Raw genomic sequence first — 133,255 nt, 5'->3', positions numbered from 1 at the left:
GTGTTGTGTAGGTACCCAAGCCCGAACGATAGTGAAATTACTCAAGAACAGTGGCGAAACAGAGTAAACTCCTCCAATGCTAACTGATTGATACGTGCGTTGCTCCCAGTTTCCTCCATGAAAGACAAGATAGAATTGTACCCAACGGCCAAGTAATAAATAATAAAGGAGAATGTAGAAATAAAATTAACAAAAAACCTCCCTAGCCCATGACCGTAAAAAACATGTACCCCTCCGCCGTTTATGCAATGCCATGGCCATAACCGACTGGCACTGGGAACGGTACTGGCAGCCAGGTTGAGCCGCCCCCGGTACCGCCAATCCTAATTCATGGCCAAGCTGCCATAAGGGAGACCGAGAGTATGCTGTCGGTCAACTTCCCGGGGTTCGTAGCAGTCGACCAGCGGGAAGCCGGTATAACAACGGTATCGTGCCACCAGACCCGGCGAGAAAGTAACATATATTTACGCTCTGTACCGTAAGGTATGGGGGCGTATGCCACCTCTTCGAATATCACCTTGCGAGCAACATGATATGCTATGTAATCCGCGATTGGATAACCAAAGCGGTTGGCGAGCATCTGTGGTGTAAAGGGTATCGCAGAAAACAAAACAAGTAAGCATCTGACCGAAACGAATGGAGGACAGCGTATGAGAAGATAGCGTAGAAACGACCAAAGCCTCGGTGGTATCAAGTGTATATGCAAAATGCTGTCCGAGAACCGAACTTGACAAAACGATTGGCTGGCTGTAGTCTCATCATGCAGCGTGAAGCGCAGAGGCAATACAGCCTACCAGTCCCAACCTTGCCCGAAGGAACGTAAATCCGGTGAAGCTCCCAAAAATGCGACCAAAGATTCTCCTACTCCTCTATTGCCGAGCTAGGCCAAATAGTGCAAGCAGGTTTATAGTCCCATCAAATCAAAAAACCATCCCGAAGGTGTGAAAGTTATAAAATAAAATAAAGGTGGTTATGTTTCAGGCCTCCCTCGCATAAACGTACAGAGCGCGAAAGGTGGCCTAGATGTAAGTGACAGTGTTGCCACAAACTGGGTTTGAAGTGGCTCTGATTTATGAACTGAAAAGTCTGAATATCATCACTGAGGCTGGCTCGCCCACCACGTCTGGGCAGCTGAAGTCTGCGGGGTATTCCATGCCGACGTCACGGCTGGTCCAGGCCCAGGGTTTTGGGGCATAAACTGCCTTGGTGTCTGCTCAGGGGGGTACATGCCTTGGCCCGGGTTGGGATAACTCTGTCCTATCCCTGGCATCCCGTGGTACTGCATAGTGCTGGGCTGCATCTGGGGAGTGCCTCCCGAGTGACGCAGCTGCGGAGCTGGCGACTGCTGAGGGTGAGGCGACTGTTGCGACTGAGTTGTATACCCCTGATAATGCTGAGGCGTTTGGGGTGTTTGGGGAGGCCCCCACATCTGGTTCGAAGAGCCGTAGTTGTATGCCGGGGCCCCTTGAGACATGTTGCCGGAAGCACCAGGCTGGATATTGGAGGGTCTCGACTGCTTCTGGGAAGATGGTTGGGGGATTCCCCGCATCGGCGGCTGGCTGATCGGCTGCTGCGAGTGGATGGGCTGCGAGTAAGGAGGTGCGGTCATCATCATCTGCGGGCTCTGGTTCGGTACGATGCCGGATGGCTGCATACTCGCCGGCGCGGCGTGAGGCGACTGGCCGGGACGCGTCGTGGGTAGGGAAGGCTCGGTCGTCACGGGTTGAGTAGTCGGCGGCTGCTCATGAGGTCTCCGCCATAAGTTGTTCATGTAGTCGGTCCGCATATCGCGCTGTTGGTTGACGCTTCGATTGTATTCGGCAGCATGGTGTGCCTGTTGGTTTATTTCCGATATGGGACTGGACTGCGTCCTATCCTGGTAAGCCGGGCCGGTAATCTCCTGTCGAGGGCCACCTTTGATGAAATTGCTATAATCTCGAGTCCTTGTATCGTTTAGATCTGGTCCTACTGTTATCATGGGCATTCTGGTCGAGCTTCCTGGCGGTCCCATCATACCTGGTTGAACAAGGGGTTGCGGAGCACCGCCGAATTGGGGAGTATTCGCATATACAATCTCACCGTGAGGGGCTCCTGGGAGGGACGCCATATTGCTATTCGCCTCAGCTGCTGCTTCTCTGGCCTTAGACGCGCCTGGTCTCTTCTCTCCTGCAAGGTCGGCCTCCGTGAAACCCTGCTTCCTCGCCTTCTGCTCCCAGTAATCATCTCGTACTCTCCGTCCGTTAACTATGACTCTGCTCCCGAACTGGCGAAACATGGATCGCGCTGTGACTATAGCTATCTGCCTCGACCTGTACGAGAATGGAAGTATCTCTTGCGTTACAAGATCGTCCTTTTCTACTTGATTCGCAATGATCTTAAAGAGGGACCGGTTCTTATTGAAGAGCAAGTAAGAATCTCTATATCCTAGAACTCTCGCGCATTCCGTAGCGAGCATAAATAACTTGTCACCACGGTTAGGGACAAGGAAGGTTCGACATCTATACTCTCGCCCTCCTAGTAGCTGGCCGTTGGGCATAACCTTCTTCTCGCCGGAATCGTCAATTTCGCGCGGCAGGTATTCATCACCACCAGGTCCGAGCTGGTCCGTAGTATGATCGCGCACTGTCGGTAGCGCCTTCAAGGTGGTCTTGGTGGGCGTGGTCTTCGGCGGAGGTGATGCTTGAGCCGGAGTATAAGCACCGGGCTGTCCAGGTAGCGGGGCATTCTGAGATTGGGGAGTATGTGGTGGTATTGACTGCGACATTTGAGCGGGAGGCGGAGGAGGCGGGATTTGAGTCTGATTCGGTGGTTCCGGGAGGTCACCAGAAATTCGCGATTTCATCGGTCGACCGCGTTTTCTAGGTTGCTTCGAATCACCTGCGATACGGCAAACGGTGTTAGCAGGTAGCTCCTTGCGGCAGCCCGTTGCACGACAAGATGATGTAACATAACGCACGATGCGCACAGCGGCAACTATAATCAACAGGGTACACAAAAGCGAGACGGCAGCTTACCATCATCTCCGGGAATCTCAGACAACGGCGCGTCGTGGTAAGAGTCCGGAGAACGACTTCTCTTGAGACCTCGGGAGCCTGGATTCAATAATTCTGCGCAATCAGAAGCGTTGGGTCAGTAATCGGCGATCAGATAATGGCAAGACGACGGCTGAATTAAATGGAAAACGGTATCGGAACGACAGGCGGGTATAGGCCATCGCGACGGTGATTATGTTAAAAGCAAACCACAGTCGCGTCGTGCTCGCTAGAGCGGAATGTGAAGTGACGGATAAATAATGACGATGACGATAATTCGTGGCTGGTTGTGAAGAATATGTACGAGGGCGGCTACGGGGACGAGCTCAAAGCTCCCAAAAGCTCAAGCAAGCTTCGAGTACAACAGCGGCGCGCAAAGATGGCGCGCGGCGGTACAAAAAAAGGAAAAGAATAAAAAAGGCCGACAGGCACAAAAAAAAAAGGAGAGGCTTGGATTAAATGCGCGGATACTCATACTCACCAGAATTGAGAGCAGCAGGGTTGATAGTTGCGGGATTGATGGTCGCACCCTCAGCGCCGTTAGGCTGGGTGGAATACATTCGGGCGACGATGCGATGTTGCACGTCAGGCGGCGGACGAGACGTGGAGAAAGCTGTGCCTGCAGAGCGACGTGTCTTGATATAGTTGGACTAGAATAAAAGGGCGGAGGAAGGGTGAATGACGCGCGCAACAAGGCGAGGGTAGTAGATCTTGGAAAGATGGCAAAGTGTGCTTGCTTCGAGGGGGACGATGCAGATTACTCGCGCATGTGGTTGGTAGATTTGGCGCAAACCCGACTTCTCAAGTCTTCGTATCGGGGTCGATACCATGGATGTAGTTTATGTATGTGGTGTACCCGTACGTATGTATGTAGCTCCGTATGTAGCGCATGTATGATGTACTTATAACCGGGGAGTACAGGTACCTAGCTTCGGTACTACTGCGTTAGAAATGTTGCAAGTGGAATGTGGAATGTGGAATGTGTGCCCGGCGAATAATACGATAATATGTAAAAATGGCCTTGATCGTCGTAGGTAGGTAAAAGTAAACCCTCGAGTAGGGGTTTAATAAAATCAAATAAAATAAAACCAACTTCAAACGAATTGCGATTTTGCGCTTCTAAAAGATAATGTTAAAATCGTCGATCGGCTCTTCGTTCATGTCTTTACTTCTTTTTCTTTTCTTCTCTTGTCTCTTCTTGCAGTATAAAATAAAATCTTAGTTGACGGATAGTTCTGATTTCTAGTGCCGATCTTGTTCAGCCGTTGTGATTTGCCTCTCGCTCCGGGAAAGTTGCCCCGTTCATAAGTCCGTAAGGCTTTTTGTATGTAGTAGTGGTAGTGGTAGTGGTAGTGGTAGTGGTAGTGGCAGTAGTTGATCAAGGTGGGAGAGAGAGGGGGAAAAGATTGACCTCTCGGGTAGGAGGACTATTTTAGTCTAAAGACTCCAAGGTCGGCCAAGTAGATGTAAGGATATAAGGATATAAAGATATAAGATTAAGATATAAGAGTCGCGTTAGAATCCCAACGCGCAAAGCTCTCGTCCTTGATATCTGCAATAATGGAGATATTGATATTGCTATGTTTCTTTTTTCTTTTAATTTCCTGGTTTCAGATGCTGTTGAACTGCCCTGGGACTATCGCAAACCGCAATGATAGGCACGAACAGGGCAGGCTGCGAGTTAGAAATCTGGGGTGTGTGGTGTGGCACTGGGTGGCAGCATGTACAGACAGAAGTTGATAACGACTGGATAGGCGGCACCTGTGCGAAAGAGATGGATGGGTGGATCAACGGGAAGCCAAGCCCAGATGGTGTCGTGCCTCTGCCGGGCTACCTCTTTTCGGTCCAAGGATTAAATAGAAGCAGGCTTAGAGCCGACGACTATTTCGCGTTTGAAGCTGGGCACCCTTAGCTTCTCGGGATGCTGGCGTTGAGTTTTCGGTTTCGTTTGCTTCTTAGGAAACGCTAATAATAACAGGTATAATAACAGGTACGTTCAATACCACGCGACGTGCGGCTGCGAACTAGAGCAGGCTTGCTTCAAAGTGTATTGCGCCCGTACGTTGCAACGGTTATGGGAGAGGGGAGAAACGTGAGGTAGTATAGCATAAGAGAGCATGTGTATAATGCGGATTAAAGCCAAACGCAAGAGCGGGTATGCAAGTGCTGGCTGGATAGTGTAGGGCCAGATACGGGTTTATCTCCAAAGGCGCCCCGCGACCCAGGATCAGTAGATGATAGAATATAGAGACGGGACAAGGTCCATAAGTTAACAGGTTAGTCGGAAAACGCGCAGCAAGCAGCGATAGAGTAACAGAATGCGACCATAAATCAATGGGGACTATGCGGATGGCGAATGGCGAATGGCGAATGGATGATGAACAGTAATCAGCAACGCCGAGAAGAGTGGCCGAACAGAGCCAAGGGTCCCTACGAAGGAACAGGGGGGGGAGAGAGAGGATGACCGGGGGTTGTGCAAGCCAGACGCAGGCAAGGGACAGGGATGTTTATGAACGGGGCAACGGGGGGGATGCTTTGCAAGGGGGGGCCCTGTAGATGATATGTACATACTTACATACATAGCTGGGCATCTTGGCAACTACCTACATGAAAGTAGCTGGGGGGGTGTAGACGAATGAGAATACAGAGTGCAGATGCTTGCCCAGTTGCAAAGCTACGATGTACCGTGGCCATGTAGTAGTTGAGGTAGTAGGTAGGTAGTAGTTGTAGTAGTGATAAGTTGTAGGTTGCCAAAGAACAAGCGAGAACGCATAGTTCGTCGCTAAAAGTCTCGGGTGTGGCAATAATTGTTGCGAAAATAGCCATGGTTAACTATATAAAATGATAACTTACATTAGACCATGTAAGTTTCAATCCGACGAGGCTCGACTGGTTCTCGTCTTGCATTACGAGCTGAGAAATGACCAAGTCGATCGCCAATATGCCAGCTTTTATGCCACCTTTTTTTTCGTATTGGAAGCCAGGTTCAGCCTTACATATGATACACACGAGCTGCCGAAAAGAACGGTTCGGATGCGTAAATGATACTGTGGAAATTGAGCCGCGGCCGTTAGATTTCATCGTGCAGCTTCAAACTTCAGGTTTATGATGTGATTCGGACTTTGTAATAAAACATTGAACCAGGAATCCGACTGGGCGCTACGGATGATTCATGCCTACCTGCCTAGAAGATACATAATAAAGTAACTACCTGTGTATATATCATATCTGCGTATGCGGTACATAGGTAAAGAGCAAGAACGGTACACATACATAGTAGCACGAAGCGTGGGTAAAGTTACCCGAATTGGATAAGCTCCACATTAGCATATCATTAAATTTATCAATTTTTCTTCTTTTTTTTTTTTTTTTTTTTTTTTTTTACATACCTACATGTAGTGACACCTGATAGGTAGGTAATCTTCTATACATGTATTGTACGTACATTATTCCCTCACATGGATATAAGTGTGTAGTTGTGTAGACATCTCAGAGAGGTTTGAGGTTAAGTCGCCGACAAAGGTTGAATCTCTTGCTAATTCTTGCTAGCTTGGCCGGCATCCCGTTTGAACTATCTTGACAGGAATAATTCTAAAACCATCAACAACCTGGTAGGCACATTTACGCATTAAAAGCTAATCGGACGGACCCCCAACGACCAAGCAGCCACGAGGTTACAGTTTGTCCAATTTGTCGGGTACAATGTAAACTTTAAATAGGACGTTAAGAACATTATACAATATTTTTGGTATGACTAAAAGAATCGATACATTATGTATTATATTTGCAATTGTCACATATTGATAAGTAACCTTACAAGCCGTGCCACTCGCTGTTTTTATTTTATTAGATACGATACGATCGCTTAGTATCTGGGCTAAATGGGACGGAATAATACAAACTGTGCCTTATTACAGGTATTCAGGTATTCAGGTATTTGTATATTACGTATACTACGTACTATGTGTGTAAAACGTGCCTAACCTATCGGACATGGCTACACAGTTTTTCAAAGGGTCCTTTTTTTTTTTTACATCTTATACATTACCTACAAGGTGCCCATTTAAAAGTACCCGAATACAAAGATACAAACGGCTTCATCGGCGCATCGGTGGAGTTGCGGGAAGATTTGACCCGGCCGAATGTTTCAAGCCCGGGACTCTCTCCCAATTAATTGATTGTTATGGAAGGTGCAGCAAGTAAAAAAAGACCGTAAACCATAATTTACCTAACCTAGGCATGTACCCTTCAGAAAATAAACTTTAGATCTAGCATCAGTTAGACATATTCCGTGCACAAGGTTTTTTCGCCTGAGTGAAAAAGGTGAGCCGCAGTTTCCGATCATATTTCTCGGCGCTTCTGATCTACTACTACGGTATGTTGGTATGTTGGTATGTTGGTACATATGTTGGTATGTTGATATGTTAGGTGCCCTTCTCAGCTCTGCCTCCTCCATACATATTATAATGATAAATTCAGAGCTGGGGTAATTTAAGTATTCTTTTTTTGGTTTTTTCTTTCTTTCTTTCTTAAAATCAAATAAAATATTATTTACACACCTAGCAACGTTGCCTCTTACGGAACTTTTAGCTCGACTGTGGGGCAAGAGTCCGGACAATCGCGGGTACATCCTGATCGACCCTGGATAGGTTTCGAGTGTACACGAGGACAATGCAGAGTCTCACCAGTCTCAGACCTAATTACTAACAACTGCAGTTCGGTGGAGGTACATGGTGGAAAATTACCAATCTGCTATCTGAAAAAGAAAGGATGAATCGAAAAAGCGGGTGGCGGCCGCGGAATTTCAGAATCATGAAATACGGGATGAGAATAGATAAGTGGTTAAGTAGTTGAGTGGTCGGTTGGCACAAGGGCTGTTTCGCTCACGAATGAAGCTGTGTATATCGGCTGCTTGTTACACGTCTGTATAGCTAATGAGTCGGCAGGTGGACTATCCGAAGGCAGCATGGCTAAAGAGGCATTTGTCCGTCACGCCCGTCGCGCCATTTGTCATTTGCCATTTGCCATTTCTAGCATACTCGATACCTATGGTCATAACGGTATAATCATTAACATACCTACCTAGGTAACCAACACGATAAGAAATGGGCGTGCTGCCAAAACGCGAAAGATACCATCGCCATCTTCATGTAAGCGACATACGCGTCGAGCTACTACTACATCTCGCTTGATGTCTTGTCGTTATTCCTTCTTACCTTCTTACTTGCATGAGGTCATGCAGGATGGGGTTTGAGTTACTAACATTGGCCCGTCAAAACGTAAACTGTCCCAACTGTGTAAGCCTAGCTTACGGCATCTTCAAAATGCAAATGTCAGCACAGTATTCTACTTCGAGGCATCTGCTCAGTCCAAAAGGGCGCTAGTCAAAACCATATGCCCTGTCGCTGGCCCAAGTACAGCTAGATGGAACACTGTTCTAATTGGGTCGCTATGCAAGCTAAGTGGCCAATGGCCTCATATCAGCATACGCCGTTTGATTGAACGGCACGCCGTACGAACAAGGACTAATAATAGACAAAATCTCTCAGTTGCCTAGCTGCAAGGCTGTCGCCGATAGATAGGGGGGATGTGTGGTTAGAGGATGGAAACGAGGGGCTTGTCTATGTAGAATTGTTGCTACCTAAGGGAACATGAAGCTCATCCTTCCCGTTCCAAGGAGTGGGTAGTTCTTTCAGGCGTCAAAGACACAGTAGCTCGCTATTATTGCTGTGTATTAGCTTCCTCCATATCCGCCAAACCACGTAATATTTCGTCAGCACTTGCTCATAACTTCTTTCTACGCGGCAGAACCCTGCCACCTTAGCACATGCCAAACCAGACGTACGTACCTATCTGTTCAACATCCCAGGGGGGCGTTGACTCATATCCAAATCCCACCTCACCCGGGAATCGCGAATGCATCGTTGCCCCGCTTCACAAGCCCTTACCTCTCCGCATGACCGTACCCAAAGAACGAATTTGCTAACTACATACCTAGACCTAATAAAAATACTAACTAACGTAATTGACTACCTGAAGTCAGGTATGTAGTCGATAGCTAAGCAGTGGAACAAGCACTGGTCATCGATGAGCAAAAGAGGTTCGGTTTCAACACCAAAATAACTAGCAGAACTAGCTAACCTAGGTTAGATAGTTCCATCGTGTTTTAGCTCTAGAAGCCCAATCATGGATCTCTAACTATTCCGGAGTCGGCTCAGTGGCATCTTAATTGGCTTAAAGAACGCCACATCTCGGAGGCCGCCACGGATTCGACCAGTCCTCAGCAATATTAGGCGCGCCAAGACGGCGAGCAGCCAAACGCCATAGCGGTAGGAACCGACCTTGTGGAACTGGCTTTTTTCGGCAACGTCTACTTTAATAACATCACCTGTAATCCCGTAGAGAGGATTTGTCGAGATTACAAACATAGTCGTCGTCGTATACGTTTTAGCTTCCACGAGAGAGCGATGCCATGGAACATCTACTAGGGAACTAACTCCACATCACCGCTAATCAATATTGCTGCATTAACCTCACAGCTGGTACCGATATGATGCGAATCCACACCACTTATACACGCGGCTTTTCTTCTATTTCTCGGACTTTTATCCAAGGATATGCTACCAGCATGCTAACTGCATATTTAGTCTAGACTCGAATTCGAACTCCTTGTCTCGCTTCTTCTATCAGCTAAGCTGACTTTCTAATAGACTTACTCAAATAGGTATCTTATATTTTGGTCTAGTGATCTGTTAAGCGCCATTGTCGTCGCCATGATGCAAATTTCACTAACAAGCAGTTTTATATGCTTACATATAGAATAGATACATTACCCCTTATGTTCATATAAGGTACCTAACCTAGAATAGTCCGTCACACGAACCCCAGTAGTACACGGTTTTAATTCGCGACGGCGGAATTGGATACATGGGACATACTGGAACACAATTGTATACTTAAGATTTACAGGATCTCGTGTAAAGGGGTTCAGCATACATGATCCGGGTATCTCTGTACATATATCTCTATACGTAAACACAAACACAGGCTTTGTGAGATGTTACCTATCAGAGGTCCATGTGTCATACGGACTAAAACGGTTAGGTAGGACGAGGCCTTACGCCGTCTACTTCTCTTCCTGCACGATGCTGCAGCCAAGGTCTAGCTACATGTAGCTTCACCTATTCGTCGACCTGCATGAGCTCCACTTGGCGCCGGATACCAGCCTGCCAGCCTCTTCTCATCTGTCACGAGTCGCTCTAATATCAGATTCCCACTATCAGGAGGCCGATCATCTGTTTACGGTTTACGACAAGGACCAGAAAAATAGCAGCGATCACGGATCTGGCCATGGATAAAGGCAGATGCGTATACGATTGCCGATGCACCAAGGTCATCCCGGCGTGTGGGGAGCTGCGACGACCCGGTTGATTATGAGCTCACAGATATCACACAAGCTCACATGGCATCAAACGAGCAGCCATGGAGAGTCTTGTTGAAGAAACAAATCAACATATAGATGTTTCACGATATGTCGGAAGACCCATCAAAAAGTATAAGATGGAACCAGAAAGCGTCATTGAGCATCAGGGCCAATGATCAGACGAGCCGAACCCAGACTCTGACCGGCTTCCATCACGGCCGACACATGTCGAAACAAGCCATGATTGGCCTGCTAAATATAATCCTTGCATATTATATATACCTAACTTATGCGAAAGTGCGCCACAGCTGAAGAACTAGGCCACAATAGAGGTAGTTGTGGACTATAGAAAGAGGCTTGGACTCAAAGGTCTCAGTAACCAACAGGAATAAATCGGAACCGGCGGGAAGGAAACCAATACACAGACTACACACAGACCGAAGAGAAACCGCAACATACGATTCCGCTTGTATAGCATAGTTGCTTTAACTAGACGAATATTACGGGGAAGAAGCCGGTGATGAAAAAACCAGGAAATTAGAAACTGTAAACTGTAAACTAGAAACTAGAAACTAGAAACTACCTAGGTTAGTTAGTTAGACATAACTGCTATAACTAATATTATACATCTTCTCAACTTCTAGTCATCGATCGCGCCAAGAGTTCTCTGCCTTGGATAAACACGGTATGTATTGTATAATAATACCTACAATACCATATACGCATAGCGCAGCGGGAGTTTGACTTATTGCCTTGTTATCTCCGGCACTTAGGGAAGACCGGGAACGGGTGTTCCGTCGAGTGTCAAGTTGAGATTACCCCTCATCTCTCTCGCGGTGTGGTTCCGCTCGCGATTCCACTAACGCTCCTTGCTAACTATGTATACGATCAGAAACGACAGTTGATGATATCTGTTCACTATGTATCTATGTATGTATGTAGACCTTCCAGATCTATATCAGTCATTTGAGTATAGATAGACGATGGTTGGGATTATCGGCGTCTATAGGACTACATGTGACCGGTGGGGGGAGCCTCTAATGTAATATGGGACGAACGACGAAGAAGGATTATAGCGGCCCAGAAGGTGCTGGGAAGCGAGTTATACTAACTAGACCAGGCAGGATGGTGTGAAGCGATGGCTTCGATGAAGAGTATACTGCATACCTAGTATAGTATACATAGTATATAGTAGAGGAGGGGAGCACGATGAGGAGCATTAGGCTAGGTTGGCTAGATTAGGGGGGGTCGGCGTTGAGAATGAGGGACGGTCTCGCCGTCGCCATTGGTCGAAGCTATGATATGAGGTCTTGTCGGCCAACCAGCTGACACAAATGAATGTTCAAAGCTTGGGGCTGTGAACCCACAGACCATCTGCAAATCATCATTTATCTTGGCGTCTATTCATCCCCACCCTACCTTAAATGCTACCGCCCAAGCCGCCTGCGTGCGGTCCATGCCCTCGCCCCACGCCCACGATCCCATCCATGGATCCCCCCTACTATGTAATGCCTAGGGGGGGGGAGGGGTCCCCTCTGCGTCCCTTCTGCCCCTCCTGCCCCTCTGCCCCTCTGCCCCTCCATGAATCCAAGCTTGCTTAAAACAGGCTGACAGGATGACAGGGTATGTACAACCCAACTCGGCATGCAGTCGCGTCTTCTCTCGCGTCGCATCCCTCAACCTTTTTTTCCCCCTTCTCTTTTCCTCGATCGAAACTAAGGTGTCCTTATCTTTCCTCGTGTAAGTGTGGCTTGCTTAAAACCCCACACTCGCATCTGCAGCCGTCCGGGTTAATCGAGCAAGATGTTTTGCTTAATGCTTCTCGCGGGAGCACAAGCGTAAGCCTCTCTTTGACAGTTCGGCACAGCCATGAATCCATCCCGCCCGGCGAGAAAGGGTACTGTGTAGTATAGTAGAGTATAGTAGAGTATAGTAGAGTATAGTAGAGTATAGTATAAGTGTAGTTGTACACTAGGCGGCGGCATCGCCACCAACAGACCCCCCCCATGGCTTTGCTTGCCCTCCTCCCCCGGCAGATTATTCCCAAGGAGTGCACTCCACGATCTGTCTATCGAGCTGCCGACCCACTGAGGAACGCTCAGACGTGCCTACCAGCCTATGTATGTACCAGCCTACCATGACCTGCTCGTCCGTTGCTTCTGCATGGCACGACAGAGCGGGAGATTTCCCAGATCCCTGTTTACCCGCTCTTGCAGCAGGCGGCCGAGCATCCACAATTGATCGTTTTTAGCTTAGATTCCTGCCGCGTCGATAGCCTCTCTTTTACATTAGGTACTTTGGATGGACAAACGTATGTATCACAAAACAATTTACCTATTTTCTGTTTCTTCGCTCTGGAGAGAACCATATTGCTTTTCCCAACGGATGCAGTATGAAGAATGTGGCTTTTTTCTTTTTTTCCCCGAAGAACGCCGCCATCGCTCAATGACGCAATTTACACAGAATATTTATAGCTGCGCCGCTGCCGAAGCCCGAATTTATTGCTGGGAGGCTTGGCGCTAGGTAGTCTCCAAAGTAAAGGTCTCTTACGAGGTCTCTTCTATAGGTCTCACCCACCTAACCCTCCTATCGACCATCTACTCCAATGCACGTAGACGCATGTACGTACGAGATCAAGTTAATGTCACGTAGTAGAACTTCAGAAGCAGCAAGCAGTAAGCAGGCAGCAGACGGCTGATCTGGAGATCTCAAACCCAATCTCATCAACTTTCCGTTACCGAATCACGATAGAGTCCCAGAGTCTGTAGTTAATCGGTGAAACCAGCACTATCCGATATGGCAACACTTCGAGTGTGCCACAGCATTCGGACAAACTTCCTAGAGGCTAGCCACAGAAGCGTGTTTCCTCATCATCTTTTTTATTTTCCTTCCTCGATGTTTTAGAACCGTGGCTGATGGTAATGTTTCATGTTTAAATCAACACTCCTACCACGTTTGCCCGAATCATTCCCTAAGACCTGTTCTAGGTAACCGTCGAGAGACATTCGGAAGTGACGTCTTCTCCACGTTGGAGTGCTTCACAGCGTCGACGACGTACCGAACATCATCAAGTTTTTCCCCTTATCAACTTCCGGTATCGCAAGTCTTCTTCTCTCAACCCTTTTTTAGGTTTGTATTTCTTTTTTTTGATAAAGAACAGCCGATGTTGCTTACTTGCGCGACGGGATACAACCTGCGAGGGCTATGTGTTGAACAATGGCGCACTCCACGCGATGCTGATATATCGTCCGATGCGGTTCACCATCCCTAAGTGCCGTAGGATTTGACCAGGCACCTAGAAGCAGCACCACCACCCTACATGCAGTACGCCTAGTCAGTCAGTCAACCAGTCGGCCAGTTAGTAGCCAGTCAGTATACCTGCCTGTTCCCCGGCGTCTTAATAGAATAGTGAGGCTATAGACGTTGCGCGCCATCGCGGCGGCCACTTGCACATCCTCACGACTGTGATAGCAACCGTAGAACGCGAAAGTAGCGTGTTTTCTGGCCACACCGGTGCAGATGTGACTATTCACATGGCCTGCCGACCTTGGAAGCTGGTAAGAAACACGCCCGTATAACAGGTAGACCATCGTACCACTTTGCTGCCGCTGAGAGACCTACTTCCCAAGCCTTCGTCGATCTCGCCCTATTTAGGTGAGGATGACTCCAAATCTCCATCGCGTAGACCTGTTTTTCTCCCTTTTCTCCTACCTTCGCCTTGCAAGAAATCGGCACATATTCACAACTCCTAGAAAAAGGACGCAAAAATGGCAACACCAGATTCAACATGGTAAAATTGCCAATAATGCTATTTTTAAAATTGAAGGGTTGCGCATATCGTTGATCGACGGGGGGATACCAATGAGAACAAGGCAGCGCGTCGCGGGAAAATCTGCCGGTTGAATTTGTGGATCATATGAGTCAGATTTAATATAGATTCGCAACCGCATCTCATGCCTCTTGCGACGGGCCTGCGCCCGGCAAGTTGCCCGTGTTTGAGGTGACGGAAGAGCCGGGCGGGATGGGAAGTGGGGGGAGAACCTTGTAACCTAGTAGGTATTTACATATCTCCTGTTGAGTTTCACGACTCATGCGGATATCTTGTTTTCCGCCGGTAGAGTCCAGGTATAGTCGCTTGGGAAATTATAGGGAAGAGGTGCTTTGACGTTAATAAAACGGTATAGCGATCACACATCACACGAGTTAAAGTTGGCAGTCGGTTATGTTAAATCTTGATTTATAGCAAACATTTACGTAAATTTTAGTTTTTTCATGATAAAAAAAGACATTGGATTGTTCGTCTTGAAGTTGGAGGTTTAACGATGTTGAAATACATTATGTAGTGGTGAGAGAGTCTTGCATAGAATGATTCTATCTATGTACCTGTTATTCATTTAATGAAGTATATGCTGACGGACCGGTGGCGGCTACAGACAGCTGGCAATAGAAAGTACCTTAGTACCTAACCTAGTCGATTACCTTAGGTTAGATAATCAATAGCTTGATATCAGACCCTTTATCGATAAGTCGCGCTTAAGTGACGCTGTACAATTTCGCTGCGCTTTGCACTGCAATTTGACCGTCCAGCCGCGCGCCATTGACTTCGTTACTGAACATTGAATACAAAATTTCTTATCAAACTGAAACCTATATTCAAGATGACGAGTCTCAAAAGACCGCAGGGTGCTGACTCGTATTCTCCGAATCTCTCGAGCAAGACCTATGTGAGATCTACCAAGAGCGGCAAGGTCCAAAAGATTGTGCGCGAGGTCTATCTTCGCCAAGATATTCCTTGCTCCTCCAAGCTATGTTCAAAATGTCGGGCCACAGCACCAAGAAACGCGGGCGGAGAGTGTGAGTTTTCATATTCGGTTAGTAAGAAGCGCCCATAGGTATCAAGGCTAACTTCAACTCTAGTAAGCCCTTTCGTCCTCTCGGACAGGCCAGCCGGTACCAAGGCTTACCCGCAAGGACATTACCTTGTCCCAGACACAAATGCTCTGCTTAATGCTATGGATCTATTCGAGCAAAGCTCTGCGTTTTATGACGTTATTATTTTACAGACCGTCCTAGAGGAACTACGCAACAGGTCTTTGCCGCTATATAACCGGCTGATTGGCCTGACCAAAAGTGAAGACAAACGCTTTTACGTATTCTTCAACGAGTTCAGACTCGAGACCCACGTACCGAGAGAGAAGGATGAGACCATCAACGACAGGAATGACAGGGCCGTACGGCAAGCTGTCAAGTGGTACAATGACCACCTAAACCAGAACAAGAGCAAGCAGTTACCGGTAACGGTTATGCTTACAGACGATATATTGAATATCGAAAAGGCCAAAAAGGAGAAGGTTCCGGCTATTACATTACGTGACTACGTATCAGGACTCGAGGATGCAGACCGACTACTCGACATGATTCCTGAATCACAAGAGAGGGGCATGTCTAGAGATAAGAATACTTCTACATTCTTATATCCCGAACATTATACTCTCTCAAAGATGATGACCGGAGTCAAGAGTGGCGTTCTCCATCAGGGTATATTTAATGTATCCCCGTACAATTACCTTGAAGCCTCGATCAAGGTTCCCGCGTTTCCAAAAGCGCTGATTGTTCTTGGACGTGAAAACATCAACCGTGCAGTAGATGGAGATGTTGTCGTCGTGGAAGTTCTCCCCCAAGACCAGTGGAAGGTGCCCTCTACCAAGATTATCGAGGAAGAGGCCATCACGAAGAACGAGAGCGCCGACAATGAAGAAGGCGGTGATATAGTTACCGAACAGGAGAGGCGAGCTCTACAAGAGCAAGTCAAAAAGACGCAAGGTTTAAGCACAGAAGGTCGACCTCAGCCTACTGCGAAAGTAGTCGGTATAATCAAGCGAAACTGGCGTCAATATGTCGGTCATGTCGACCCATCGTCTGTTAGCCGATCTGGCACCCAAGGCAGGAAGCAAGAAAGTGTCTTCCTAATCCCGATGGATAAGAAAGTACCAAAGATCCGCTTACGTACAAGACAAGCTGGCGAGATTGTTGGAAAGCGAATACTCGTCGCAATCGATTGGTGGGATCGCGAATCTAGACACCCCGTCGGTCACTTTATCAGGTCTCTGGGTGAATTAGAGAGCAAGGCCGCGGAGACTGAAGCGCTGCTGCTTGAGTACGATGTCCAATACCGGCCGTTCCCGAAGACGGTGCTAGATTGTCTCCCTAAGGAGGGACACGATTGGATAGTACCAACTAGCACCGACGATCCTGGCTGGAAAGACCGGGAGGACCTTCGAGGCCTTCTTATCTGCAGCATCGATCCTCCCGGCTGTCAGGATATCGATGACGCGTTACACGCAAGACCACTACCAAATGGAAACTTCGAGGTCGGTGTTCATATTGCAGACGTTTCGCACTTTGTGAAGCCGAGTAATGCGATGGATACCGAAGCAAGCATCCGAGGAACGACTGTCTATTTAGTAGACAAGCGTATCGACATGTTGCCGATGTTGCTAGGTACTGACCTTTGCTCCCTAAAACCGTACGTAGAGCGTTACGCGTTTTCGGTGCTATGGGAAGTCAATCGAGATGCCGATATCATCAACGTGAGATTTACCAAGTCTGTCATCAAGTCTCGTGAAGCATTCAGCTACGAGCAGGCACAATTACGTATCGATGATGCATCTCAACAGGACGACCTAACCCAGGGTATGAGGACACTATTAATGCTATCGAAAAAGCTGAAACAAAAACGAATGGACGCCGGAGCTCTAAGTCTCTCATCACCCGAAGTCAAGGTCGAGATGGAATCAGAAACCTCGGATCCGATTGACGTCAAGACGAAGGCGCTGCTGGATACCAACTCCCTCGTAGAAGAGTTCATGTTGCTCGCCAACATCAGCGTTGCGAGCAAAATCTATGAGGCCTTCCCTCAAACAGCCATCCTACGACGCCACGCCACGCCGCCTAAGACCAACTTCGACGAGCTAGCCAACCAGCTCAAGGTGAAGCGCGGATTCGAGTTACACTTCGACTCGTCAAAAGCGTTGGCCGACTCTCTAGACCAATGCGTAGACGCGCGAGAGCCGTTTTTCAACACGCTGGTGCGTATCATGGCGACGCGGTGCATGATGAGCGCCGAGTACTTCTGCGCAGGCACCCAAGCATTCACCGAGTTCCGACATTACGGTCTCGCGTCTGAGATCTACACGCATTTTACGAGTCCAATCCGACGGTACGCTGACCTCGTCGCCCACCGCCAGCTCGCAGCCGCCATCGAGTACGAGCCAATGCACCCAGCGGTGCGCTCACGCGGGCGCCTCGAGGCCGTGTGCAAGAACATCAACGTGCGGCACCGCAACGCGCAGCTCGCGGGCCGCGCCAGCGTTGCGTACTACGTCGGACAATCACTACGGGGCCGGGTCGCGGAGGAAGAAGGCTTCGTGATGAAGATATTCAGCAACGGGTTCGTGGTCCTGGTGCCGAGGTTCGGTATCGAGGGCCTGATTCGACTACGAGATCTAGCGGAGCCGGAACCGGAGAGCGTGTTCGATGCGGATACGTATACGCTGAAGACTAGCGGGAGTAGGGAGGTTACTGTCGAGTTGTTTATGAAAGTAGTGGTGCGTATCCAGGATGTTAAGGACGAGGCGACGGGCAAGAGGGGTGCGAAGATGGAGCTTGTTAGGGCTGGATAGATATTTTGATGAAGTGAGGGAAATAAATTTGGGGGTCTAGGTGTTGTGGTTTGCTAAAGGGGCAACACGACATAGCTATAAGAGTCGAGTGCCTAGGTACTTATCATAAGATTCTGTTATTTAGGCGTGGTTAATGGATATGCCTTGTCGACGATAGAGAACTGTCACTCGTGAACTCTGATCTCATACTCGTTTTACGCCCTGGCTTAGGTCTTAAGGTCTCACATCTTACTACTTGACGACTTTACTAACTAAATTGCTTCGCCCTAGGAAACAGGTCTTCTTCCGTAGACTTCGCTACTGCGGATGACAGTGATACGGATAAATCAGGTGTTAAATGTGTAGTCAAGCACCACGATATATTTGTTCCTCGACAGAGTCAAGATCTCTCAGGTCATCCTTACTATTTGTAAAGTCTTTCTATATGGTGTTTGTCTCACATAACATCAGCTAGCTACCTACCTACCTAGGTACCCAGGTCCCTAAGCTAGTACATCTCACGACAGGCACTTAGAATACCAAGGTTAGGTAGGAAATAGGCAAATGTCCAAACCCATCGCACACGACACTGGTATAATATAAAATCACGCATTCGCATCTTGGCCGCGGATATTGCCAAGGAGGAGGAGGAGGAGGAGGAGGCAAGTACATAGTTAGTTAGTATATTGGGCTTGGGTAAATGTCTCCGACCTAGACTCTAGAGACCGAGTCTGGCTAAGATGTAGGTTAGGTATGCATCGTGTATGGATGTTACGATTGCATTGCCTTGCCTTGCCCAGGTATGATGTAGTATCCATCCGTCTGCAAACTTTCTAAGAGCGACTAACCTAGTAAGCTTCTACGGGTGCTTCGAAGGGCGAGGGATGACTAGGTACCTAGGCATAATCTGTTCCGTATTTGCTATGTGAGCGGTTCTTTGAATTACTCTGCCTAATTTATATACTATAGTACTGAAGCCAGAGAAGTAGTATGTATCGCGTTGGCTTGCCTACTACCTAAAGCCCGTAGTATGTATGTATGTATGTATGTATGTATGTATGTATCTGCACCAGCTCACCTTCATAGACATCCCGAGCTCTTCATGACACGACCTAGCCTACCCTCATACAGGTAGGTAAGTAAGTTCGGTATCCTTACCGACAACGAACCCCTAAAGCCAAAGCCTTCCTATCTATCTATCCAGACACGCCACCGTCTTCAAAGCAAACTCGTTAATTTCGTATCGTATCGTACCGTACCGTACCGTATCAACATGACATACATAAAATACCCCAGGCCGCAGTTCGCAGCACCGGTTTCTCCCGGCCAAGCGAGCCCTGCACGCGAGTAATGACAGCTCTTGGCCGCGGCGCCTTATAGGCTACCACCTACGTATTTATTCACATATATAGTACGGAATACATATACCTGCCAATCTACATACATACATACATACATATGCATATGCATCTAGGAACCGCTGCCCCTGGCCCTGGCCTTCTTCTGCTCGGCCTCCGGATACCCTGCATACCGCTGGAAGCCTATCGACGCAGCAAGGCCGTCCCGCGAATAGGAACCGCCCGTCCGGAACTTACCGCGCAAATGCCGGTGCAGCCTTCGATACATATGTATGTATGTATGTATGTGTGCACGTACATGCATACATATGTACTTACTCGCGCGGTCCAGCTATAATAGCTTCTGGCCAGTGTTCTTCTGTCCGTGCCCGGTCCCCTATTTATTTGCTAGGGGGAGCGCGTGGAAAGGCTGGGGGGCATATGGACGGACATACCTACATGGACTGCAGATGCACGGGGTTAACTGGCCGTTCCTGAACGGGGGGTGTTGCGTGCGAATCTACATACATACACCATGTGTGTGCATGTATGTACAATCGGCATTACGAATACGCTATTGTATGTACGTACGCTGGAACCAAGATGCTAGAATTAATAGTGCAGTTATGTAGTTGGTTACTCTGTATGTATTCACGGAAGTATTCCCGTAACTATCTAAATCTTCATCTCAACTTCCCCTGCCGCCGGGCTATAACAGACGTCATTATAGGGAATATCTGATTAATAAGAAGTCGAAAAGGTTGGGGAGAAGAAAAGGGGTTTTGCAAACAAGATACGTCAAGCCCAAAACGGCAATGAGCTCCCTAATTCGAGCCAAGTGGCGATTGAAGCCGTCCGATTTGGGAAAGCTTGCGGGTCTAGAATGGGCATGTAGCGCCGGCGCCATAGTCCGGAATGGGGGGGGCGTCCGGTGGGATATCCTTGTCTGTAGTATTGTACAACTTTAATAGCACAATGAGCACAATGAGCACAATGAATGGAATATACCTAGTGGCGGGTTTACTCGATCTGCTTTGTTCATAGCGGCGTCGATGGGGCATACAAGGTAATTAATTACTTGCTTGGGGCCGTTGAGGGGTGCAGAAAGCCAAGTGACAAAGGTAACGGTTGGCTGAACCAGCTTTCTGGGAGTTTAGGACAATATGTATTCCGTAAGTGTGTTTTCACATCCTAGGCGATGATGACCTGCTGCAAGGCGAACAACGTGAGAGGTTCGGACCGCCACAGCATTAGTTCTTCGCCATCACGGGCCGTTCTGAACCAAGACTAGTATATCCGTTCGCCTTGGAACTTTGGTTAACAAGTTCAAAGTTGAATTCTGATATCATCGACGGCCCACCTCGCAAGTTTATTATAGGTGGTAGGTAGTTATTGTATGTATAACTACTGAAAAGTAGTAACCAGGTTTGCTTCGCGTGGTTACAGCATTATCTCGCTGTCAGTCAGTGGTATCGGCGCCAATCTACACTTTGTAATTAGCTTGCTAGCCGAGACTCGTGCAATGAACGCACGACCATTAATTCCAAAGTGGATCTTACATAGGAGGTCTATTTACTGTATGTAGTATACCTATGTATGTACGGTAAGTGGCCAAAGAGACGTCATGTCCGTGAACCGACCAAGTGGGAGAGCGTCCGCGCATGGATAGCAAATTCCCCTAACTTCGACGCAAGGGTAGCGTCCATGTATGTAGCTACCCAAGGCTATGCTTTCGAATTACCCTCCCATGTATCAAATTAGTCACTTCGTGGGGGACAAGATTGTATGGTGGTGTTTTCGAGACCCGGATAATATATTTCTTCCCACTGATGTGGATACGTTAGACGTCTATGATAGGCACGTGTATATGGCAATAAGCCGCTGTTATAAGAGTGCCATTGAAGAATGCGACTATATATTCGGCTAGCTATAGTGACAAGCCCGCAATACATTGTCTCTCCTCATTAATGTCTCGGCTAGCATCGCTACGTGATAGGACCTAGTCCTCTCCACGATCCGTATCTCAACATATTTCGGTAGTCGTGATTATGGTCGCCCGGTTGAGAGAGTAGCTCTGTGGCATGCGGTCAGCCAAAATTTCATCAATAAACAACCAGAACCAATGAATAGTAGCTTTCATTTAAGGCATCTAGAGTCACCGGTACGCTGTCGGAATGAATGCTACCGTCAATATTGTGCTTACAACAGCCTGCATATCGAATTGTTTGGTACCTAGCGGCCCTTCACCATGAGCGGTGCGTCATGGCCTTGAGTGATCAGATATAACGTCGGCGCAACTGACTAATAAAGTTCTTTGCCACGTATACTATGGCCTTTATACAGCCTAGACTTGAAGGTATATGGTGATTACGTTCATAAGGTAGGATTACGGTGATATTAGGTTCGACAACGCGTGATTGATTATTTGCGCCACTCGCGAGTACACTTTTGAGTCGTTGATATGTGATAGAGAAAGAGGGGGGGGGGGGGGATCTCAGTAAATTGTTCCCTTCATCAGCTCTCATTTCGAATACCGGCGATCGATTTCTGGCACAGAAGCGAAGTAAGGGTGGCTGCTCAGAGCCCATCCCGACGCGGAGAAACGCTGTTGGGCATCAGGACGAGCGCTTCGTATTACGCATCCGTGGCGGCGCATTTACTCTTGGCCTTTTCGAACGATTACGTCCTAAACTGGAATGCTTCCCTAAGCCGCGAACCCGGTCTGGGGGTTTCACCGCCGCGATGCTTTGTCAAAGGGTAGGGTTGCAATATAGGCATCGCTATAGAATTGGTGGTGAATTGGGAATGCCTTGGTGCAGGATCACCCACCCTCAAGTCTCATCGGCATCTTTGTAATAGCGAGCTAGTGGTATTTTCCTCGAGAAAGCTTAGATATAACGAAGCTCCTACGAATGTAGGACTATTGTGGCTGTTATCACATATGAGCTTTGATATTGACATGGCCGGTATGATGCAGCTGAGAGATCGAGCTGAACTTGAAACGTATCTTTCGACCTAGGGCGATTGCGGACCATGCTGCAAACCTGCGAGTCATTATGCACCTTCGCAACGACGGCGGATACTAGCTCCACTTAGAGGATACTAAGCAGGTAATATGGTAGTATGCCGTGACCGCAATGCAGGAATACATCTTGTTTTTAGGACTGGGGATAGGAAGAGCCCTGATGTGATCATGTATGCTCAAAACAAGGCGATATGATTTAGCCTTTTGACCTCATTAGGAATATAATGTAGAGTAGGTATCCAATCAACAGTATATCCTCAACTGTTACCTTAGAGGCTTACTATTTGCATGAGGGGGCAGAACATACATTACGTAGGAACAAATATTAACCATGGGATTTTTCCTGCAGGGCGCCTTTTTCAGCAACTCCTTAGTAATAGTGTGCTTCATCAAAAGCATACCAGAACGTCGGGACGTTGGTAGGATTTAGAGACGTAAGACTGGCGGTGAAATATTGGAGTAGGCTTGTCAATATTGAAGTTGAGAAGTTGAAGGATCAGATGGGAAATGGACGAATGAGATGTACATAGAAGTGGGTCGTACGTGGCTTCCAACCGGTAAGTTTAGCGTATAGGGCTGCCTACATGTAGTAAGTCCCTACATTAGTAGGTACTTACACTAATGTACATACATACCTACATGTACCTAGGTACCTAACGTGCCACACCTTACGGAACACTTAGAATTATATACATTTATACATAGGTGCATGCGTACCTAGGTAGGTACATTAGGTATGTACCCAAGATACCTACATATTCCCCCAAATATTCTCTCGTATTAACAAGCCTTATTATTATCCGCAAAGGGACGAATACATGTATATATCGGGCCAAGCTCCAAAAATGTCAGCCTTTACGTGTAACATATGCAAGCACTTTAGGTGTTTACGTATGTACATGAAATGCCCGTTAGGCGACCGGCAGACAACCTAAATTAGATTCGATATATCGTCATCAATTCAGCGTGCAGCCAATATGCCGAGCGACCCCACGACCTGTCAGGTACACTGCATCGCGGTGCTGCAAGGGCGTTTGCAGGTAATGTTGAGTGCATATATGTGTATATACTCCAATAGGTATACTTATATGTTAGATACAGGTAAGAAAATCTATAAATTTGCATATTCGTGTCTTGAATTAGTTTATCACATGTCTTTCCGAGACAAGGCTGAACAGCGTGCTACACAACGCGATAATTCATCGGCTGGCGTAAATTAGTAAGTCATTTAAGTCATTTACAAGCTTGATCCATGTACGTACCTAACTTAGCTAGCCAGCCAGCCGCACAGTCTAGCGTTTCCTTGCTTGCTACGCCTCGGGGATGCATCCACTATCGAGTCATGTGGCCGGCTTTATGTATACGATCAGCTGAAGTGCATAAATTGCTTATCAAGAGGATTGCGATGGGCATTATCGGTATCGTATAACCAACACGCACTAGATATGTACATACTATGTAATGTAAAGTGTATTAATATAGACGTGTAAGCCCTATATTAGTAGATCAGGTAGTGAACCCTGAACTAACATTCCGATGGGTCGGAGAATTAATGACTTTGTCCGTCCCAACTTTCGAGAGGCGGCATGAATTGGTAACAAGTAGCGAAAGGGAGAACGGATGTTCCCAATTTCGGGTTTGCCATCTCCACAACTTTTGTTATGTTTAGTACGTAGTTCCACACGATAACTAGGTAGTTACGGGAAATATAAACCAAAGCTTCTTGCTTTGCCTCATTCTTGTATGCACATACGAAGATCAACAGGAGAGTTTTCGGTCTTCGGCTTAGCAGGCTGACGACGATTTAGGTGCTTTGACTTTTCAGAGGACCTTTCAGTGGAAGTGTAAGCTGTAAGCCGTACGCATTAGTGTACCTAGGTTAGAGAGCTATGTACATACATAGTGTAGAGCATCAATCTGGGGATACCTCAATGACATCTACTCGTACGATAACTATTATGGATGGGGGTGGCTGAGCTGTTTATGTACCTCAAGACAGACGCTTTTGGTTTGTTTGGAGAAAGACAATTATTATTTTATGTATCTCTGATGTAAGTACGTGTACGCAGGGATTTTTGCTGCATGTATGAAATATCACAGAGCTTGGACCACGGTTAACAAGCCGATCTCCGTAAAGAAACGGTAGTACGTAGCTACAGTACTAACGGAGTTAACGGGATCAGTTGCGGTTAATTATGGGGGCTAATGTACAAGTTTTATGTACCTACCTACCTTATGTAGTTAAAGTATTGTACCTAGGTAGATTTTCTCGAGCTTACCTAAAGCTCTAAAAAGATTGGCGCGCGAACCTTGGAAGTCTTCCGTTACATCGCCATCGACGCTCATTTCTGTCGTGAAATTACATTGTGGCATTCGCCCAGTTCACGCTCTGAGCCTCAGGAGATTTCTGAGCTTGACCGCTTCTTCTGGCCTGGTCATTTGATTGATTTTTCTCAACACCATAACTAAAAGTCAGAATACTATCGTGAAGCTTGTAATAAATGGCCGGTTCAATATTTCGGAGCCGACGACACTTCTGTCCATGCCCCCGAGTGTAGGTACATATTACATGCATCTACTCATGTCTACTACATTGTACTTGGGCGAGGCACATTAGTAGCTCAACACACCGGGCCAATGGCAGCCGTACACGACGGTCGACTCTTGTTTCATCACCTGCGGGCTGAAAGCGTCAAATACTATTCACCTAGGCTCGACCTACTGCTATTCGCCAGGCCGATTAGATAGGTGAGGAGATCTCGGTAGCTTTCCTTGCCCGACAGGGTGTCGTAGTTGCAATAGGAATCAGGAATCGAAGTAGGATTAAATATTCCGGACTATGGGGTCCGAAAACAAAGGGATCGCCCAATGGCAGTCCACACCACCACCGAACCGCCAACGGAGGTTACAACACTCTCAAGGTCGGGTCACAATTAGACCGAAACCAGTTGTTGATACTCTAAACACAGCATACAGCATTGAAACACGGCATTGTGGCTTGTTTCGACTTTCTTATGATTGATGACGTACATCGGTATATGTATGAATCTCTATTCGAGACAACGCCGCCTGTCAATCGAGAAGTAGAGGCCGGGCCAAGCCACTGTTTAGATATGACGAGACATTGACTTATACGGACCGATCCTAAAACAGAAGCAACTATCTATAATCACCGCCAGAGAAGAAGATATTAACTAGAGACAGTTGCAAAAGAGGCTGTCACATCTCGTCTGTTTAGGGCAGAACTCTTACTTGGCCGAAGAGGTTGCACGATGCTGGACTCACATTTGCGGACAAAACCTCAGCCTGGTTAGCTCGCCCTTCTGATTTCCCATGCAGTGGTGACCAGCAGCAGCATGCACCGTAGAATAAGGACATGCAGAAGCCGAACGGCGGGTTTCACCCACCCACCCTTCTTACCTGCATACATTAAGCCCAAGCAGGCAAAGGCAAGTAAGCAAACGTCTCCGAGACAAGACACACACACACACGATCGACGAATCCCACGCTCACGATAGCACGCACGTTTCTAGCACGTTGACGCTCTGGAAGGGAGGGGGACGTCAGATTGGCCTGACGGGCCCTGCCTAATATACTCAATGCGTGGGAGCGTGTAACCCGGTTGGCACAAGTTGTGACAGAGATGTCGTCGATGCGAGGTCCCGTTTTCGGTAGTCGAGGGGAAATAGCAAAAAGGTGGTTGACCCGGCCCTGAGAGCGCTATTATTCGCTAGATCTGGATAACCCCTCCTCTCCTCCTATTCTGGCCTTGCATACCTCGACTCTTAAACTCGACTGAGGCTAGTGTACTTTACTCACACCACCCCGCCTAATCCACGAGGCCCTACTCTTGGAAGAGGTGCGCCTTAGATCTCTCATTCGCCAGCCTCTACATTTATGCCTCGCGTACCTGAATCTTAGCAGGAGCCCTACGAGGAAATAGTACTAACGCATCCCCCAAAGTAGGTAGGTGAAGAAAGGCTGTAGCCAAGGTCTTGTCTCAAAGACTGAAAGAAGGGCCGCGAACACCTGGCGCCTCGTGGGCCGTGTTTCTCATTATCTCGACTGGCCCTACCTACCTAGCTTAACCACATTTTGAACGGTATGCACCATGTACATATGTAAGTAATCCGTAAATCATATATAAATCGTGGGATTTGATGGGGCCAAGTTGGGGCTAAGTTAGGGGAGAGAGTCTTTTCAAATTCCGTACTAACCTAGGAAATTGTACCTTCGATACCGTACGGATTTCCTCGCAAACCTAGCTTTTCGTGGTCGTGGGTCTGACCATGAAATACAACCCTTGCTAGGTTCTCTATTATCCGAGGGCGCCAACTCTAAGACTAGGTAAGCTACCCCCTTGTCTTATCTGGGATCAACGTTAGTGTAGAAAGGTATCATGAGGTGCAGCTACATACAAAGGTCGAGGTGCTCCAGTAGATCCATTGCGAAGGAATCTTCTAAATAAGTCCTTCGGGAACCCCCATAGCGATCAGCAATGGGCCCTTTTTTTTTCATGCCCGTTTCCAGCCTCATCGAGTTATCACCTTCTAGCTCTTGTCGATCGCTGTGATGATGGGTCCAGTATGATGTTCTCGAAACAACCCGCGCGAAAACATACCTGGACTTACATATAGCTTCCCCTTGTTAAAAACAGGCTCGCACTTACATATGTACGGCACCAAGATCCACTCCCCTCTTAATTATGTACAACCGCACACCCTTCTCGGCTTGCATTGTCCACATTTTTCTACGGCTTGGTGTGTTACTAACCCTTGTAGATCCGGTCTATGTACATAGTAGGTGAATGTCTTCTCCTCGCCTCCACGCAAATAGGAATATCAAGATCTCTTGCCCCCCTCTCCAGTCATTTCTCCCTAGCGTAGATTTCCTCTGCGCACGGCTCCGTTTCGACCAGCAGCAAAAAGGTCACCCTAGGTATAGAGCTTGCGCTCCTATACATATGGGTGGAATACTGCAATTTCGTATTTCGCCAGTCCTTTGTTTCAAGTTTTGGTCTCCAGCGGGGATTCCCATCTCCTTCTTACATGAAGAGACCAACTTACATACTGTATACTGAACAGTTATCAAGCTTATTCTTCCTTGTTCCGCCGCCCCTCAAACTCCAACAGGTTCTTGAGTGAGAAACACTCATTAAGTGTTAGTTGATTTCTTCTTACCTGTTTCCCCTAACAATCCAGCTGCAGTTTTCTTTGTCTTCATTTCGCTCAATTCATACTACAAATACTTCATAATAGCCAGGCGGGTCAATGGCTGAATGCGACTTATCATTGATTATTTACTTGGTCAACGTGGTGAACGTGGTTGAGGAGCTTTGATGAATATTCGTCCAGCTGAGCTGAGACTGATGACTGGAGACGCTCGCTATGATATTTTTGACGGTCTATCTTTTACTGGGCTTACCTGGTGTAGCTCGAACTTCACGATTATATGCTCGTCAGAATGCCCCAAGTGGGAACTTGTCGGTAGTCCTGCCATTGCCAAGTCTGAGCAGTCAGAAGGGTTCGTTCAAGGCAGACTATGTTGATTTCCGTGATACTCAATCTTTGTGAATCGGGTTGCTAACTTGTTTGTACAGAACCTCTGGCACCTTCACTGGTAGCCACTTCGTTACGGGATACCACTCCGTCGAGCATCACGAAGCAGGAACGTGGCCCACCAGGTCTTGACGGTATCGGTCCTCCGGGCCCGCCCGCTCCTGGAAGGCCACCACCTCCAGTGGAATTATTGCCACCGGTAGAAAATACTGCCAATCTAGTAACGATATCGACTATCGTTGAAACTGTGGTTGGCACAGCAATACTCACTTTCGCTTCACCAAATACTCCAACTACTGTAGCTTTGCCCGAAACTCCATCGGCCCAGCTCACGACTGTCATTACGACAAATTCTCGGTCGGCGGGATTACCCTCACCGACCACTTTCCTTGCCTCTAAAATCACATCTAGTGTTACCAGCTTGACACTGAGTGAAAATTCTAAAACGACAGCCATTGTGCTGAATTCCAACCCCGTTTCCCTACCTACCGGAACAGCCACGATGCCCAGTTCTACTTCGACTCCCAGCAGTGCCAGCTCGAATGATAACGGAAGCGGAAGTTCAATATTAACTATCGTCCTTAGTACGGTTCTGAGCGTCGCAGGTGTAGTTTTAATTGCAGTGGGGGCTTATTTATGCACGGGAGATCGGCGGAGAAGATTACCAATATTTAACAGAGGCATCACTCCGATCGGTGACGATGAGATAGCAACGTGGAAGTCGGATCGATCAGCAGAGAAGGCCAATAGGTTTACGACTCGGCCCACTTACTCGCAGAACGGATCAATATCAACATCTACCAGAAGAGCCCCAAGCTTAATCCAATACCAAAACGGCGCTCGGCCATCTCTCGAAGTAATATCGCCGAGATCGTTTATCGGCGACAAGAACAGCTTTGACCTACCGGAAATTCCCGGGGCTGTTTTGGCACGGGCACCGAACGCACGATCCGGTCTGACGGACGAGGCGATCCCTGGAGACGACCCATTCCTACCAGCCCCGAGACGACACCCGTCAAGATTGCATAAATTACCACCGAACTCGCCGGTCATGAACAATCGAAAAGAATCGCGTAGCAACAGTTTAAGAAGTTTTTCCGAACCTTCATGGCGGGATAGTGCAGTAGAAACATCGCCTCCTAGGGGCTCGAGTGAAGGCTACTCACGAATCCATCGTATCTACTCGAATTCACCGCTTCCGCCGCCGCCGAGAATATCTTATGGAGAAAACGACCAATTTACGGGCTTATCGCCGCCTCCATCGCGGCGGAATGAAAGCACCATAGGATTGGCTGTCGGCTGAGAATTATAATTCGTCGTCTATTTCGACATCCAAGTCTCCCATCCCTGTGGTTTGTACATCCAAACCTTGAGGATTTGCTAGGGGTGGAGGGGGGTGTATCTAGACGTGCTTCGTCTGTTTCAGCCCTTGAACATGCCTTGGGGAATTAACAAGGACCGGCTCGACTATCCTCGCGCACTGCCAAAGAAACAATACCATCATACCTACACGTGGATGTTCGACGGAACGAAACTGAACGAAGAGGACCGTGCGCCTTCATCGTTCAGGTTGCTTAAGGGTCAGCCTCGCTTTGGAAACTGCATGTTAGCCAGCCAATAGCAGGCCCTTTGTCTCACCTGTCAGCTTCATACCCCTTTTCGATGCATCAACATGATGCCATTTTTTTTTATACATCCCGATTTCTTGGCTTTGTGGCACAACGCCGACAGCAACAATATATATTTTTTAATTGCATTAAACTTTTTTTTCTTCCTCAGGAGTTTTTAGGAACGTCAAGACGCGAGAAACGCGAGACACGAAGGATATACCCCAGATTTCTTTTTGTTTTACCCTGGAAGCTTATTGATGAAGCGTTATGGCATCCCCTAAGAGGGATTTGACAAGATGGCATTTCTGCATTGGGCATGGGGGCGATATCTTGATGGTTTATCATTATGTCATTAAAGATATGACATTGCATTATGAAAAGCTCAAGTAAAGTAGGGCGACAAGGCAGAAAGAGGTCTTAATGTTGCTCGGACTCATTTAACCCACTGACGTTAGGTAGGGAAATGGGCCTTTAGGGGCTTGAGCAGAGGAGGCTATAAGGGGAGTAGGGGAGTATACCTAGGTAGTGAGGTATAACTGCCAAATCCTCAATTCTCCAGCGACTTATTAAATTCGGACTGTAGGTAAAACTACACCTGTAGTTGGCCTGAAGCCTCCTGCTATTCAATTACAAAATTTAATTGAAACGAAGTAAAACATTCTTAGGGTCTTTGCTAGCCTCAAGTTTTGGTGGTTGTGAAATTACAGTTGATGCTAGGCTCGGTTCGAATTTCCATCCGTCCGGAATCTGCAAAATGAAACGCATGCCGAATCACAAGGTTGCAGAAAGGGAGGATGGGGCCGTTACGGAGCGGTCGTCACAACTGGGGGTGTCCCGGGGATCTCTCGTGGATCTCGTGGATCAGTGATCGCCATTATAGACTCTCGTGTCTGCCACGTTTTATTACCATGTTCATCGATATTCGTGATTCATGCGTGTGATATTTGTTGTGCGTACATAATCCTGTTTGTGACTATGTACATACTATTACATAGTGTACTGTTAACCTTGCAGCCGATCAAACATTGTTCCCCAGGGAGTAGGGAGGTTGCTTAAGTGGGTATGTTTTATGCGGCATATTCTGCTGCCGTTCCGAGTTCCTTTTTATATGGCACGTGGAGTTGCCAAGTGTTGTTTTGGGTGTGCAGTTAGCCCCCCGAAATAGGTATAACTAAGTCTCATTATAAGCTGCTGGCTCGTTTGATAAGAAGACCAAGGCTCATTGGGCTGATCGGAAAATTCAAGTGTGTTAAGGGGGCTGGGTTGAACTTGTCTAATTGATAACTTGTTGAGCCTGGAATGTTGGAGGGTATTGCTTTGATGCTATTCATGGTGTGGAATAATCATTGAACATATTTAACAGAAAAGGGAAATGGCTGTTTAGAGGTCTGTAAAAAGTAATAAATAAAATAAAAATAAATAAAAATCAAATCAAATAGAAAGACCTGAGATTGCAATAATAGTAGAAAGAGGAAAGAAGAAAGAATAAGAGATAGAGAACTAACCTAACCTAGCAGTTAATCAAGGTTATTAAAAAATAACTAAAGCTCCTTCCCAACCTTATTAACTTGGAAAGCTCTTTACGCGTCTGGGGCGCGTCAAAACGTGGGGCACGCGCTATTAGTGGAATAATCTCATGTATTGTATTCGTACCTTCTCCATCCTTCACTTAGACATAATCAATTAAGTTCCAATGATCAACTAAATCAGCCACGACTTTTCATTCTACATCCTCAAGTACAGACTCTACCAATAATTCGCGTAATAGCCAGTGACGTCTTCCCCCGACACAGCTTTTGCATCCCAATTGCACGGTCCTCTGTCCTCGGTCCTCGGTGCACTAACTTTGCACCATGCCGCCCCGTAAAACTGACAATGCTCGACAGAGCAACTTATCCATGGCCCAGTTCGTCTACGACGGCTCCGATGCCGATGTAGATACTTCTTCTACTTCCCTTCGCCCTATTATCTCGGTTCCCGCGCGGTCTAAGCCCGTGCAGCCACAACCTACGCCCTCGATAGAAATGGATACCCAACGACCTGTGGAGGCTGCTGCATCGCCTACAGAGAAAGACAAGGAAAGGAAAGATAGCACTTCTAAGGATAATGTTACCATTGAGGTACGCAAGGAAATAACTGCTTTGCGCAAATTGTGACTAAGGACTCGATTTTATTATAGGATGTCACCCTTCCGAAGTCAATAATAATGCGCCTCGCCAAAGGTGTCCTGCCTCCGAATACCCAGATCCAAGCAAATGCTATCCTGGCCATGAGCAAGAGCGCTACTGTATTCATTAGCCACCTTGCTAATGCGTACGTTCCTATATAAAAACTAGAGCTTTGCGAGAGAGTTTATGTCAGATGTCTAACCCGGTAACAGAGCAAACGAGCATACACAAAGCTCTAACAAGAAGACTATCATGCCTGCTGATGTCTTCACCGCCCTCGATGATATAGAATTCCCTTTCTTCCGCGAAAGGCTCGAGGCTGAATTCAAGAGTACGCATTGATCCTGTCTCGCTTATCCTATGCGACGCAAACTACTAATGACTTACACAAACTCTAGAGTTTAACGAGACCCAGACAACAAAACGTAATACTTACCGTAGAAAGGTGGCTGCTGCGAAAAAGGCTGAGAAGGCTGGTGTGGAACCCAATTCCTCTATGATGTCGGCTGCCTCTACCGCAGCTACGAGTCAGCCGGATTCATCAGGCTCGCGCGCCCTGAAGAAACAGAAGCCCAACGCGCCTGATGACTCGGCTATGGAAGTAGATGTTGGTGACGAGCTGCGCGAACATAGTGATGCTGAGACGGAACCGGAGCCAGAGCAAGAAGACGAGGAAGAGGACGAGAATGAGGGCGGTGAAGAGGAGGAAGAGGAAGAAGAGGAGGAGGAGGAAGAAGAAGAAGAAGAAGAAGAGGGGAATGACCCTGACCGCTTGGAGGACCGCGAACCCCGTGATGATCACGACGACGCTCTTGATGATGGAGACAGTGACTGAAGTGACGGCGCAACTCAAGGCTGTTGGAAGCACATTTGATCACACCGAACCACGCGCGTGCTAAGAGATGCCCAACCTATCGTTAAATAGGAGAGACAGCCCGAGGACTGGCCTTGGAGTGGATATCACGGCACAGAGAACTGGGGTATACCAACTCCCTACATCGCATGTATCTTAGGGCTTGAGCAGAAAACACCAAGAAAGATTCATGCCCTCCAGGATCAGCACACCGGTTCCCTTAACACAAGCGTCAGTCACATCACGTATCCCTACCCCAATTCTCAGCTGCAGTATAGTTCGATATTCATTACCAATCGGACGAGATAATCGATACGGCGGTTCCTAGTTCTTATTATCTATCTAACACCGTTGTAATGATTGGCGCGAGAAAATCTTGCTTGTACGTGATTGCATCTGCGCTTGGTGTGTTGTTTATATTTAAGGAGTTGAGGCCTCGCCCCGTCACTGTTGCAGCGGCGTGACTGTTACATACCTACCTGCTTAGCTGCTTATGTTACCTTCCCAGCGTCTATGCCAAGCGCTTTGGTTTCGTAGGTAGGTAGACATATAGGTAGGTATTTATTATATATCTTTTAAGGTAGGGTAGGGTAGGATAGGGTAGGGTAGGGTCGCTCTAGTAATGCTGGGGGGGGGGGGGATATTCCATGATCGACATCTATGCATTTACCTACTTTAGGTATGTAGGTATCATTTACATTCATTACTTTCTTCTACCTATAGTAGCTAGCTACCTGATAGCCAGCTCTTTTACAGCCACAGACAAGTCCAATACATAGGTAGTCAATATAAACCACCTAGCCTGCCTGTCTATTCGACAGCCATCCTCACATAGCTATAACAGCCATACGTGTAACACATGTAACACATGTAACACACCAATACATCGAGTTATGAACCCCCCCTTCCCCTTCCCTTCCCTTTCCTCCTTTTGTAATACTATACACGTAAAATCATCATCATCATCATCATCATGCGCCATCAAAACGCCAAAAACGACTTACGCGTCTCGCACCGCGCGGCGCCCTCCGTCTCGCCGAGGAACGACCTATCTCCGAAGACATTTACTCCGTACTCCGCTCTGTTTCGGGTAATACCATCGCGGACTGCTCTCCGGCCGGGACGTCGTATAGGAAGCGAGGATGCCGCCATGAATAAGCAAGACAGTGCGGCAAGGTAAAACAACAGCATCGATGCAATGCTACGTTCTCACGTGGGACGCCGAGGTAAGCGATTACAGGGTATTAGTTAGTTGTATAACATATATACGTAAGACTTCCAACTCCACCGATACAGTCCTGACTGACTGACGACTGACTGACCGACCGACCAACCGACCGCATCGGTCTCCCTCCGAGCAACTAGTCTACCTAGGGTTATATAGTAACATCTTGACTAGCATAGTAGTCTACCAAATAAATGAGTATAGCCCCGAGGCGTCCCTAGTTAGTTCCCCGTTGTACAGTCCGTAACGCCCAAAAATGCCGAAAAACAAAAACCACTCTCGACTCCATCGCTCATGCAGCCGGACGTATGAATCTCAAGTCGTCAGTGCATCTCAAACATTGTTCTGCCGTCGTAGTCGTATTATATATAACCCCATACAATAAGCTTTCCTTATCCCCCTCGTCCCCTTCATACCGCCAAACAGTCCCGCATCATCATCATGGAGTTTCAAGGTCCGCTGTTGGATGAGCTGGGACCGAACTCTCTTTCTAGAGTGTCAAATAGGAAAGTGCTAGGCATAGCTGATTCGGATTCCGCTCTTGCTCGACTGACAGATTCTCTAATATGAGCCCTTCTCGCAGACTCTTGCGCCGCCTGCATGTTAGTAGGAGGAAGTAGCCGGCTACTCGCGTTGAATTCCCTGTCTACGTACGCCGGGAATGGAATAGTAGCATTGTCACCTGGTGTAGTCAGTATTGTCTCGCTAAGCGGCGGGATCCCATCCTTTTTGGTTTCTGTAACTTGAATTAAAGGCAAATCTTCAGGCCCGTATTCCTAATAAAAGCCATCTCCACCCGCACTTCCCCTGATTCCCGAAAAAGGATGTGGTGTACTTTGAGCTGAGTTGCTGCTGGTGTCACTTGGAGTCGGTGGCTCGACGACTTGGTTGCGGATCCACATGATCCATTCGTGTTGAAGTAATTCGACAGCGCTTGCTCTTCTTTTCGGGTCTCGGACAAAGCACTTGTTCAAGAAGTCGATTCCTTGCGCGCTCAACTGATCTATATTTGGAAGCTGCGGGGGATTGCCTTGAGCAATGTTATACATAATCGCCCACTCATTATCGAGGTTTGACCACGGTCGGCGGCCCGTGACCATTTCGAGAATTACGCACCCAAGCGACCACACGTCTACGGCTCCAGCGCGCCCTGGATTCTCACCCTTGATAACTTCGGGAGACATATACATGGGCGTGCCTGTCATCGACTTATTAGGTTTCGTGGCAGATAAGCCGTGTACGAGAGTGCGTCCTTGTCGTGCAATAACCTTGGCAGCGCCAAAGTCAACGTATTTGATGACACCATTGTGGTCGAGTAGGATATCTGGATGCTATTTAGCATGGGGTTGTTTCGGGGACAATAATGAAAGGGGTGAACTTACTCTCTGGTTTGATGTCACGATGAGCGATACCACTCTCATGAAGGTAAGCGAGACCTTCAAGAAGCTGCAGTGCATAAACCATGACAACTTGCTCATCCTCGATCCGACCATGCTCCAACAGAGCAGCCAACGAACCACCGGAGCAAAACTCCATAAAAATATAGACCCTGTCGCGATGCACTTCGATACCGTGGTAGGAGACTACGTTGGGATGGTTGAGAACTTCCAAAACACCCATCTCGTCTTTGATTTGTGTTGCGATTTGCGGTATTAATTTGGGGTCTTGCAGTCTGATCTCTTTTACAGCCATCAAATGACCAGTATCTAAATTCATAGCAGCATAGACGTTACCAAACGTACCACCACCAACGAAATGTCCTTGTTGCCATCTCATCGTGACATTCGTAGCAGAGGATGACAAGTAAGCCAGCGATCGATCGACTTCATTGGAAACCTCAAGCACTCGTCCAATTCCTTGTCTTTCTTCGATATTGCGTCTCTGTATTTCGTCGAGTTGAGCGAGTTGGATTAGACGTTGCTCTTGTTTATATTTGATGGCTTCTTCATCATCAAGCATACGGTTCTTGTCGAACCTCTTGAATTGTCCAACGAGAGTCTCGATACGCTCGCGCTCCAGTTGTGCGGCTTGATTAGACTTGGCACCTAGAATATCAAAGTGCGAAATGAGAAGCGACATGCACCCCGACACTTTGGCGCGTAATTTTGCGTATTCGTCATCGCCAAGTCCTAAAATTTGTCGACCTCTTGTCATGCCCATTGCAAATTCTAACGCAGGTACAGCCCAACGGAAAGACTTGCGATCGGTAACTTTGCAGTCATCGCATATGAAGCTAACCCAGTCCAAACTAAGTTTGGTGAGCTTTATGTTGTTCATTTGCCGCCGGTTGCTGTCCATATATAGGAGCGATCTCTGGCCGAACTCCGTAGCAAAGACGAAGCATGTCTGTATTAGATCTTGGCAGTCGAACCCCTTCGTTTGCTTTCGGATGATCTCAACACTGTCCATGAATGTGTTGGAAAGCTTGAAGCCAACCTTTCGAATTTCGAATAGTCTAGTGTTGACTTTGTGGAGATTTGAGCGTGCTTCCACAATAAGATCGAGATGCATATCGATTGTTTCTAGGAAGAGTTTCCTCGCGTTCGCTAGCCGGTCTTGAGATCCATCTGCGATTAGACGTATTTGGCCGAGCTTAAGATCAGGTGACTCAATATTGAGAGACTGAGGACGCCGATTGCCAAACCAATGCAATGGATTCTCCGGACGGAGTATCAATACGTAAGGGTCCGTGGGGTCCTCTGAAATCCGCTCGTGGAAGCAAGTTCGTAGTATTAATTGAACCTCATGGTCACGACCTATGAGAGCTGGCGATGCTATAATTTGAATGCCATCTACTTCATCGACGAGGAAGTGCCCAGTGACCGAAAGCCGTTCGTACAGGGATCTCAAGCCCTCGGCGCCAAGGGCAATGCTCATGTCTGATGCGTTCTCATAATGCTCGCTCAACATCCGCGAGAACCGCTGCAACATTCTCTGTCTAACTCGTACTGTATCCAACATTTGCGTGTACCTCTTGCTCATGTCGTCTGGGCTCTCCTTAGGCTTTCTCTGAAGCTCACGCTCAAATGTCTGGCTTAGGCGGTTTAGGGCTTTGTATGTGAGGTTGCTAAATTGCTCGGCGACTTCTATGTCACCTCCAACAAGATGCTGACCAATTTCGTTAGCGAAATCCCATTCTTGGAACAGAACTTCGGCCTCTTTAAAAGTGTTCTTATTTCTGCTAAGCTTCCAGTTCAACATCTTGAAGTAATATTTCAGGGCATCGAGTACAACCTGATCAAACGACTCATCAATACATGGCGGTAGGTTCCATCCAGACTGGGGCTGAGACACCATGAGATTCTCCTGCTTTATACGGATTGCAAGCTTTAGTAAGATCTCAAACTGCGATATCATCTGGTCTTGAAGAATAGGGGTTTGCTGTGTGGTTTCTTTCATTTTCCTGGCATACGCTACTCTAACCTTGATAATTTCCTCGATCAACCGCGAGGGAAAGCTGATAAGGGTAAGTAGCTCCTCAATATAAGGTGGGAGGTGTCGTTTATGGAAGGCCGCGGAGTTCATAATGAGGGTTTCTTTAGCCTTGGCAATAGTGGCTGAGATCGGCGTCAGCATGCTTCTTCGGATGAGCGACTTTGTCTTTAAAGCGTGTTCTTGCGTTGCGGTCTCGTCGTCTTCGTGCAACGACCTTAGGCCGTCCTCTTTCAAAAGACGGTCTAGAAATGAAGTTTCGTCGCTTAAACCATTGGTACTCGGCGACCTCTGCTTCGTCCTCTGGAAATCGAGGTCCTCATTACCTACCCATTTCTTAAGAATTGACAATTCGGTGTTGATCATCTCATTGGTATTATACCAAGACATGACAACATCGTAGACTTCCTGGAACGACTGAGACGTGACTTGCTGGTGCGCGATTCCCATCGCTTGCCACGAGGGATATAGACCCTCACACTTTTCTATCTTCTTAACGATATCTCGGACCTGCTCAATGGCAGGTTTACCAGCAGCAGTCTCACCTTGCACTTCGAACCGAGTGATCTCGTCAATAGTTCGGTCAAGGTTTCCTCGCGCCTCTTCGATTATTCTCCGCTGGACAGCAAGGGATCGGCCTGTCATTTTCGACCTGATTCCGAGCCACAATTCACTCTTGTAGGTAGACTTTCCACCTGATAACTCAGACGTACCAATAAGCCGCTTTTTCTCTTGTTTTACAACATCGCCGGTCAAAACTGCTGCTAGCATACCGTGCCATTCTAGCCGCTCGCGGTTCGTTGGATCCTTGATATCATCCTCGGTAGGTTGCGTGTCGTCGATCAAATTCTGGAACATTATAGTCTCGTCGTTAGGGAAGCGGTCGTCGAAGACACCTTCCGAAGAGGGGGTCTCGCCTTCAGACTCTTCATCAGAATAGTCGACGCTAGGGGTGTAAGGATCGAAATATCCATTAGGAGTACGGTCTTGGCGCATCATGCGCAGGTAGGCGGGCTCTTGATCGCGGAACTTGTCGGCAGGATCTCGTCGGCGTGATCCAGACCGTGTCGAGGTAGAGATGAAGCCGGGTTGTAGGGGAGGTCCTCTTTGGGGAGCATAAGTGCTGGAGGGAGTGCGCGTCACATGGGGTCTTTGTTGCTGCTGCGGTTGCTGCTGCTGCTGCTGCTGCTGTTGTTGTTGTTGTTGTTGTTGTTGTTGTCGGTTACCGACGCCATTCGCGACATTATTAACGCTCGCTTCGGCCGCGGAAGCTCGTGATCTCCCGACATTGTTTGCAACCGAATTTGGGGCCAGCGATGCCATAGAACTCGTAATACTACCATCTCCGTAAGGGGCAAGAGACCCCAATTCGTCCTGGCGCTCGAGCTCGTGCAGATCATGTGTATAGTCTTCGGATGAGCCCGAGCCGTCGGAATCGGTGGAAATGGCAATAGGCCGTTGAGAGTTAGACTTATCCTGTGCCAGCTCGACTTCGCTCTGGGAGAATCGAACGGCGCGTGGCGATGTTTCGGCGGACATGTCGGGAGTTAACGAATGCCACTCGCTGGAACCAAATCCAGAAGCACAAAGGTTTAGTCAGTTTGTCATCCGGAGATGTTAGCACGTGAGCCAAGGGAGATTAGAGGTTTAGAAGATGGGAAATGTATGTATTAAAAGCGACAATAGGGTTGTAGTTTGGTTTAGTCGCAGTCAAAAACAAGACGCCAAGCAAGTCAGCCGGCAGCTATTCACGATAGACCAGACCGGGGTCATCCATGAGGGAAAAAACCCGAAAAAAAACCCTTGAAATTGCAAGTGGACGAAAGCGGGTGCTGCAGGTTCCCACTCAGTCGGGCACCTTTTAGTCGACTCTACTGATTTATTTGAAGAGTACCAAATTGATCGATCCGATGAGATGACGGAAATCAAGTTCATACAATGGGGTATTTTAGGGTATTTTAGGACTAATTACTTGAAGATCAAAGTGTAGATCAAAGTGAAGATCAAATATTAAATATTCCGAGCTTTGGAAGTAAATAGGATTTTAGCTGCGAGATGGCGACAATGGCATCAATCGACATCCATGTACGTAGATAGAAGTAGGTGATCGATGTAAGGTAAAGTCAGAGGAATCAGGGTAATCGGTAATAATAAGTTATAATAAGCCTGCCGATTCAGAAACCTGCATAAGCGACTTTTCGATACTTGAGACTAAAAAGATGTAGCACGGAAAGTTGGGGTTGATTGGTTGGGCGGCGAAGGGACAACGGCGTATGAACTTATCAGGCAGCTAACCAGAAGTAAGCTGCAGGTAACACAAGCTTTGTCAGAGCCTTGGAGCTAGAGCTCCGCTGCTGTGTTGCAGTAAAAGTTCAGCGGACGCGCACATTATTACATACCTTAGGTATCATTCTTACCCGTTTCCAGTAAAGAGCAATATCCGATACGTGTCTAGTGGCAGTTTCAGCGGGAGTGTGGAAGTACCTATAACGCCACGATTCCGCCGTTACGGACAATGATCTCCGAATTTGATATTGTTAGGTTAGAACCTAGGTTGATTTCAGATTACTTCCAACTTCCAACTTCAACTTCATAACTGAAATTGTAAATGGTAAACATTGTTGACAGTACATCGTACAGTATTGTGTATGAGTACATATAGTAAGTATTATGTATGTGTTGAATGCCGAGATAAAAGTCGGACGATAACCCATTAAAGGATTTAGCTTGCTAAAGCGCATTATTGTCATTTTCTTCGAAATTAAAGTGCTAAGCCCGCAGTAAGTAAACAACTTATTCCATATCTGGCAATTACCTAGTTGATTTAAGCTTCTCGACGGCATCAGAAAACATACGCCACGGATGCCCAGGTGAGACCTTAGATTAGGTAATTTCTATGTTCCTAGGTATCTTTAAGTACCTGATGTTGTATCTGTGGCTTATAGGTAGGTACCTAGGTACAGGGCACCTGCAGTTGGAGATAGGTACCTCTTGGCACCTGTCTTGCCTGTTTGTACCCCTCATCGCGTAGAGACCGTGTAGGCCAAAAAAAAAAACGCGTGAAGTTATAAAAAAGATTTAGAAATCCGGTCCGTGCACTTTTCTCCTTTTGGCGCATTAAATGTACTTACATTAGAGTATATCATCTATGATCGACTGGGTGCATTTGGTGTAGCCTTCAATTCTGTCATAATATAGACTTTATAGTGACCTCATTTTGCATTTTTTCCTTTTACTTTTAAGGCTCATATATACCGGTAAATGGAATCTATATGCCTTCAGGCGCTCTAGGTTCAGACGCGTCGCGTCTACCGTCCAGCAGCATTCATATGCCTTCACCTAATGTCCACCTCGACTTTAGTCATGATAGTCCAGCGGATGGCTCCCCGAGCCTGAAGCGCAAAAGGGATGTCGAAGCTATGGAAGAGCTCCTACGACCTTCAATTGTGATTAAGGTAGGTCAATTCATTCGTCTGACCACTTGATACTATCTTATAATCATTGCTAACCCAATTCCAATTCCAGCCGCACCCCCCAAATATATCGATTAAACCTCGTAGCCTTCAGCCTCTAATGATTCTGCCTCGCGAACATCTTCAGCTCTCATTCCTCGATCTCTCTTCACCATATGGAAGCTTCGAATTCTCGCGATATTTCGAGTCTAAGATTAAAGTTCTAGAGCTCGAGAGTCGCATAGGATCCCGTCCTGTTGTTCTCATTGCCCGACTAGAATCCGATAAAACCCTTTACGTATTAGAACGTCAGACGGACGGGTTGTATTCTCTCTGCCAATTTGGCTCCTGGGTGGACCTTCGGGAACTTCGGCGGCTTGCTACGGTGTCGTGCACCCAACTTATCGAGAAGCGGACCAACACTTTCATGAATTCCAATACATCATACCCATTAACTACTCCCCACTTACACCACGAGACTAAGAAGAGGAGACTTGCGATAGAAGCCATACAATCTCTAGTAAAGAAACCTGCAAGATCTCGTTCTGTTTCAACAACATCCCAGCTTATTCCACCAGTACGGCCACTTACGCCCGGCCAAGACAATGACGAGTCGCAGCCTGAGATCGCCCAGATTTCTCTCGAGAGTTTATTCACCGAAAAGCCCAAATCTCAAACTCAGAGCCAGATTCCAAGGGCCCCTACAGTGGGCCAGCTGATGACGACGCCAACTGCGGAGGGTATATTCGATAATATTCGTAACCAGTATCTTGAATCTCTTTATCATTCAATGGTAGGCTCCTCGAGTATATTTCTTCTTGCTAGTTGTCTAATATTTTCTCCAGGGTTCCTTGGCATATTTTGCGAAAGGTCCTCTGTCTCGCGCACGTGCTGCTTTTCATCTAGACTGTGATTCAAATTTGGATATGAATGATCTCGTGGACTTCTTGAAAAGTCTTGTTATGACAACTACACAGATCGATAAGAAGTATCGGGAAACAATTCCGGACCTAATTTCTAAAATGAAGCCCATCTTCCAAGACTCCGATGTTGAACAAGGTAATGCAAAGACTAAGAAGCGGAAGACTAGGAAGATGAAGCTTGGCAAAAACGGCCTGTATCCGATGGAGCATGAATATATTCAAAAGTGGTGGAGTGCTCGCAAGCCTGAGTTTAAGGATGATGAAGCGATGACGACAACTGAACCGCCGGAGACTAAACTTCAAGTAGCCTGGTTGCGTTCGAGGGAGACGCAATTACAGATGATCATTATCCTCGAAATCTTAGCATTAGAACCATTAGTTCCGTCTCAGAGTAACCAGGATTCACAACTACCAGGCCTACCTCTCGAAGAGCTTCCTGCCGAAGCACCCAAGGATAACTCTACGAAGAAACGCAATCGACATAATTTACCGTCTCTCGTCGATGTTCATGCGGACCGACTATGCATTTGGCAATCTACTGCGTTGGATGGTGTTAAATTGCCAGATGACGCCCAGGCGAGCGCGCAGTTGGAGACGCAGAAGTCGTCGAGGGCTACATCAGACCCGTTGAAAGATTTCTGTGTCGATATCATCGTACCATTGTAAGAAAGCTCCCTTGATATATGAAAAATCATTAATTGCTAACATTTACCAAAAGCTTCTCTGCAAGATTACCGGAAAAGTGTGATTCGATCAACCGTAAGCTAGGTGGGCCAGTCATGATGCCGCCATCAACATCTAAGTCGAGAAACCCGGAAAACTCGGAGCCGGTTGTAAAGTCCAAGTCGAAATCTAGCTCCGCAACGAAGCGCCCAACGTCTAAATCATCTAAGACACTTGAGAGTGTTCTTTCTAAGGAGACCGAGAAACATCGTCGAAGTATGTCGCGTGGCCCAAGCGGAGTGATAGCATTGATGAGATCTGCTTCCACATCCATGTTGAAGCGAGAAGCCAGCGAGCCATTATCCATCTCAAACATTCCCAAAGCAGACTCTATTACATCTAAAGACAATACATCGCGTGCGCCTGCATTGGTGCCCATCAAACGAAGATTAGAAGGGGAGAGGGCAAAGAAGGACGCCTTGGTTAAGGCGGAATTGCACGATGCGATATCTGCCCTTAGACGTCCTAATAGGGACGTTATCGGTAAGGCCATGGCCGAAGCAGATGAGAGACGTGCTATTACTAGTCTCTCTCAACTAAAGAGTAAGTGGATGTTGATTCCGCTTTACTTTTCACTTCTGTATGATGTTAACCTGCCCATAGAATCGCGAAAGCCGACTCAACACAAACCCCCCGATGTGGTTAAGGCAACTCCTATTGGAAAACGTTTCAAGGATGTACTAGGCACGAGCGCCAGCAATCAGCCAAGTCATTCCCGAATTACGGGGCCTGCTGAACCAAGTAGTACACCTTCATCTTCCTTGATTCCTTCTTCCGCGCCAAGGAAACGCACTCACGAAGCAGCATTTGCCCTCGATAAATTCCAAACCTCTCCTCGTTCGAGAACTTCAGCAGATCAGGTTCAGGCAACCCCTGCTAGACCTTCGACCCTTAGGCAGAGCGCTCTCCTTTTCCCCGAGGTCGATGAAACAGACATTCTTGCATCATCACCCATCATGGCTCGGAAAGTGTCCATGGCGTCCTTCCGTGACAGCGGAATTGAAATGCCTAGTTCTCCGCCTGGTGCACTCGCAGAAACCCCAGTTAAGCCTCGCACTGCACCTATTCCATTAAAAGGGCTCGTAGCAGCCACACCAATTAAACGGAGGATTCTTGATAAAGATGTTGCAAATATCGCCGATACTAGGAATTCTACTACCGAGAATGTGAAAGAGCCCGAGAGGAGGGTTTCAATCTTTGAACGGTTGGGTTGGGATGATGATTTTGACGAACTTGGTTAAGGGGTTCTCGTATGTACCAGATGATTCAACGCCACTCGTTGATGGACTTGGAGGCAAGTCGGATATCAAAGCTCATGTAAGCAGTGGCATGGCTAATGACGAAAGACGAAACGATACGACGGCATTAGAGGCGTTTAGATAAAGCAGCATTTCGAAGCATTACATACTAGAAGAGAGCGCACAGAGCCAATGATATACTTAATGGAATCATAAACTGGTTTTTTACACTACTAAGTCCCTAAATCGAGGAATAATAGATAAGACATAGATATTTGCCAAGAGCAGTCTTGAGGCTCGGAACGATAATAGAATATAAAAACCGGAAGCCTCGGAAGTAGTTTTTTGAGTCTTGTCCCGGATAGGGCCAATACTGAACGCGACGCCTCCTTAAGCAAGTCAAAGGAGCATTTTAGCTTAATCTAAGTTACATCCATAGTTTCCGATCGATACGATTTTTAGGACTTGGAAGAACTAAGTCTAGGACTATCTTGTAGTACTTCTCAATTTGAAAAGCCCAAGTACGAGGACGTCGGAGGCTCTGAAGATGGATTTCACAGTAAGGCTACGAGATCGACAATTGTTATTGGACTATAACCCTATCACAATTCAGGCTATTAACGTCGCCGCGTACCACGGTTTAATAATAATCTAAGCATTGCGATTTGAGCAAAGTAAAAAAACAACCACACCGATTTATAGAGATATAACATATTTAGCTCCGAACGCCTTACCATCGAGCCTTGCCGTCAAAGCATGAGGGGTACCTAGTATCCGATGTATTATAATAACACCGCGCTTCTCGATAGATTTACCTGCCGACGTTCAAGCTGTGTAAATATCTAGGTAATATAAGATGAAGTACAGTCATCTCTGAAGACCTCCCACGTGGTTGATCGCGAAGATCTGTATGGCTCCCTAAGGTTGGACGATCCAGACTATGCGATGTAAGCACTGACTACTGCAGTGCAGGCCGATCTGTCTAATGGGCTGGGTTCAACCCAAAGGATCGTTCCGCCCTACGTGCTCTCAGCCTACGGCTCCCCGTTGTTGATGTGCCTGCATGCAGTCGCTCTAAAATAGTATATCTATATGCATATGCTGCTATGTGTTTCACATGTACGAACTCGACGCTTAGATGATTCGCAACTTACTCAAGTAGGTGTATCATCGCTGTAGCTCCACGCGTTTACGTCAAGGCAAGGTAAAGCGATGATGTCATTATGTATGGACGGGTTGGTGGCTGTTTGGCAAACGGCTCGGCTTCCTGTAAGGTACTCGCTTCGCTATAAAATAATGACAACGTTGTTCTATCTATGCATAACTATACAACAAATGTTGGTTTACATCTATTTTCACTATTCAATGCATACCTATATTCTCAATTAATTCACTTATACGTTCGGTGCTGGAATACCGTGAAGAGTTCAAGTAGAGGTATGCTTATGAAGGCAATGTCTGAGGATAAGAATAGTATCGAATTAGTCGAGAGTTATATCATAGAGTAGCACAATGCTGACTCCTCTTGGCGGCTGCCAAGCTTGCCTTTATTAGATATCATATGCGTAGACATATCCCACGTGCGAATAGATGGTTAGGAAATGCGCCTCAAGTCTTATATGCAGCCAAATCCTTCAGGTCGTGGTGCAGCACTACAGCACCTTACGAATGCCCTAGGTGGCTCTTCTATTTGTCTAACCTACATAATTGTCTCTACATTTTTGTTTTATATGTAAGGCTATCCGTAGTCCAGGTACTTGTCTGTTAGGATTTGTAGTCATGCCCGTATATTACCCATCACAAAACATCCAGGTCCGACACTTTCTTGAATTAAGTATGGATATAACTACGGCGAGTCTCTAAGCTTAGAGCTACTTATCTTTAACCCATTGAGTATACGCACAACTCGCCCGAACGAAAAGGAACTACATAAGATATCTATGCTGCAATGGGATTTGAAATCACCAAAGATTCTCACCAAACAGCTGCTTTTATCGTGTGCCTCATTACAGCACCGACCTGCATCGTAGCTACTGCGCTCCGCTTTATAGCCACAAGGCGAAATAGACGTAGAATTGGATGGGAAGACTGGTTTGCTCTACTAGCTCTGATATTTTTCTTAATATATGTTGCCTTGCTACTTTATAGTGAGTTGCCGTATACAATGCTATCTATCCATGATAGTAGACTACTTCTAACGTTCATCATTCTTCTCAGTTCTCGTTACCCTCAACGGAAGAAACCCCTACAAACCCGGAGCTATATCCAAGGAACAATTCTACAACATAGAAGTTGTAAGTTTACCCATGTCCTTTCTCTTGGTGGTATTTCAGGAGGGGAGCTTGATCAACCAAATTTTAACTAATTAACTCTGGGCCATCTCAGACGATATACGTATTAGCTGCTCAATTCTGCCTCCAACAGCTATTCGCCAAGTTCAGCCTCTTATTCCTGTACTATCGCTTCTTCTCTCGTCGGCGTTCATTTGCCGTCTGTGTCTGGATCGTCGGTACTATTCAATTGCTCTGGTCCGTCGCAACGTACCTAGTCCACTATTTTACGTGCATACCCCCGAAGAAATCGTGGACGCCGACGGCCCCAGGCCACTGCATTAATAACCCGGCGTTTCTCGCTAGCGGGGAGAGCATCAACTCGTTACTTGACTTTGCTCTGGTCGGCCTGGCTATTTGGATGGTTCAAGCTTTACATATGAAGCCTGTGGTCAAGATACAACTGTGCTTCTTGTTCGCGTTAGGGGGGCTGTGAGTACCTAGACCCTAACCCCCTTGGACTTTGCTATTGTTTGCTAACTGCTAGTGTTTGCTAACATACCTATAGAGCATGAGTCTTCGGCTTCGTCAAAATTGCTCAGGCTTTCGGCAACAGCTGTAAGTACCTATCCGAGGATAGGTATGGACCAGCATATAATTGAGTCTATCGCTAATATACTCTTCCACAGATGTGAACAACGTCCTTGACGCAATCTGGGCAACCATTCAGCAAGCGTGTGGTGTCATCTGCTGTTGCGCACCTATGTGTAGATCCCTTCTTCCTAGATTTAGTCTATACGAAAGATTGAGGATACTCAGTACCCGAGTGTTCAGCACTAGGACCGAAGATCATCAGCGACCTAGTCAGACGTCGAACCCGAACGAACCCCCAGAAAAGGGGGCCGGTGAAAATTGGCGCCCTACAGAAAGCTGGATCCGACTTGCGAGTAACGGTCAACCAAGCACTCGCGAACTCGCCGTGATGGACATGCCGCACGAACCTCCGCCTACGTATATCTCGCACGTCTAAATATATGTTTTCTGCCGTTTACCTATGTCTGGTTTCCGTGGGATGAATCTGCTCTAACTCCTGACTCAAGTACCTCAACGTCTTAGAGTACTCTAAAACTAGTCTCCTTGGATATTTGCCTATATAGGTATTTTACTGTGCATTTATAAGTTAACACCTGACAAGGAAGGCTAGATAGGGAAATTTGATGAACCATATCAACGGTGTCTCTACAAAATAGGATTTTACGAGGATTAAAACTAGGTGGACATTGTTATTAGAAACGCTCGATAGTGCAAAGGCTGCATCTCGAGCCAAGGCTCTCGTTCGTCTGATGTGCTCATTTATTTGTATCGTGGGGATGCTAATCAGTCCCGACCTAGCACAAGAAAGTTCGGATTCGTAATTGTCAGCTCTACATAAATGTATTATGATATTAAGTACAATTATGAAGATGTAACTATGCAGGTTAGGTAGGTACCTGTCATATAAGTGGCGATCATATCAAATATCTATATATAAATCAATAGTAAAGCTTATTTATGATCTCTTCCGAGTTGATAAAAGCGCATCTCTCCTTTAGCTTCTGTGCGGCTATTTCGGGTCTAGAGCCAGGACCGTCAGTGGCCGAGAAACCCTCGCTTGGCCCTCCCGCAACGAATACCGAGAACGTCCCATCGGCATTGCTTTGGCTACCTACAGGAAAAGAGGGCGTGAATCCTTGGAACGTGTCGTGGCCCTCAAGACCTGGCACTCCGCGGCTCGTGAATGTCGACCATGATCGCGAGCCACGACTCACAAGGCTATAGTCTTCGGGGGTGGGATTGAACGGGTAGTTGGAGACGTTGTAGTGTGATATGTTCCCGAAAATGTATGCAAACTCAGCTGTGTGGATGGGGCCCAACCCCGACACACCATCTGTGTATTCTAAGATGGGATCTAGGATCGTCTGGTTCCAGTCGTACAGATAGACGCTATTCCCCTTGGCCGCGAGCGCGGCTCCATAGTATACCGGCTCGCATACCATTAGGATATCCCGGAAGATGCGTGCTGTGCGGTAGAATTCACTTGACAGGTTAGCTGTCGGGTTGGCGGCGAATTCAGAAGATGGGTATAATGAAAGTAGCTTGTCAATATTGGCGTCGCTCACGGAAGAGATGTATGTCTGGATAAAACTGCGAGTGTCCTGTGGGGTAGAGATACTGGTGTCCGTAAATAGGGTTAGGTCGTCCTCACACCAACCCATCATAACCGTTACGTTGGCGAATCTCCCTTCAGCTATAAGTTGGGACGGTGGAGCGGGAAGAAAATCGCCATCGACGACTGGCAACCAGGTGTCGCCGATATTGTGGGCGATGTCGGATTGGTGCGTCGCCGCTGATGCATTCAAGAGAGTATCCATGTCTAGATCCCGTAAACACGCCACCGTCTCTGGCGAGTGCAGGGCACTCGTGTTGCAGCTAACATAATCCACGACGAGCTGTAAGGCGTCGATAGTGAAATTTGCTGTGATGCCTGGCTCTAGGGCTTGGCTTTCGCATATTCCCTGCTGGAACGGAGCTGGCTTGCTTCCGCCATAAGCCATAATCTGCATGCCAACAGCGAGGCCTGGATTATCTGATTAGAAAGGGGGCAGATAGTAAACTCGAGGGCGACCTACCTCCAGATGATTGCCCGTGGATGGTGATCTTCTCAGGATCACCGCCGAAGTGCTCGATGTTGTCGCGAACCCACTCAATAGCGAGCCGCTGGTCTCTCAACCCGGCGTTCTCGGAACCCTCGACTTCAAGAGCATTGGATTGTGCGAATCCAAAGACTGGACATGGGTACGTTAATATTGGTTATGCCTCACCCAGTAAACGAGGGGCGCGTGTTACTCACACCCGAGACGATAGTTCATCGCTACGTGAATGATGGGAAGTCCGTTTGCGACAGACTCAAGGATCATGCCATCAGGCGCAGTAGTAATCTCTCGGTTCTGACCCGTCCAAAAGCCGCCACCATAAATCCAGACTAGAACCGGAAGCCGGTCCCTGGCGCGCAGGCACTTAGGTCTGATCACATTTAAGTTTAGACAGTCTTCCGATATCTCTGTCGTGTTAGTCAATCCCAGCGGGAGGAAGTCATTTCCTAGTGGCTGGGGACACGCGGGGCCATAAGATACGGCGTTGATTATGCTACCCGACTCTGGCACGAAGGCTCGCGGGGGCTTGAATCGATTCGGGCCGCTTGTGTCTTGTCCGTACGGGATGTTCAGGAACGCCTCGACACCATTGCGATTGAACCCTCGATACGTAACATTATTCTTGGTGTCGACAACTTGCGGATTGCCCGCGGCTATAACAGTGTCACGGCCTAGCAGCAGCAATGCGCCGAAAAAGGAAAAAGGTCGCATGATTCCTCCGCTGGTTACTTCTGGGTACCTAATGTATAGGTAACTGCGAGGTTGTTTTCTGGAAGCACGGAAAAAATGGCTTTTTTAATCATATTCATTGTTTACTTACGATACCGGTAAGCCACCACCCAAGATAAGAAGGAGGCTAAACGACACGACGAGCCGCAATTCGATGATATTGCATGCTGTCGTCAGCACTATACCTTATGTAGGACATCGTGGCTTTCTTCCCTTACCAACGCGATGATATTGTAATCCGTAGACATTCGCCAATTACATTGTAGCATACGGAATAAGAAATGCAGACCGGGGGTTTAGGTAATATGCGATTATTCCTTTACGTGATATAGCATCGAAATGAGAGAAAGACATCTAAATTATGTCATGTTTTTTAATACAATACATATTCGTCATAATGATCTGCTGAGGATTACATAACTTAATTTATTAGGCAATATTTCATAGGTACATAGTACCTATGTATGTCGCATCCCTCCATCTTAATCTTTTTTAGTTAACTACCTACCTATTCAAATTTCAGGCTTGAACTACGAGAGGATCCGGCACCATCATTGGATATTTCTCGTCCATGTTCTTAGATCCGTGATGCCATTTGAATGGTCTCGTGTCTCGGCGAGGTCTTAATTCACGTGCCCCAGCTCGCATCGCGGTAAGGGTCTACATAGGTTGACTTGAGATAAAGCCGACCAATGGCTTCATTTCATCAGACGCGGGAAGAAGGAGATATAAAACACCGATGAGACCGTGGGGCTTGTCGATGAGTTCTTCAAGCTCGAAAGGACCTGCCGACCAGGACTTCGCCAGGATGATCCAGGATCAGGAAGGTTGTGAAAGCCGAGACTTACATAGTAGATGTCGTTACATGGGGGATGGGCTGCACAAGCCAATCCACCACAGCACGTTGCTTTATTCTCGTCTCTGATTGGCTCCCCATTAACTTCAACCAATGTCAGAGCTCTAATTGATCGCGTGCCTCAAGTCGACACCTTTCAATGCTTCGACGACCTTGATGAAACTTTTCGCCATGTCCAACATACATCAAGACTCTGGTCCCTCCTCAAGTTGCCTTTTCATGATCGGAAGCAGGTCCTCAACACCGTCTTCAATATTCTCTCCTTTAACTTATTGCCATGGTTTTATGAGCAACGGAGGCTTTCTCCTTACCGCGGCAAACATCCCTTGTTACCTTACGCCTACGTGACGGCCCAGCCTAGTCATCACCTGCGGCAACACCCAACTTTCGAATTTGAAACCGGGTATTTGACCGAGCCAGAAACTGAACTGCATATCTATTCTGCTTCGGCTAGTTGGCTTTCGAACGTTGCGTCCAACATAACATCGTATCAATCCGCCTTGTCGTGTGACCATCTGGAGAAGTGATTCATTAGGCTCTCATTCAAAATGACGCGCTTAAAGATGCCACCAACACCGGCGTCCTCCACCGAAATCAAGGGCAAGGACCATTCACATCAGCTCTCCACTTTGCAGATGTCTTTTGAGCTACCTCCATCGGCCATAGGGCCAAATGCGAAGTCCCAGCAGCCCAACTCCGGAGCTAAGACGTCACCTATATCACCATCTACTAATACGACCTACCCGGTCCAACCAAGCGAGACGGTCAAGTCGAGAAGACGCTCGTCTGCCGCGCAAAAGGAGACATTTGCTTTGCCTCCCCCGCCGACGAGATCCCGCAGGATTATTCAGATGAAGCCCCGTCCCCAGGAAGAACCAGTTGAGCAGACTTCCCCAGACAAAGCAGCACCTGCCACTGGCGGCAAGAGTACCGCCGGTGCCGGGTCTAAGAAGAAGCAGCCGTCAGCAACTAGCGCTGCGGGGAGGAAGATCGCTAGGAAAACAGCCCATAGTTTGATTGAACGCCGTCGAAGATCTAAGATGAATGAAGAGTTCGCGGTGCTTAAGGGGTTGATACCTGCTTGCACCGGCGAGATGCACAAGCTGGCCATCCTTCAGGTACATCCGTTAAAAAATATTACCTAAATTGTAACAATATCCCGTACTAATCTTTGCTCTTGCAGGCCTCTATCGAATATGTGCGATACCTCGAAGATTGTGTTACTAAGCTGAAGGAGCAACGCCATGATCAATCGGCCACACCAGCCCCATCCCAGTTTAGGCTGACTCCGTCAAATGACATTGATGCGTATGATATGGATGAGGATGAAGATGACGAAGAAGGTCAAGAAGACGTTGAAATGACGGGTTCGGAAGCGCCGTCACCTATTTATGCGCAGACTCCCGCTCGCTCTAATCAATCGTCTATATCGCCGGCGTTAGTAGCACAAGACACGCAAGGTAGACATCACTCCTACTCGTCTATCTCCACTGAGTATCGCCATTACAGTTATAGTGGGCCGTCTAACAATACCTCTCCGGCCTTTGGTCATCAGGGGTATCCACAACATGCGCGGACTGCATCTACGTCACATTCGACCCTCACTAGTCCGGCTCTAAGACCCCAGCAGGAGATTGATCAGGAAGCCTCTGCGGCACTTCTGATGCTTAATGTGGATCGTAGGGGGATGGCTAGCAGTGGTCCGGGACGAGGTATGAGCGTCAAGGATCTGCTCAGCTCATAAGGCATATTGGTTGTGGTTTAGTGTAACTGTATATTATACTTTCACAGTCTACTCTAGTGTGCGAGTTTAAGTCCGGTGAGTGTAGGTTTGGTTTTGATCGGCTGGGTTGGCGCGGCTGTCTGTGTTTGCATTTGCATCGGCGGAAACCGGGGGCATATGTTCACGTCGGGTGTTGGGGTTACGGCATAGATACCAAGAATCGCAAAAGGTATACCGTGCCAAGGTCGTTATGTTGATAAATTAGGTTGTTATGTTCTACGGTAGTATGCTAAGGAAACATGTATACCCTGCAAGGCATAAGTGAAGGTAATATATAAGTATATTGTTAAACAGGATGAGGGCAGAATATATAATGCCTGTTATACATATTGAGCAAGCTTTTAAGCTCGGGCTTATTCACGAGGTTGCCGGTCAACTACTATGGAAAATGATGTTATCATAAAAGTAGAGCAAGAGCTTCGAATGTATTTATATATTTGAGAAACATTACTGTATTATGACTACCTACTTAGGTATCTAGGCTGACATTTGAACTAGTAAGTACCTAACCTATGTGTGTATTATCCCGCCATGTAGAAATATACTATAACATTCTCAAGTCCTATAGGCTAGGTACATAGTGATGTGAAATGTATCGTGTTCTCTGTTGGAAGCCCCTTTCCAGGTGTTCATCAAAGTACCTACCTACCTACCCAGCTGGAATGACCTTATTTGTATCTTCTTCCCCGTCTCCTCAGCCAGTTGCCTCCAGTGAATGTAGTATCCCAGATTTGACAAGAAGTTCCAGCTGCCTGGTGGACCGGTACCTAGGTAGATAGTTACCTAGCAACGAAGTCGAACTTATAACTACCAATACCGCACCTTCCTTCCATCTCTTATCAGCCGCCGCCTAGGTTCAACATGGTCGTGGCCTAGCGGTTGTTGAGGTAGAGCCAGAGATAATCCCTCGAGGGGTTTTTCGTAAGGGCTTTGGGTTCGAGCCCCTGGCAGGGCGGCAGGCAGACCAACTGTTCGGGTCAAATGCCGTGGCTTGGATTTGGGGTCCTAGCTTTTTTTTTTTGTTGGCTTTGTGGTTTTCTTTTTCTTTTTGTGCATTTAACAACAAATCGGGAGGAGTGTTAGATGATACATAATCGCTCTAGACTTTTACTTCTTCTCGCGTTTGTTTAAGCTTATATAACTCGTAAATTTCATCTTGGTGGATACTTAGCAATTGCCGATAGTCAGTAGTTACCTACCCCTTTTTGAAAGGGGCAAGTAAAAAGATTTCGACCCCGGGTTATAAATCCTCGTCAGTTAGTCCTTGTCAGGAGCCCAAGCTGTCAGAAAGCTATAGGATCGGAATGAATTCCAGCGAGAGGAGGCCTATTATCTATCATACCCAAGACACGTATGATTGTCATGCTAGACATGTTGCCCCTTACCGAAAATATTAACAATTTAATATAGTCGTAATATTGGGTGACGTTGATCATAGTCAATGGGCATTTTAGCGGAACCGCTCGTTTTAGAAACTACTAGGAGTTTATTCATTGAAATAAATACTCTTGTCACAGCCCGGGTCTTACAGTGCGGAAGTAACAATATACTATAAGCACTCATAAAACATATCAAGTAGAGATTACGGCTATAAGGATGACCATTCTCATTCTATAGATAGGTAAGATATGTTCTCTAAATTCTTAATGTATATGGTAGACCTCTTGATGCATTTTAGTACCGGTATATTTTTGGACACTGTTTATTATGATTCGTGGGTCTGGTCTTGGTGTTCTAAACGTAGAGACTTGTCACCAATGACAACAATAACTTTCTCCAATACTAAGGCCAAACCACCCCGCGAGATAAAAGTAGTTTCGGAAGTTAGGTCAACGAGTTGAATGTTGTTTTCATAAGCTAGGGTTACATGAAGTTGCCTACCAAATAGAGTCTAGCCGGACCTATTATTAAAGAAGGCTTGGTATGCTCAAAGTCAAGACCCCTGAAATTGGAGATGACAATGAGTCTTGGAAGAATGCATCTTCGAAGGAAAATGTTCCGAGGCAGAGAAATAGAGTACGGAATTAGGGACGGAGCTACACTAAAAGCTCTATCCGTCTGGCTGCTCGTGCGATGTACTGCAGGTGATATATGAGAGCGGTTTGGTCCGATATTCGGCTGCTGTACGAGTCGGAAGACTGTTCGGGGAAGACCGGCGGGCTTTATTTTTAGGATAATTAATTCGGACGGCGACAGCGGGGTATCGAAAACCGGACGTACGCCCCGGCGCACCATTTCTCTACGAGTCGATTAAGGGGTCGGCAAGTTAAACCCGGCAGTTATCTTAGCACAGCTATATCTTGGAGAAATCATATGCCTACTGCAGGGATACTGTCTTTTAGTGCGGCATACCAAGCCGCCGTGGCTTCTTCGTGGGCTAGGGGTCTAATGACGTTATGAAAAAAGGCTTTGTGTATCAATATGTAATGCGAACGTCCGCGTTTCTAGACTCCGGTAGATCGTTGCCACTGCTTTTCTAGTGAAGTGACACGATGTATAGTCAGATCTAGGCTACACTACAGTTGTAGCCGTCTCCGATCAGATGCTACGTTACGATCCGAGGCTTTGGAACTATTTGTAGGTGATAAAAGCCCGTCAAGTGTATTTTGGGACCGATTTACCTGCATTAAGAGTATGCGGTACGACTTAATATTTCCTTTTCTTTATCTATGAGCTATAGTCGATATCGCGACTTGTGCTACGGAGATAGATTAGCATAACTCGTTATCAGTGATTGTAATAGTTATAATGACTATATTTGAATTTTATGCTACTTCGTACGGAGTAGTTACTTAGTTGCTATGTGAGACAAGATTTCAAGTTGGGATCTACATTATGCTGATTCCGTTTCCCGACAGCTCAACATTATAGCCATGTCTTACAGATTGTTCAACGGATGGCAAAAAGCAATTGCGAAAACCTATTAATCCCGCAATGTAAGATTCGTGATCGTCCCTTGCCTAGACCTGTCACTAGAAGATATATCGGGACTGTGTTAGACAGAAAGTGAACGATGTCACGTTTAATATTATTTGGATATACCTATCAACGCGTGAGGGTGGGTGGTATTTCTTACCGGCGGGGAGTATATCGGGTAACCTGAGTGGTCGGGTCGGGTCCGAGTGTTACCTCGAGATATCTGACGGTTAAGTTGTTGTTGTTGCTGCTGTTGTTGTTGTTGTTGCATACGAAAGATTCCTAGCAGGCGGGAATCGGTATTGTAAAGTTGACCGAATCGGGACCTAATGTGTGAGAAATGCCAAGAATAAGATATTGAATAGGGCTGGGACTTTATGCATCTGGAACCAGTTCTCTACACGAGATTTAGCGAAATATATTACGAATGCGTTTAATACCCTATCTATTATACTTAGGTAGACCATGACCTATCAATAAACTGCCCGGGTATTATTAACGGACCACTGCATGCATCTTAGTTGAGAGAATTCGACTTTTACGACTCGTGTTTCTTGCAGTTCTTTTCTTTCATTCTCGTCGCCTCGTTTGTAGCTTAGTCATCATCCAAATCTGCTCCCGAGTAATCCCTGGAGAACCCCTGAATAGTTCCTGAAGTCTTTTAGAGCCTCTTCCACCAATTCCCACGGCTCGCGCTTACGTTCATTCGCGCCACTGCTGCGCTTAAGGCAAGACCATGCTATAGACTTCTAAGCGCTAAATTGTTATTGGGTTGAATGATATAGAGTTATTTATTAGCTCGAGCCAAGTAATGCCGCCGGCTACGATTAGGTACTAGCAGTAATCGGCATAGGGACATATGCAACTAAAACCACGTGTGCAAATGGACTTCATTTCTTACAATACTTGATTTTTGATTTGTGACAGTCTGATGTCGATGAATCGACCGTTCTGTGGATCATAATGGGGTCTTCTGCGTGTAAATGTGTTATAGTGTGTTATACATATGTACGCGGGATTTTTCATCCATGGTTATTATACCTAAGGATATGATCAAGGATATGATCAGGGGTAGGCGACTCCGCAGATGACGGTTTTTGCTCATTTCAATGTTCTTTTTCAGCCTCCTACTATGTGCTGCAGCCCCAACACACCCCCAAACCCCCGACTTTATGCGCTATGACGTATGTTCTGCGCTCAAGTCTCGTGCTACACTACGCCGCAATGGCCTTATTGGGTTTAGTTTAGGTAGAAATGCGGCAGAAACGCAAAAGATGCAGAAAATGTAATATTTCCCAATGCGCTTACTACATAGTACTTACAAAAGGGTCTGGATTATTCTGTCGAACTCGACATACCTACATAGAAATGAGTTAATGTGGGCTGTCCGAATGTTTCCGGCGTGATGCGGAGGAACCCCAAAGTCTTTACATGCACTCCGCTAACAAAGGAGCTGCGAGTTTGTGGAGAGATCTTGGGGTGTTGGAACGGAGAGAATTAAGCGGGTATCATTTTCGGCAAACTGGAACAACTTTCTCTTTTAGTAAGTTTAGAATAACGGTGTCTTATGACATAGATCTCGGCGCTACGAGGCGCATTCGTATGGGGCAAACCTTAATCTGTTATGCTTATTGGCTAAGGGACGACTGTGGCAACAACGCCGCTACATACATAATAAAGCCGTTAATGGCCATGATTAAATGCGGCAGGGTCGAGTCACCTGATTCCGCACGTTCGGGCTTTTACCTTTTACATACATAGGTATTGTACACTACCTAGGTACATTAGGTACCTGTAAGGAATTTTTGCGCGGGATGACGCCAAAGTCTAATCCCTGTCTCTCCAGACTCCCCCAGCACCCAGCTACTACCCCCAGCTGCTACCCCCACAGCCGGTACGCGAACCTTGTTTAATTGGACAATTCAACTTTACAGTCACATATTCAGACAGTGTACAAAAACTTGATCAAGCACAAGATCATGTATGGTAGTAAAACCCCTGCTGGATCATCCATTGCCGGCCGGGCATACCTATCACATACACTACATATCATCATGTCACTCGAAACTGTACAGGTCACCCATGTGGCTTGGCCAAATACGGAATACAATACTAACCTAGGTTAGACATACATGTATGTACTTCGCGGTACTTTGTATTAGTCCATGGTGCATTGTTGTATATAAAAGACCATCTGCCCACTCGTACTTCGTTGTTCTACTTTCCGCTTTGACACGTCTAACTACCAACCTATTTCTCAAATCTCTCCTCGTCTGTCTCCAGAGTCCGAATTAAGGAGCAGACATAACTCTGTAGTTGATCATAACAAGATGGCAGTATCACGAATAAAAGAGCCCTACTTTGGGCTGAAGGGCAAATGGCTGACCTTCTGGATCACTGTAAGCTGACAACCCCCTCTATTTCCGAATAGATGATATGGAGCTGACAATCGTAGCTCGCTTGCGCTACAGACATGACCCTTTTTGGGTATGATCAAGGTGTTTTCAGTAAGTGACCATCGTATGAATGTTACATAGCATGTCGGTATTAAGGCACTGCCTTTAGGTGGTGTTGTTATTTCGAAAGACTATCTAGACGTCCACAACCTACATGGCCCGGAGAATACAAGCATTCTATCAATCATCACCTCGATTTATACTATCGGCTGCTTCCTGGGTGCTATCACCGCATTTTACATCGGAGAGTCGATAGGCCGAAAGAAAACTGTGCTTGTCGGTACTGCAATCATGAGTGTCGGCGCTGTTCTCCAAACGAGCTCTTTCAGCGTCCCGCACATGATAGTAGGTCGTATCGTTACGGGGTATGCACTACTGGGACTTTATGCAAATCAACCATTAAACTGACCTATGGAATAGCATCGGCAACGGAATCAATACAGCTACTGCTCCCGTTTGGCAAACAGAGACCTCCAAGGTGGACAACAGAGGGATGCTTGTCATGCTCGAGATGGGCTTGAACATCTTTGGTTTTTCCTTGAGTAATTGGATCAACTATGGAATGTCATTCGTTGGAGGTTCCGTCGGATGGCGGTTCCCCCTGTCTCTCCAGCTCGTTTTCTGCATCGTTCTCTTCTCTACTATCCCATGGCTACCAGAGTCGCCCAGGTGAGTGTTTTGTCCACACTAAAGCTGTTTGATACGTGCGATTTACTGACTCCGGCTATAGATGGCTGTTTGCACATGGTCAGGAGGATGAAGCGGTTAAGATCTTGGCGGATTTGGCAGACAAACCGATTAATGATCCCTATATCGTCGCCGAGCGCGAAGAAATCGTCTTCAGTATCGAATATGAGCGCCAAAATGCGATCAACTGGGGTGATCTTCTCCGAGGTCGTACCAAGTCTGGAACTAAAACAGTTCGACGACTGATCCTTGGCTCTGGTACTCAAGCTATGCAACAATTTGGTGGCATTAATGGTACGTACAAGAACGCATCTTATCCTCAATCCGTAGCCTATTCTATACAAATGCTAACTATGAGGCAGTGAGTAACCTAACTCGACTTTCAACGTCAATTCTCTGGGCACCAGCATAAAATTACGAAAGAATGCACACTTTATACCCCTTAGACCAATTGTTTTTATAAGAGAGCTTTAGGATGCTAACCTAAACTAGATCATGTCCTACTACCTTCCTACCGTGTTGATCGAGTCCGTCAAGCTAGACGAGAGCATGGCCCGTCTTATTGCTGCTTGTGCATCAGTCGCCTACCTCTTCGCGTCTTTAATAGCTGCGCCCCTTGTGGAAAGGGTTGGCCGCCGCATCATGATGATGGTTTCCACTGCAATCCAACTAGTCTGCTTCTTGCTTGTCACCGTCCTCCTCCACTTTGCTGAGAAGCCCGGCTACCTTCATCAGATTGAAGTATCTAAGGCTTCTGTCGTATGGTTCTTCATCTACTACATGGGTTTTGGTTTAGGAATGTTGGGTATCCCGTGGCTGTACCCCACCGAAATCAACTCGTAAGTTCAATACTCTATCTCGGAAGCAACAATAGCTTGTGGGATCCTTAAAATTTAGGGGCAATTACTGACTGGTTATAGTCTTCCTATGCGAACAAAAGGAGCTGCTGTTGCTACCATGACGAACTGGATTACAAACTTCATCGTCGTTGAAGTGACACCCATCGGTATCCAAAAGCTAGGCTGGAAGTTCTATATCATCTGGACAGTGACAAACGCGCTATTCTTGCCCATCATATGGCTCTTCTACCCCGAGACGGCCAACCGTACTTTAGAGGATCTAGATGCTTACTACCGCGACAACCCACCCCTAGTCCTTCACAAGGACCGCGACTCTACCTCCGTCCGCCGACCCGAGAGGTTCGCCGAGGCACAAGGCCGGGATATCGAAGAAGCTACGAAGCACCTGGAGAGACACACCTCTGTTGTCCACGACGAAGGGGGTTTGAGCAGTTAAGCTACCCGTTTATCTTACGCACCCTTGGTCGCGGGGTATCATTTAACGCACGAAGTTTTTCACGAGGTATATTGACGGGTCTTGTTCGTATGGGGTTCACTATGCAACGGTGTTTTACGAGTTTATAGCGGGTATACCATAGGGATACATGCGCATGTCTTGGGTTTCTGGGCTAGACTTGATACCATTTCTGACTATAGCAATTGCCTATGGAGTTTATGAAATAAACGATATGTTCATTATTTTGCTGTGTTAGTGTCGAGGAGGAATTTCTAGCGATTGTATTATGATGATGAAATCGTTATTGCTCGAAGGGTGCGAAAGTGACCATGACATGGAGTCCGGGATTATCCACCCCGACAATCTACCCTTCACTGCCGCAGCATTGGCTCTTTTTGTCAGAATTCGTTGAAGTATATATTGTTTCTGGATTACTTTTGACCCAGACTGGCGGTACTTTCCGCTAATAAGAGACTCGTTTTCCAGGCCAAGATTTACTAACGCTTGCCTCCAGAGAGATGGCGTTTCCGGTAGTTCAGAGACAAGAGAAGACATGGTGGACTTAATAGAGTATATTTGATATAAATGATTACTGAAGTTTTAAGCACGTTACCTCTCACGATATTTTGATCTTTAAAAAGATAGCATGTCCTCAGGTGCGAAGGAGACACAGGTAAATATTTTACTTATATTGATAAATCAAAGCTACGAGAAGATTTAACTACGTAAATTATATGTACATTGATAACATACCGTGTCTTCCTCGACCTTTACATGCGGGTTAACCTCACCTTTCAAAAAGTATTGGCTCATCCTCGTGATGCATTAAAAGATATCTAACCTACCTAACCTGGGTAAGTAATATAATAGTGAAAAGTGGAAACCAGCCCCAGGACCCAAATTATCAAAGTCGACACAATTACGACATACCGCTACTCGCCAAACCATAATCTTCCACTACACACACCATGGAGCCAAAGCACGTCCTTGAAACCTTGAATTTCATTAAGGAAGCCTTCGAATTGACCTACAAAAGCCGGGACTATTATGAATGTAAATCAGAACTTATCGAAGTCAGTGACCTTGACTTCAACAGCGGTGAGCCCGGTGACGGCGAGCAGTTTATCCGTCCCTTTTCTTATAGCCGAATGCATCAATTCCTAGAAGAGATTCGACCTTGGGATAACCCCGATGGATGCCCGTCGATATTACCTATAGATACCGCGGTAGACGACGCCGCCCAGGCCAGAGACCGACCTATGGAACGTATTTCGGGCTTATTTATCTTTTAGCAAAGATGATCAGATGCCGGGCATTATTGAAGGAACGAAATGGAAATTGTTGATGTGAGATTGCACGTTCAAAGCACCCTTTCTCATCTAATCTTACAACAGTCCCGAAGAATCGCACCTCCTGTTCCGATTGTCTCATCACACTCCCTGGAATGTCGAAAACTTTATCGACCAATGTGACTATGAAAAGCCACACATGGGCTGCTACCTGGCAAATAATTTACCTTTGAAGGAAATTGTCCCTTCCATCAGCGAAACACAGACAATTTTATGGGTGACGGGCAGCCGATTTATGGATGAGGGATACCAGAATCACAAGGTAGTCCCCGTCACTTTTCTTTCCGGTAGCGGGAGTAGTGTTCGCGTTGTTGGCGGATATATCGACAGAAAAAAGCTCTACATACGATTGACACCTATTGTTGACTTTGTAGAGGGTGAGAAGAAGAAGTGGAATGAGTTCGTTCAATATCTGTGTTGGATCGTGGGGGATCCTATTGGCAATACTACCTGAATGCCGAGTAGATCTGGGAAGCTATGATGTTTTTTACATAAAGTCCTTCCTGAATCTTCTATTATTATATTAAATGTATAGGTAGTTATAACTAGATTATCAACTAGGAGAACTAAGTTGCAATTTCTCGCGTTTCAAAAAGAGTGATAGAACGAGACCTAGTCCCGCTCCAGCAATATTCATGTAAAATACTGTAGCGACATTATTAGCAATAGCCTTTAGAACACGGAGTCGAAGTTCTGGGCTGAGATCCTGGACTAGAGACGTCTTGGCGCCATCAATAGTTGCCTGAATGACTGAACGTGACACGTCCGGAAGGATTATAGCGATATCTGAAGTGGCGCCATTGAGAAACACGGTCGTAGCAATGCCAAGAGAGAGTGCGAGTCCAGCCATTTGAGAGCAACTCATAAAGCCTGTGGCATCAGGAAGTGAATCCGGATCAGTACGGCGAATCTTGATCTGGGCTACAGTATAGCCGAGTTGCATGATTGGTCCGCAGCCTGCGCCTTGAATAACAGTATATCCACAAATAGCTCCTCGGGAGACAGCATGACCGATAGTTGTCAACAAGCCGTTGCCGATGAGCATAAGTGTGGCACCGCCAGCAAACCAGGGCATATATACTGGATATCTATTGAAAAGAGGGCCAGCGGCGCCGCCGAAAACGACAGTGGAGGCGACGAACGGAATTGTATAAGCTGCCGAGCCTAAGGCCGTATCGCCATAGACAAACTGGAATAGAAGGGGCAGTGAATAGATCGTCACCACAACGTTTGCGATTGAGAGTGAGCCCCAACAGAAGAAAATAACCATCTCCCAATCGCCGAAAAATTGGACCGGAAAGATGCGGTCAATGGTCAACAGGTTCCAACGCTGCTGAATGCCAAAGGTCAACCAGATAACTGCTGTTGCTACATATAAGCCAATCATTTGGCCGCTTGTCCAACTATACAAGGCTCCGCCGAAACTCAGTACCATGATAATAGTAAGGGTGCCTCCAAGGAATAGGATCGCCCCGGTGTAATCTATGCGCTTAACTCGGGCCCATAGGGATTCTGTCGTACGAGAAGGAGATGGCGGGATGAGGAAAACGCATGCCGGTGCAGCAACCGCGGCGATGCAGATGTTGATATAAAAGGCCCATCGCCAAGTAGCCGACGAGTCGGCAAATGCACCGCTAATAACAGGGCCGAGAATAGTCCCAAGGCACCAGCACATACCGACATAGTTCAAGTATGTCGCCCTTTCGGCCTCCATAGTCATATCCGAGATAATGTTTATAGTGCCGACGTAAATTCCGGATCCGCCGCTGCCGGCAATGGCTCGGCCGGCAATGACGGCCTCGATCGACCGTGCGGAGCCGATGACTGCGGAGCCGATCTCAAATACGAGAACCGCAGCCAGGTACAGAAGCTTGTTATTGAAAAGCTTATAGAGCTTACCCCTGTGCCAGGTTAGAAGCTACGAATCAAAGGGACTCTGCAATTAAGACGTATTCGGAGACGGACCACAGAGGATTCATGCCCACCTCTCCCATGGGATATGAGACGGAAAGCCACGGAAGCATGTCGAACCGGTTTCCAAAGGTTTCAATCATGCTAGGCCGTACGTTTGCCGTAACGGTGTTGTCGAGCGCGTAAAGGAAAGTCGAAGATAAGACTGCTAGAACAACGAGAACCCATCTAAAGCCCCTGACGCCCCGCTCAACTCCAGATTCGTCATTGCTGGTGGTTTCGGGGCTCGGCTGTTGAAGAATCCCCTTCTCACCGCCATAGCTTCTCTGGGCTCCTATATCCGTGCGAAGTTCTAGTGATGTTCTGACTGTTGATGTTGGAGCCATGACGCTGTGGGCTTTCGTTACTTTGCAGTGGAATTATTGCGGAATCCTTGGGTTGTATGAATTAGGTTGGAGAAGACGTTGGAGAAGATATTATCTTGAGTAGATACTTACCAGGTATTCAGTATGCGTAAGTAAAAAACGCGTGGCATGCTGAAAAAGAAAAGTGAGGTTTGTAGATAATGGGAGCGGCTTGAGGATTTTCTACACAACGTGTTGGCTCGAAACAAGGGAGACAATGAAGTTATTCGGCTTCGATCAGGTGACTTCTCACTCCGGCAACCAGATACCAGCTGTGCAAGGGTTGATTCAATCACGTAGACTGTTCGAGAATTGGTATGTTAGAAGGGGTCTGTTCGTAGTGTGTTTACAGTTAATTTACCTAGGGCCCAGTTAAGTTCCTGTCTCGCGGCTAGGGTAACTTCATTAAAATAGGAGTTAAGCTCGAAGGAAAGATAAAATAAGAGTACAAGAGATATATCGGAGCTGTGCTATTCTTGTAGTAGTTATTACGGTATACAACACAAGCAACACGATAGCTGGATTGTATGGAATATAAAATTAATATGCAGAAATCTAAGGCAAATACTGCGGTTTGAGCTCTCGCCTGAGCGGGATAGTCTGGAGAGCCGGTAACTGCGGGCAGCGACTCGGTAAGCAAGGGATAATACTAAAAACGACGACTGCACCAACAAAGACGCAACAAAGAATATTGCAAAGTAACCATAGCGTAATTAATTTTATCCAATTGGATCATACAATCTATTTATATCCAACTTGTTATATCCAACATGCCCTCGTGCAGAGGCCTCTAGGAGCGTGTAGCCAACATGTTAACACAGCCTTTGGGTAAACCCCTCCCCTTCAAATCGGATAACAACTTCACATCTCCAAAGCGTCAGAACCCTAACATTTGCCTAGTTTATAGTTAACTAGGTAAGCTATAGAATTACAATATTCTTTGACATCATGGGGTTGTACACGAAACTCCCAGGCGCGGTGGACGAAGTCGATGTCATCATTGCCGGAGGTACGAATAATTTATCAAAAGGCCTAGGCTTATAAAGTATACTAACAAATGCATCACAAATAGGCGGAACCGCTGGCTGCGTCGTTGCTTCTAGGCTTGCGGATGCACACCCTGCATTATCTATCTTGTTGATTGAAGGCGGTTCAAACAATGAGATGCCTACTATTGAATATCCTGCATTTTTCATGTCACACCTCGCACCCGATAGCAAGACAAACCTTTTCTATATGGCAAAGCAGTCTTCGGAGGTGGCAGACAGAGCTCTCATCATGCCGGCTGGTGGTGTGCTTGGAGGAGGCTCGTCTACCAACATGATGATGTACAGTCGAGCTCAGCGATCTGACTGGGACTCGTGGAAAGCACCAGGATGGTCAGCGGATGATATGCTACCATTCTTGAAAAAGGTGATTATTCTTATTGAATAATGCTGATAAGTCTTACTCATACTAATTTCACAGCTCGAAACATACCATGGCAAAGATGAGAAGGGCGTCCACGGCAATGACGGCCCAATTCACATATCTCGTGGCACATATAATTTGTCCAAGATTGCAGATGAGTGCATCGCAGCGGCAAGTAAACTAGGCTGGCCTGAGGTCGAGGATTTGTCAGACCTCGACTCTGTCAATGCCTTGTGGAGAGCCAAGCGTTTTATCTCGCCTGACGGCAAACGCCAGGATGCAGCATCATGCTATCTCCACCCCCGTATTCGCGACGGGAAACATCCAAATCTGCATGTACTTGTTGAATCGCAGGTTATACGTATCCTGCTAGACGAGAAGAAGGCCGTAGGAGTCGAGTTTAGGCCTAACCCACTCTTTCACCCTGACGATACTAATCAAGTCTCTCGCAGTGTCAAGGCAAGGAAATTAGTAATTGCATCTTGTGGAGCATGTGGCACACCGTCTCTCTTAGAGAGATCGGGTATCGGCGAGAAAAATGTCCTAGAACGTGCTGGTGTTCCGGTTGTAGTCGACCTTCCTGGTGTTGGGAATGGATACGAAGATCACCACTTACTTGGCTATCCATACCTAAATACCCTAGCCCCCACAGACACGCTCGATGGGCTCGTGCTCGGCCGTATGGGAAGCTACGAGGATTTAGTGAAGAATAACGAGAAAATGCTAGGATGGAATGGCCAGGAAGTTCAAGCCAAGGTGCGGCCAACAGATGCCGAAGTCGCTGCTCTTGGACCAGAGTTCCAGAAGGCATGGGACAAAGAGTTCAAAGAATATCCTGATAAACCCTTGGGAATCATCAACGTAATCGCCGGGTGAGGCCTTTCCAAGAGAACATTTGAATAATATGTGAAGTCGTTCTGACCAGAGAATAGTTTCCCGGGAGATCTCCGTCTCGCTACCGGCGACCCTTGTCTCGCCGTAACGGCCTTTACTGTCTATCCGTTTTCGCGCGGACATATCCACATCACAGGCCCCAACGTGGGCGACCCTGTTGATTTTGAGACGGGATTTTTCGCGGATGAGGGCCAGCTTGACATCAAGAAGCACATGTGGCTATACAAGAAGCAGCGTGAGGTAATCCGGCGCATGACTTCGTACCGGGGCGAGATGGCCCAGTGTCATCCGCCCTTCGCGGCTAACTCGAGTGCTGCGAGCGTTAAGCTGAGCGAAGGCCCACTTCCCGCCGACGTGCCTGATATCGAATATTCAGCCGAGGACGAGGTAGTGCTGGAGAAGTGGCTACGTGAGAACGTGAGCACCACTTGGCACTCGCTCGGGACGTGCAAGATGCTCCCACAAGCTGAAAGGGGCGTAGTTGACTCTACCCTAAGCGTTTATGGGGTCCAGGGCCTTAAGATTGCAGATCTTAGTATTGCACCTCGTAATGTGGCAGCGAACACCAACGATACTGCTTTGGCTGTTGGAGAAAGAGCAGCTGATATATTTATTAAGGAGCTGGCTCTGAACTCTGCCTAGTTTCGAAACTTCTCAGCCAGGGCCTTAGCTATTAGATGCCAACAGTTGCGAAGGAAAACATGTACTCTCTTTAACAATATGTTAGCGAGGATCTTGCAGGCCATGAAATATCAGGGGTAGGGTGTCGTATATGCAGATGATGAGCCGAGTCTATCTGATAAAATACATCTTCCTTCGTACACTAAAATTCCCTTCGTAGGCCCTTTACTTCGTTTTACTCTACCGCAAGTTAGCCTCAATTAAATCTATGCTGGCCTAGCTATTCCAAGCTCGAGTATTACAGAAAATAACATACCTCGTGAGAGTTCCAACTAGTAAATTGTCTCTGGACGACGAAAAGCAGTGTACCTTCGACGATAACATAAATAACGACAACAGCCAGTAACGACTTCCCGTATGGGTGGATCCATCCAACATTCCCGTTTAAGGCACTGGTGCTAAATAGGGAGAAGTCCCAGGCCCCGTGGATGAGGGCGGGAAGATCTATAATATGTGCTAGACTTGAGCTCTTCCCGCGGAAGTCCCGGCCGGCGGTGCCTAGACCGATGAGTAGGCCGCTTATCAGATGCATGGGCGAACCGATAAGTACGCGTTCAACAATAGCCAGCGCAAGATGCGCAACGCCCTTATTCTCCTGCACGGCAGCATAGATGAACCCGATGTCCTCGAAGGTACTGAAACCTAGAGCGGCTGCGGCGGCCAACGTAATATAGTTATGCTCGTGCGCAATGCGCCCCCGACGTCGAGCATATGCTAGTCCGGAATACTCGCACCAAGGTACGCGAACAAGAACATGAAAGTCCAATACTGCCAACTACCGGCTATCCGTCTTCTCATAGCTGATGTCTCGGCATCTAGGCCAGAGACTTCACCTTCACCCCTTGCGAATTCAGCAAGAAAGGTACGCGCCGAGGACGGGAACAGCGCATAGTTGGATAGGTAGAATAAGAGGGATTGGACAACAATGACAGCGAAAACGCCAACGGTACCGACAAGCACATACGTCCAAACGAAGGTCTCGATATCCGTCCTCTAGTCTACGGGACGCGCGCGGTCATACCGTAACATAAAGAACTTCGTGGTTAGGACGAACAAGGAAAGCAGCGCCGTCGGGGGCGATGCGATACCGAGAGCGACAAAGATGGCCGGTAGGATGACCCAGATTAGGATTCTTGTGGGGCGAGAAGACTGATGTTTACTCGGCACCTCGACGGCTTTGTGCTTTGCCTCCATCGTCAATGACACACTGTAGGTGGGGATCCCTAAGAAATGCCGCGATGGCGAGATCGCATCCCGGGTGGAGGTTTTCAGGGGGTTTCTAATCGCTGCTGCTATCCGTGAATATGGGCGGTTGGTTGAGAAACTGAACTGATGAGAATTCATCAATATCAAACCTAACCGCCGGGATTGAGCTGGTATTCATTCCCACAATGAGAAGACATGTTGTTGTTGCGAAGCATTGTCATTTAAAGACCGATGATGATATTCTAACATGCCAAGCGAATCAAATTGTGACTGTGACTCGACGGACTGGTCATAGCAGCTCGCTCGCTAAGAACCGTGCGTGTATATACGCCGTATTCAAATACGTGATTCATTTATCTCTTCACTGCCTATGTAATGAGACATCGTGATCTTCGAAATGAAAAGATTCGATGGAAGAAGCCATAGAATAATCGTTTAGAATTATTGGGTCTTCTCATAAAAGTTATTAATAGGTACCTATCTGTATAAAAAAGTCTGTACGAAGTAACTAGCTATTTGGAAACTAGAAATGACGTTGCTTGCCTTGTGGAAAGGGATGTGAAGTTGTTGATGTGAAGTAAAAAAAAAAAAAATCAACATTCAATTAAAGATGAAGGGCAAAAATGAAATGCGGTGACATTTGTTAAAAGCGACGCCTGCAGGATTCGAACCTGCGCTCCCGAAGGAAATGCCTTCCGTTATATTAAAGATATAGCAGGGCATCGCGTTAACCACTCCGCCAAAGCGCCTCGCTATTTTGTTCGGTGAGCATTTAGGCCAACAAACACTATTATTATTGTTAGTTTAGTGCCCGCAATTCGAAAAGTGGAGATATTCGAAATAGACCTTATATGTGTTATTACGATAGATACGGATAGTCGAATATGGTTACAGTTGCTGATCTTTACATGTGAATATGGATACAAATCCAAAGGTACCTGTTGTTGGCTGTGTGAACATTAATTTGAATAAGACTGCCTTATAAGTTGGGAACCCCTCCATAAACCAAAAATCGATTCATGAGGTTTAGCACGCGGTACACTCGTATGAACGATCATGGACAATATTCATTTCATCAATGATCGCGTATCCAGCGAGGTGGATGTGCGACTCGTCGTCATTCCACTCGCTATTATTCTGTGGATTGGTTATGCTGCTATATTTCGAACGGAGGCCATCGGCAAAGCGGAAGCACCAGTGCAGCTCAAAGATCCTATCCCTTTTATATTCAACACTTTCCAAAACTTGACCAATATGGGGGCGTTTCTAGAGAGGGCTATGTGAGATTCTTCGTTCCAAGCCGCTTCAATTTGCCATTTCGAACTAACTGTGTTATAGACCCCTATTACGGGAGAGGAAAGTTATTAGGTTCAACCTGGCACTGAGACCTGTCTATTGGATAACAGGCCCCAATCTTGTCCAGAAGCTATTTGTCACAAATTCGTCGTTGAATTCAAATATAGTCCCTCTTATTCTTATAGATAAGTTATGGGGAGTTCCTAAAGAGGAATCTAAGAGATTTGCAAACGACAAAACCGGTCGTTTGACGTCTCCCATACCGGGCACGATGACCAGTCCAGATCAAAAGCGTTTATGGCATACGGAACATCAGATCTACGACAAATATCTCACCCAGCCTCCTTACAGCAACCAATTAGGCCAGCATTTCTTTGATGTGCTAGTGAAGAAGCTTGACGAATTCCCTACCACCGAATGGACCACTATCAACCTTTTTAACTTTATGAGATATGCTATACCCGAGTGTGCCGTTATCACCATGTTTGGACCTCGAATGCTTGAACTCAACCCAGACCTTGTTGATGCTCTCTGGGGCTTAGATGCCAACCTTGGGAAGCTAGTCTGGGGTTTACCTAGCTTTATTACCCCTCGGCCGTATAAGATACGAGATAAACTGCGTGCAATGATGGCGAAGTACCTTGACGCCGCATGGGCTAACTTTGACTGGAATGGGCCTGATGCAGATTCAGACTGGGACGTTCACTTCGGTGCACGAGTTTCTCGGGAGATAGCAGTATGGATGAAAGAAAATGACCTCTCGATAGAAACTGCATCCGGTCACACTATGGCGAGATTGTTTGGGTTAGTCCACACCCTACACCGGGGTAACGATATGTGGATCGTGCTAATAATGTACAGGATCAATGGAAATAGTGTCCCGTCGGTGACGTGGGCCATAATGGAATCTCTGCAGAGGCCTGGCCTTCTACAAGACGTACGAGACGAAGCTCAAAAAGCAATTACAGTCGACGCAAGCACCGGAGAACGCCACATAAATACGCAAAAACTTCTAGCATCGCCCCTATTGCAGGCCATCTTCCAAGAAACATTACGCATGCACACATCATTTATGCTGACCCGAGAGGCTCGCGAAACTATTTATATTGGCGGCTATCGTATAGGAAAGGAGTCGCTAATACAGGCTCCTACGGACGTAGCTCACTATGAAGAGGCTGTCTGGGCCATTGATGGGCACCCGGCGTCTGAGTTCTGGCCGGGGAGGCATATTCGGCTGGTAGAAGGAAAAGACGAATCCGGAAATCCTATCACTCAACCAGAATTTTTCGCAAAGGCTCGTCCTAGTTCATTCTTTCCATTCGGTAAGTTCCCTTGCAGCCAAATTAGAAACGCTATTAGCTGACAGTTACATCAACAGGAGGAGGCAATGTAGTCTGTCCTGGGCGGCACTTTGCAAGGCAACAAATCATCATGGGCCTGGCTATCATAGTGTCTAAATTCGATATAGAATTCATCGAGTGGACAACCTTAGACGGCAAGAAGTCCGACCGGCCACCCAGAAACAGTAAAGACTTCGCCGGCACGGTATCAACTCCTCCGGACCGGGATATGAAGATTCGGTGGAGGAGGCGTTGGTAGGATGGATGATTAAGCTTTTCGAACAATCTTGGATTTGAATACATACTCGCAAGCCTCGCTATATCACTCGTCTTTGTTCTAGCCCACTATTCAGTAGACGAATGAATTGCCAATACCTCGTTATCCGTACATCTATCTGATGGAGCCGGTCTACATCCATCCAATCATGAGATCACGAGCTGCGCTCAATCCGACGAGACGATTAATTTGTGTAACTAAACAAGTAATATCATGCGAGTTGTATACAAGATTCTATCCTCCCTTCCCACGCTTCTGATGCATCGAGTTACATCACATAGTGGCAATGAAGCGGGCTGGTGGCCTGGAATGTCGAAAGCTCCCGGGTGAAGGCCAGAAAGAGGCGCATTTGCAGGAGCTTGTAGGATGTAGTGGTGCTTATTAGTTGGGTAGCATTCGGTACAATATCCAGGCTTTCAAAACTGAACTAGTCATCCTTTAAATAGAAGAGGCCTTAAAGTGGCGGGTCGTTAAGCTCGCCACCTGAACCGTAATGGAACGGTTTTATTGACGTTTTTTATTCCTGTTCATTCTATTGGACAGCTCGTTGTAATGGTGGGTAGGTATGATGAATTCAGCGTCAGCATGGCTCCAGATGCAGTGCTACCTTTTCCCGGCCTAGAGGCGTCTTGGAGGGGCCGTCTTTTCGTCTGATGTAGGATCTCACATGTTTGGGCTCGTCGCTTTCCCATCTCTGGGGTAGATTCAATAGTGTTAAGCAGACCCAAGGTATTCCTCATACAGTAAGTTGTCTCATATCAAGATATAGGCGTTTTAATCGAAGGGGTTATGCATCGCCGTTGTGTTAGGGATTCCTGATCACTACGACGCATTATATGTTAGAGGCATTTCGCGACATCCTTCCGTAGGAAAGGTATGATCCTATAAGGCAAGTCTGGTGCGCCTATGAGATCACTGAGGTGCTTGGTTTTCTCCCCCAAATCGTACCCCCCAAGTTTCATCCAGAGTTGGTTTCGATTGCCTCTACTCTAATTTGACTGCTGTGTCACGATTCATCCCATCATCGCAAGATATGGCTGCACTTGTGCCTCTAGACGAACTGATCCCCTTTCCCACCGAGGTTAACGACACCCATAAGGTGTACAGAATCGCAGCCGCTTGCATAGCCCTCTGCATTGTTACTACGGGATTCGTGGTAGCGCGATTTACACTCCGAGCTCGATCCAAGAATTTGGGAGCGGATGATTATGCCATCATACCAGCAACTGTAAGTTGAAGACACCCCATTACACACGATCGCTTCTCATTTTCAGTTAGATCTTGTACATCGGCTGGTCGAGTTTAGCAGCCTACGTCAACCTCAATGCGGGAGTCGATAAACCTCTATGGGAAATCACCATAGAGGAATATTCCCTATGGTACAAAGGAATCGTAGCGACGGCATGGCTGTACCCCATAATGTCAGGCACCATCCGAGTTTCTATCACCCTATTCTACCTACGTATCTTTGGACACGGTAACAATGTCACGATCAGGCGGATTCTTTATGCATTTTTGGCCTTGCAGGGTGTCTACGTCGTGGTCTTCTCCATTACACCCATATTCGCTTGCCAACCGCTATACTGGGCATGGGACCCTCTACAGCATCCTTTTCACTGCAACGATTTATACTATACGTACTCGACGATCGGCCTCTACAGCGTTAGCTTAGCGTACGATGTTGTCTTGCTCGTATTCCCAATATTCCCAGTTTTGAAGCTCAATATGGGTTGGCGAAGACGTCTTGGTATCCTGGTTATCTTCATGTTGGGTGCGGCGTGAGTAATTCCCCTCCGGAGTATTCGAGTATAAACTTATATAAAATACAGGGCTAGTATTGCTGCAGCATTGAAGTTAGCGCTGTTTGTGGATGGCATTCGAAGATTTGTGGTTACGGATCCCGTCTGTCAGTATCACCAAGACTTTTTTTTTTCATCTTTATCCTATCTAACAAAAGCTCTTAGTTTTCCAATACCTCGCCTCGCGCTATATTGCCGGGTCGTTCGCTGGTTATGGCGAGACATTCTGGATCCCATCTCAAGTTGAACCTACTGTCGCCCTCATTGGAGCATCGCTACCAGCACTCGGCCATTCCATGAAGTTAGTTGCAGGACATGTCACAAAAGTATGGTCTAGTTTAATCTCGACTTCCAAGGCTACGACGTATGACTCCCAATCAAACCCACCGACATTTGGCAGCAAGCAGACAGCTAGTAAAGGAGGGTTTCGACCCCTGAGCGAATCACAGATCGAGCTACGGGATACAGGAAGGTCAAAAGCCGATAGTCGCGCGCAATCTACTGATAATAGGAGTTATTATTGAATTCTACGAATGTGGGCGTCACGTCATATGGTCCCGGAAGTCACTGTATTAGGTATATCAAGCGCTCGTCAACCGACCCTCTGTATTATAACGCGGCATTTCCCGCCGATAGAGATGATGCAACTGGAAGTTGTACATATGAAACCAAAAGTTATGAAAAAAGAAATGTAACTATACAATTTTACGAAGTTATCTACGAGAAATGCCCATCATTAAACGTATCTGTTCAATTAATAATAGTACAAAATGTAAATCTTCGTTAAATAATTCCGAGACCGTATTGATTATCAAGGCCGGTTTTAAGACTATCTTAGGTACCTACTCATACAATTACGATGAGCAAGAAATTGAAAACAAATTGCTGTGCTGACAGCCAAGGACAAAGGGACATATTGTACCTAGGTACTGCCTAGAGATATATCGAACTGCGCACCAATCAACTTGGAGGGTACAGTGCGAACTTGATAGTTACCATGTTATAATGTTACATTGAGATTGGGTATATCTACAAGATGGGTAGATCCTCCAACTTACGTGCATATGGGTTGGGGAGTTAGAGCAGAAGCTAGTACTTATCCATAACGATTAGAAGTCCCTCGCCTACGGCACAGTGCTCTAATAAGTACCTAACCTAGCGTGATTATTGCAAAGTATAGCATAATGAGGTATCTAGTCCGTGCTATCCGAAGGGGTGGAATGGTAGGCTGCATGTATGGGTGACAATAATCTGACTTATCACCTACGCTACCTAAATAGACAGGTAGTATAACGCGTGGCCTAGCTCCCCCCCTCCCCCTCCGGAGAGTTTCGGCAGGAAATAAGCACCTACGGGGGGAAGAGTGGTGGTATTTGTAGCCTTCAGACTGTCCCAACTAGGTGAGACGCTGGCATCATTGAAATATAAAGGATGTGTAAGACCGGTCTAGAATGTCCACAGAAGGATTCTAGCTGCAATGTTCTTTCGTCACTCAAAAAAGGGGTGTTCTCCGGGGGTTGTTTGAGGTCATGGCATTATCTTTCATAGCTGAAGCGGAAGCTGAAGCTGAGGCTAGCTGCTTGCGGTCCTATATTAATTGCTGAATATCGTATAGGTAAAATGAACTAGCTGGCAGGATCAGATTGCGAACTTGAAGCGAGTTTATTAGATGGCTTTAACTCCGAAGTATTAAACTCTGTGCAACGACACTCCTTGAGTAGATCTTGACTTAATTAATCGTTGTTCTATCATTGTTCTAAATAATATTCTATGCATCGGTGTTCCAACACGATTACATAGCCCAGCTACCTCTTAGTCCTGCAGCTTTTGGTAGCATCTCATCGTCCAACAGGCTAGAGGTTGCAACCCTATTGGTTTAATCTAGGTAAGTGTAACACAGCAGCAATATTGGTACAGAACAATGGGAGAGCTCATAATGACCAGTCGTTAGGATAGGACAATTGCATAACGTTGCATTCAGAGAAGGCCAAGAAAGGCGTTCCCTTTCTAGCTCTAGGGGGCTATGGCGGTGCTCTCCAGCATTATCAGTGCATTATCACTGTTGAGCATTGTCAATTCTAACATAGTACTCGCCGATTCTACCTCACATACAAGCGCTCACCTTCAATCTCGGGACAATATGAGCAAAAAATTCCAAGCTTTTTACAACAGCATAGGCTTGTCAGAAGCACAGGCTGAAACCCTAAAAGAGAAGTACGGTACAGAAACAACCGATGCAAGCTCTGTTGAGGCAGCTTGTACAGCGATACAGCTCAGTCTTGGATCATCCATAGTTGATACATCTCCCCTGAACGAAACAGTGGTGGGTGAAAACTGGCAAGTTCTACATACCTACCTACCTACCTAGGCAGTCTATTCATTATTTGAGTCTCATATGTATCTAGGTCAAAAGCCTGTGTCGCCGAGCCCTACTGCATAATCCAACCGAAAACAGCAGAAGATGTATCGAATGCCATCAAAACGATTAGCTACTACGGCGTCAAATTTGCAGTTCGTAGCGGTGGCCATTCTCCCAACCCTGGATGGTCAAGCGTGGGGCAGGGAGGAATTCTTGTGGACTTGCAAAATTTGAATCAAATCAGCCTAAGCTGCGATAAGAAAGTGGCGAGTATTGGTCCCGGGGCCCGGTGGGGTGAGGTGATCTCTACTCTGGACGCACAAGGAGCTATGGTTATAGGTGGGCGAATTCCCAGTGTCGGTGTAGCAGGAGTTATACTAGGTGGTATGTTACCTACGAGCCCCTGTTGTTCCCAAGTATCTTTAACACTCTTAGGGGGTTACTTTCATTTCACGGGACAGTTTGGTACTGCCGCTGATAACGTGAAGAACTTTGAGGTATGTAGTATTCCTTAGTGAACATCCCGGGCGGGTGGCAATTATGTCCTAGGTCTCGGCTTAGACTTCACGCGCTAAATTGAGCTCTAGATTGTCCTATCGGATGGCACGATTACAAACGCCAGTTCTACTGTCAACCCGGATCTCTTTTGGGCTTTGAAGGGTGGTGGGCCTAACTTCGGAATCGTGACTCGATTTGACCTATATACCGTACCCGTAAGAGGGATCTGGTATCAGGCGTCGATATATTCCGTCGACCAAGCTGACGATCTTTTTGATGCATACGCCAAGTGGCAGCAGAATGAAGGCGCAACTGATCTGAAGTCCACCGTAGGTCTTGGTATTTCTCTCGACTCCATCAGCCTTGGCCTGGTATATTCGGAACCTACAGGGGATCAACCAAGCGCGTTTGCACCCTTTAGAGACATAGAACCACTTATGGTCGCTGTGCCACCAACAAACGGTTCAATTACCGCCTTGACGGCGATAATGGCTAGTACTGGAACTGGATCAGACCGGTATGTACTCATAATGTTAAGAACTATTTGGAATATGAGCTAATGAAATTGTAAACAGCCATGATTACAGAGCCGCCAGTACACGTATCGACGCCCAACTTTACAAAGACGTGTACGCCTTTTGGCGGGAGAAAGCCCTTGCAGTTCGCGACGCCACAGGAGCCAACCAGAGTTTCACGATCCAGCCTGTTCCCAAGAATGTTGCCATACAGGGAGAACAGAAAGGGGGAAATCCAATGAATATCCTAAAGGACAACCATGGATGTATGTCTAACCTTTTCCCAAGCATAGTGTCGTGGATAACTTACCTAACCAATAAATCACTAGGGTGGACGACAATTGTTGATTGGAATGACGAGAAGGACGACGATCTCGTGAGGTCGGTCTCGATCCAGACAAGCCAAAAGTGGAAGGAGCTAGGAGACGAGCGAGGCTCATCGCTACCATTCATCTTCATGAACGACGCTTCTCGAGATCAGAACCCGCTCGCATCGTACGGCACCGAAAACGTCAACAAGCTGAAGCAAATATCTCAGAAGTACGATGCTTCGCAATTATTCCAGAAGCAACAGAACGACGGGTTCCTACTTTCTAAATTGTGAATAACTTTTTTAATCTATCAGTTGAGTCATTGGGAGACGCTTTATATATGGTGGTTATAGAAGGTACCTACCTACCTAATCATAGATCAATACGATAATTGCTTTCGACTACACTTCATCAAGTGCTTAGGTTTAAACATAGCATATAAAGCGCTGAGCTGGTAATAAGTATACTATTACTTTAGCTATCTACCTAGATACCTATGTACCTATATTGTAACTATGCTGTCTTTCGGTGACATATTTAGGCGATCGTATGATTTCTAGGTGGTATGAACCTATTTCATGTCATCTCTACTTAGTAATATAGATTCCAAATAGATACGTTTGAAAGGATTTCATGATTCAAAATTACCTAATAACTAGATGTCATAGTAACTGCAACCTACTTGATGAGTGTCGCTTTTGCTGCACTTGGGGTCGCACAATCTTACCCTCTTGAGAAAGAAGAGTTAAAAGCGAGAAACTAACACGCATGATAAAAAGTAAATTTATACTCGCTTAACAACCTCGAAATGAATTGCATGTCGCGAATTTAATGCCACCACATGGGGAGCAATATCAATTATCTACAGCCCCGCAAATATCATATGTCATTTATGAGAATCTTATTAGTGTCACCGCCTTTCCCATATCAGCTTTTCGGAAGATACCATGGGTTACATGATTCCAATATGGTGGGTGGCACAGCTTAATATAATTTAAATTCAAAGTCGTATCGCAACGGCTGGAGTATGTAAGCTTAAACTGTCTTACAGCTAAATGCACTGCTACGTTGCAATGGCTTGGAGTCGAGTCTTTGATTTGACAGTAAACCGTTTCAAGCGGATACCTTGTGTCAGCAGCAACTAGAACAATTAAACCCTGGTCTCTCCGATCGCTAGTTACCGGATATAGCGGACATCCACGATGTTTACGGATACTTGGGATTCCGAATTGTCCGTTTAAGGTTTGTCTAGGATCCTTTGAACTCCTTCGAGCTGTAGAGATCTGTTGGTTACTCGAAATTCAGTAACAAACCTGGCCCTTCCAAGGATGGGATCTCAATAAACAACGGTTAGATCTTGGAATATATACGATTTCGATAGATATTGTGGCTTTTTTAGTTCGCACCTGTGGGTCTAAGTAAGCACTTAAGAGGTAGCATCCCGAGCAAGGGACTCTTAGACTCCAATGTAAGCATTCTGCATTTCAGGATCTCCACGACGTATGATGAACAGTATGAACATTGGTTTACAAATAACTAACACTATACGGATTCATGTATGTCTTGTACACAGAAACCGTTCCTATTGCTCCCTTTTCCGTCACATCATGGGATTTTATAACCCCCTGGGACCAACCTCTGGAACACCAAGTCCGGATCGTACTCACGTTGTATCCGCCGGAACTTCCGAACATTATTTGTGCCGTAATGGTCGATGACTTTTTGGTCCCAACTTGCATCGTTCATGAAAATGTACCGTAAAGAGTTGCCGCTTTCCTTTGCGGCAGCTTGAACCTCGCCGATCAACTGCGTTGAGCCGCTATGTACTATCTCATCCTCATCCGGCCACAGCCAACCAGAATCAACTTTGAACCAAGTTTGGTTGACGGCCGTTAATCCTAAAGCGTTACCACCCTTTGCGTTACCAGCCTCGATAACACTGCTGGATATTGGCTGTATAGAGAAGGAGGTAGATCCCGCAGTAGCCGAGCGGATCTTGTCTAGCGCTTTTGACGTAGTTACAATAGAGCCAATCTTATCATACAACTCCTTGTTCGGCGTTAAGGTGGTAGTAAACCAATCAATCCTGTACCTACATTAGAGTCTACCTCAATCAACTAATGGGGTAGGAGCGTAGCTTTCTAATGTACTAAAAGGGGAAAAGGCTTGACATAGCAACTTCGGTGACGAGGACTTCATTTCTTCAACCAGCTACACGAAGCTGATTGGACTTATACATCGCCAAACGGTGTTGAAGGAATTGGTAAATAGGTACGTACCTCGGTGGGAGCTGTGCTTGTGCTTGTCCGCTAAGGAATTCCGTGAAGGAACTGATTGCTGTAGTGTCGAATGTAGTGTTGATGTGGTAGAACGGCTCAAACGCTATGGGATTAGGCTCCGGCTTCAGGTAGATCAAGCTGAGCACAACCCCAAAAGACTCGTTAATAGGAAACCCTTGAAGCATCAAATTTGCATAAGGGTCCTTATTTGGTGCTGTTTGATACTTGAAGGCAGCAGTAAGTAACTCCGGAACGTCTGCCAGCGTGTATCCTCTTATCCCACCCCAGACTTGCTGGACAGGATATGTGATGAGCTTGAACGTAGTTACAATGCCTATTATATAGGTACGTCTTAGCTAAGTGAGTCTTGAGGGGTAGGAAATAAACGCACCAAAATTAGTGGCTCCTCCTTTCAAAGCCCAAAACAGATCTTTGTTGGAGTTTGCATTAGCATGAACAAAAGACCCATTAGCTAGAACAACCTAGTAGGCAGTTAATATCATCGTATATCGTAAACTCGGTAAATATGGGATTCTACCTGGAATTCTACCACGTTATCACAAACTAGACCGTGAAGATCAGACAAATAGGAGAGGCCGCCTTGTAGTTTACATGTTAGTGATTGTTCTAAGTTGGAAACTAGAAGACTTTACCTCCGAGAATTAGCCCTCCTACACCGACGTCCAGCACTCTTCCGCCAACAACAGTGACATTGAATTGATCAAGTTGCTTGTAAACATTCTCCCATTTTTGACCAGCACCAATGTTGGCCACATTATTCTCAGCATCGTAATCGACGGAATTGAACCTCGAAAGGTCAATTAAGACCCCTTGATCGATATTTGCAGCCCCAGGCGACGGGGAGTGGCCTCCCGAGCGCACAGCAAAGCTGACATTGGCATCTGCCAACTTGGGAATAACCGTTTGCAAGTCTTCTACAGACTCTGGCTGAAAAATACAGGTCGGCGTCTTCCACGCAGTTTGAGACCTTACACTGTTAGCTTCCGTAACAGGTACCTAGACAGATGTTCTGCTAATAAGCTTACCAATTCTCTGTTCTTAAAGTAGCATATTCCGTATCATTAGGAAATACGATAGCACTTCCGAATGTATCATCGAGTTGTTTACATAGCGTCAGACTTGGCTCGGAAGTAAGAGCCGCCCCTAGGCAGCGTGAATAAAGCGAGCCTAAAGCAGCTAGAAGGGATAGCTTCTTCAGCATAATGTCAGAGTATGACAACTGTCAATAGTGAACAGAATGGCATAAACCTTCATTAATGAAAAGCTGTCCTACTTAACAAAACGTCTGGCAATACCGTATATGAAGATTACCTAACAGCTTCGCATTCGATATCCTAAATTAGCGGCCTGTTCTTGTAGTAGCTTGTGGCTGTTGCAGAGTGCTACGACTGCGCCTTGGTCGAACATTGGAGTCATTGAGCGAGATACAAATCCATCAGTGGGACCACTTGGGAGCTATCCACGCCACCATGTACGTATAGAAACGGTCAAGGTCAAAATAAGAATAGACTGGGACTATAGACGGGCCATGTAACCAAAACTGTTGTATCTTGGTACCTTGATTTTCGGGAGCAGGCATGGGTTCACAAGATTGGACTAGGTACGACTACTAGCTTGCTCAAACCTCGGTATCAGGAGTGACAGTTGAATATTTAAGTAGGTAAGTATAGCTACCTTTCCCAGAAGCGAGCGATGTTGAAATATGAGCATGGTTTCGAGACTCCTCTTCAAATCGATATTACCAAAAGCCCCAACCAAGCCCGACGAAGCGCCAGCTCTCCGCCATGGCAATTAGTGAGCTTCACGAGAAAGTACCTTTACAGGAAAGTACCGGCAACGACGGGCTGGATCAGCAATATGGAGGTGGTCATACGGGCAAATGGGTTAGCCGCCTCCCGCCATCGGCGATTCCATACATACAATTGGCTCGACTTAGCCCCCCTGTTGGGCTTATTCTCATCTATATTCCACATTTCCTTGGTATTCTCCACTCGGCCATCCTGCAGCAGGGCTCAAGTCCCGCAGCCCTACGGACTGCCGCTGTCCTGCTGCTTGGGGGCAGTTTGTTCTGTTCCAATGGCGCACATAGTTGGAATGATCTGATAGATACTTCTGTCGACAAGTTAGTTGCTCGCACGCGCAATCGTCCTATTGCTCGAGGTGCAATATTACCCCGGGCTGCCTTCGTTTTTACTGCGACGCAAGCCGTTAGCGCTGCAGTATTCCTTCTCGGCTTTCCAAAGCAGAAGGTCGCAGCCTATTGGGCAATGCCGAACATCGCCGCTACGATGTACTATCCCTATGCGAAACGTCATACCTATTTCGCTCAGTTTGTGCTGGGATTCTGTCTTTCGTGGGGGGTTTTCATGGGTGCTCTGGCGATGGACGCGGATCCCCTGGAGAGTTATTCAACTACGTTCCTGTTCCTTGCATGCATCCTTTGGACGGTTATCTACGATACGATATACGCACATCAAGATGTTAAGGATGATACTAAAATAAACCTAAAGAGCATGGCGGTCTTATGCGGGAATAAAACAAAGTACTTACTTTGGGTCCTTTTGGGCGGCATGCTGGCCCTGCTTTCTGCAAGTGGCTACCTGGCCCAGATGGGACCCTGGTATTACATCCTGGCGGTTGGGGGCTGCTTTGGGTCCCTGGGAATAATGATCTTGAATGTGGACCTCGGGGATTCGCTGAGTTGCTGGTTGTGGTTTAGATATGGGTTCTGGCTTGCTGGGGGGTCAATGACAATTGGGTTACTTTCGGAGTACCTACTAAGATTGTAAATAAGGGGACTATAGGTCCAAGGCACGATGGAACCTTTACAAGGAACTTAGGTGACCGAAGACGGGCTCTGGTAGCAACAGTACTACGCGGATTTGGTAAGATCAATAGAGTCGCATGTGTCGTTTAGGAATAAAAGAGCCCAAATTCTGGGAAATCTGGATACCGACAGCTGCATCTAAGTGGTATTTCTACAACACGTGCTGAGCTTAAAAACAGGTTCTTTTTCCAGTGAAACCTATAACGTCGTAATATCATGCTACCTGTATGCAACGCTCTCGGTAAGCAACCTATAATGAGACTATCTTGAGTTATAGGTAGGTCCTGAAGATACTTAGGTACATGGTAATATTTTAGTTTCCTGAAAAGGTATGCGGGACATCACTTGGCTCGATGTGAATGGTCAGAATCTTATGGGGCATGTATCCTAGGTGGCAATCCATAATCCATGTAATACTCGTTTACGGTACGCAAACCGTTTTTGTTCGGTGACTCGAGATCTCAGTTTGATATCACCGTTATTGCGTTTTTCACTGGTTTGTAATAACATGCTGATATTTCTCAAGGTCAAAGCCCCTTCGAGTCCTTCCAGCTCGAGATAGGCTTCCGAATATCTCCCGAGCTCATTCACTAGGTCATATGTAGGTTGTAGCCGTCTCTAGCTTACCTACCCTGTCTCGCCTCTCTAGCTAAGACGGCGCGTTCAACATGATAGGATCTGTTCTTATCACAGGGGCCAATGGGTCCCTTGCAATACACGCCGTTGACCATCTCCTTCGTCATCACCCAGAATATGCAGCTATCTTAACCGTACGAGATGTTGATGACGCCAACAGCAAGAGACTGCGTGAGATAATATCGAAATACCCAAATGCGAAGATATTTATCCACCAGCTTGACCTTGCTGACCTCTCCGCCGTTCATGGTTTCGCCAGCAAAATTCAGAAAGAGGTAGCTGATAACTCGTATCCTCCCCTTAGCGCCATCGTCGCCAATGCGTATTATTGGAACCTCGTCCGCGACCCTGAGCTCACAAAAGATGGATACGAGAAAACCTTCCAGATTGGCCATATCGCCCATGTAGCTCTAGTATTACGTCTCCTGGGGAGCTTCGGACCGGAAGGTGGAAGAGTTGTACTTTTTTCCAGCGATGCACACTGGCCCGGCAAGAACTCTTGTTAGTATCTTCTTTCGCATCAACATAATCCTAGCTTGTTTTTTCAGCACGCCAATCGATCGAATTCCCCACGTTTTCTGGGGGGACTGAGATTTTAGCTGCCACTTAGTCTGTACCAAGTCACCAGGCCGCAACTAACGTTATCAATGCAGTGGAGAAATATCCGCCAGCAATCCCGGAGGACCTCGAACAGCTCGTTAAGGCCGATGCTGGGGCTGACAAGACAGGTCTAGGATTCCAGAAGTATGCGAATACAAAGCTGGCAATTGTAGCATGGTCGTATGCACTGGATAGGCATTTGAAGAGGGTTAGTATTTATCTAAGAATGCTTGTGGTTTAATATGCCAAAAGTCACATACGAATGACCTAGGTTAACTGATGTTTAATAGGACCCAAGTTTGAATAAGATCACAGTAGTAGCAATTAATCCGGGGAACCTAATCGACTCACGCGCGCTTCGAGTTAATACTCCAAAACCCTTCACTTACATGCAGAAGTTCGTTCTTCGACCTCTTCTACCCCTAATTCGACTGAAGGACCATACGGCGCGCCTCTCGGCCCCAGCTGGAGCAGACGTTATTGAGCTAGCTGTTAATCCGAAATATGTGGGACAGGCGGGTTATTATACTCTTTTGAAGAAGGATGAGAGTTCGCCAGAGAGTAAAGAGGAACGGAAGCAGGAAGCAATATGGGCGAAGAGTTTAACTTGGGCTGGTATCAATAAGGAGAATACCTCTTTAGCCCTTGACTCTTAATGCTGTAACAATATCTAACCCTTGAAGTAGTTGATTTGTAGTGGAGGATGTTAGTCATTATGTAGAATGCTGTGAAGTTTAATAATACCTCAAGTTTAATTCATATTATTTCTTTTATCGTTTGAACATATATCTGGAAGTAGGTTGTGATTGCTAATGTAAACGAATCGTCGCATATGAGGTTAATTGTTCAAGTCGAGTGCCTACGATCTGCAAACCGTCTCTGAAAAAAAGAAGACTCCATCTTCTCACAGGCCAATTGCCAATTTTCTTCAGTCAACCATTCGCGATAAAACGGCTGGTATCCTAATAAGCCCCCAAGCCACCTCCCAACCAAAATACTAGCGGCTTGAGAAATTCCATGTCTGAAAGGAACCCACCACGGCAACGATAGATATGAGCCTCCTGCGTCGAACGTCTGTTTATGTTAGCTATATACACAAGATGGAGCAAGGTCATATAGGGGCAGGAAATAAAGCCTGATAGCTCACCGATATGACTTGAATCGGGTCGGGCCTCTTGCCACCAACCACAATCTCGTCTTGATACGCATACCAACTCTGGAAGAAGACGTTGTCAAGTTTAAATGCCTTTAATGTCTGTTGGCCTGAAAGTAGAAACTTGGTTGTGTTATCCAGCGTCGACGCGGCGTCTTTCTGTACATCTTGGGGGGGCAATTGAGGTGGGTATAGCCGATGGTCTACCCATGGTTGTAGACAAAACTCGCCATCACTTGGACTTAATATGACTTCACGTCCGTTTACCTCTACGGCCAAGCGGCCCGCCAATACCTGCACGTACTCTTCCTGATACGGGTGGAAATGAAGAGGCGGCTTCTGCGATCCTAACGCGACAAGACGCGGATGAGCCAGATCAAATGTCACTTCGAAAGCAAAGGAGCGATGCGGATGGGTCATAGCACGGGTGCTTATGGCGCCTTCAAAGCTAATGAGTTTATTTAGTCAAGAGACAGACACTCATAATTCGACTTTCATATTCGGGAGACTGTAGCAAGGAAAAAAAAAAGAGGGAGGTGCATACCCCGTGAAGGTCATATCAGAATCTGAGTAAGGAATATTCTCCATCTTTGTCGCTAGGCGGCGCAAGACAAGGAAAGGGGTATTTTCAAGTTATAATCTCAGCGAAGAAAGAGTCGGCTATGGAAGCTATAAACATACGATTGGAATGATTATTAAAATATCTAATTATAGTTCCAAGCTTAGCTACTATGACATTCTATAATGCAATCAATATCTTTAAAGCTTATCGATAAAGCTCGAGTGTTTGTGCATAATAGATGCCGAGGCTAAATAGAAGCAGCAACGTATTATGTAAGCATATAATTTAGATACGACCATGTCGTGACCATATCCAATGTTTATAGAAGCGATTGTTTACTTCTAATATTTAAAAAAAAAAAAAAAATTTATTCAATTCTTGTAAGCCTAGGTATCTAACCTGATGATATTAGATAAACCTGTGCGCGTTCTGCATGATGTATAAAATTGGTATTAAAGGTATGTGCTAAATGTGAAGCTTCTCGTATTGCTGTTTCTCGTATTGCTGTTTCACAATACGTTAAAACTCGAACCCCTATCCCTACATCTTTATAACCATCCCCTAGAAAAAAAAAAGTTCATAAATTGGCCCACTATGTTCTTTTCTACGTAATCATTCATGAAGTCAATGAGATATTTAATTGCCCGGCAGGCAAAAATTTGTGTATATAGTGGATAATACCTAGGCAAATACCGTAGATTGAGTGGAGAGGTTTCTAGCCTTGAGATATCCTAACGAAACTAGTGTCGTCGGTATCCGGACCAACTCCGAGGCTAAGACATATCAGACAAATTCACCAAATTCATTATTATTGCTTCAATAATCTTCCTAAATGAGATGTAGGTAGACCAGAAATTATGTTTCCAAATACCAATCCCTCGGGTCTCTTACAAAGGTAGATGCCCACAAGCTAGTTTATATTAGCAACGTAGAATACCATCATCATGACAAGGAGACCCCCTGGTAACGAGTCTTAAGAGCTTGAATTAGGCTAACTTTAGATAGTGGGCCTTTGCCTCCTGAAGCCCACAATCTCTTACCGCCGTAGAAGAATGTCCGAATAAGGTCAAATAATTGGTTCTAGTCTCTACGTTACGTGCGGGCTATTCCGCACCTGCGTCTCAACGTCATGGATGAAGATATGATTTGTAAGGTTAGGAGCCTCGGTCGTTATGGATATGTGAAAAACTTTTATCTTGCTTGGATATATAAGGTAGTTGAGCTACTTGTCTGGAATCATAAGACTTCTACTATCATTATAATATTTCTAGGCTCATCTATACTCATACTTAACAAGCTAAACAAAAAGAATGTCTAGCCTTACCTTCACAGTTTTCAAGGGCGACAAGTCTGGTGCTCCCAAGAAGACCACTATGACCAAGCCAGAAAAATTATCAGAAGATTATGTCCTAGTTAAAGTTACGGCTTCTGGACTATGTGGAACTGGTAAGTCTTGCGTTAGGTCCATGAAACTCGGAAAATCTGAGCACTAACTTATGAAATATAGATCTCCATTACGTATGTACTACTTCTTACGTGGTCTAAGTGTAATAATATAAGACGTTTACTAACATAGCATCTAGAAAAATGATGATATGGTCCTAGGACATGAGGGAGTTGGTATCGTCGAGTCAACAGGACCAGCATGCAAATTCTTAAAGAAAGGCGACAGAGTTGGCTGGGGTTACGAGCATGACTCTTGCGGTCACTGCCAGCAATGCCTGAGCGGTAGTGAGACATACTGCCCTGACCGTGCTATGTACGGATTTGCAGACCGGGACCAAGGCAGCTTCGCATCGCATGCCATTTGGAGAGAAGCTTTCCTGTTCAAGATCCCCGATGGGATGACAGATGAGGATGCTGCACCTTTGCAATGCGGAGGAGCCACCGTTTTCAACGCTCTTCACGCCTACAATACCACACAGACAGAAACTGTCGGCGTGATGGGAGTTGGTGGACTTGGACATCTGGCTATTCAATTTGCTGCCAAGATGGGATGCCGCGTTGTCGTTCTATCTGGCACTGATTCGAAGAAGGACGAGGCTATGCGATTAGGAGCGCACGAATTTATTGCCACCAAGGACAAGAAAGAACTTAAAGTGACACAGCCGCTAAACCGCCTGCTTGTGTGCACTTCCGCCCAGCCTAACTGGGAACAGCTTATCCCTATCCTAGCTCCTGGAGCATGGATCCATCCCCTTTCAGTTGACGAGGGAAACTTCCAGATCCCCTATTTGCCCCTTTTATTGGGTGCTATTACCATCCAAGGATCCGTCGTTGCTCCGAGATATATCCACCAACGTATGCTTGAGTTTGCTGCTCTACACGATATTAGGCCCGTCGTTCAAACCTTCCCGATGACGGAGGCTGGCATCAAGGATGCTATGGACAAATTGGAGCAAGGCAAAGTGCATTTCCGTGCGGTTCTGAAGCCCGAGTAATCCGCATATCCGAAAATGAGTTGTTCAAATTTGGAAGGGAATTACATAGTACGAAACATTCGACTATATGAGGCATGACTTTAACTAATAGAAGGTAATCACATAGACTGGGAATTGATAGAGGTTTAGAGTGTTAATTTCAGGGGTCAGTCGAATCAGAAGCTGCACCATAAAATAATTCAATAGAAGTAATCAAAGACAATAGATCTACTATACTTTTTAAAAAGATCGAACAGAAAATTGACCCAATTTATGTTTCATAAATATATCTTAGCTACTACTCATGGTGGCCGTCATGTGTTGCAACCTTTTATATTTGACACAATCTGCGCAAATACGCCACAGTTTAGCAGGGCTAATCGGTACTTATACTATAGATATACAGGGCAAGACTATACGACTAAAGAACTTAATAATAAGGGGATAGAAGGGCTAGTCATTTAACTACTAAAAAGCTTAACCTATCTCCAAATACTTAACACCAAATATTTCATTAATGGTACACTTTAGAAGGGCCTAAATAACTCATGGAAATCTAGCATCAACCCAAAAGACCAAAGCTTCATATTTTTGCGTTACTTGACCTATGTACCAAACGAGTGAAATACATAATTCCCCTTTTGCCTCAAAATTTGCCTTAGGTGGATGGTACGCCATACTCAACCTAAGGTTTATAGAAGGGTTCCCCTTCAGCACAATCCTCTCCTTGCTCAACACATCTCTTTACGGCTGCATCCGGATCTTCATCGCCATCTAGTATATCCAACCAAGAAGTCTTGAGGTTAGGAGAATCAAGTAACAAAGCTGTGACGTACGCAACGGATGGACGACTTGTTGTTCCTGCCACTCGCGGATACTTCCCTAGGGCAACGCCGCCAACGGGCTCCATTGTCAATATGCCCGGACGGAGGGAAACTGCTGCGAAATCTTTTCTTTTCTTTCCCTCCTCCCACAGCACTTTGTCCGCGACGATCTTGGCCTCGTAGTATCTATTCAATGGATTTCGAGTTGTCTTGAGATACTCTTGCCAATGCTCCTCCGTCACCCAGGGCATCTTCTCATAGCGACAACTGTTGAAAGATATCAATATAAATTTAGTGATCGACGGGGTTGCCACGGATGCGCGAATGAAATGACATGCAGCATCGCGGTCAATTGCCTCAGTCTGACAAAAGGATGTTAGCATATGTCGGACTTAAGTGAAAATTCGGGCTTAACGCCGATGATCATACCCTCTCCGGTGCTCCTTTCCCTGCAGCACCAGCACTCCAGACGACATAGTCAGGTTTCACTTCATCGATCAAGGTCTTGGCCTGTGCCTCGCTCTTAACGTCTTCGATGCTGCGGACAAGAACATCTAGCTTGCCCTTATGATTCGTCTGCGCTCCAATCTGCTGTAACTCCGCAACTTGGTCTGGACTTCTAATGATACTCGCAACCTCCCATGATCGTTGAAGGAGCATCGGCGTTAGCAAGCGAGCTACCTTTCCATTGCCACCAAGTAGGAGGACACGATGGGCCGCCATTGTGATGATAGTTTTCAAAACAGACTAAGAGGTGAAGTAGTAGTGTGGTAGTTGGGAAAGAAAAACTGCAGCGGAAGACTCGGTATATAGGCCAAAGGACCCCCTCAATTAAAGAACCAGAACCATTAGAAATTTGTGCCACAGTCATTTAATACGTCAGATATGCTCTTACTAATCAGGCAGCCTGCGGAAAGCTCCTTGGGGCTATTAACCAAGGATTGGCTGTACCAAACAACAAGTTGACGAGTGTGATCACTATCCGGCGCACACGATGGATCATGTTGAAGAGGATATCTCTCGTCTGGATATATGTATGAATAAACGTAGGTACCTAGGTAGCTATGAAATGAAGTTTGTATAATTTAACTATTGGTGAGTTCAGCAGGCACTACAAAACACCTAATCATCTCAAAGTATTAGCAACTTAATGCCCACTCGGTACGTTGTAGCTATTGCATTTATGATTGGAACCCAGCATGTTTCAAACAGAACATTTTTCAAATAATCATATACAAACTCTCCTCATTTAAGTAACTAAGCCTCTGTCTTATTTGGGGGGATTCCAACATTTCAGATGAAGTGAGTACATGGGTACATGTATTCGAGCCCACTTAACGTTCTAGCACTTGCTAGTGTAGCAAACATCCTCCCCGGTTTGCTGTTCTAAAGTCACACTTGCATGCCGAAATCCCGGCCCCGCTCAACTTCTTGATTGGTAGAAACTGCCGCATCCGGACCTCATCCGGATCGGAGCTCCGCCAATACTCGGCCGGTTAATTGATCATACCTCCCCTTTACAGGTCCGGCCTTCTATACTTTCATGTTGTCATAGGCACGACACTGTGTACTCCTAAATGTTAACGAGTAAAGTTCTGACAAGAACGATACTTAACAATACTTGAAGAAAAAGAGAAAGGGAAAATTATGATGCTCATTATCGATCCGCCTCATACGTCCTTTCTCCCCAATAATTTTATGTGAGGGAATGAACAAGAAATAGCAATGCACCTAAGCCGAAATATAAGAGACCATGAACCTAGCGAAGACTGGGCTGCTGATACAGCACCTTTTTCTAGGTGACTAGGTAGTCCATGGATTTAACCTGCTGTATTCAAACAAAGCTCAGATCAGTAGACCAAAACTCCTCCCAATGTTACAATGGCATTAAAACAGATCGCTACCTAGCATATGGAAGGCTAAGAAGCATCTACAGGATTGAGCTAACCAAATCACTGAATGACTATTAGTAAACGGTGCTTAGTATTGTGCGTACACCTTGTAGGTCTCTACGAACCTAGTTAGATGATCTGCTAGTAAACGCTTCAGACCAACTAGAAACTCCATCTTAGGATACCTACCAGGGGATCCTAACATGTAATAGCATAACACAACCTCTAACTTATGTCCCTAAACTGTTGGTGTGACATTCTCTTCATAGCTAGTACAGATGGCCTAGTACCATGTATTAAGCCCTTAGTAGGTACATATCCACGGGGTTCTGCATCTAGTCTAGGCATTGTGTAGGGACACGCCCTGTATGAACCTGCGAATAGTTTCCTCCAAACCCCCTCTTAGTAGGATGTCACAGAGAAGTTACTCCTTCTACCCACTTCTAAGCAAACCAGCAGAACCTTTTGGAGGCCTGTAACTCATAGTGAATTGCGTATTGCAGCCCACCAAAACAAATCGCTGCCTTGAGAGTGGCTGCAATCCTGCCTAGCAATTATTATTTGAGCAGATAGTTTCTCTTCTTCTTTGCATGCTCTTCTCCTCTACTCTTCACCTTCAACTCATCCTTCCCTGGGCTCCTCCCACCTCCACTCAAGTTATTTGTTATTTCTCACCTAACCTATCTTTTACGCAAGTCATTTCCAACGCAAGTCTGCCTCTTTGTAATATTTCTTTTTCAACATCATCTCCTATAGAAGCTATCTAATTCATCATGGGTTCTCTTCCTGGACCCGCCACCCTTTGGGGCATCTTAAAGTCTGAGGACTTTCCTATCTCTGCTCCGCCTGCAGAGGACGTCGACGCAGAACTCTTCGAGATTCCTCGTCTTCCGTCGCCTATGCCCAACCCTGCTGTTGAGCTATTTGGTGATGATCTCGAGAACCTCGTGACGCCCCCCTACAATGGCAATCTATCCCAGGCCATGTTCTACAACTCCGCTAATGCTGAGGATTTGATGCGCTTGAACTACGGCCTGTTCCACAACGACTACCCGCATGTGAGGTATGTATATTACATAACTCCCTTTTATTTCCCATCTTCTACCATTGTAAAAACAAAGCTAACGGTCTATTCCAGAGACGTTATTGACCCAGGCCTTCTCCGAGTGCAGGGTGTCGCTGCTGTCGAGACGGAGCTCTTCGACGTGTACGTACTTTATATCATTGCATTACTTAAGTTTATGACGGCACCGCTAACAGAATATCTTACAGTGAAGTCGTTGTCTTGATCGCGAGTGGAGTTCCCATCCTGGTGCATGTTGAGATGCTTCGGCCACTCCCCTACTTGTACTGGATGTTCGTCGATCCCCGCGATCACATGCAGTACAGCGTCGTACGCGTTCTTGAGAGCGCCAACGTTTGGAAGATTGTCCTCTTGGCAGTCTACGGCACTGAAGGCTTCAACCTGGACGATCATCATTATACCGGGGAGGAATACATTGCCGCCATCGCTCTTGTGCAGCGATGGGCCGGCCAGGATTATGTGCTACATACTGTCGTCAACTATTTCAAAGCGTATTGTACCCGAGTCGCACTAGCCCTACACAGCGCGCCTGTCCCCACGCCAAGTCATCCAGTCAACGCAAACCTTCATGACTACGTATTGGCAGAGATTCAAAGATGCTACTTTCACTATCAGGCAATACACGGGAGGTACAGAACGCTCCCATCGGGGGCGTTCGGAGCATGGGCTCTGAGGGCAATTTATACTCCTCACCTAAACACTAGAGTGCATCATCTATCTCACGACTTCTGCGAAGAGATAACATCGGCCATCATGATCCAGGCCAGTGCCCACATCTTCAATTACTACCCCGAAGACCCGATCTTTTTAGATTAACGAACGAGCTTTTTTACACCAGACGCCATTGCATTACACAAACCGCCGTTCGACTCTTGAGAAACTTTACTCCGAGTCATAATATGTTTCAACATATCCATTGCGCATTGCTTTTTCACTTGAATGATTCTTCGAAGAGACCACAGCATTCTTATTTCAATTTGCAAAAGGAAAAAAAAAGTATGATTACTATGAATGCTGGACAACATTTTTAATGTTGTAGCCAGATGATTGTACGGTTGATGAACTTACTTCGTGGCAAACAAGCAGACTCTTGCAGACTATTGCAGACTATTTCAGAAACGTTGATAGCACTTGCTAGCTATAGATAGTCCTTACTTGCGTTGATTAATCAATTCATATGCTTTGCCGCTACAATTCGAACAGTGCGAGTTTCTCCTGTTATGACTTCCTCCGTTTAACTCGCTATCACCCTTTGACTTGGTATCGTAGATCTCTAAGATCTGGCTTAAGCCAAGTAATTAAATATTCCCTATTACATTTCTCCTGGACATGAATATTGACTGATATCAATAATGGTAGATAACCTAGAGTCAGACATTTTCAAGATAGTGAATTGTGATCTTTGTAGCATGTTTCTGATGGAGAAATTTGTCTAAGATTCTAAAGCAAGGCTTTATCAGATAGTCGTGGTACGTATTAAAGAAAACTTTTATTGTTACTTCTTTGGAATTCTACCCCTTTTCGGAGCATTCCGGTGAATTTGCCGGAGGCAAGAGTTAAGCGGAGCCCGGTCCGACATATATCACGGCCCCACTTCGTCGGGGGCAAACATAACGCATGCAAGAAAACACAAACAACCTTCTTAAACAGAGTTTAATTCAATACATTAAATAATTTTCGGGGGTGTAAGATAGTGCAAGAGATAAGGATATTTAAGAATTTGGAGGGAAGAGTGAAGTCATTAGAATCTTTACCAATACAACATCCTTTTACCTGTCATTCCACAGAGGGAGATATTTGAAATCTCATTGAAAGAGTATTTCAGATCGACCGGCCAGCCAGCCACACAATCATGTTGAACTTTACACATATCCTTGCAAATTAGTATTAATCCAATACTCTACTCTGTATACACGTCTCACCAGAATCGCTCCTTCAAAATAATATTAATAAAAATACCTTTCATTCACTTTCCTATTCTGATAGCTTTGCCTCTTCAGAACCTTCATAAGATGCTATGTAAATATAATCGGCCCTGGTAGTATAAATCCCTCGGATAGTAACACTTCTCACAACTGAGAGAGCTTCACTGAGAGAGCTTCGTCGAGGCACCCTCGGACCCTCGGGCTAGTGCACGTGCTTCATGTAATGATACTCGCTTAACCAATAAATCGACCACGCTCCGCCGCGACTCACTCTAGTCCGTAGTGAGCTTCCATAATCCGTCGCCCAGGTAGTGCGCGTCTTCGATAACAGGTCCTTTGCCCTTCTCTTTAACCTCCTTGGTGCCCATGACCAAGAATCCCACGGCGCATGCTTCGAGCTTCCCCTCGGCCCGGACTACCACGGGTTCTCCCTTCTCCAATTCCCTGGTCCACCTCTCGTCTTCGTCTAGACCCTCCTTCCCCTCCTCGGTGCTGACGCCGCTGGGTAATCTGCCGCCAGTGCTTGTCAGACCGGGTGCCATGAGTGTGGCTCCGGACAATACGAAGCGAATCGCTCCGCGGTCTATGCGTATACTAGGGAAGGCGTCTGGGAAGCGATGGACGAGGCGTAGGTGCGGTAGCAGTGTTGTCGTGTCCTGCTGGAAGAAGAGCGGCTGGGAGTCTAACACGTATAGTGTGCAGCGATCGGGAAGCTTCATGGCCTCGAGCGACCCCTTCTTCGGTAGGATCTCATCGATGTAGGGGTTTAGTAATGGGTAGGTAGACAGTAAGGATTGACGCAGCGAGCGCTGGACAGACGACTTTAACTTGGATTTGGGCGCGGCGGTTATCCTATTTGTTGGTAAAGCGGGATGATTAGCTAGACCATAATGACTGAAAAGTCTGGCTAAGAAAGTCAGGATATACTGAGAGAACAAGAATGCTTACTCTCTTTTGAACATCTTGGCGGATCTAGGGCCAATTGGCTACTGTGCAATTTTAGGGATTGTTAAGTAATGTCTGAATCGACATTAAATGATGTTTAGAGTAGAAGCTCGTGAAAGTTTGGAGGGGCATTTGAATGAAATGCCCCGCAATCATAATTCAGAAGTCTAAAGCAGCAAAGCGCGGGGCAGACTCGACCCCTCGAAGCTCGCGGTCTAGCGGGGCACATGGTACAAAGGTACCTTCTATCAACACTATTAACACTATCAATATTATAAGCAACATTGAAATAACCATCATTCATTATGCTACACATCACAGATCCGTCCATCTAAAAGGGAAAAATAAAACTACCTATGTAAAAGATACTGTTACTGGTGATTAATTGCTAGTCATTCTTGTTGCTGATATTAAAGGGTACTGAGTAGGCTACGCATAATGTTCCCTTCCGGCAAACCCCTCCATTCCAAGCCCAACAGCTTCATATCCGTCATACAAAGGCGTGAATTACAGAAGGTGCAATGTCTAACCATGCTGGACATGGCTTACAGTGCCGTCGTCCTTGACATGGACATTCAGTCGGTCCGGGACGAAATCTTTAGTCACCATCATGCCAGGTTGAATGACACGGCATTGCTGGGGGAGATCCCTTTTGCAGAAGTTCTATAATACGTAACTATGCGTTAGCTGATATCTTCTTGCATATAAACGGTCCTCTATGGTCTATGGGAGAGATATGAAGAGATAAAATTGGTACATACCGTCTCGCTGTGGTCATTTTCGGATACTGTCTTTCCTACTAACTTGCTCGACCACTGCGTAGTCTTGTCCTGAGAGTTGTCGGTGATTCCTGGGACGACGAGAGGCATTTTGGCAGGTTTGGTTTTGAGTGTTCTCGTAAATAGATGTAGGCTGGTAGTGGTTATGAGCGTGTCTGCTTAGATTCGGGATTTGTAGACTTTGGGTGAAGGAAGAGATGTTGTCTCTTATATGTAAGAGTGAGAGGCAAGCAGCAATCTGGAATGCATGTTTCGCAACTGCCTCGTATGTAATGACGTATACACGTATTTAAACAAGGCAGTCAGTGCTACTAGAAATCACGTGGATATCCCCTGTCGACTTAGGTAATCACTTAACCTAGTTCAGTCACTTTCACTTCTGGAAATCTCATTTGGCTTTCCTTATGAGGTAACTCGGTGTGTAAGGTAGGTATGTAGTCTATGAATATGAATGAATGTAAAATAAAGGCTCGGATGGCCGGTCATTAAGTTTATAAATTCTGCCACTTTTACTCATGACTTTTCTTATGTTGGATAAGTTCTAATGAATCTAGTGTACTTTACGGGTATATTAACTGGGTATATATTCCTTTCTACTAATTGCAAAAAGCCAGAATGGCAGTAGATAGAGATGATTGTCTGGAACCAAGGTCTACCTAAATAACTTGAAGATCTTATTCTAAGTCAGTAATTATAAAGGTTAAGTACTTGACAATCGATGGACTTGAACCCATGTGTACGCAAAAAATAAGCTCATTGCGTTATATCCAGGTCTTATATTTCATCTCATCGTTTATATCATTCTGCTTTATTAACCTTGCCATTCCGAGTTAAGAAATATGGAAATACGTATTCTAATTTAAGGATTAAACTTCAGAAGACAACTGAGCCATCCACGTGCAAGCATCAATTATACCTGCAATTATACCATAGATTGAACACGGAACGTTCCGGTATCACTCCTACTATTAATTTTATCACGGATACGTGCTACCAATATGATCCTTAATCTCATGTGAAGGTATATGATAAGAGTGTGAACAATCCATAAGGTCTCTATTCATCTTTGATGTCTCTGGAGAGTCACGAAAATTAACGATGATGCTTGTCCGATCCCATTCATCGTAAATATCAAGGATCTATTGCATCGGCAAAGTTATTCGCTATTGCATATTGTTTGGGGGTCAAGAATTGACGCGCAGGGTTGGGGAACCAGTTGTAATTGAATATGCCTTGGGTATTATTGCTATAACTCAATATCCCGGGTAGGATAAACGCATGAGAAGATCAGACGCGCTTATAAACCTGGAATGCGAATATCCCCCCCCTGTTGATTGATAGCTAAGAGTAAATTCAACATGCACGTATTCCAAGATGACACTCGAACCGTATTAAAAAAATCCCCGAAAACGCACCAAGCCAGCCAAGGGTAAACAGCGTTATACAAGGTAACGTTGTTCGGCATATAGTAAAAGTAGCGACGATCATCACACGAAATATCTGGGTTTGTCGCAAGTGATAGCCTAATCAGTACCGATTTAGAAAAGTATCCTGCAATGCAAGACGCGAACCCAGCAGACAACACCTGTTCAGCTTCTCCAAGCCCCTTGCGGAGCTTCGGCTCAGCCACCATGCTAGCTCTCCTGCATGGACAAGGGGGATACAGCCTTAAATTGTCCTAGTCCGACTCGGTCGAGGCACGGTTACTGGTGTATATGGTGTATATTCTGCGTAGTGGACTATCGGTAGTGAATGATATCCAGCATATGGGGCATATGGGGTTTAAAGGGTATTGGGTATTGCCCAGATGCCAAATTGACAGCACCGCAGGGTACCTATGTAGGTAGTACAGGTCGGCATTGCAATAAACGAATTATCCCGGGCTGGCTGGTGGTGGTGGTAGGGTGGTTTCCCATAGGCCCATCTCGACAACATTCATGGCATTGTCAAAAATCTGACATGCAGAGAAGAGCCCTTGTCCCTCCGCTAAACATCAGATCAGCTTAGATAAGGCAAAACTAGGCTTTTGCTGATCCCCCACAATCTGCTTTGGTGGATGTTGTCTCGTTCGGGTTTTCGGATTCCGGCCGTATTGCGTCTGTCCGACATGTTTTGCGTAGAGAAGCACTTGTCTAACATAACAGGTCCTCATATTTCTGTGTGCTCTCTGTGGGGAAACACAGACTTCCTGATTCAATTTCTGACTATATGTAGGTAACTAGTAACTAGACAGACTAGATGGCTCCGAAGTCATCCGCCCAATCATGATAGTGCCATAAGGGCTATGCCGTTTCCGAGCCAGCCGCAGCGCTTCTGTTCCTAATGCCAAGGATCGATATGTGATTCGTTCCGCCATGCCACCAAAATAGGTCACTTACGAAAGCCTTTAGGTACCTCCTAAGAGGTAGTTACATCAGGTTACCTTATGTAGTTATCGGCTAGTGCTCTGCTGCACGATGCAGATGGATATAGTAAGAGCCCTAGGCACCCGACAGCGTTACGAGAGCTAGCTGTTCCCCTGGCCATTAGCCCTGTAAAAAAAGAACAACAGAAGACCCTGAAAAACATCATGATGGGGCTGCTCTGGTCTGGACTGGACTGACTAGCCTAGCTGCATCTGGACAGCATGTAGGAGGATGCGTTTTTCTTACATATTCAGCCAACCCGTACCTCCGTCTAGTCAGATTCTCTCAGATTTTGTCCTTTTGGTTTTTGTTTTTGTGTTTCCCATCTCCTACCCTTCGCCATTGATGATTTCTGCGTAGCTCACGGGTTCTAACCAACAACTATTACTTCGGCAGTGACTAGGGCAAGAATCCGGAGATTAAAAACCTGGAGACGGATCAGATTCTTGGCTAGATACATATTTATCGGCCAAATCGGAACGTGGATTAGTTGGGCTTTTACCTAGTTGTTGGGAAGAAATCACAGTTCGGGCTTTGTCTCAAGGTTCCCACCTATTCGGGCAACTTACAAAGCTGGTGTCTCGTCTCGACTGAGCGACATCTAGTTCCATCTTCGTCTAAACAGTCTCGCATCAGTACTTTATTTAGCGTGCTGCTACTTCTTCCGAAGCCTAAACTGCCCACATTATACAAACCAGTCGACCATCATCATGCACGGACGAAGATCGGGTGCCGCGGCCCTCCCGGCCACCCTTCTACCTCTACTTCTACTCTTCCCAACATCGTCTCTCGGTGCTAGTGCGGCAATAGCAGACCGAGCTTTGTATATCCGAGATACCGCTCTTAAGCTCTCCGCAGCCGCAGCCTGTGGTGACAAAGGCTCTCTCACGCACTGTTTCCGTAATGTGCCGGAATACGTCGAGGCCGACGACCTAGAGCGGTGTTTCCGCAACGCCGGCTGCACGAGCGCCGAGTCCACCATCGAAGCCGCCTTCATCATCAACAACTTCCACAAGGGCAAGTCCGTTGCCGAACTTAGACGGCGAGGGCCTGAACCTATGCCAGGTGAGACTTACCTCTCTCTAGTGATCCCCTAAATAAGTTAGAGAAAATAATATAACTAACCAGACGTCCACCACAGCCCCTACACCAGCACCTACACCCGCACCAGCAGAAACCGGCACCTCATCCACAACCGCCACAGACGGCGTCTTCTCCGCCTCCATCGAATGCAGTTCCGAAACCACCACCACAGCCACCGCCTGCCCCATCCAGTCCACGGGCAGCGAATCCGGGAAAACCCTCTCGTGCTACGAGACCCAAGTCCCGACGTCGGTCTGCAAGGCCGAAAACATCTGCTCGACGGACAAGAACGGCTACGACCTGTGCATGGTGCGCCAAGACGCCCTGGACGTCGGCGAGATCATCGTCACCGCCTTCCTGGCCGCCGTCTTCGCCCTGGGCTTCGCCACCCTGCTCTTCTTCTGCTGCCGCGACAAGAGCGCCCAGCGCAAGCGGAGGGCGCACGCCGAGGCCGTGGCCATCGCCAAGACGGCTGCTGCAAACGCCACTAGTGCTACCATGTCTGAGACGACCGCCATCCCGCCCAAGCGTGAGCCGAGCGTAGGGTCCGGTGCGCAAAATCCGTTTGTGGATTCTTCCTACGCGGACGCTTCGTACGAACCTGCGGGCCATGCTCCGAGCCACCATTAGTAGCGGTGCGTTGGAGAGACATGTATTCCCAGGAGCTAGAGCTGGAGCGGAGTCAATTTGAAGGGGAATGGGACGAAGAGAGAATCGACAGCTGAAGAATGTGTTCATGCGGGGCGGAACTGACGAATAAATCATATCATAGGGATCATGGAATTAGGCAAAGTCGGGCGTGGCGAGGACATGGAAAACGGGACTTTGGGGTTCGTGATGTTGCAACTCGCTTAGATACCTCGGATAATTGGTATTTTCGGACCTACGCTATGCGGTTGTCTTTGTCTTTATGATCATTATGGAGTAATTTTCCCCTTCCGCATACCTAGGTACCTACCTCTGTGCCCATTGTCTTTTGTTACCCTTTTATAATGCCCTTCTATGATGAAATGACTATTAGCCTTGGCAGATATAATTGAATTCAGCTATAATGAGCTTTGTATAAATGTTAGCTGTTAAGCTATAGGCAGATGTGTTTTCTCCTAACTAATACTTGCTCTCTTGTAATCTTCTATGAATGAAGCTCTTGGTTATGACTTCGTACATCGACAGTACACTTACTTACTTAAACAAGAATCATAAATAGAAGACTTCTTGAGGTCTCTACTCACGATTGCGCTCACGATTGCGCTCACCATATAAATTAAACGGATCTAAGACTTCCCAAGAATAAGCATCTGCGACTCACCTAACATCTCAGATGGTCGCACTCTTGTGAATATTAATTTCGCTAATACTGAACAAAAAGCGCTCTAGTACGGATGCTCAACGAGGTTTCCCATTCATAACAATGACCTGCTTAACGGCCCTAAAAATCGGGGGCGAGAGAAAAGGTAAAAAGCCGCTTCTTCTCGCGCATCTCTGAAGGCATAGACTACTCCCACGTGCTCTGACGACTGTCCCAGGGGATAGTCGACCTATTGGTTACAAACGCGCCGCGACTGCTCACCCAGTAGCGGCCCAAAAGGTACACGATAGGCTCCGAAGAGCCGGACATAGCTCCGGTTCCATGCGGAAAAGAGAATTTCAAAACGAATCCTGGCCTCGACGTCGGCCTATTATCCACCCCTGCCGGTAACCGAATTACTTCATCATTGGTTTCTTTGATCCTTTCCACCATTGCCTCGGCTCCTACGCCGGGGGACCCGCACGACTTGGCGAACCAACTCCTACAATTGGACTGCCGATTTCGCCTGGAGCTCCCAGCACATTTCGCCCCGAAACCGATCCTCTATCAGCTTCAAAGCGGACAGATAATTTCCCATCATCGCCAATCCGCACATCAAAGCTTCCGCCGCCGTTATGTGAGCTGCCTACCGTTTCGCACATATCTAACAACTCCTCTTCAGAGACGGGGTCGTGTCCTGGCGGATTTATGCTGTTCACATGACCTTTAATGGCAAGCAGGTCGACATATCCGTTTGTATTGGATCCGAGAGCCTGTAGTTCTTTGCATGCGTTCACGAGCATTTGACGAACAGCAACAGGTCGAGGTTGAGAGGTTCGCATACCAGAGGCGGGAGCACCAAACGAGGGATTCATCGGCCACGTGGGGTTAGGGTTGGCAAAACCGGGCGGCGGGGAAAACACGTTTGGAGGGCCCCATGTGGTGGTGTTGAGTGGCGAGCCTAGGAACGGGTCCATGAATGGCGCGCTTGGGAACGGAATCCGACCTGGAGCGGCGGTGCCTCGTCGGGGGGAGTTTACAGTTTCTAAAGGTACATCCGTGTCGTCAAGTAAGGCGCTGCTCCCGAGATGATTGCTCACATCATCGACATCGGCTGATAGGCCATGGCTTTTCTGACCGTGAACTACACTTCCTGGTCTACCAATTGGTGCTGGTCTGCTAATTGGTTGAGATGGACCGCCGGATAGAGAATTCGCGTCAAAAGAGGCAGATGTTTGTCGCGAGTGTGAATGCGGCCGCCCCGATACGCTCTCCGGGGAGAAACCTTGATGAGACATATTCGGCGGAGGTTGCTCTGCTGGGTGATGGAACCCGGGAGGCACATGCTGAGTTAGAAAAGCTCGACTGCTCATCGGGCTAGGAGCGGGAAAGCCTGGCGGTGTCGGCATGCCACCCACGGGGCGGAAGTTTAGGTTTCCAGGAGGGGGGAACATTGGTTCGTGCATTCGGTTGAAGCCCGGAGCCATATGTGGAGGTGGTATTCCGGGAGGACCCTGGAGGCTCATAGGTAGTCCCGTGAAGGGCCCTTGGTGTACACTAGGCGGGCTCCTGACTCCTATATGAAGAGGAGATGCTGGATGGGCGATAGGAGTTCCCATATTCACCGGACCGGTAGATGAAGCCTTTCTGGGCGGGCCAATAGGACCAGGGCTAGTGTGCAGCGGAGTTTGGGTGAGCGGCGACACGTTCTGGCTTGGACCGGAAGCGGAGTGAGAAGCCTGGGAAGCTGATCTCGTTACCTCATGAGATACGGAGCGAGGTTTCATTGGTGTGGGAGCCTTGGGCAGAACAGGAGTTGCGACCGCTATTTGAGGCGAGGCGTGATTTTGCGGGGGTTGGTGAGGGAGCACAGGAATCGAGACGGGATGCTGTTTCTTCATAGGCTGAGTCGGAATAGGGGCTATAGGAGTTGCGGTTTTAGCAGCCGCTTTCTCCTTTTCTTCTTGCTTAGACTTTTCCTTGGCGTCACGGTCGGCCTTCGCCTGAGCTGCTCTTAACTCCTTTTCTCTCTTATCCTTCTCGTGCTTTTCTCTCCTTTCTCGAGTCTCGCGTTCCTTAAGCTCACGAGCCTCTTGTTCCTTGCGTCGCTGTTCCTCCTTTAGCTTCTTCTCGCGTTCTTTTGCTTCGCGAGCTTTGCGTTCCTGTTCTAGTTGTTTTTCCTTCTGCTCCTGAGCACGTCGCTGCCGCTCAGCCTCCTTTTTTAACCGCTCTTCTTCCTCGGCCCTTTTCTGAGCATCTTTCTTCTTCCGCCTTTCTTCTGCCTTGGATCTGGCTTCCTCGACCTTCCTTGCTTCTTCCGCCAGGCGAGCCGCATCTTCTGCCGCTTTGGCAGCATCGCGTTTCGCCTTCTCCTCGATCTGGGCTTGCTTCTTCTGGGCCGCCTTGTCTTTTCGTTTCTGTGCTTCCTTTGCCTTCTTGGCCTTTCGTTGGGATTCTTGCGTTTCTTCTTCTTGGAGCTCTTCAAGAAGCTTATCCTGACGTTCCCTGGCGACCTTTTCTCGATATGCGGTTAATACTCTCTGTTCAAACATTCGCGCGGCAAAGATCTGAAACATTCGACGGCCTTCTTCCATACGTTGCTCCTCAGTCATAGTGTCCTGTATAATTCATCAGCCAGAAGGCGCGCCTACGGTGGATGCTCGCTAGCTACCTCTTCCTCTTCATAGTCTTCATCCTGACTATACTCCTCCTCTTCCTCTTCGTCCTCCTCCGACTCGTCATCCTCGAGAGGTGGGTGGTTGTGAGGGTTAGGTAGAGAAGCACCATTAGCAGTGTGGCCGTATGCACCGGCGTAGTGATCTTTAGCATCTTCCTCGCGCGCCATTCTTCGCTCGGCTAGCTGCTCCATCATTTCTATGAACTTTTTGCCGTCGTTCTTGAGTAGATCGTCTGCTACAGTAAGAATTCCGCCTAAAACATGTTATTCAAACACGCTGGACACACGTATGAATCGGGCTCGTATGAAGCAGCTTACCTTTAACAGTGAGACTTTGACCAAAATTAAAGAAATCGTTAGGATATTGGTCGCGAGGGATCTCTTCAGGCTCATCCTCATCCTCGTCCTCGTCATCCAAACCATCTACATCACTATACTCTTCTACTTCATCTTCCTCGTCTTCGTCGTTGTCCACGTGTTCCACTATGCGACCATGAGACGGGTGATGGTTCGAAAATCTAGACGGAAGGGCTCCGGGGGGGTGTAGTCCGCTCATAGGTCCGAATCTCTTAGGTTCGAACATAGGAGGCGCATTAGGATGGTTGTGAGGTTGATTCGCGAACGATTCCAATTCTTGATAGTATGCGTCGTAGAGACCCTCTAATTCTTCTTCGATTGCTGTCCGTTTGCGCCCGCAGACAGAACAGCTGCATGTGTGCTTCTGCTGTTCCTTCATCTTCTTGAGCACCGCGTCTTTCTCAACCTTGACCAAGGATTTTCGTTCTTCCTCTCCCAAACCCAACCAGAACTGCTTGATACGTTCTCGCTCCTGCTCGTTTGAAGTGTTCCATATTTTCTCTTTAGATATACCGGAGGGGTTATTACTAACGGGCTCCTCGATCGTACCCTTCTTCTTCTTTTTCTTGGACTTCTTAGAAGCCTTTTGCGCTGAGCCGTTGGCAGATTCGGGGTGCTCATCGTCACTCTCGGTCTCATCTCCCCAGTCCTCGCCATTGTGCGTGTGGTTGTCGGAGGGAGGGATTTCGGTCGGTATGGTATTTCGCGAGTAGTGCGCGTCTTTTCTCTGCGACTCTGTTCCGATAGGTAAAGGCACGCTGCTCGTAGATGCGGGACTGGGGAGCCCATTCGCCACGGCCTCTGCTTGTTCGGCCGCAGCCTTTGCAGCAGCCTTTGCTCGGCGCTTTTGCTTCTTTCGATTTACCGGCAGCGCGGGGGGCATGTCGGCAGCTGCAGGGATATTGGTCGGAGCACCGCCTCTGGAGGATGAGGTTGTCGTAGGCGATGGCTGGGGTGGAGGAGTAGAAGCTGAAGACTTGGGAACCGATATATACTTGGTTCCATCCTTATTTGTATATTTCGCTGTAGCCTTGGAAGTCGGAGGCTGGGGACCCTGCGCGGCCGACTGTCGATTGTTGTTTTTGCCAGGCATTCTCAAGGGAGGTTATGACGCGAAAGCGAGGGGAGTCATGTGCGATCTACTCCTTGGAGACAGTCCGAGTTAAACAACTCGCTGACAGGCGTTACGGATTGATAGATACAGATTTAACGGTATCACCTAAGATAGAAGAATGATTAGCTTCCGGATAGGTCGGTATTATGATCGATTTGTCAATTTGTCGACTTGTCGAAGGTGAATCTGAATGAACCGTAGTTGTGCCCCTCTCGAGCATGCAAATTGGCAACTGTCCGAACCGGAAATAGGTACTGCAATCTACGAGATAGTGGGTTTTTGTATCTAACCTTGGCACCGTAAATATGCTAAAGAGTGCAACGCCAACAGGCCTGTCGGAGTGATGGCTGATCACCTGGTGCGAATTATGCTCGGTGGTCAGAGATGTTGCTGTAGTCGGCCAAGGTTTTGGGATGTTGGCGTTTCTTGCGTCTGGCTTTTCCATGCAAAAGACGTCGAAATCTCAGGTAGGCAGGTACTATGTACCTACAATCTCGAAAAGCAGCTACTTTGGCTTGTGGTACCTCTACGCCTATTGGGTCGGTTCTTCCAAAACTGTGCTAAAACCTTACATGTAGGTACATGGCCGCTTAGGTAAGGTATCTTAAGTAAGGCCTCCCTAAAGTTACCACAGCCTCATCTCCATCAGCCCCCCAGTTTTGCCGGTCGGCAAGCCGGGGAATAAGGTAGTCACATGATCTTGAGTAACCCCTCCAGGATTCTACTATGTACAATACATAGAAGCTGAGGCAGCCCAAAATTCCCAGCAATAAGGTACGCCAATACAGCACCCTGATGGCTGAAGCTGTAAGTCGTCACTAGTTCCGCTATCACAACCCCTTGACCCGGGCTCATTGAGGTACCAGCTCTACATATCCCCCAACGTCCAACATTTTATTTAGTTATACCAGTTTAAAACATGATAAATAATCTTATTTATGACTCACCGGTAGTCAATATTATTGTATTCCGTATTCTTAGAATAACTGTAACTTTTATTTGATATCTATATCAATTGCTTATTTGTCTTTAAAATAAACAACTAACCTAAACCCATCTAATTCAAGAAACATAGGTAGGTAAGTAGGTACATAGTCAACTGCTAATTTCAATGTGGATATCATTACGCGTAAGAAATACTGGAATGCGGGTTTGCCCAAGGCATTCCTCACATCTATGACCATGTGCTGGGTGAAAGGAGTTGCATCTTAGCGTCCCAGCGTCCCAGCGTCCCCCAAACAAATTTAATGGTTTCAGTTATTCCCCACGGGAGACATGTGTATCTCGCCAAGGCCAGCAGACTACCTGAAGCACCTGGTTTGTATGTACTGGCCGTGTCCTGCTAACACTACCAATAACGATACACTGAATAACATGGCTTGTGCTACATCACGATGACTACCTACCTAAGGTATGACTACCTAGATATTTAACCAGGTAATCAATCAACAAGAGAGGTCTTACCTACATGTAGCACGACTTATCACTTATCAAACTACGGTGCTGGGAATCATGTACGAAAATTGATACATAATTACTGCAAGCCAATGGCGTTAAGCCGATGTTATGTTCGACCTCTTCTCCATGATGATCGCCTCAATAAAGAAGTGTGGTCGGACACGGTCATTATACATATGTACATAGTATGTAGCGACTTACCAGCGGGTTCAAGTGGGATTAAGAGGGGAGTATGCAGCAGAGACATGCACCATTCCAATTTTTTGTGCTGAGACCTGCAGCCGTTGGGCGATCATAGTCGGGCCAGTGCGACGAAGCGGGAGCGGTCAGTTTGACAGGCTAGCTCGATTTGATTTCTCGAAGTTGACGAATCGATATGTCTCCTGTCTACCTATGTATTCTGCATAGGCTATCAGATATTAAGTGAATGGACGAGGAAGAACCACTTTGCATATTATTGGGTTCCACTCCAGTCATCAATTCATTAATTCATCATCAAACATCCTTCGTAGCAATCAGCAAGTATGTAACAGCGTATATCGTTAACTGGTCGAATAGCAACGAAGTAGCATCGCAGTTTTAACATATAACTGTTTATTCTTAATGCTCACTGGCTCTTTCATAGTTTACGATCTGGCTGTCTAACAGCCAAGTCACTCACCAGTTGTTAAAGTCAGCATCCATCATCCTACTATCCCGAGTTGTGTCGGACCAATTGCGCCGGGAAAATCGATTCTGTTCATAACAACCCCCTTGTTGCTTATTGGCTAACTGATGCTGTGGCACGGCCTGGGCAACTTGTTTGATCTAGCCCAGGTCCTTGTAACGTAGCGTTCTTTCGGGGTTTAGCATAGCTACAGCTGAGTGGCGGCATCTCGCAGCTTTACATCAGCTTAGCATGTTGTGTAGAAGTCATGGTAAATAATAATGGTAATATTTTTCGAGGCCGGCTTCTCATCTACATACACGACGGAGGGAATTATTTATATAAATTGAACTGGACTCGTCCCCCTGTCTAATCGTAAGGCTCTCAGAGCTGCTATATTAGTTTAACACAGCTGGACACATTCGCGACAACGTTAAGGTCCGGCGTCGAACCCGACCAATTGTATCGTTCTATTTTTGAAGCTGAATTCCCAAATTACAGGGGGACAGCACCGACAAGGGACTAAAAGGAACTCCAGGGAATCCTTTAACGGAAGGCTTTAAATTCGACCGCGAAACCCGGCTCTAGTGTGCAGGCCTCTCGTATTCGATCAATTTTTTCTAACCCAAACATACTTAAATCTTCAGGATAACATAACAAACAGAAGGGCAGCAAAAAAGAGTATAATCCGAAGAAACGAGACAATATTTCCATTGGGAAATCTGGAAATACCCAATATCATCAACGATTAATTCGTTATTAGAGCCCGACCAGGAGACCCGTTGGAAAGCTCCCCTTATCCCTATCCAAAAGTTAATAACTTAAACGAACTAAACTCACATCAACTTTTTGTCACCGGAGGCCTTATATTTGCGCTTACATATTTCAATCCCAATCCCAATCACAATCCCAATTCCAATCCGACACGAGGTGACGACCCCCCAAGCCGGGGATAACGAGAAATATACTTTCGAATCCGTCGCTAGTCCACGCGTCCTAAAAACACAAACCGAATCTAGAAGTTTATTCCGACAACGAGACATACGATACGAACTATTAGGCCCCCCTTGGGATTGGTGCACTTCACTTCGCGTCGAGCAATGGCGAGTTCAACTCCGCAGAATGTTATTCGCAGGTATGCTTTCACCTTGCCTGTCGATCTCTTTTCGGATGTCTTCGAAGACAACCATCACGCGCACCCCACGACGTCACCCCCTTTTCCCATATTATCGTCGTTCTAGCCCCAGGCTTACCGACCTATGACATATTTTTTTTTATCTACAGCCGTTCGCATTCGACTATCATCGCGTTCTAACTATACGAATTAACACAAAACTAATTGGATCGCTAGGAAACTAGTCATTATTGGCGATGGAGCTTGCGGCAAGACCTCTTTGCTGAGCGTCTTCACGCTTGGATACTTCCCAACCGTATGTTTTCCCTTCCCCTAATCTCTTTTCATTTCCGTGCTTCCGGGCAATCATTCATTAACAGATTACATATAGCACTACGTAAGCAGACATCACCACGGACCCTACCATGAGCCTACCTGGCCGACGGACTAACGATTCTCGCGCCCCCTTAGATTCCGACCGTATTTGAGAACTACGTAACAGATTGCAGAGTCGACGGCAAGTCGGTACAATTAGCATTATGGGATACGGCGGGCCAGGAAGACTACGAGCGATTGCGACCGCTCGCATACTCGAAGGCGCATGTGCTACTAATAGGCTTTTCGATCGAGTCGCCTGATTCTCTTGACAACGTGAAGCACAAGGTCGGACAACCCTCCCCGCTTCTGCTCAACTCCCGTTCCACACTACGAGTAACAAGAGACAACGGAACGATCCTGGCTAACAGCAAAACAGTGGGTAGAAGAAGCGACAGAACGATGCCCCGGCGTCCCTATCATCTTAGTAGGACTAAAGAAGGATCTACGAGACGACCCAGTAGCGATCGAGGAGATGCGCAAGAAGAGCCTAAAGTTCGTGACGGAGCGGCAAGGCGAGCAAGCCGCGCAGGAGGTCGGCGCGCGCAAGTATCTCGAGTGCTCGAGTCTGAGCGGGGAGGGTGTCGACGACGTGTTTGAGGCCGCCACCCGCGCCGCTCTCCTCACCTTCGAAAAAGGCGAAGGCGGCGGATGCTGCGTTATATTATAAGGCGGCGCAGCGCAGCGCAGTACGGCACGGCACGGCACGGCATGGTACGGTACGGTACGGTACGGTACGGTACGAACTCGACGCGACTTGTAGAATGGGCCACGGGAATCGACACACGAACACGAGCAGGAAATGTCCCCGGGGATCAGATTTAAACCAAAAATTGGGTGTTCACTTAGTGGAGTTTGGCTTAGGCGGAATTGAATATTTATTCCGAAATACTATTTATTTTCCTTTCGTTTTGCTTTTGTTGGAATATTACAACAGGAGGCCGAAGAAGAGAAAGAGGAGAGAAAATGAGGCGGAGGCGGAGGCGGAGGCGGAGGAGGAGGAATAGGAGGCCCTCGGATTATGCGTGCCGGAGGAAGCAATTGGGGATTGGGATTCATAACAGCCTGCAATCTACCTCGAACGAGACGAGCTCTTGTCAGGACCTACAAACTACGTATCCAGCATCACGACCAATCTATCCAACCCATCCCACCTATCTATCGAAACATTCAAGGAGAGCTATTTCCATTGTGATATCATTCACCCTCGCTCACCCACAGACGAAACCACGATGACAGACTACACCTGTATCTAGGTTGGAAACAGACTGAAATGAACTGAACTGATTAGGGAAGCCGATCCTGTGGGGTTTCCGGAAATCCCAACCTTCTCTATCGCGAGAAGATAAAGTACCTAGTTATTGTTAATAAGGAGAGGCATTGAACCAGAGCATTAATTTCACATTGATAATAGTCCGCCTCTAACGTAAAGTGAAGCATAAAGGATTTCGGCGAAGCGTTCCCAGCAGTTTCAAAGTGGATCTAGTATTTACTTGCTTTCCCTTACTCCTTTCCATGCCTCTTTACCGAGGATCGGGCCAAGAGGATCGAGCAAACATACATGAAAAAACAAAACACACCTACTTCCCCAACTAGGCATGTCCATCACTGCAAGCTACTGTAGGCGTTGCATCTGCATCCAGGTATATGATCGAATGATGTAATTGATTGCGTCTTCCCACGTCTCTACCTGCCAAGGTAAAGTGGCGATCGGATGGGAGGGGGGGAAAACAACGCACGCAGACGTGCTCAAAGTTTACGCAGCAGATATGCAGCTAATAGTTCATTGGATATGGTGGTTTCTAGTCCACGTAATGTCGGAGACGACTCTATGTTACACGAATTCTAGACCGGGAATTCGGATGCGGGCCGGATGAGGACTCCTCACCGGGTCCAGCCGTGATTCCAAGGCTCTCGAGCCGGTGTTTCCGTCTGTGGTCTCGCATACTCGATCGGGATGCTGTTGTGTCCGTATACACCTTTCTTTTCCATAGCCATGCGATACAAGTATCCCTCGTCCCGCGTGCCAGGTCCACTAGTCTTGCGCAATTCCTCGCAGGCATTATGCATCGATTGATACATCCTACGTATCCGATTAGCAAACGTATCGTCACAACACAGTATCAAGAAGAAGAATGTATGCGAGGTTAGACGTACCGCTCCAGCTCATGCGCCTCCCTCTCCCGCTCCTTGCGCTGGTACAATAACCAGGCGCGATGAATAGTCCAGTGACGCAGCGCACGATTTCGCGCGAATCTCAGAGGGGCGGGAACGGCACGGGGCATCGAAGCTTTCAGGTTCTGGATTCTGGGATCAGGGCCCTCGCCTTTCCCTCCCTTGCGCTTCTTTTTCCCAGAGCCTTTGCCGCCCGAACCTTTGCCGCCTGAACCTTTAGCACTGGAGCCTTTTCCACCACCGATCCTCGCATTCCGAGGAGTCGTGGTATGTATCTGCCGAGAAATAGGTGTGGAGAAGAATGGCGATGAACATGCTGCTACAGCCGTCGCGGCAGCAGGCCGGCCCGAGGACGGGCCATAGAAGAGACTGGGGAGAGGAGTAGTCGATGGGAGCCTCATGAGGAGGCCGCGGAAAGTAGGCGTGAACATCGTGCTTAAGCCTGCGTATCGGGTATATTTATAATCGTCGCTATGTCCGCTCGTCCAAACTTATGGTCTTTGATGACGGCTCGTCGTTGCTACCTCTCTATTCGTCGATTTCCCGTTTCTGCCGCGATTCAAGGCCACGAGTAACTGGCTGATAGCTCGAGCGCAACCTTCAACCTAATCCTCGATATCTCGTTCACCCTCGACCTGCTCTGATGCTACTCCTCGCGGCTGCTGTCGTTCCTAGGACTTCGACTCTCCTCCAACGTCGTAGCCTTCTTATTTTTCGCCAGATATGTGCTCCTCGCACTTCTACATCAAATCCTCCAATGTCTCCGGGGATAATCGGGTCGAGAATAGTTCTAGGTGGGTTGCTTCAATTGATCAATTGAAAGAAAAAAGAATAATGTGGATCAACGATTTTCCAAGCTACATACATGTACATAGGTACCTATGTAGGTACTGGATAGCGCTAAGTGGGGGCCCCTGTACAGATACAGAATATGGACCTATGTACATGTATGTACATAAATTTGTTGCAAGGGAGGCGTGGATATATCCAGCATGTCACGTGGCTCCCTATTTGTGGAAAGGGGGCCCATAGTACTTTGATATATATACATGTTAAAGACATTTATACCTTGCTTCATAAATATTATAAGTCAAAACACCCTTACAAAAGCCACCCTAATAAAAGCTACCTTAAATTTTTAAACTTTTAAAATAAATACCTTAACTTTAATTTAACGTTATTTAATTAAATTAAATTTAATTAATTTATAATTTATTATATTTTAATAATAATATAATTTTTTATTATTAATTTAATTAATAAAATTTTATTTTTTAAATTAATATTAAAATTATTAATTATAATTATATTACTTAATTTTTAAATTTTTAATTATTTTTTTATAATAACTTTAATATTTATAAATGTTAAATTTAAATTAAATAATATTTTACGTTATTTTTATAATTTTATATTTATTAATATTTTTTTTAAATATTTAATATAAACTTTTATTATAATTAATTTTATAATAATTTTATTAAAAACTTTATTAATTTTATTAAATAAAAACTTTATTATAAATTTAATAAATATTATATTAATTTTAAATAATTTTTTAATTAAAATATTAATATTTTATAAACTTAAAAACGTTATTAAAAAAATTAAAGTTATATTTTTAATAAAATTAAACTTTTTTAAATTAAAAATAAAACTTAAAAAAACTGAAGTAATATTAAAAACTTTTTAAAATATAAACTAATAATTTAATAATTTATTTTAATCTTTAAAATAAATTTTTATAACTTTTTAACTAATTAATATATTATATTTAATTAAACATTTTTTTATATTATTTAATAAATCGTAATAAATTTTTTTTATTAAAATTTATTAATAAGTACGTACGTAAATAGGAATAATAATAATAATAATAAAGTAATAATAAATAAATTAATGGTATTAAGATTGGTATATTAAGATATTTAAAGAAGGAAGAATTTATTTAAGGCTAACTAAATATTGAACAGGAGTTGGTATCTCCTGCAGAGTATAACATATCACTTTAACGTTTAAATCCTCGTAAAAGGCCTTAAATAGCTAATGATAGCATTATACTTTGGAAGAACTATAAGGATCTACTAATCGAATAGGATATATAAGATAAATACGCAAGATAAGGCCATAAGCTATAAATATAGGAAAATAACAAATATATCTATATTAAATACATAACTAAATAGTAATAATCGTGGCTATTTAATTAGAAGAATATAACAAATATTAAACCTTTATATGGCTTGTAACCTAAGATTACATAATAATACCCTTGCTCTTGGCGATGTGGCACCACACTAGTTCAATATAACATATTTTTATATTTCAATAATAATAAATATCCAACCCTTTTATCTAATAAAATCGGATATTTTATTTTTTTCTTCCTTATTAATAATAAAAGTACCTTATTATTAATAAAATCCTTTTATATTAATATTATACAATTATTATTTACTTTATTTTCTTTTTATAATTAATTAATTATAAAATATAATTAAATAAATAAAACCTTATAATTTATATTAACATATACTTATATTAGTCTAAATATATACTATTATATATTTATATTTTTATATATTTATAATTATATACATTTATAATAATTAAAGAATAAAATTATAATAATTTAAATTAAGAATTATCTTATAAATAAAATTACACTAATATATATTATACCATTTCATTTTTAATATATCCTTTTTTATTTCTTATAATAACTTACGTTTAAATTAATATTAATAATTAACTTTAATAACTTATTATTACATTAATTTAATATTATTTCTAATTTTTCCGCATTTTACCTACCTTTTTAAATATAAATCAATTTAATTATCTTTTATTAATATTTTTATAACCTTATTTAAAAATGTTTTTATTATCACATCTGTTAGATTATAATTATTATATATTTATTAAATATTATTAATTTCTTTATTTTTATACAATTATCTTAAAACTATAAAATTAATTATTAATCTTTTTTTGTTAATATTACCTATTTAAATAAGATATTAATATAATAAAAAAGAATTTATATATAAAATAAAAAAGATTGTTAAAAGGTTTAATCAACTTAAAATAATATTAATAATATTATAAATAACGTAATCTATATTAAAACCTTATACCATTTTATAAATTTCATTAGCAAATATATTACATATAATACGTTTATATTTAGTAAAAAACTAATAGATAATATTATTAATAAATTATATTTTATTATTATAATTTATAGGTTTTTTATTATTAAATATTATAATATAATTAATTTAAAAATTTATATCCTTATTATTAACAAATAAACCGTTTATAAAAACATATAAACGTAAGTTTTAAAGATTTAACTTTACATACTTAAAGCTTTAATCCTTATAATTTATTTACCATTTAATTTTTACATTAAAGATTTTAATTTCTTTTAATTTAAATTTTATATATTATACTATCATAAAATAATTAAAAATTACTTTAAACTAATAAATAAATATAATATAAACACTTTTTACACGTTATTTTATAAATTTTTTAATCATATTAAATATCTTTAAATCCAATTCTTCTAACCTTTTTATTTATCCTTTCTAAATAATAAAAATTATTTTTTTATAAATTATAATTTATAATTTATTAAAATTTTCAACTATACTTAATTTTAAAATTTTTTAAAATTTCGCCTTAATACCTACCTTTATAAAAACTTTATTCTTTTCAATTAAAAACTCCACTATACCAATATTTAATATATTATTTATTTATAAACTAATAACTCTAAATAATTAATTTAACTTTATAATTAACAAATATAAATTAAATACTAATAAAATTATATTTAATTCCTTTTAATAATACTTAAAATAAATTTTAAATTAATATATATTTAATTTTACAAATTTATATAAAAATTTAATTACTTATAATAATATTCTTTTAAAATATTTACTTTTTAATTTTAAAAATAAATATATATATATTATCTTTTATATAAATATTTTAAATTATATATACGCCATAATAATATTTTAAATTATTACCTTTATACTTTATTATTATAATATAAATATTAAAATTAATATTAAACATTAATTAACATATTAAATTATTAGAATATATATTATAATAAAATTTTTATTAAGATTTTTATAACTTTATACCACAAATTATAATTTTTTATATAATATTAACATATTCTTTCCTTTAATTTTATAAATTATATAAAATTTAAATATAATTATATTTTAATAAAATATTTTATTATACATTTTAAATTATAAAATATTATTTATAAAAAGAATATTAAATTCTTTTATATCAAAAATCTTATATAACTTTCTTAACACAATTATTTTTCTATTTAATTATAATTTTAAAACAAAGATATAATTATTTTTTTCCTTTATATTAATATATATTATATTCATAATAAATATATTTAAATCCTTATTAAATATAACCTTATATTTATTAAGGTTAAACTAAGATAATAATAACAATAAATAAACTTTAAAACTTTTTTTTAACTATATATATAACTTAACATATATATTCCAAAAAATTAAAATACCTTTTAACGCGTTTAATATAATAATTACATCTTTATTTATAATAATAATAACCTTATATAATCCTTCCCATCCGCCTTTTTTACAATAAACTAATACGTTATTATTAATAAATAATAACATAAACAACATTTTTAAAATATTTAATCCATTTCGCATATTTATAACGTCGCAAATAGTTTTTTACATTTTGACTTTTTTAATTTCAATTATAACTTTTTATACCGCTTAAATCCTTTCTAATTATAATTACATAAAAAAAAATCTATATTAATTTTTAAATAAACGTTAAAAACCAATAAAATAAAAATAAAACTGTTTAAATTTACCATATCGTTTATAACTTTAACTATTATTTATAAATAAATTTTTTTCAACTCTTATACTTCTTTAAAAATGATTTTATATATTTTCTAAATTAAACTATAATATTTTTTTACCTTACCAATTAACCAATATATTTTAATAAATACTTAATTATAAATAATTTCTATAAGGTAAATTTTATTATAAAATTTAACACTATCGAAATTAATACCCGCATTATAACTAAAAACGTCTAATAATCCCAAATATATATTAATTTAATATTATTTAAACATTTCCCAAATTTCTTTAACAAAAATACTTTTTATAAATCAAGCTATTTAAAACCTTATTATTACATTAATTACATAAAAAACCAATTTCCTATTTAAATATATAATATCAATAATCATTTTATAATTAAAATTTATATCAAAATCCTTAAAATTAAACTTAAAACATTAAAATACTTTATCTTTAACCTAACAATAATAATAAAACTTATTAATTTTTTTAAAATTTTTAATATTTACCTTATATTTTACTTTATTAAATAAATTATAAAACTTACTAATAAATAAATAACCAAAATATATATACAAACAACACAATTTTACCTTTATAAAATAAATAACATCATTAAATTAAAACTATAAATATCCCCATTTTCGCATAATTTTAATTATTACACTATTTTTATTAATTAATTAATTAATAATATTATTAAAATATACTTTTAAACAATTTATATCTTTAATAAAAAAAAACAAAATATTCATTTTTATTATATAAAAATTTACTTTACTAAATAAGATATTAACTATCATAATTCCCAATAATTTAATAAATAAACTATTTCTAAAACATATATTAATTTTACTAACATAATTAATATTTAAATTATTACAATATTTTAAATTTTCGTTAATAAAAACTTAATATTAATTTTTGCTTATAATTAACACTTACATTACTCCTATATCCAATATAATATTTTAAAATATATTTTTTACATATTAATTAAAAATAAATATAATATTAATATTAAATTTATTAATAAATTTTTTAAAAATTAACATTTATAAATTAAATTAATATTAAAAAAATTTATTTAAAAAATAAACCATAATTATATATTAATTTTTTGGCTTTTTTTCTTTTTTAATAAATTCTTTAAACTTTTTTACGTTAAAATTTTTAATACCTTCGTATTTAATTAAAAAAATTACATAATTTTCTTTTACCTAATTTTTCTTAACCTTTTATTAAATTTTAACCTTTTTACGTTTTTTTTCCAAATATTTAATTAATTAATATTTTTTTTTTTATATACCTAATAATAATATTTTTAATATTTTAACATTTTTTAATAAATATTATATTTATTACTTTTATTATTATAATAATATTTTTAATTAATATAATATTAACTAATATTATACTTATTATTATTACTATTTTTACTATCAATACTTATTATAAATTAATATATCCCTTTAAAATTCTTAAATATTTCAATAAATATTTAAAATTTATTAATTAATTTCTTAAAATAATACAATAAAATAAATAATATATATTTATAATAAATTACTACTTTCCCTTAAAATCAAATCCAAAAATACGTTAATATAATAATAATTTATTAAATATAACTTATAATACCTTTATATTAAATTTACCCTTATTTTTTTTTAACTTTTATGTTATAAAAAATAATAACTATTTAATTTTAATGGTATTATATCTTATTTTATTCCGTATTAAAATATTATTTTATAATTATATATATATTTATAAAATATTAATATTTAAATATATTATAAAAAAAATAAATTATTATTTTTTTAATAAAAATAATAAAAAATATGGTATAAAATTATATTTATTAAATTTTTATCGTATAATATACGTTTAAAAAAAATCAAAATTTATTTTTAAAAATATTATATACTTCCTTTATATAATTATTTTCATTATTTTAAATTTTTTTAAAATAACCTATAATAATTAAAAAGTATATTTTATTAAGAATTTATACCGGGAGAATATTATAATAAGTTTAAACCTATTAATTACTAACGGGTATAAAGGTTTGGGTAAAAAAATTAAATACTTATAAAAACGATAAAATTATTTAAGAAGAAAAATCGTAATTTTCAATAAGTTAATTTTTTCCATTTAATTTAATATTTAATAAAACCGTTAATATTATATATAAACTATCTAATAACGGTTTAAAAGGTTCAAATATATTTTTTACAATTAAAAAAAGGGATTATACCTAGTTAATTTTATATTTAAAATTATATCTTAAATTATATTTTTATTATTTTATAAAAGGTACGGATAATTTTTATTAAGTTAATAAAGAAAAGGGAAAAGGGTTGGATAATATTTAAATATTACCTTAATTATTTTATTAAATTTATATTAATTATTATAAATAATTTGATATATTTTATAATAACGGGTTAAGGTTAAGTATATAGGGAAGGGAAAAAAAAAGGTATGTTAAAAGCAATGGTTGGTTATAAGGTTAAAAAATAAGTTTTAATTATTAAATTAATAATAAAACGTTAAAAATTAATAATAATTGGTTAAAAATAAAAAATAATATTTATTTTAATTATAAAATAAATAATATATATTATAAATTAAAAAGAAATAAGGTTTAAGGCGTAATATTTTATATTAAGGTTTATTTTATAAATATAATTGTATACATTAACATTTATAAATTAAAAATTACCTAATATTATTATATTAACATTTATAATTATATAAACGCGTATATAACGGGATATACCAATCTTTTTTTAGTTTTATAAACCGAAATTTTTTATATTAATATATTAAATTACTTTACTTTTATTACCTTTAATTTAATAATATTTTATATAAATAAATTATATAATAATATAAAATTAATAAATATCTTTATATAATTAACGTTATATTTCCCTATATAAATACCTTTTTATATTAATACACTTTATAACACCAATCGTAATTATTTTAATAATATTTTAAAATTATTTACTATAAATTTTTTAAATTATTTTTAATACTTAATTATTACTTTCTTAATTAAACATATATATAATGTTTTATTATTAATAATTTTAAAATCTATTAATATAAAAAATATTTATATTATTTTTTATTTAAATATAACTATTTAGAAATTAATTTTTTTTTATTATATTATTATATAATTAAATATTATATTAAATATAAATATTTAATTAAAGAAATAATTTAAGAATTTATATAATTTATTTATATTTTTTTATTTAATAAAATTATATATAATATAAATCTACGTTTATGTTAAACTTTCTACTTATATTTTTTAAGATATAATAAGAAAGATTAATGATATAAATAATGATAATTTTATAAATAAAGAATTTAAATTACAATAATTTATTTAAAATGTAAATAAATTATATAAAAAAATAAAATTATAATTTATTATAAATTATGAAAGTAATATAAAAAAAGGTATTAATATTATTTATATTATTATAATAAAAATTTTTAAATTAAAATAATAATAATTTTTTTAATTTTATTAATTTATATTATTATTATTTAATAATATTAATTAATATTAATAAATATATATATAAATAAAAATAATAATAATAATAATAAAATAATAATAAATAAATTAATAATATTAAAATTAATATATTAAAATATTTAAAAAAAAAAAATTTATTTAAAATTAATTAAGTATATTATATTTTTATATTTTAATAATAATGGATATTTAATTTTTTTACTTAATAAAATCAAATATTTTGTTTTTTTTTTATTAACGATAAAAGTACTTTATTATTAATAAAGTACTTTTATATCAATGTTACACAACCATTAAATAATAAGGTATTTTTTTTATCAACGGTTATAATATAATATTAACGGGTTAAAAATAATAAATTATAAATACGATTAAACGATATAATATTTAATAAACATTAGCTTATATTATTTAAACTTAATAAAATATTTATTAACCTTTTAAAAATTAAATCGACTTAAATTAAACGAGAATTAAAGTTAATATCGATAAAAAATAATGTTACGTTAAAAAAAAAACTATAAAAAAAAACCCGTAAAAATACTTAAAAAAAGCTTAATAAATAAATATTACTTTTAAATTAATTAAATTAATATTATTAAACAAGAGTTGGTATCTTTTACAAAGTATAACATATCATTTCAACGTTTAAATTTTCGTAAAAAGCTTTAAATAATTAATAATAACATTATACTTTAAAAGAATTATAAGGATTTACTAATCGGATAAAATATATAAAATAAATATATAAAATAAGATTATAAGCTATAAATATAGAAAAATAATAAATATATTTATATTAAATGCATAATTAAATAATAATAATCGTGGCTATTTAATTAAAAGAATACAATAAATATTAAACCTTTATATGGCTTATAACCTAAGATTACATAATAATACCTTTGCTTTTGGCGATGTGGCACCACACCAGTTCATTATAATTATAATTATTTATTAAAATTATTCCTATTATTTATATTATATTGATCTCGTATGCTACAAAATAGATATGTACCAAAAGGCGGAGCCAACGGTTAACCCTCTTTAAATTTCTTCTAGAACTTCAAATAGCTGTTTAAGTATTTGTTCCTTTAGCACCTCGCTCAGCCGAGTACGTAGGCTTACAGACCCTTTCTGGGATCGTGGTAGTCCAGCCCAGACGCCTTGACCGAAAAACTCTGCCTCTGCTTGGTCCCACTCCTCATTCGTGACATCTCTGCTTTTGAAATCACGGTTTCTCATAACGTGCCATCCAAGCCGGAACTTGACGTCCCTATTTTGTGCCAAATCGAAGTAGTCACGCTCACTTGCCGAACCGACGTCGAGCGTGTCCGGTTTTGTGATGAGCCCCAAGGTCCTTTCACCACGAATATCAATCTCGCGTGCGTGCTGGGTGACATCCTGCAAAGCAAAGTTGCCCTGAGCTGAAACCACAGCCAGTATAATACTCCGTGGATTCTTCATGTACGACAGCACTAGCGATTGTACGATCGCAGCATCCTCAGCGGATTGCTCCCTATTACCAGCACGAAAAAGTCCCGGGAGGTCGACGATTGTCAAGTGAGGCTGAGTTGGACCGGATAGTTCGATACGAAGGACGTCCTTACAGAAAGTTCTACCCTGATCAGAACCAACTCCCATGACTTCTTTGGCCTTATCCACTAAGGCTCCAATATTGAAGTTGAAGTTGTCGGGAATCTCGGAGTATTGGAACTTCTCAAGACGTTCCTTTTCTTCAGCCGAGCGATCGATACCAGGAGAAATAGACACGCGACATTTCTCTTCAATGTGCTCATTAGTATGTCGTAAGATCAGTTCCGTCGCGAAACGTGTACAGAGGTTATCCTTGGTCGGAAAAGACATGCCCGAAATTGCCTGCAAAACAGAACTTTTACCCGATGACTGATCGCCGCAGACGACAATCTGGGGAAGATTGACATATCGGTTAATTCCCATTGATCTCAATTTATCAATAATATCCATCAATATCTTGTGATCCTTAGACTGAAGCGACATAGCCGCTCCTTGGGGCGCCATATTGAGGCGCTGCTGTTCACGTAGGAGTTATTCAGTGTACCTAGGTAGGTATGCAAGGTTCTAGTTCAAAGAGGGGAGCTTGGAGCTCGATATCAAGGGGAACACCCCTCTCTCAGGCAACCCGACTTGGTTTCCCTCAATATAGAGAGCCTGCTTATCAGAGGAACCTATTGATGCAGGCTACCGTAGCGTTGGCTTGCCACGTTGAGTACATATGCACGCTTCCCGCATGTAATAATGGTGGCCTGCTTATTTCTCAACTGACTTGTCACATCCGGATGCTAATCATGTGGCTTACAATAAGTACAGCAATACATCTGTTTGCTTTTACAGCGCAGACGGGACCGGAGCCTTGCCATTTCAACACAGGTACCTACCTAGGTAAGTACATTTAATACCTTAAAATTACTGTTCATTTACCATGCAAACAATCACCCATGTATCCTCTCTTCGAAAGCGTTGAACAGTTCTGGAAACGCCGGCTCGGGCTTAGAACCGTAAGGTATCATCCGCACCATATGCCGTCTCTCTCCATCCGCAAAGTCAGGTACCGCGCTATGTGCTGCAGCTCTTTGATCCCAAACCACGACAGTTCTTCTTTCCCATTTGATCCTACAGCTAAAATCGAGACTTTTGATATGATCGTGTAGGAACTTCAGGAGGTTATCCGACTCCTCCGGTAAGAACCCCTCGATCTTGCGAGCGATAGTTGGATTTACGAATAACGAGGGTTTACCCGTGACAGGGTGTTTAATAACCAAGGGATGCGTCGTGTTGACAGCCTCCTTCAAGGCACGCTCCGTCCCGATACGAGCAACTTCTCCAACCGAAGCCGACGTGTGATAGAGACTTAACCCTCCAAGAAGCTGTCTAAAAGTAGGTGACAATGCTTCATATGCTGCCGTTAGGGATGTGAAGGCCGTGTCGCCGCCACCAGATTCTGGAATTTCAAGAACCCAGAAAAAGGTTGTTGATGGCACATTTGGCGTGAATGTCTGGTCGACGTGCCATAAGTCGTACGCTGTGCGAGGGCCGAGAAGTGTTCTAAGATTACCACTGCGGTCGCATTAGTACCAGCCATCCCGCATCTGTCTAGACTTCGCACACTTACGCAGTTTCATCCGCATACACTACATGGAATTCTGGGCTTGTTCCCGCAGGATAACCCATCGTAGGATGCTTATGCAAGGGTCCGTAATACTTCACAATGTCTCGTTGTCTTTCGAATCCAATGTCTGCAAAGTCTTGATCCCTCTGCATTTAAATGTTAGTAATACTTTTATCGACGTGTCTAATTCGAGCCTCACAAAAGCCAAGACGCCTCTCTCGGCTGCCAGCAAAGCAACTTCATCTAACCCTGCTGGAGAAAGCTGGCTTAGTTGGACGCCGGTGATCTCTGTCCCTAACCTCGGCGTGATGTTTGTTATCTTCGCGTTCGCTTTAAAAATGGCCGGTTTCAGGGGGTCCGCGCGGCTACCCGGCTCATCCGCCTCAAATGGAGGAACGTCCAAGGTAGGCATATACCCATCTGGCCTGGTTGGGAGGTAAGCTGGATACAGAGGGTCAGATGACATGTTGATAAATTATTCCTGACTTCGCATGTCGTTTGAAATTGAAGGTTACTGGAGCGCCGGCTATTGAAGATGTGTGAAAGTTCCAGGGTCTGTACCGGAGCCCAAGCTTTCTATGAACATGCCGTTCTCGCCGTTCACCGGCCGGGTTTCTCTAAAAGAACCATGCTCGGTCTCTGCATTCCCGACATGATACAGTAGACCTAGATCCCGGTGGGTCATCAATCGGACCCGACATGGATTAGATAGGTCAACTTTTCATCACGACATCGGCATGGTAGATGACGGCATCTTGGCTTGGGTTAGAGAGATCAAATACCGACCGTACGGTTCCAATAACTACGAGATACTATTACTGAAGCTGGGTAGATAATATTAGGTAGTTATTCATTTTATAGGCCGTATTGTACTAGTGTTAAATAGGCCAACTCTCAATGCCATGATTATAGCTTGAATGTCATCATAAACCGGCCTATGGTAAGTTCTTGGCTTTTTCTAAGCAGGTCTATACTAATAGTAAACAGCTTTATAATTAGCATGCTACCAATAGTGTACCTAGACATGTCTTGAGACTTCGTCCTCTTGAGAATATCAATGCCCCCGACAGTGACCAACTGATAGTTTCTCCTTTTTCATCTAATTCCAACACCCCCGGATGACTGAGTTAATGGCATCAACCCCGTCAAGTGAATACACGGGCAAGCCAAGCCCTGACAATCAGGCCGATGTGCTACATACTGCATCACCAACATGGCTCGGAAAGATACACCCTTATTTCAAGAACCCAGAGCATGTCGTAGTTTTCAAACTTGACGTCTTCATGTTGACTTGGGCCTTCGTCGCTGGTTTAATGAAAGATATGGACCAGTCAGCAACAACGCAAGCCTATGTCTCGGGCATGAAAGAATCGCTTTCGCTCTATGGAAATGAGCTAGTCGAATTCACCACTTATTTCTCCATCGGCTACGCGCTCTTTATCGTTCCAGCTCAAATGATACAGACCCGAGTTCGCCCCTCAATCTTTCTACCAATCTGTGAAATTATCTGGGGTGCACTCACTTTGGCGACATATAAGGCGCCAAATGCGAAAACTATTTTTGGGTTGAGGTTCTTCCTGGGTGTTTTTGAGTCAACGTCTTGGCCTGGCCTCGTCAGTCTAATCTTCAACTGGTATACACCGAAAGAGCTTGGCAAGCGACTGGCCATATTTGGTGTCAGTGGTGTGGCTGGTAGTATGTTTCTAGGCATTCTACAGGCCGCGCTCTATAAAAACCTGAATGGAGTGAATGGTCTCGAGGGCTGGCAGTGGCTGTTCATCGTCTCCGGCGTTATGACGATGGTGTGGGGAGCCATAGGATTTCTGGCCATCCCCGACTCTCCTAAGATCACTCGAGCTCTCTACTTGAACACTTCCGAGCGAGATTTAGCATATATAAGACTCTCTAAACACGGAGTGACAACTTCAGAGCTAATCCCATTCGATCTTCTCGTTCGAAAGTTCCGCTCATTACTGAAAAGCCCCCTTACGTACATGTTCCTCGCAGCCTACCTTCAATTCGCCTGGTCGCAACGCGCCAACTCATACTTCCTCCTATATCTCAAAGATGTTACGGACGTAACTGGGAAACCATTATATTCAACCTATACGGTGAACCTCATTCCTCTCGGTGGCTACGCTATCTCGATCGTCTGCAACATTGCACTAAATGCACTAAGTGATTGGAAAGGCTGGCGGTGGCAAGTCTCGTGTGGTGCCGCTGCTTTACAACTAGTAGCAACATCTGTTCTGGCCGGATGGCCTAACTCGCATGCTACAATCATGACCTTCTATTTCCTCACTTTTGCTACGGCTGCTTGGGGTTACGCACTCGTCGCGTGGCTTGCGGAGATACTGAGGAAGGAACCTGAGGCGCGGTCGATCATCGTGGCCATCGCCATTACGCTGGTCTATATTGGGCACGCCACAATCCCGCTTCGCGCGTGGCGAGTGTCTGACTCCCCTACCTATCCGATTGGGTTTCCGTTAGCTGCAGCGTTCTGCGTAGGAAGTATAGTATCTATGCTAGGAATACGATTTTACGTTGATAAATATCCAAACCTCTTAGAATGGGGGTTGGACTGGAGAGAAAAGCAAGATGGCGCTGTTGAAGAGGCATCTGATTCCGACCACGCGAATAGAAAACAAGTTACGAGGCAAACAACACAGGAGGTTTGAACATCAATGGCTTAGTTGACCTAGGAAGAAGATATTACTATCAATGATAAAAGCTCATCTATATTTCCTAGGAATAATAGTCATTACTATCTAGCAGTACCTCATGACTGCCTCTACTCAGAAAGATATGACCCCAAAATAATTCACCCATTCTTTAGCCTGTAAACAGCCTGCGGAGTTTCTATTATGCTTAGGATTGATTTGACTTAATTATACCTAGGTATTTAATAGAGAAGCGCCCACGTGTGTTTCAGCTCACAGAGGACAATATGTATGCTCAGATGGGTAGTTGACACACCCCTTACCTATTCAAACCAACCGCAGTAGAAGCTGCAAGTTTCCCTGGATGAATAGTTTTAAATCCGCCATTTCGTTATTAAGAAAATGTTACACTGATAACATCACCTTCCCTACAGCCAATTAAAGTCTTTCAAAGGCCAAACAACGGACCGTCGCCGGAATGGATAACAGTGTTCCCTCCCACGACATGAGGCACAGCTAACGCCACAAGCCACTGATAGTCATTGAGAGACCCTATGGATCTAAGCTTATCTTGGTGGAGGTATTGAAGATTTCAGCTTTCACGATATTCGATATACGTGTAATAGGCGTACGAGGACGGCCCCCATCTACAGTATGACGAGCCTTGAGGTCTTAGCTATAGTAGTATGGTGGTACGACTGGCTCTATTGTTATTCAGGTCAGATAGATTGGCACGCTATCGGGTATAAGACCTATATGCTCCGGTCGATTCCACTTCTTCCGCTTATACATGTCTACCAGTTTCTGTCTTCTAAATCAACATTTACTTTCGAATAAAGCCAACTAAATTATGGCAGATGTACTCTTCTTTTCCTTAACGCCTGCTCAGCAGGAGAACCTTTTGAACAGATCTGCAAAACAGCCTCCGGATGGAATACAGTCTAACTTGAAAAACCCATAAAATTTTAATGATGGCGGCTTCATATTGACGTCGTTTTGCCTAGCTATCGCAACGGTATTCGTACTTATGCGGCTTTACGCGAAAGTCTTCCTCATTGGGCGAGTACGAATCGAAGACTGTACTGCTTATAGCCTCCTGCTAATCTTCCCTTGAATCTCCTTGCCAACATAGTCTAGACTTAATAAGAACCGGATACGTACGTTATTACTTTATAGTTGATGTTGCCTTGTTCGACGAGTTGAAAGCATTAAAAGAGCATCTTCGTAGGCATAGCTTATTGTATTTACAGATTAATTATCAATGACCGATGGACGGGGTGGATCCTGTCCATGGACTGAACCAGTTTAGAAAACCGAACTTGGGTACTTCATCAACTTTTGATATCATATAGAAATTAAGTAAGCTTAATAAGTGGTAGAATAGCTATTGTCCACCCGTAGTGACAGCTAAGTTGGTTCAAAGGCGCTTAGTCACTCAATGAAAAAAATCGTTCTAGTTAGTGCACTAAATTTAGCGTACATACAAAGGCTTTTTTTATTGGTCGCCTAAAAAGAATTCTGCCGGCTGGGGCTGATTGTATTGTATGTACAATTAGACACCGCCTAAGAAGGCCCATAAATATCTGGGGCCTCTCTCCACTTCTAATGCTTCTTTTTCCTTTCTTCTTCATACTTACCTTGGAAGAAGAATCCTCGCTCAAGAAAAAGGATTCTTAAGAGGGGAGACCTGCATTGCACAGCGCGGAGTCGATCCTCTTCTATTATCCTTCGTGGATCGTAGTTTCCGCAATTTTTGCTTTTCTGATCGTTTTCGTTTTCGTTATGACCGGTGCCTTGAGCACCGCCATGAGGAAGATGCTACCTTGAAAATAAATGATTGGTCTGGATAAATATTAGCTGAGGGACTAGAACAGCAATAGATACCTAGGTACCTTATATTGTGGCTATGCTTTGGGGATGCATTCTCCTAATGACACATTTATCTACCTAAAGTAACCTGTTGCAACGCAACACGCAAGCATAATATATTAACGTAGGTACTTAGGCTAACTCGTGGATTTCCACAGGTGACGCGTAATTTTTAATGACGAAGGCCAATCTCAGCATTTTTACAGAGGCAAATAAAACCAGCAGGCTGCAAAGACAAGAAACGGATTGTAAAGAAAAGGAACTTACGTAACTCGTGTACACTTTATATGCATATATACATTAGGTATATAGTTAGGTATGTAGGTAGTACCTATCTGTATAACTGCATGTACCCAAGTATCAAGGACCTGTGATTGGCCTCTGAAGCAGAAAAGATTCACGTCGCTTTCTCCCTTCTCCCTGTCAACTTTCTCCCTGTTAGCTTCAGGCGCGCAAACTTCAGCCTCATAAGCATTTCCGAATCTATGACCGAAAACTTTAATTATACTTGTCCGCCTCATTCATTTTCAGCTCAGATTAAGTAGCCAGCCATTGCCCTACGTCTTACCTACCTAGGTACCTATTCATTCCGATATGGGTTACGACAAGTCTCCCCTAGGCGAGCGAAGAGCCTCACGAAGCGATGGCGACGGTGATTACGAACGCGACAGGCAGAGCCGAACTAGCCACCACAGCGATTCTCGCCGACGCGAAAATCAAAGAAGTCATAGGTCTCGTGATAGATCTAGAAATACAAGACGCCACCGGCGTTCCAGGTCTCCCGATGATGCGCTTCGCCATAGATCGACCTCTCCGGACCGTGACCGCGGTAGAGGCGAAAATAGGCGACGAAGGTCACGCGATTACGATAGGCATAATGAAGGCTCACATCGCACTCGGGCGCGGGACAACGACTACAATCGCCGAGACAGAGGTGCCAAACAAATAGTGAAGCGAAGCGGTCCATTACCTTCCCAGGCTGATTCTTTCGCTGTTACGCAAGGCGAGGAGCCACCAAAACCGAAGGAGAAGCCCAACTTTGGGAACACAGGCGCATTGGCTGCTGCTTCAAACTCCATCATTCAGACAGACGGTTCCAAAATAGTACTCAAGTACCATGAACCGCCCGAAGCCCGCAAGGCCTCTCCGAAGGACCAGTGGAAATTATTCGTCTTCAAGGGCCAAGATATTGTCGATACAATCCCTCTCGGAAATCGTAGCTGCTGGTTAGTTGGTAGAGAGTTGGCGGTTGTTGACCTGCCTGCCGAGCACCCGAGTATCAGCAAACAGCATGCTGTCATACAGTTCCGCTACATCGAAAAGCGCAACGAGTACGGCGACAAGGTTGGCAAGGTAAAGCCGTACTTAATCGACCTGGAGAGTGCCAATGGAACCATGCTCAACGGAAAGAAGGTACCCGAAAGCAGATATCTCGAACTTAGAGAGAAGGATATGATCCAGTTCGGTCAGAGCACACGAGAGTATGTTCTAATGCTTGCTCCGAAGGACTAAACCTTAGGGATCCAAACAAAGAGCACAGCCTCGCGTGCCAATTCAGTGTGGTATATCGTTGTTACGCTACACTGTGTAACTGTTGCCCAAGTCCCTCGACCGGGGCGCACGATGATGTAGGCAATCGCAGAATCTTCCTCGAGCAGCCGCGCTTAGAAATCAAGCAATAAACATCTAGTAGGTTTTCTCTTCCATCATATCTCCGCCTTCGGAGGAATGCTAGAATGGGCTTATGTAACCATCCGGAGTCGCCTTGACTTTCTCGGAGAAGATCAAGGAGGCTATCGTCGGTATGGGTTAGTGAGGCAGTACCCCTTTATTGATGTTACACACCAAATCCGCCCCTGTCGAAGTTGCTCAGTCTTATCATTCGTTAACCGAGTTTACGAGATGGTTGTTTAAGTTGAAAATTTTTAAACAATCACGGGACGGTCTCATCATGCGGGTGACGGCCTTAGAATAGCATATTGTGAGGTATAGAAATGATATTTCATAGTGATACCTCACTTCGAAAAGTGCTATTATGTCTCAGAACTCAGGGACCAACAGCTTATGCCGAAGAATCGGCTGTGTCCCCAACTGGTAAAGCATGAGGGTGTCTGGCAGGTGGGACCGTGACGGACTAATGATGGTGATGATGATCGATTGGCCCTGTTCTAACCGCCTCCTTACCCAACATAGACTCTAGCCCCTTACATGGTAGCTGGTAGAATTACAACCGCATACGAGCACCAGTGAAACTAACCACGTTCCACAGGATGGAGAATAGCCATAATAAAGAATCCAGCGGAGCGATCCCCGTGTAGCGGCCAGACCGCCAGATAATACAACCTCATGATACTTCCCATGTGAAACTCGTCGTATTACATGTGAAAGAAGAATAGAACTTCAACCAAAAAGTCATATTGGGAACCTACCAGTCGCGTAATTAATTTCGTGATCGCGATCTAGTGCCCAGGCACACTGGAATACTTACTGGAGGGCGACCCAGGGGACGTAAGGCAAGCTGCCGTCTGCCACTCATGCAGCGTGCCGTACCTATGTATGTACTTTGAACCAAATGCCTTTCTTGTGCAAGTAAACTGTTCGGGCGAGTGATGCAACCCCGAGACAACCCTGAGGTATTCATAGGAGGTAAGTAATCAATTTTGTTTCCAGACACAACACTCTAATTCCGAATGTAGAGATGATGCTCTTGTGAAATGTCTATATTTGGTGTAAATATGGTGTAAATAGTAAGTTAATAGCCAAGTTTGGTAGTTGACTAATACTCCGAGCTTCAATATTTGATTTAATATGCAGATGAGAGTTTAGAATTAAAACTAGTAGAACTATAATGTAGTGCTAACGATCCCGTTAGCCCGTTGGGTAAAATTCACTAAGCTTATTATGTAGCATCTGTCTATAATAAAGTTTAAGCTTTAGTTCGAGCGCCGTACTGGTGGGACATCTGCACGATTATTGGTTGTCGATTGTCGCACATGTATTTTAATACCCAAGCAGCCAAGGCAACATCAGATAGGAGGAACCATTATTCAAACAAAGTTGGATCCTTCTACCAACATGACTGTGACGAAGGCGATTTATCCATCCAATCAACAGTTTCGCCGGCTGTTGTCTCGGATCTCGTTGACTCGGCCAACGGATCAATACGATCTAATTGACGTCAACTGGTTAGCATCAGATTTGACAGGGCTCTAACCTAGGTCGTTTGCTTATGCGTGTACCTAGGTATTTTACATTGGTTTTCCCAGTTACGGTCCATACCTAAGCATTCCACTTAAGCAGGTACGCATTACTCCATTCTTACATACAAACATGGAAGTGCCGAATTGCGACAACGCCTTCTTAGTGCATATCCCGCCTCCCTCCAATTGCAATTGCCCCCCCGCCAGTGGCTTCCCCCCCCCCCAGATAATGACCCCTGCTTACCTGTGTATATGCGGCCCACCCGTCTTACTGCATGCTCTAACCTAGCTTATTATAGCGTTTGCAAATAGGATTTGCGGGTACCTTTACAAGGCAACTCGTCGCAACTTGGGTCAAGGATAAGGTCGCTTAACTTTTAACTATGTATGTACTTAGGAAACTACCTAACCTACCTACCTACCTACCTAACCTAGGAAACAGGTACCTAGTTAAAAGTAGGTATAGGTGGTGTGGGGAAATAGTAGAATATGACTAAACTAAAAACTAAATATTGCTGAGCCTCAGGCTGAGGACACCACCCATCAACTTTCCATAGACACCGAACAGCTGACGGCATTAGAAACAAGGCCCCGTGATGCTACATCCTGCTACATCCTGCTGCCTCTTTTTTCCTCCCTTCAACTTTGTACACCCTCTATTTCCTAGTGTCTCTCTACGATGTGACCTGTTCAACCAACTTTCAAATTCCGCCTCGACCGAATCTTAGCACTGTTCAATCATCCGACCTTGTCGACTTTAAGCAGGGCAACGTCGTGTTAATAGCACATGGAATAGTACATGGAATAGCACATGGAGAGAAACTTGGCCGTATGGGGATTGTCTTGTAGCCACCGGTCAGGCTGTCCCGAAGTATACTTGCCCGTCTGCCTCTTTCTCTATGACTCTTCAAAGTATACCGTATATATCCCCCGACTCTAATGATTTCTTGTATTCCGTGCTCAGTACTGTCATTATTGACGACTGATGTCATGCGCGACGTTGATCGCAGTGAAATCTGACCCTCCTTTATAAGTAGAGGAGCACGTCTTCCAGTTACGGATCTTACACATACACCCACTCACCCACTCATCACGAAACAGGTAATAATATTGGCTTGAGTCCTCATCTTGCCTGCAAGCAAGCATGGTATGTTTAACCCCTTTCCTCTCTTTTTAAACCCCTCGGCTTGAAATGTACCTGGGCGCATCTGGGGCTTGGTATATCGTCCCAGCCGCTCTTCGTAGACCTGTTATCCTTCACTCCAGAGTCATATTATGGTATTATGGTAATCGCTCGTATTTGGCGATGCTTCCTAATACGACTTCTAGGAGTACACCAAATCCTCAGGACTCGGACGGCTTCATTCCTATCTACAATTATGAGTGTTTTGCTAATCCCAGACTCCCCGCAGGGCTCGATCAATAAACAAATCTCGCGTTACGAGACGACAGCAGTGTATACCCATCCCGACGCCAAGGTCGACATTGTCCTCGTCCACGGCCTGAACGGTGATCCGCAAAAGACTTGGACGGCTAAGAATGATGTCTTCTGGCCTACCGACTTGCTCCCGACTTCTCTGAGGGATGTCCGCGCGAATATCCTTGTGTACGGATATAATGCCGATGTATACTCGAAGAAGCATGGGTCAAACCCAAGCGATAACTTCATTTACATGCATGCGCAAACCCTAGTAACGTCGCTCACGCACTATCGAAAGGATGAGCAAACATCTCAGAATCCCATCATCTGGGTGTGTCACAGCTTGGGCGGAATCTTGGTGAAGCGCGCGCTCTTATATTCGAACGACCTAAGATCTTCGCAGCATGAAGACTACAGATCGATATATGTATCTACGTATGGTCTCGTCTTCCTTGGTACACCGCATACAGGCTCGGATTTAGCGGTATGGGGTACGATGTTACAGGCAATGTCGGACGCCGTAGTCCCAAGGACCTTCTTCCAGTCGGAGTCGGTTCTTCTCAGGACGCTGAAGAGGGATAATGAAACCCTACAAAATATCAATATTCATTTTCTTGATATCTACCAACGATTTAAAATTCTCATGGCACACGAGAATCACAAGTCGGATCTAAAGGGAACTAGGATGCTAATAGTTGACGCTCATTCCGCTAGTCCCCAACTTCCGGGCGTAACGTATTTCTCTATCGAGGCAACTCACTCGGGAATGTGCAAATTCGAGAGCAAAAATGCACCGGGCTATAGAACTATAGCTACTGCCCTTAGAGATTGGGTTGCCGATGCGCCAGACGTCATCACCACGCGGTGGAGAGTAGAGGAGGACGAGAAGTTGGCAAGGGCCAAACATGAAATAGAAGAGAGAATGAAGCCATGGGTATGCTACCTCCCGAAACAAAACACTAATCACAATGAAATCATATCTAACCTCGACTAGCTGGACTCGCAGCGTTTTCAGCAGGCTGGTCAAGGATCCAGTAGGTTACCAGCACTACCCTTTTTAGAAAGTAGCTCAGACCGGTATCATGATCGGTATTTGGGAAGCTCATTGTTTGAAGATGTTCAGCTTCCTTTCGAGATTGAGGAGGTTGATGATCATTATTTACGAGAAAGCGTTAGACACCGAAGATCGAGAAGCCGTAGCTGATTGTTATTTATTTCTGTAGTTCCGCAGCAGCAAAATGAGATATTACCTTCAACCCCAGACCTTTCGAAGATCGATCACCACCCTAGACCGCTTATTACCGGCCCAGTGACGCCCAATCAGCCATCGGAAGAAGATTATTTCCCTTCTCAACAGTCTAAATCTGATGATAACCCCCCTCAAGAACCCCTATTTGTGAAGCCGACAGTCTTTCGTCCTAACACTTATTTTAAGGGTCGGGCCAAAGAATTGAGATTACTCCATAAAATGCTAATGGATCGCAAGAGAAGATCAATCGGTACTTCGTCCGTTCTGATTCAAAGCATGCCTGGTGGTGGTAAGACCCATTTAGCACGGCAGTATGTTTTCCAACATAGATACGACTATCCCGGTGGTATCTTTTGGATCAGGGCAAAATCCCTCGAGGAACTGGACTACGGTTTCTGGGACATAGCAAAGACGGTGGGATTGAACGAGATGAGTCTTCTAGACAGGAGTGGACTCATTGATACCGGCAAGATGGTTAAGGCTGTTCACACATGGTTGAGCGTTAATGACAACTGGCTACTTATCTTAGATGGCATCCACTTTGACCTCGTAGGCCTTCAACATTATATTCCCTTCACGAGAAATACCGGTATAATCTACACATCAACAGAGCGAACAACGGGCGAAGACTACCAATTTGATAATCCTCAAGTCATTGCGCTGGACGCACTGACGAAGCAAGAAGCCCAGGAGCTACTCTTCGAGGAGATGGGCAAAAGGCAGCCATATACGCAGGATGACTTAAGACGTGCCGAGGAGCTGGTTGAACTAATGGACCGTTTACCTCTCATGATCCACGTCGCAGCACTGCAGCTAAAGGCTACTAGAGAGCCTCTTGCGAAGTATCTAAGGTCGTTCCGAAGTCGCCCGAAGGTCGGTAATCTCCTTGCGTACCGGGCGGTCCGTGAGCAGCTTGAGCACAGAGGCGCTACCGCTGCGTTAAACTTGATGTCTCTATTATCTTTCTTCGGCACGCACATTCCTGTCGAGATGATAGTACTAGGTATGCAGTCATGATTTTCCCAGGTCAAGTTGTTCCCTACTAACTGTCGTTCCAGGTGCAAAAGCGCTGGACAAGAGAACCCCGGTTAAAACCGCAGATCCCGAAACTCGGAGGTCTTCGTTGAATAACACATTCAAGATACTTATTGCCTTCGCTCTTGTTGAAAGAAATGAGAACACTGAAGCCTCGTCAGCTAGCTCGCATAGTACCCGCAGCGTCGATATGGGCCAAGACAGCCTCGATATACTAAGAGTTCACGGAATCGTTCAGGCATTTTTCATCGATGCGCTTGCAGAAGAGAAACAAGCGCCGTTCTGGTTGGAACGAGCAATATGTATCTTCTGTAAAGCGTTCGACGTGAGCGACCGCCGGGCTACCGATGACCCCCAGACAGGAGTGCCTGAAGACTTCCGAAGGCTTCGCATCCACGGCGAGCGATTACTAGCTCACATCAGTCGATTTGAAAAAAGGCATCCCGATCTCGCGCAGTGCCGGGAATTTGTCGAATCGCGTTTAGGCACCATCGACAAGAGAATCGATGAGCTCACTAAAAGGATCACAGATGCTTCTAGTCAGGGTTCCGAACCAATAGTCGTCTCTGTATTTGAGCGGACCAACAGCTTATCTGAGGAAGACACGTTAACACCTCCAAGCAACAATAGCATAGTCGAGCCTTACATCTTATATGATGAGACCTCGCCGTTATCGCCATTGGAATCACCAGCGATATACAGCGCCACCGACTATAACCCTTACCATTGGCATGTCAATTACCCACATGGCGCGATATACGACGATGTAGACTATTCAAGAACAGTAACGCCACAGCCAGCGCCAACGGAGGTTTTTGAGTCGATGTCTATGCCGGACGATGATGAAGTTACACGTAGGGTCTTTGGTCCTCATCATCGAACCATCAAAAGGCACGCTGAGCGGCGTTATCGTGACCACGCTGGCTCTTGGAGAGCTGCTTCTCAGATACTAAGTGATCCACGTGTCAGCATCAGCCGTGAGACAGCGAAAGGCATAATAAACGCAACAACACTTCAGCAGATATCTAGACCACGCTCCTCCACAGATAGCATTTCGTCGGATGCCACCAAAGCGCAATTAACTCTTGATCGCATTAATAAGGGATCGCCTTCTTCGCAACAGAGAAGCACCGAAGACAACATTGAATCAGTTAGTGATATAACTTCAGTCGCACGTCCAAGGCTGATAGCTGGGAAGCCATCATACGCCGATGCCAAAGCCGAGACCGCAGTCGATGATGATTATCCCGTATCCGTAACGTTCTCGAGCCCAGCTCCGTCGCCAAATAATGCCGCCACCTCGATCCTGAAACGCAGAGAGAATGATCGTTCTGTATCACTGGACGGACTCGCTCCGGTCAAGATCTCCAGTCCTTTAGCCGCAACGCCACTCACTATCACATCACCTCCAGTGCCAAGCCCTCCGGTCACACAGACAACTTCGTTACCAGAAGGTGACAAGACGACCCGCGTGCCGAAACCATCTTCGCGACCGCCCTCAAGACCTCCCTCGACGCCACCTTCATATTCTCCCTCCTTGCGAGCTTCAAGGCCATCCTCGGTGGGTTTATCAAGGTCTGCACGATCCAGCCCGTCCCATCCTACAGGCCCCTTTTCCCCGCCACCAATTCCAATCGAAGTCAACTCTAGCAGCAGCCTACGCTCTCCACCTGCTCCTAATCTTCGTCAATGGGGCTCTTCTACTCGACTCCCCCAACGTTCTATCGTTGAAGATAATGAGTATCCACCATTATCTCAGTCGTTCCCTTCAATCCGAACCCCTCCAAGCCTACCGTATCCTCATACGGTGCACAATCCACCGGAGGGTTTCCCCGTATCGGAGCATCCACCACCATGGGTGGCGTCGGCCATGTCCCCCAATTTGCACCCGCAAGGATATTCTAGTCAGCCTATGTCGCGCGATACGAGCCACCAGTCAAGCCACAGCCACGGCTCGAGTAATTCCCTAAATC

At 44.6% G+C, this 133,255-nt stretch overlaps 34 protein-coding genes and 1 non-coding gene across 35 annotated transcripts in view; 21 read left to right on the top strand and 14 right to left on the bottom strand.

Moving 5' to 3' along the window:
- Positions 1-838: 838 nt before the first annotated feature.
- Positions 839-3,505, bottom strand: F4813DRAFT_91098 (uncharacterized protein). Its single transcript, XM_049249028.1, has 2 exons — positions 3,015-3,505; positions 839-2,877 (listed from the first exon to the last, which is right to left on the bottom strand). The coding sequence occupies exon 2, from the start codon at positions 2,840-2,842 to the stop codon at positions 1,097-1,099; it is 1,746 nt and encodes a 581-aa protein (XP_049099049.1). The 5' UTR covers positions 2,843-2,877; positions 3,015-3,505; the 3' UTR covers positions 839-1,096.
- An 11,518-nt stretch (positions 3,506-15,023) lies between these two features.
- On the top strand, positions 15,024-18,368 carry F4813DRAFT_361551 (RNB-domain-containing protein). Its single transcript, XM_049243533.1, has 2 exons — positions 15,024-15,309; positions 15,373-18,368. The coding sequence occupies exons 1-2, from the start codon at positions 15,114-15,116 to the stop codon at positions 18,135-18,137; spliced, it is 2,961 nt and encodes a 986-aa protein (XP_049099048.1). The 5' UTR covers positions 15,024-15,113; the 3' UTR covers positions 18,138-18,368.
- Positions 18,369-27,649: 9,281 nt separating this feature from the next.
- Positions 27,650-29,519, top strand: F4813DRAFT_90622 (uncharacterized protein). The gene is made up of 2 exons (XM_049249027.1): positions 27,650-28,001; positions 28,078-29,519. The coding sequence occupies exons 1-2, from the start codon at positions 27,866-27,868 to the stop codon at positions 29,337-29,339; spliced, it is 1,398 nt and encodes a 465-aa protein (XP_049099047.1). The 5' UTR covers positions 27,650-27,865; the 3' UTR covers positions 29,340-29,519.
- Positions 29,520-31,321: 1,802 nt separating this feature from the next.
- F4813DRAFT_90595 (histone-fold-containing protein) lies at positions 31,322-32,914 on the top strand. Its single transcript, XM_049249026.1, has 4 exons — positions 31,322-31,766; positions 31,826-31,959; positions 32,027-32,145; positions 32,213-32,914. The coding sequence occupies exons 1-4, from the start codon at positions 31,500-31,502 to the stop codon at positions 32,647-32,649; spliced, it is 957 nt and encodes a 318-aa protein (XP_049099046.1). The 5' UTR covers positions 31,322-31,499; the 3' UTR covers positions 32,650-32,914.
- A 1,349-nt stretch (positions 32,915-34,263) lies between these two features.
- F4813DRAFT_90588 (MAP kinase) lies at positions 34,264-38,948 on the bottom strand. Its single transcript, XM_049249025.1, has 2 exons — positions 35,275-38,948; positions 34,264-35,216 (listed from the first exon to the last, which is right to left on the bottom strand). Exons 1-2 carry the CDS (start codon positions 38,861-38,863, stop codon positions 34,669-34,671), a joined length of 4,137 nt encoding a protein of 1,378 aa, XP_049099045.1. The 5' UTR covers positions 38,864-38,948; the 3' UTR covers positions 34,264-34,668.
- Positions 38,949-40,440: 1,492 nt separating this feature from the next.
- On the top strand, positions 40,441-43,966 carry F4813DRAFT_361522 (DNA replication regulator SLD3-domain-containing protein). The gene is made up of 5 exons (XM_049243532.1): positions 40,441-40,779; positions 40,850-41,569; positions 41,622-42,361; positions 42,418-42,965; positions 43,026-43,966. The coding sequence occupies exons 1-5, from the start codon at positions 40,597-40,599 to the stop codon at positions 43,661-43,663; spliced, it is 2,829 nt and encodes a 942-aa protein (XP_049099044.1). The 5' UTR covers positions 40,441-40,596; the 3' UTR covers positions 43,664-43,966.
- Positions 43,967-45,608: 1,642 nt separating this feature from the next.
- Positions 45,609-47,035, top strand: F4813DRAFT_396621 (uncharacterized protein; the record flags this gene model as incomplete). Its single annotated transcript, XM_049247846.1, has 6 exons — positions 45,609-45,807; positions 45,878-45,954; positions 46,046-46,354; positions 46,416-46,422; positions 46,507-46,548; positions 46,620-47,035. 6 exons carry the CDS (start codon positions 45,609-45,611, stop codon positions 46,958-46,960), a joined length of 975 nt encoding a protein of 324 aa, XP_049099043.1. The 3' UTR covers positions 46,961-47,035.
- Positions 47,036-47,257: 222 nt separating this feature from the next.
- On the bottom strand, positions 47,258-49,685 carry F4813DRAFT_361519 (alpha/beta-hydrolase). The gene is made up of 3 exons (XM_049243531.1): positions 48,821-49,685; positions 48,600-48,755; positions 47,258-48,547 (listed from the first exon to the last, which is right to left on the bottom strand). Exons 1-3 carry the CDS (start codon positions 49,332-49,334, stop codon positions 47,463-47,465), a joined length of 1,755 nt encoding a protein of 584 aa, XP_049099042.1. The 5' UTR covers positions 49,335-49,685; the 3' UTR covers positions 47,258-47,462.
- Positions 49,686-50,756: 1,071 nt separating this feature from the next.
- F4813DRAFT_390049 (uncharacterized protein) lies at positions 50,757-51,952 on the top strand (the record flags this gene model as incomplete). Its single annotated transcript, XM_049246949.1, has 2 exons — positions 50,757-51,326; positions 51,392-51,952. The coding sequence occupies 2 exons, from the start codon at positions 50,757-50,759 to the stop codon at positions 51,950-51,952; spliced, it is 1,131 nt and encodes a 376-aa protein (XP_049099041.1).
- A 4,795-nt stretch (positions 51,953-56,747) lies between these two features.
- On the top strand, positions 56,748-59,966 carry F4813DRAFT_361513 (putative MFS sugar transporter). The gene is made up of 7 exons (XM_049243530.1): positions 56,748-57,306; positions 57,363-57,414; positions 57,473-57,728; positions 57,784-58,032; positions 58,094-58,343; positions 58,543-58,889; positions 58,971-59,966. Exons 1-7 carry the CDS (start codon positions 57,238-57,240, stop codon positions 59,344-59,346), a joined length of 1,599 nt encoding a protein of 532 aa, XP_049099040.1. The 5' UTR covers positions 56,748-57,237; the 3' UTR covers positions 59,347-59,966.
- Positions 59,967-59,986: 20 nt separating this feature from the next.
- On the top strand, positions 59,987-61,149 carry F4813DRAFT_396618 (uncharacterized protein; the record flags this gene model as incomplete). The annotated part of the gene is made up of 3 exons (XM_049247845.1): positions 59,987-60,612; positions 60,644-60,692; positions 60,741-61,149. Exons 1-3 carry the CDS (start codon positions 60,315-60,317, stop codon positions 61,147-61,149), a joined length of 756 nt encoding a protein of 251 aa, XP_049099039.1. The 5' UTR covers positions 59,987-60,314.
- Positions 61,150-61,198: 49 nt separating this feature from the next.
- On the bottom strand, positions 61,199-63,226 carry F4813DRAFT_90465 (putative efflux pump antibiotic resistance protein). Its single transcript, XM_049249023.1, has 4 exons — positions 63,198-63,226; positions 63,104-63,142; positions 62,661-63,038; positions 61,199-62,596 (listed from the first exon to the last, which is right to left on the bottom strand). Exons 3-4 carry the CDS (start codon positions 62,990-62,992, stop codon positions 61,249-61,251), a joined length of 1,680 nt encoding a protein of 559 aa, XP_049099038.1. The 5' UTR covers positions 62,993-63,038; positions 63,104-63,142; positions 63,198-63,226; the 3' UTR covers positions 61,199-61,248.
- A 457-nt stretch (positions 63,227-63,683) lies between these two features.
- On the top strand, positions 63,684-66,095 carry F4813DRAFT_90373 (putative alcohol oxidase). The gene is made up of 4 exons (XM_049249022.1): positions 63,684-64,019; positions 64,083-64,423; positions 64,478-65,292; positions 65,353-66,095. Exons 1-4 carry the CDS (start codon positions 63,959-63,961, stop codon positions 65,954-65,956), a joined length of 1,821 nt encoding a protein of 606 aa, XP_049099037.1. The 5' UTR covers positions 63,684-63,958; the 3' UTR covers positions 65,957-66,095.
- A 65-nt stretch (positions 66,096-66,160) lies between these two features.
- On the bottom strand, positions 66,161-67,189 carry F4813DRAFT_390043 (uncharacterized protein; the record flags this gene model as incomplete). The annotated part of the gene is made up of 4 exons (XM_049246948.1): positions 66,161-66,175; positions 66,252-66,646; positions 66,730-66,986; positions 67,050-67,189. The coding sequence occupies 4 exons, from the start codon at positions 67,187-67,189 to the stop codon at positions 66,161-66,163; spliced, it is 807 nt and encodes a 268-aa protein (XP_049099036.1).
- A 662-nt stretch (positions 67,190-67,851) lies between these two features.
- On the bottom strand, positions 67,852-67,950 carry F4813DRAFT_t83. The gene has a single exon. It is a non-coding gene; the product is annotated as a tRNA-Ser (tRNA).
- Positions 67,951-68,173: 223 nt separating this feature from the next.
- Positions 68,174-70,369, top strand: F4813DRAFT_90273 (putative cytochrome P450). Its single transcript, XM_049249021.1, has 4 exons — positions 68,174-68,481; positions 68,540-69,301; positions 69,359-69,819; positions 69,876-70,369. Exons 1-4 carry the CDS (start codon positions 68,258-68,260, stop codon positions 70,094-70,096), a joined length of 1,668 nt encoding a protein of 555 aa, XP_049099035.1. The 5' UTR covers positions 68,174-68,257; the 3' UTR covers positions 70,097-70,369.
- Positions 70,370-71,147: 778 nt separating this feature from the next.
- Positions 71,148-72,690, top strand: F4813DRAFT_396610 (uncharacterized protein; the record flags this gene model as incomplete). The annotated part of the gene is made up of 4 exons (XM_049247844.1): positions 71,148-71,342; positions 71,393-71,892; positions 71,944-72,020; positions 72,079-72,690. 4 exons carry the CDS (start codon positions 71,148-71,150, stop codon positions 72,435-72,437), a joined length of 1,131 nt encoding a protein of 376 aa, XP_049099034.1. The 3' UTR covers positions 72,438-72,690.
- Positions 72,691-73,630: 940 nt separating this feature from the next.
- Positions 73,631-76,559, top strand: F4813DRAFT_361496 (FAD-binding domain-containing protein). The gene is made up of 7 exons (XM_049243529.1): positions 73,631-73,798; positions 73,858-74,250; positions 74,319-74,656; positions 74,708-74,769; positions 74,860-75,287; positions 75,346-75,551; positions 75,615-76,559. The coding sequence occupies exons 2-7, from the start codon at positions 73,937-73,939 to the stop codon at positions 75,887-75,889; spliced, it is 1,623 nt and encodes a 540-aa protein (XP_049099033.1). The 5' UTR covers positions 73,631-73,798; positions 73,858-73,936; the 3' UTR covers positions 75,890-76,559.
- A 481-nt stretch (positions 76,560-77,040) lies between these two features.
- F4813DRAFT_361492 (FAD-binding domain-containing protein) lies at positions 77,041-79,589 on the bottom strand. The gene is made up of 6 exons (XM_049243528.1): positions 78,922-79,589; positions 78,529-78,863; positions 78,414-78,475; positions 78,267-78,357; positions 77,876-78,209; positions 77,041-77,682 (listed from the first exon to the last, which is right to left on the bottom strand). Exons 1-6 carry the CDS (start codon positions 79,095-79,097, stop codon positions 77,202-77,204), a joined length of 1,479 nt encoding a protein of 492 aa, XP_049099032.1. The 5' UTR covers positions 79,098-79,589; the 3' UTR covers positions 77,041-77,201.
- F4813DRAFT_361489 (UbiA prenyltransferase) lies at positions 79,590-80,892 on the top strand. Its single transcript, XM_049243527.1, has one exon. It carries the CDS (start codon positions 79,681-79,683, stop codon positions 80,683-80,685), a length of 1,005 nt encoding a protein of 334 aa, XP_049099031.1. The 5' UTR covers positions 79,590-79,680; the 3' UTR covers positions 80,686-80,892.
- A 375-nt stretch (positions 80,893-81,267) lies between these two features.
- F4813DRAFT_361488 (NAD(P)-binding protein) lies at positions 81,268-82,718 on the top strand. The gene is made up of 3 exons (XM_049243526.1): positions 81,268-81,860; positions 82,013-82,167; positions 82,250-82,718. Exons 1-3 carry the CDS (start codon positions 81,392-81,394, stop codon positions 82,613-82,615), a joined length of 990 nt encoding a protein of 329 aa, XP_049099030.1. The 5' UTR covers positions 81,268-81,391; the 3' UTR covers positions 82,616-82,718.
- Positions 82,704-83,816, bottom strand: F4813DRAFT_361475 (uncharacterized protein). Its single transcript, XM_049243525.1, has 3 exons — positions 83,657-83,816; positions 83,107-83,560; positions 82,704-83,033 (listed from the first exon to the last, which is right to left on the bottom strand). The coding sequence occupies exons 1-3, from the start codon at positions 83,698-83,700 to the stop codon at positions 82,806-82,808; spliced, it is 726 nt and encodes a 241-aa protein (XP_049099029.1). The 5' UTR covers positions 83,701-83,816; the 3' UTR covers positions 82,704-82,805.
- A 1,168-nt stretch (positions 83,817-84,984) lies between these two features.
- F4813DRAFT_396596 (GroES-like protein) lies at positions 84,985-86,315 on the top strand (the record flags this gene model as incomplete). The annotated part of the gene is made up of 3 exons (XM_049247843.1): positions 84,985-85,120; positions 85,182-85,192; positions 85,258-86,315. The coding sequence occupies 3 exons, from the start codon at positions 84,985-84,987 to the stop codon at positions 86,113-86,115; spliced, it is 1,005 nt and encodes a 334-aa protein (XP_049099028.1). The 3' UTR covers positions 86,116-86,315.
- A 336-nt stretch (positions 86,316-86,651) lies between these two features.
- F4813DRAFT_361472 (NAD(P)-binding protein) lies at positions 86,652-87,742 on the bottom strand. The gene is made up of 2 exons (XM_049243524.1): positions 87,348-87,742; positions 86,652-87,280 (listed from the first exon to the last, which is right to left on the bottom strand). The coding sequence occupies exons 1-2, from the start codon at positions 87,639-87,641 to the stop codon at positions 86,780-86,782; spliced, it is 795 nt and encodes a 264-aa protein (XP_049099027.1). The 5' UTR covers positions 87,642-87,742; the 3' UTR covers positions 86,652-86,779.
- Positions 87,743-89,583: 1,841 nt separating this feature from the next.
- F4813DRAFT_390033 (uncharacterized protein) lies at positions 89,584-90,710 on the top strand (the record flags this gene model as incomplete). The annotated part of the gene is made up of 3 exons (XM_049246947.1): positions 89,584-89,873; positions 89,949-90,017; positions 90,083-90,710. The coding sequence occupies 3 exons, from the start codon at positions 89,584-89,586 to the stop codon at positions 90,708-90,710; spliced, it is 987 nt and encodes a 328-aa protein (XP_049099026.1).
- Positions 90,711-91,898: 1,188 nt separating this feature from the next.
- On the bottom strand, positions 91,899-92,875 carry F4813DRAFT_89933 (translation machinery-associated protein). Its single transcript, XM_049249020.1, has 2 exons — positions 92,768-92,875; positions 91,899-92,671 (listed from the first exon to the last, which is right to left on the bottom strand). The coding sequence occupies exons 1-2, from the start codon at positions 92,779-92,781 to the stop codon at positions 92,092-92,094; spliced, it is 594 nt and encodes a 197-aa protein (XP_049099025.1). The 5' UTR covers positions 92,782-92,875; the 3' UTR covers positions 91,899-92,091.
- A 37-nt stretch (positions 92,876-92,912) lies between these two features.
- F4813DRAFT_361468 (uncharacterized protein) lies at positions 92,913-93,889 on the bottom strand. Its single transcript, XM_049243523.1, has 2 exons — positions 93,526-93,889; positions 92,913-93,427 (listed from the first exon to the last, which is right to left on the bottom strand). The coding sequence occupies exons 1-2, from the start codon at positions 93,631-93,633 to the stop codon at positions 93,290-93,292; spliced, it is 246 nt and encodes an 81-aa protein (XP_049099024.1). The 5' UTR covers positions 93,634-93,889; the 3' UTR covers positions 92,913-93,289.
- Positions 93,890-96,210: 2,321 nt separating this feature from the next.
- On the top strand, positions 96,211-98,222 carry F4813DRAFT_89848 (uncharacterized protein). The gene is made up of 2 exons (XM_049249019.1): positions 96,211-97,013; positions 97,090-98,222. Exons 1-2 carry the CDS (start codon positions 96,659-96,661, stop codon positions 97,659-97,661), a joined length of 927 nt encoding a protein of 308 aa, XP_049099023.1. The 5' UTR covers positions 96,211-96,658; the 3' UTR covers positions 97,662-98,222.
- A 7,256-nt stretch (positions 98,223-105,478) lies between these two features.
- On the top strand, positions 105,479-106,878 carry F4813DRAFT_89704 (Rho2 GTPase). The gene is made up of 5 exons (XM_049249017.1): positions 105,479-105,706; positions 105,923-106,001; positions 106,077-106,082; positions 106,157-106,348; positions 106,440-106,878. Exons 1-5 carry the CDS (start codon positions 105,672-105,674, stop codon positions 106,728-106,730), a joined length of 603 nt encoding a protein of 200 aa, XP_049099022.1. The 5' UTR covers positions 105,479-105,671; the 3' UTR covers positions 106,731-106,878.
- A 782-nt stretch (positions 106,879-107,660) lies between these two features.
- Positions 107,661-108,779, bottom strand: F4813DRAFT_89763 (uncharacterized protein). Its single transcript, XM_049249018.1, has 2 exons — positions 108,218-108,779; positions 107,661-108,143 (listed from the first exon to the last, which is right to left on the bottom strand). The coding sequence occupies exons 1-2, from the start codon at positions 108,664-108,666 to the stop codon at positions 107,945-107,947; spliced, it is 648 nt and encodes a 215-aa protein (XP_049099021.1). The 5' UTR covers positions 108,667-108,779; the 3' UTR covers positions 107,661-107,944.
- Positions 108,780-117,584: 8,805 nt separating this feature from the next.
- On the bottom strand, positions 117,585-118,960 carry F4813DRAFT_89673 (P-loop containing nucleoside triphosphate hydrolase protein). Its single transcript, XM_049249015.1, has one exon. It carries the CDS (start codon positions 118,739-118,741, stop codon positions 117,749-117,751), a length of 993 nt encoding a protein of 330 aa, XP_049099020.1. The 5' UTR covers positions 118,742-118,960; the 3' UTR covers positions 117,585-117,748.
- Positions 118,941-120,735, bottom strand: F4813DRAFT_89677 (taurine catabolism dioxygenase). Its single transcript, XM_049249016.1, has 3 exons — positions 120,049-120,735; positions 119,853-119,995; positions 118,941-119,797 (listed from the first exon to the last, which is right to left on the bottom strand). Exons 1-3 carry the CDS (start codon positions 120,313-120,315, stop codon positions 119,173-119,175), a joined length of 1,035 nt encoding a protein of 344 aa, XP_049099019.1. The 5' UTR covers positions 120,316-120,735; the 3' UTR covers positions 118,941-119,172.
- A 244-nt stretch (positions 120,736-120,979) lies between these two features.
- F4813DRAFT_390024 (major facilitator superfamily domain-containing protein) lies at positions 120,980-122,527 on the top strand (the record flags this gene model as incomplete). Its single annotated transcript, XM_049246946.1, has 1 exon — positions 120,980-122,527. One exon carries the CDS (start codon positions 120,980-120,982, stop codon positions 122,525-122,527), a length of 1,548 nt encoding a protein of 515 aa, XP_049099018.1.
- A 1,866-nt stretch (positions 122,528-124,393) lies between these two features.
- Positions 124,394-126,245, top strand: F4813DRAFT_89648 (SMAD/FHA domain-containing protein). Its single transcript, XM_049249014.1, has 2 exons — positions 124,394-126,006; positions 126,072-126,245. Exon 1 carries the CDS (start codon positions 124,973-124,975, stop codon positions 125,888-125,890), a length of 918 nt encoding a protein of 305 aa, XP_049099017.1. The 5' UTR covers positions 124,394-124,972; the 3' UTR covers positions 125,891-126,006; positions 126,072-126,245.
- Positions 126,246-128,957: 2,712 nt separating this feature from the next.
- Positions 128,958-133,255, top strand: part of F4813DRAFT_396578 (uncharacterized protein) — a gene marked incomplete at its 5' end in the record, with an annotated part of 5,275 nt that continues 977 nt past the window's right edge. The window contains 4 exons of the mRNA XM_049247842.1: positions 128,958-129,932; positions 129,993-130,169; positions 130,230-131,250; positions 131,306-133,255. The exon at positions 131,306-133,255 is cut by the window's right edge and continues 977 nt beyond it. Of these exons, the coding sequence (XP_049099016.1) occupies positions 128,958-129,932; positions 129,993-130,169; positions 130,230-131,250; positions 131,306-133,255 (4,123 nt within the window). The remainder of the gene's footprint in view (positions 129,933-129,992; positions 130,170-130,229; positions 131,251-131,305) is intronic.

Source organism: Daldinia decipiens, assembly GCF_022478715.1.
Source record: "Daldinia decipiens strain CBS 113046 unplaced genomic scaffold F4813scaffold_19, whole genome shotgun sequence".
NCBI lineage: Eukaryota > Fungi > Ascomycota > Sordariomycetes > Xylariales > Hypoxylaceae > Daldinia > Daldinia decipiens.
This window is presented reverse-complemented; position numbering and strand designations above follow the sequence as displayed.

Bases quoted from the DNA above. Each gene is read 5' to 3' on its own strand.
- F4813DRAFT_91098 (XM_049249028.1), bottom strand. From the start codon at position 2,842: ATGAAATCGCGAATTTCTGGTGACCTCCCGGAACCACCGAATCAGACT.
- F4813DRAFT_361551 (XM_049243533.1), top strand. From the start codon at position 15,114: ATGACGAGTCTCAAAAGACCGCAGGGTGCTGACTCGTATTCTCCGAAT. The intron at 15,310-15,372 runs GTGAGTTTTCAT...CTTCAACTCTAG, and splicing joins AAGAAACGCGGGCGGAGAGT to TAAGCCCTTTCGTCCTCTCG.
- F4813DRAFT_90622 (XM_049249027.1), top strand. From the start codon at position 27,866: ATGATATTTTTGACGGTCTATCTTTTACTGGGCTTACCTGGTGTAGCT. The intron at 28,002-28,077 runs GTTCGTTCAAGG...TTGTTTGTACAG, and splicing joins AAGTCTGAGCAGTCAGAAGG to AACCTCTGGCACCTTCACTG.
- F4813DRAFT_90595 (XM_049249026.1), top strand. From the start codon at position 31,500: ATGCCGCCCCGTAAAACTGACAATGCTCGACAGAGCAACTTATCCATG. The intron at 31,767-31,825 runs GTACGCAAGGAA...ATTTTATTATAG, and splicing joins AGGATAATGTTACCATTGAG to GATGTCACCCTTCCGAAGTC. The intron at 31,960-32,026 runs GTACGTTCCTAT...ACCCGGTAACAG, and splicing joins ATTAGCCACCTTGCTAATGC to AGCAAACGAGCATACACAAA.
- F4813DRAFT_90588 (XM_049249025.1), bottom strand. From the start codon at position 38,863: ATGTCCGCCGAAACATCGCCACGCGCCGTTCGATTCTCCCAGAGCGAA. The intron at 35,217-35,274 runs GTAAGTTCACCC...AATAGCATCCAG, and splicing joins TCGTGACATCAAACCAGAGA to ATATCCTACTCGACCACAAT.
- F4813DRAFT_361522 (XM_049243532.1), top strand. From the start codon at position 40,597: ATGCCTTCAGGCGCTCTAGGTTCAGACGCGTCGCGTCTACCGTCCAGC. The intron at 41,570-41,621 runs GTAGGCTCCTCG...TATTTTCTCCAG, and splicing joins AATCTCTTTATCATTCAATG to GGTTCCTTGGCATATTTTGC. The intron at 42,362-42,417 runs GTAAGAAAGCTC...ATTTACCAAAAG, and splicing joins GTCGATATCATCGTACCATT to CTTCTCTGCAAGATTACCGG.
- F4813DRAFT_361519 (XM_049243531.1), bottom strand. From the start codon at position 49,334: ATGCGACCTTTTTCCTTTTTCGGCGCATTGCTGCTGCTAGGCCGTGAC. The intron at 48,756-48,820 runs GTGAGTAACACG...ACCCATGTCCAG, and splicing joins GATGAACTATCGTCTCGGGT to TCTTTGGATTCGCACAATCC. The intron at 48,548-48,599 runs GTAGGTCGCCCT...CAGATAATCCAG, and splicing joins CCACGGGCAATCATCTGGAG to GCCTCGCTGTTGGCATGCAG.
- F4813DRAFT_361513 (XM_049243530.1), top strand. From the start codon at position 57,238: ATGGCAGTATCACGAATAAAAGAGCCCTACTTTGGGCTGAAGGGCAAA. The intron at 57,729-57,783 runs GTATGCACTACT...CCTATGGAATAG, and splicing joins GTAGGTCGTATCGTTACGGG to CATCGGCAACGGAATCAATA. The intron at 58,033-58,093 runs GTGAGTGTTTTG...CTCCGGCTATAG, and splicing joins TGGCTACCAGAGTCGCCCAG to ATGGCTGTTTGCACATGGTC.
- F4813DRAFT_90465 (XM_049249023.1), bottom strand. From the start codon at position 62,992: ATGGCTCCAACATCAACAGTCAGAACATCACTAGAACTTCGCACGGAT. The intron at 62,597-62,660 runs GTCCGTCTCCGA...AACCTGGCACAG, and splicing joins GTGGGCATGAATCCTCTGTG to GGGTAAGCTCTATAAGCTTT.
- F4813DRAFT_90373 (XM_049249022.1), top strand. From the start codon at position 63,959: ATGGGGTTGTACACGAAACTCCCAGGCGCGGTGGACGAAGTCGATGTC. The intron at 64,424-64,477 runs GTGATTATTCTT...CTAATTTCACAG, and splicing joins TGCTACCATTCTTGAAAAAG to CTCGAAACATACCATGGCAA. The intron at 65,293-65,352 runs GTGAGGCCTTTC...ACCAGAGAATAG, and splicing joins ATCATCAACGTAATCGCCGG to TTTCCCGGGAGATCTCCGTC.
- F4813DRAFT_90273 (XM_049249021.1), top strand. From the start codon at position 68,258: ATGGACAATATTCATTTCATCAATGATCGCGTATCCAGCGAGGTGGAT. The intron at 69,302-69,358 runs GTTAGTCCACAC...AATAATGTACAG, and splicing joins ACTATGGCGAGATTGTTTGG to GATCAATGGAAATAGTGTCC. The intron at 69,820-69,875 runs GTAAGTTCCCTT...TTACATCAACAG, and splicing joins TAGTTCATTCTTTCCATTCG to GAGGAGGCAATGTAGTCTGT.
- F4813DRAFT_361496 (XM_049243529.1), top strand. From the start codon at position 73,937: ATGGCGGTGCTCTCCAGCATTATCAGTGCATTATCACTGTTGAGCATT. The intron at 74,251-74,318 runs GCAAGTTCTACA...ATATGTATCTAG, and splicing joins ACAGTGGTGGGTGAAAACTG to GTCAAAAGCCTGTGTCGCCG. The intron at 74,657-74,707 runs GTATGTTACCTA...TAACACTCTTAG, and splicing joins AGCAGGAGTTATACTAGGTG to GGGGTTACTTTCATTTCACG.
- F4813DRAFT_361492 (XM_049243528.1), bottom strand. From the start codon at position 79,097: ATGCTGAAGAAGCTATCCCTTCTAGCTGCTTTAGGCTCGCTTTATTCA. The intron at 78,358-78,413 runs GTAGAATCCCAT...ACTGCCTACTAG, and splicing joins ATAACGTGGTAGAATTCCAG to GTTGTTCTAGCTAATGGGTC. The intron at 78,210-78,266 runs GTGCGTTTATTT...CCTATATAATAG, and splicing joins AGGAGGAGCCACTAATTTTG to GCATTGTAACTACGTTCAAG.
- F4813DRAFT_361489 (XM_049243527.1), top strand. From the start codon at position 79,681: ATGGCAATTAGTGAGCTTCACGAGAAAGTACCTTTACAGGAAAGTACC.
- F4813DRAFT_361488 (XM_049243526.1), top strand. From the start codon at position 81,392: ATGATAGGATCTGTTCTTATCACAGGGGCCAATGGGTCCCTTGCAATA. The intron at 81,861-82,012 runs GTTAGTATCTTC...TTATCAATGCAG, and splicing joins CTGGCCCGGCAAGAACTCTT to TGGAGAAATATCCGCCAGCA. The intron at 82,168-82,249 runs GTTAGTATTTAT...GATGTTTAATAG, and splicing joins TGGATAGGCATTTGAAGAGG to GACCCAAGTTTGAATAAGAT.
- F4813DRAFT_361475 (XM_049243525.1), bottom strand. From the start codon at position 83,700: ATGGAGAATATTCCTTACTCAGATTCTGATATGACCTTCACGGG. The intron at 83,561-83,656 runs GTATGCACCTCC...TAAACTCATTAG, and splicing joins TCTGATATGACCTTCACGGG to CTTTGAAGGCGCCATAAGCA. The intron at 83,034-83,106 runs GTGAGCTATCAG...TAACATAAACAG, and splicing joins ACCCGATTCAAGTCATATCG to ACGTTCGACGCAGGAGGCTC.
- F4813DRAFT_361472 (XM_049243524.1), bottom strand. From the start codon at position 87,641: ATGGCGGCCCATCGTGTCCTCCTACTTGGTGGCAATGGAAAGGTAGCT. The intron at 87,281-87,347 runs GTATGATCATCG...TCCTTTTGTCAG, and splicing joins GGAAAGGAGCACCGGAGAGG to ACTGAGGCAATTGACCGCGA.
- F4813DRAFT_361468 (XM_049243523.1), bottom strand. From the start codon at position 93,633: ATGCCTCTCGTCGTCCCAGGAATCACCGACAACTCTCAGGACAAGACT. The intron at 93,428-93,525 runs GTATGTACCAAT...TACGTATTATAG, and splicing joins AAAATGACCACAGCGAGACG to AACTTCTGCAAAAGGGATCT.
- F4813DRAFT_89848 (XM_049249019.1), top strand. From the start codon at position 96,659: ATGCACGGACGAAGATCGGGTGCCGCGGCCCTCCCGGCCACCCTTCTA. The intron at 97,014-97,089 runs GTGAGACTTACC...CGTCCACCACAG, and splicing joins AGGGCCTGAACCTATGCCAG to CCCCTACACCAGCACCTACA.
- F4813DRAFT_89704 (XM_049249017.1), top strand. From the start codon at position 105,672: ATGGCGAGTTCAACTCCGCAGAATGTTATTCGCAG. The intron at 105,707-105,922 runs GTATGCTTTCAC...TTGGATCGCTAG, and splicing joins CCGCAGAATGTTATTCGCAG to GAAACTAGTCATTATTGGCG. The intron at 106,349-106,439 runs GTCGGACAACCC...ACAGCAAAACAG, and splicing joins TTGACAACGTGAAGCACAAG to TGGGTAGAAGAAGCGACAGA.
- F4813DRAFT_89763 (XM_049249018.1), bottom strand. From the start codon at position 108,666: ATGTTCACGCCTACTTTCCGCGGCCTCCTCATGAGGCTCCCATCGACT. The intron at 108,144-108,217 runs GTACGTCTAACC...TCGGATACGTAG, and splicing joins GAGGCGCATGAGCTGGAGCG to GATGTATCAATCGATGCATA.
- F4813DRAFT_89673 (XM_049249015.1), bottom strand. From the start codon at position 118,741: ATGGCGCCCCAAGGAGCGGCTATGTCGCTTCAGTCTAAGGATCACAAG.
- F4813DRAFT_89677 (XM_049249016.1), bottom strand. From the start codon at position 120,315: ATGTCATCTGACCCTCTGTATCCAGCTTACCTCCCAACCAGGCCAGAT. The intron at 119,996-120,048 runs GTGAGGCTCGAA...ATTTAAATGCAG, and splicing joins AGAGAGGCGTCTTGGCTTTT to AGGGATCAAGACTTTGCAGA. The intron at 119,798-119,852 runs GTAAGTGTGCGA...ATGCGACCGCAG, and splicing joins GTGTATGCGGATGAAACTGC to TGGTAATCTTAGAACACTTC.
- F4813DRAFT_89648 (XM_049249014.1), top strand. From the start codon at position 124,973: ATGGGTTACGACAAGTCTCCCCTAGGCGAGCGAAGAGCCTCACGAAGC.